Raw genomic sequence first — 144,179 nt, 5'->3', positions numbered from 1 at the left:
AAAAATGAAAACAATCTTACAACATTTATGGGATTTAGCAAAGGCATTTCTAAGAGGGAAGCTCAGAGAAAAGCATGCCTTCCTCAAGAAACAAGAAAAATCTCACATAAACTATCTAACTCACCCTCTAAAAGAATTTGAAAAAGAAGAACAAACAAAAGCAAAGATCAGAAGAGGAAGGAAATAATAAAAGATCAGAGAGAAAATTTAAAAATTAGACATTTAAACAATAGAAAAAAATCAATAAAACCAAGAGTTTTTTTTTTAAAAAGATAAACAAAATTAAAAAAATTTATCCAGGCTCACAAAGATGAAAAAAGAACCCAAATAAACAAATTAAGAAATTAAAGTGAAGAAATAAAGTGATACCACAGATATACAAAAACTTTTAAGAACATACTATGAAAAGTTATATACCAAAAAATGGACATCCTATAAGAAACAGAGAAGTTTCTAGAAACACACAGCCTACCAAAACTTATTCAAGAAGAAACAGATAATTTGAACAAACTGATCATTATAGTAGAATAGAATCCATAATTAAAAAAAAAAACTACCTGCAAACAAACTCCAGGAACAGATGGCTTCACAGGGGAATTCTATTAAGCATACAAAGAAGAGTTTATACCTATACCACTGAAATTATTCAAAAAAATTGAAGAGGATGGAATACTCCTAAATTCATTCTATGAAGCAACCATTACTCTGATACCAAAACCAGGCAACACAGTACTGAAGAAAGAAGAAGAAGGAGGAAAAGGACGACAAGGAGGACAAGGAGGAGGATGAGGAGAAGGAGAAGAAAAAGAATAAAATTACAGGCCAATAGCTTTTATGAATGTGTATGCAAATATCCTCAACAAAATACTAACAAATCAAATCTAACAATACAAAAAAAGGATCATACATTATGATCAAATTGGATTCATTCCAGATGATTCAGTGTATGCAAATCAATAAACATGATAGACCACATGAACAAATGGGAAGAGAAAAAAAAGATCATCTTTAAAGAGAAGAAAAAGGGAGTTCTCATTGTGGCTCAGCAGCAAGAAATCTGACTAGTATCCATGAAGATGTGGGTTTGATCCCTGGCCTTGTTCAGTGGGTTAAGGATCTGGCATTCCTGTGAGCTAAGGTGTAGATTGCAGATGCAGCTCAGATCCCATGTTGTTGTGGTTGTGGTGTAGGCTGGCATCTGTGGCTCTGATTTGACCCCTAGCTCGGGAACTTCCATATGACATGGGGTGTGGCCCTGAAAAGACACACACACACAGACACAAAAAGCAGAAGGGGAGTTCCTGTCTTGGTGCAGGGGTAACGAATCTGACTAGGAACCATGAGGTTGTGGGTTTGATCCCTGGCCTCACTCAGTAGGTTAAGGGTTAGGTGTTGCCATGAGATGTGGTGTAGGTTGCAGATATGGCTTAAATCTGGCATTGCTGTGGCTGTGGCATAGGCCAGCAGCTGTAGCTCGGATTAGACCCCTAGCCCGGGAACCTCCATATGCTATGGTTGTGGCCCTAAAAAGCAAAAACAAACAAACAAACAACAAAAAACCAAAAGCTGAGGGAAAAACATTTGATAAAATGCACCATTCAATCCTAATAAATACTCTTAGCAAAGTGGTAATTGAAGGAACATACTTCAACATAAGAGCAAACTATGACAGACCCACAGCCATAGTAGTACTCAATGGTGAAAAGCTGAAATACCACCACATCTATTCAACATTGAATCACAAGTTCCTAGCCACCACAATCAGATAACAAAGAGAAATAAAAAGTATTTGACTTGGAAGAGAAGAAGTAAAATGATCAATTATTGCAGGTGACATGAATTCTACATAGAGAGAGAAAAGCCTAAAGTCTCCCCACAAAAACTATTAGAACTAACAAATCAATTGTGAAAGTTAGTGGTAAGACTAATATACAGAAACCTCTTTCATTTCTTTATGCTAGCAAAGAAATATCAGAAAGAAAACCACTTAAAATCACATCCAAAAAATTTAGAAATGATAACCTAGGAAATAAAAACTATAAAATATTAATAAATGGAAATTGATGAAGAGTCAAAGAAATGGAAAGATACTGCATCCTCTTAGACTGGAAGAATTAATGTTAAAATAACCATACTACACAAAGCAATCAACAGATTTAATATGATCCCTATCAAATTACCCATGACATTTGTCACAGAACTAGAATAAATAATTATAAAATTTATTTGGAAAAACAAAAGACCCAAAATTGCCAAAGCAATCCTGAGGAAAAAGAATAAAGCTATAGGCATTACACTTCCAGACTTCAGACTATACACCAAAGGTACAGTAATCCTTACATCATGGTACTGGCACAAATAATACCTATGGTCAATTAATCTATTACATAGGAGGAAAAAATATATAATGGAGAAAAGAGAGTCTCTTCAACAGGTGGTGCTAGGAAAATTGGACAGTTTAATGTAAATCAATGAAATTAGATCATTCCCTCACACAATATACAAAAATAAACTCAAAATGTTTTAATGACCTAAATATAAGACCTGACATCATACAATTTCTAGAAGAGAACACAGGCAAAATATTTTAGAACATAAATCTTAGCAATATTTCTTAGATCAGTCTCCTAATGCAAAAGGCATAAAAGCAAAAATAAACAAATTGGACCTAGTTAAATGGAAAAGCATTTCACAGCAATGGAAACCACCAAGAAAATGAAATAATAACATACAGAATGGGAGAAAATATTTGCAAATGATATAACCAATAATGGGTTAATTTCTGAGATACAAAAACAGCCCTTACTACTCAATATTGAAAGAACAAATAACCTACTAAAAAAATGAGCAGCAGAGAGAGGACAAGATGGCGGAGGAGTAGGGGGACACACTCGCCCTCTCCCACAAACAACAAAAAAAGCACATCTACAGAATAAATGACTCGCACAGAACAGCAACCAATCGCTGGCAGAGGAACCTAAACTCCAATAACGGCAAGAAGTTCATGACATTACTGGGCAGAATGGGAGAAAATAGGAGAGTGAGAGAAGGTGAATCCGAATGGGACGGGTGCTCCCGAAAGGGAACTGCAGAGGAGAAAGGGATCCTGCACCCTGGAAAATCACCTACCGAGGGAAAGATCAAACGAACCGGAGGAATCTCCAGATGCAGAGAAGAGTGTAGCAGCAAGTTGGAGTATGGAAAAGCCGATCAAGAACCGAACGGACCATCAGAACTACGGGCACAGTCACCAAAAATTGAGATGCCTGGGTGGGGGCTGGGCACTGTGTCCTCGGCTCCAGAGGTTAGTCCCCGAGAATGGGCTGGGGGGGCGGGGCAGATCTGGAACTGCTTGGGAGGTCTAGAAACCATTTGATGGGGCAGAGACTGCATGGGAGACTAGAAAACAAAGCTGTCTCAGAGGAAGGGAGCAATACTCTAGGGGCGGGGAAGTAGAAAGCCACCTCAGAGGGAACCTGGGAGAAGAGCCTGGTCTGCGCCCGTGCTGGGGAGGGGAGAGAAGGGGTGGGTCGCCATAGAATACCCCCCACGCCACAGCAAGCTTACAGGCCCACTAGCTAGCAGAAAGTTGTGCATCCCAAAGCATCCCCTCCCCCAACCCCTGCCACCCCCTACGCTCTCGCCGAACCTGGGGCTGCCTGCCATCCAGGAGGGCTGGCCTCAACAATTGCCTGAAGCCTACCACCACAGGGGCTGTCCCTGCACAAGCCTGCTTGCCCTTTGGAGGGGCTACACTTCCGCAGAGCAGCACCAAACACCACCAGCCCCCGAGAAAAGGCCTGCAGCCCAGAAAAGTTAGAACAAGCCTAGCCAGGCCATGAATATATCTGCCTAATTCTCTGACAGTTTTTTCTAAGTCGGGCTGTCCTGGAGAGGAGCCTCTTGGATTTCCAGCATCCCTGCTACCCGCTCAAGTCCCCAGGGGGTGCCAAGCTCTAGAGGATCAGCTGCATAGGACTGTCAGCTCCAGGCAGGACCCCCTGCAGCCCAGAAAAGCTGCAACAAGCCTGGCCGAGTTGGGAAAAGATCTCAGAAGGTTTTTCTGAGTCAGGCTGACCTGGGGAGGAGCCTCTTGGGTTTCCAACAGCCCTGCTACCCACCCAAGCCCCCAGGGGGTACCCCACTCCCACAGAATAGCTGCTCAGCACCACCAGCCCCCTGGAGGAGCCCCTTCAGCCCAGAAAAGCTGCAACAAGCTTGGCCAGACTGTGAAAAGATCCGCCTACAGTCTCAGGCCGTCCTTCTGAATTGGCCTGCCCTAGGGAAGAGCATCTTAGGTTCTCAGTGACCCAGATAGCTGCTCCAGCCCCCAAGGGGTGCTGCACTCCTGAGGAACAGCTGCCCAACACCACCAATCCCCTGCAAGAACCCCACAGCCTAAAAACACCAGAGCAAGCGCTGCATGACCAAGTGAAAACTGCTACCATCGAGGTGTGGACCTCCCAGTCCTGTCTGCCCTCAGGAAGTCCTCCTTTGCTTCAAAGAAACACTGTTAGCCCCATCAACACTCCAGAAAAGCCACACTGCCTCAAAAAAGATTGACCAACAACGCCAGCCCTCAGGAAATATTTCACGGCAGTGACAAGGCAAACACTGCCCGATAACGGAGAGGACAACTCCCTCAGGAGAAAGAAAACAACAAGCAAGATGAAGAAGCTGAGAAACCACTCCCAGTCAAACCAACAGGAGAACTCACCTAAAACAGTCAACAATGAAACAGATCTCTGCAGTCTGACAGACCTGGAGTTCAAAAGAGAAATAGTGAAAATACTGAAGGAATTAAGAGAAGATAAGAACAGTAATGCAGATACCCTCAGAAAGGAACTAGAAAATATAAGGAGGAGCCAAGAAAAACTAGAACATTCATTTGCAGAGATGCAAAGTGAACTAAGGGCAGTAAAAACCAGAATGAATAATGCAGAAGAACGAATCAGTGATATGGAAGATAGAATAATGGAAATTACTCAATCCGGTCAACAGACAGAAAACCGAATCAAAAAACTGGAAAGCAATATAAGAGACCTATGGGATAATATAAAGCGGGCCAATCTACGCATAATAGGAATTCCAGAAGGAGTAGAAAAAGATAAGGGAATGGAAAATATATTTGAAGAAATTATCGGTGGAAACTTCCCAAATCTAAAGGATACTGGATTCAAGATACAAGAAGCACAGAGGGCCCCAAACAAACTGAACCCAAACAGACCCACACCAAGACACATCATAATAAAAATGGCAAACGTTAGTGATAAAGAGAGGATCCTCAAGGCAGCAAGAGAAAAACAGAATGTTACCTACAAGGGAACACCCATAAGAATATCAGCTGATTTCTCTACAGAAACACTACAGGCCAGGAGGGAATGGCAAGAGATATTTAAAGTGCTCAAAGGAAAAAATATGCAACCTAGAATACTCTATTCAGCAAGAATATCATTTAAAATAGAAGGGGAAATAAAAATTTTTCCCAACAAACAAAAACCTAAAGAATACAGCAACACAAAACCCAGGTTCAAGGAAATATTGAAAGGGCTTCTCTAAACCAAAAAGAAAGGAAGGAAAGGGAAGAAAAAAGAAAAAAAAAAGAAGAAGAAGAAGAGGAAGAACTAGGACTGAGGAAACTGCAATCAGAGAACAGTCACTCAAATGAGCCAGCATACAGATTTAATCATGAAAATGCTTCAAACAAAATAAAATTAAAAGGAAAAAAATAAAAGAGTCATCAAAACCATAAAATGTGGGCAAGGGATGTCAGGAAGTAAATAACCCTTTTTGTTTGCTTGTATGTTTCTCTTCTTAAATTTAATATACTAATGAAGTGTTTGAACTTACAGGACCATCAGGCTAAAACACACAATTGTGGGAAGGGGTTAGCATACTTAAAAAACAGGGCAACCACAAGCCAAAACCAAATATTGCATTTGCAAAAAATGAAAAAAAAAGAAAAACACTCAAGCAGACCATCCAACCAAAAAAAAAAGAAAGGAAGAATGGAGAACCATAGAATCAACTGGAACACGAGGTTCAAATAGCAATAAATAATCATCTATCAATTATCACCTCAAATGTCAATGGACTGAATGCCCCAATCAAAAGACACAGAGTGGCTGAGTGGATAAAAAGGCAAAAACCTTCAATATGCTGCCTACAAGAAACTCACCTCAGGACAAAATATACATATAGATTGAAAGTGAAAGGGTGGGGAAAAATACTTCAAGCCAATAGACATGACAGAAAAGCAGGAGTCGCAACGCTCATATCAGACAAAATAGACTTTAAAACAAAAGACATAAAGAAAGACAAAGAAGAACACTATTTAATGATTAAGGGATCCATCCAAGGAGAGGATGTTACTATCATCAACATATATGCCCCAAATATAGGAGCACCCAGATACATACAACAAATATTAACAGACATAAAGGGAGAAATTGATGAGAATACAATCAGAGTAGGAGACCTAAATACCCCCCTCACATCAATGGACAGATCCTCTAGACAGAAAACCAATAAAGCAACAGAGATCCTAAAGGAAACAATTGAAAAGTTAGACTTAATTGATATCTTCAGGACACTACATCCAAAAAAATCAGAATACACATGCTTCTCCAATGCTCATGGAACATTCTCAAGAATCGACCACATATTGGGACACAAAGCGAATCTCCATAAATTTAGGAGCATAGAAATTATCTCAAGTATCTTCTCTGACCACAATGCCATGAAATTAGAAATCAACCATAGGAAAAGGAAAGAGAAAAAACCTACTACATGGAGACTAAACAACATGCTACTAAAAAACCAAGGGGTCAATGAGGAAATCAAGAAGGAAATTAAAAACTACCTTGAAACAAATGATAATGAAGACACAACCTCTCAAAACCTATGGGATGCTGCGAAAGCAGTGCTCAGAGGGAAATTTATAGCAATCCAGGCCTTTCTCAAAAAAGAAGAAAGATCCCAAATGGACAACTTAATCCTCCACCTAAACGAATTAGAAAAAGAAGAACAAAAAAGTCCTAAAGTCAGCAGAAGGAAGAACATTATAAAGATCAAAGAAGAAATCAATAAAATAGAGACTCACAAAACAATAGAGAAAATTAATAAAACCAAGAGCTGGTTCTTTGAAAAGGTGAACAAAATTGACAAACCCCTGGCCAGACTCACTAAAAAGAGGAGAGAAAGAACCCAAATCACCAAAATTAGAAATGAAAAAGGAGAAATCACAACGGATACTGCAGAAATACAAAAAACCATAAGAGAATACTATGAACAACTGTACGGCAACACGTTTGACAATCTGGAAGAAATGGACAATTTTCTAGAATCTTACAGCCTGCCAAGACTGAATCAAGCAGAAACAGACCAACTGAACAGACCGATCATTAGAAATGAAATTGAAGAGGTCATAAAATCACTCCCTACAAATAAAAGTCCAGGACCAGATGTCTTCACAGGTGAACTTTATCAAACATATAAAGAGGAATTGGTGCCCATCCTCCTTAAACTCTTTCAAAAGGTTGAAGAAGAAGGAATACTCCCAAAGACATTCTATGAGGCCACCATCACCCTCATTCCAAAACCAGGCAGAGATACCACCAAAAAAGAAAACTATCGTCCAATATCATTGATGAATATAGATGCAAAAATTCTCAACAAAATCTTAGCCAACCGAATCCAACAACATACCAAACAAATTATACACCATGACCAGGTAGGGTTCATCCCAGGTTCACAAGGATGGTTCATCATACGCAAATCAATCAGCATCATACACCACACTAAGAAAAAAAAGTCAAAAATCATATGATCATCTCAATAGACGCAGAAAAAGCATTTGACAAAGTTCAACATCCATTCATGATCAAGACCCTCGCCAAAGTGCGTATAGAGGGAACATACCTTAACATAATCAAAGCCATTTATGATAAACCCACAGCAAATATAATCCTCAATGGGGAAAAACTGAAAAACTTCTCACTCAAATCTGGAACAAGACAGGGATGCCCACTCTCACCACTCCTCTTCAACATTGTTTTGGAAGTCTTAGCCACAGCAATTAGGCAAACAAAAGAAATAAAAGGCATCCATATAGGAAGAGAAGAGATCAAACTGTCACTGTATGCAGATGACATGATACTATACCTAGAAAACCCTAAGGACTCAACCCCAAAACTCCTTGAACTGATTAATAAATTCAGCAAAGTGGCAGGATATAAGATTAACATTCAGAAGTCAGTTGCATTTCTGTATACCAGCAATGAAACATTAGGAAAGGAATACAAAAATATGATACCTTTTAAGATTGCACCTCACAAAATCAAATACCTCGGAATACACCTGACCAAAGAGGTAAAGGACCTATATGCCGAGAACTATAAAACTTTAACCAAAGAAATCAAAGAAGATGTAAAGAATTGGAAAGATATTCCATGTTCCTGGATTGGAAAAATCAATATTGTGAAAATGGCCATACTACCCAAAGCAATCTACAGATTCAATGCAATCCCTATCAAATGACCCAGGACATTTTTCACAGAACTAGAACCAACAATCCAAACATTTATATGGAACCACAAAAGACCCAGAATTGCCAAAGCAATCCTGAGAAACAAAAACCAAGCAGGAGGCATCACTCTCCCAGACATCAAGAAATACTACAAAGCTACAGTCATCAAAACAGTGTGGTACTGGTATCAAAACAGACAGACAGACCAATGGAACAGATTAGAGAACCCAGAAATAAACCAAGACACCTTTGGTCAATTAATCTTTGACAAGGGAGGCAAGAACATAAAATGGGAAAAGGAAAGTCTATTCAGCAAGCATTGCTGGGAAACCTGGACAGCTGCATGCAAAGCAATGAAACTAGAACACACCCTCACACCATGCACAAAAAGAAACTCCAAATGGCTGAAAGACTTAAATATACGACAGGACACCATCAAATTCCTAGAAGAAAACATAGGCAAAACACCCTCTGACATCCACATCATGAATATGTTCTCAGGTCAGTTTCCCAAAGCAATAGAAATTAGAGCAAAAATGAACCCATGGGACCTCATCAAACTGAAAAGCTTGTGCACAGCAAAGGAAACCCAAAAGAAAACAAAAAGACAACTTACAGAATGGGAGAAAATCATTTCAAACAATTCAGTTGACAAGGGCTTAATCTCTAGAATATATAAGCAACTTATACAAGCCAACAGCAAAAAAACCAATCAATCAATGGAAAAATGGGCATTAGACCTGAATAGATATTTCTCCAAAGAAGATATACAGATGGCCAACAAACACATGAAAAAATGCTCAACATCGCTGATTATAAGAGGAATGCAAATCAAAACTACCATGAGATATCACCTCACACCAGTCAGAATGGCCATCATTAATAAATCCACAAATAACAAGTGCTGGAGGGGCTGTGGAGAAAAGGGAACCCTCCTGCACTGCTGGTGGGAATGTCAACTGGTACAGCCACTATGGAGAACAGTTTGGAGATACCTTAGAAATATATACACAGAACTTCCATATGACCCCGCAATCCCACTCTCGGGCATATATCCGGACAAAACTGTACTTAAAGGAGACACGTGCACCCGCATGTTCATTGCAGCACTATTCACAATAGCCAAGACATGGAAACAACCCAAATGTCCATCAACAGACGATGGGATTCGGAAGAGGTGGTATATATACACAATGGAATTCTACTCAGCCATAAAAAAGAATGCCATAATGCCATTTTCAGCAACATGGATGGAACTAGAGAATCTCATCCTGAGTGAAATGAGCCAGAAAGACAAAGACAAATACCATATGGTATCACTTATAACTGGAATCTAATATCCAGCACAAATGAACATCTCCTCAGAAAAGAAAATCATGGACTTGGAGAAGAGACTTGTGGCTGCCTGATGGGAGGGGGAGTGAGTGGGAGGGATCGGGAGCTTGGGCTTATCAGACACAACCTAGAATAGAATTACAAGGAGATCCTGCTGAGTAGCATTGAGAAGTTTGTCTAGATACTCATGATGCAACAGAACAAAGGGTGGGAAAAAATGTAATTGTAATGTATACATGTAAGGATAAACTGACCCCCTTGCTTACAGTGGGAAAAGAAAAAAAAATGAGCTGAAAACATTAATAGACAAGTTTTTCAAAGAAGACATACAGGTGACCGCTAGAAACATAAAAATATGTTCAAAACAACTAATTATTACAGAAATGTAAGTCAGAAGAAAGAGTTCAACATAGAATGATGGAATGAAAAGAAAAACAATACCTTTATATATTTTGTCTACCATACACTCACTTCAGATCTAAAGACACACAGAGACTGAAAGTAAGGGAATGGAAAAAAATTATTCCATGCAAATGGAAATAAAAAGAAATCTGGAATAGCGATACTTATATCAAAGAAAAAAGACTTATAAATAAAGACTGTTATAGGAGAGAATGAAGGACAGTACATGATAAAGTATCAATTTAGGAAAAACATGTAATGATTTTAAATACATAATCAGCCAAATAGGAATACTTGACTATATAAGGTAAATGTTAATTGACAGAGAAATCAACAAAAACACAGTAGTAGCAGGGGACTTTAACACCTGGTTTATATCCAGATGGTCTAGAGAGGAGATAAATAAGGAAACACTAGATAAATGACCCATTATACCAGATTAATTTAATTTTTATATACAGATTATTTCATCCATCCAAAAGAAGAAGAATGAACATTCTTTTATAGTACACATGAAACATTCTCCAGGATAGATCACAAGCTAGGCCACAATATAAACAGCAGTAAATTAAAAAAAAAAAAAACACTGAAATTAAATCAAGGGAATTTTCTGACCAGATTGCTATAAACCTACAAATCAACTAAAAGAAAAACCTGAAAAATACCAAAAGCACATGGAGGATGAACAACATGCTACTGAACAATCAACGGATCACTGAAGAAATCAGATTAAAGTCAACAATACCTAGAGAAAAGTGAAAAGAAAAACACAATCAGCCTAATCCTACTTGACACAGCAAAACATTTATGTTTTGAAAGTTTACAGTGATATACTTTTACTTTGGGAAACAAGAAAAAGATCAAATATCCTAACATTAAAATTTAAAGGCCTAGAGAAATAAGGAAAAACAAACCCCAGAATTATTAAGATAGAAATCATAAAGAGCCTAGTAGAAAAAATGAAATTAAGACTAAAAAACAATAAAAGAGATCAAACTTAAAGCTTGTTCTTTGAAAATATAAGCAATATTTATAAAGCTTTAGTCAGTCTCATAAAGAAAAAAAGGGAGAGGGTGCACATCGATAAAATTAGAAATGAGGGAGTTCCCGTCGTGGTGCAGTGGTTAATGAATCCGACTAGGAACCATGGGGTTGCGAGTTTGATGCCTGGCCTTGCTCAGTGGGTTAAGGATCTGGCGTTGCCATGAGCTGTGGCGTAGGTTGCAGACGTGGCTGGGATCCCACATTGCTGTGGCTCTGGCATAGGCCAGTGGCTATGGCTCTGATTCAACCCCTAGCCTGGGAACCTCCATTTGCCATGAGAGCAGCCCAAGAAATGGCAAAAAGACCAAAAATAAAATAAAATAAAATAATAAAATAAAATAAATTAAAATAAAATAAATGAAAAAGTAATAAATGACACCACAGAAATATGCAGGATTATAAGAGGCTACTATGAACAACTATATATGAATAAAATGCCAAACCTAGAAGAAATGGGCAAATTCCAGAAAGGTACAATCTCCCAAGACTGAACCAGGAAGAAACAGAAAATATGATCAGACAAATTACAAGTAAAAAATTTTAATCAGTAATTTAAATCAACCACAACAAACAAAATTCCAGGACCAAATGGCTTAACAGGTGAGTTGTGCCAAACATTTAGAAAACAGTTAACACCTATCTTTCTCAAATTACCCCAAAAGTTTCAGAGAAAGGAAGACTTCAAACCAATTCTATGGGGCTAGCATTACTTTGATACCAAATCCAGATAAAGATACCATAAAAAAGAAAACTTTAGGACTTCCTATTGTGGCTTAGTAGGTTAAGAACCTGACATAGTGTCAGTGAGGATGCGGGTTCGATCTCTGGCCTTGCTCAGTGTGTTAAGTATTTGGCATTACCTCAAGCTGTGGTGTAGGTCACAGATGTGGCTCAGATCTGGCATTTCTGTGGCTGTGGTGTAGGCCTGCATCTGCAACTCTGATTCGACCCCTAGCCTGGGAATATCCATATGCCACAAGTGCAGCCCTAAAAAGAAAATATAATAATAAAAGGAAATTACAGGCTAATATCACTGATGAACAGAGATGAAAAAAATCCTAATCCAAATATTAGCAAACTGAATTCAACATACAGTAAAGGCATCATACACAATGATCAAGTGGGATATATATCAGGAATGCAAAAAATTTTCAATATCCACAAATAAATCAATGTGATACATCATATTAACAAACTGAAAAATGAAAACTATATGATCTTCTCAATAGCTGTATAAAAATTTTTGACAAAATTCAACATCCATTTATGATAAAACTCTTCAGTTTTAGGGCATAGAGAGAACATATCTCAACATAATAGAAACAATATATGACAAACCTACAGATAACTTTATGCCCAAGGGTGAAAAGCTGAAAGTGTTTACTCTAAGATCAGTAAAAAGAAATGTGTTACCACTCTTGCAACTTTTATTTAAATTTGTATTGAAAATCCTAGCCAAAACAATCAGAAAGGAAAAGTAATAAAAGGAATCCAAAATTAAAGGGAAGAAATAAAAAAGTGTCATTGTTTGCAGATGAAAATACTATATGTAGAAAATCCTAAAGATACCACAAAAATGTTCTAAGCTCATCAATGAATTTGGTAAAGCTACAAGATAAAATATTAAAGTACATAAATCTGTTTCATAATCAGTTTACTAATAATGATCCATCAGAAAGAGAAAATAAGGGAAAAATGCCATTTACCATCACTTAAAAACATACCTAGGAATGAATCTATCTAAGGAGGTAAAAAACTTGTATTCATAAAATTATAACACTGATGAAAAAAATTGAGGATGTTACAAACAAATGGAAATACTTATCATGTTCTCAGAATGGAAGAATAAATATAGTTAAAATGACTATACTATCTATGAAAATCTACAGACTCAATATAATCCCCATCAAAAATCAACAGCATTGTTCACAGAATTAGAATGAAAAAATTTTAAATATATACAGAAATAAAAAAGACACTAAATAGCATAAACAATCTTAAGAAAGAAGAACAGAGCTAGAGAAATCATATTCTATGATTTAAGAGCATACTATTAAGCTGCAGTAATCAAGACAATATTGTACTGGACCTGACCAAGGAGGTTAAAGATTATATGTTGAGAACTATAAAACATTAATCAAGGAAATTAAAGAAGATGTAAAGAAATGGAAAGATATTCTATGCTCCTGGGTCAAAAAAATTAAAATAAAAAAAACAGCCATACTACCCAAAGCAATCAATTCAATGGAATCCCTATCAAATTATCCATGACATTTTTCACAGAACTAGAACAAACAATCCAAACATTTATATGGAACCACAAAAGACCCATAATTGCCAAAGCAATTCTGAGGAACGAAAACCAAGCAGGAGGCATCACTCTCCAAACTTCAGGCAATAGTACAAAGCCACAGTCATCAAGACAGTGTGGTACTGGTATCAAAACAGACAGACAGACCAATGGAACAGAGTAGAGAGCCCAGAAACAAACCCAGACACCTATGGTCAAGTAATCTTTGACAAAGGAGGCAAGAACATCAAATGGGAAGAAGACAGTCTTTTCAGCAAGTCGTGATGGGAAACCTGGACAGCTGCATGCAAATCAATGAAACTAGAACACACCCTCACACCATGCACAAAAATCAACTCAAAGTGGCTGAAAGACTGAAATCTAAGACCAGACACCATCAAACTCCTGGAAGAGAACATAGGCAAAACACTCTCTGACATCAACCTCATGAATATTTTCTCAGGTCAGTCTCCTAAAGCAACAGAAATAAGAGCAAAAATAAGCCAATGGGACCTAATCAAACTGACAAGATTTTGCATAGCAAAGGAAACCAAAAAGAAAACAAAAAGAGAACTTACAGAATGGGAGAAAATAGTGTCAAATGATGCAAGTGACAAGGGCCTAATCTCTAAAATATAGAAGAAACTTATACAACTCAGCAGCAAAAAAGGCAACTGCCCAATGGAAAAATGGGCAAAAGATCTGAATAGACATTTCTCCAAACAAGATATACAGATGGCCAACAAGCACATGAAGAAATGCTCAATATCCCTGATTATTAGAAAAATGCAAATCAAAACTACCACGAGATACCTACCACCTCACACCAGTCAGAATGGCCATCATGAATAAGTCCACAAATAACAAATGCTGGAGGGGGGTGTAGAAAAGGGAACCCTCCTGCACTGTTAGTGGGAAGTATAAGCATTAAGCTGGTACAACCACTATGGGGAACAGTATGGAAGTACCTTAGAAAGCTGTACAAAGAATACCATATGACCCAGTAATCCCACTCTTGGGCATATAGCCAGACAAAACTTTCCTTAAAAAAGACACATGCACGTGATTTTCACTGCAGCTCTATTCACAATAGCCAAGACATGGAAACAACCTAAATGTCCATCAACAAATGAGTGGATTAAGAAGATGTGGTCTATATATACAATGGAATACTTCTCAGCTATAAAAACGAACCAAATAATACCATTTGCAGCAACATGGATGGAACTAGAGACTCTCACACTGAGTGAATTAGGTCAGAAAGAATTAGGTCACTAAAATCTGGAATCTAATATACAGCACAAATGAACCTTTCCACAGAAAAGAAAATCATAGACTTGTAGAATAGACTTGTGGTTGCCAACGGGGAAGGGGGAGGGAGCAGGATGGATTGGGAACTTGCCTTTGAATTGGATAAGCAATGAGATCCTTCCGTGTAACACTATTAACTGAATGTAGTCACTTATGATGGAGCATGATAATGTGAGAAAAAACAATCTATACATGGTAACCTGGTTACCATTCTGCACAGTAGAATATTGACAGAACACTGTAAACCAGGCATAGTGAAAAAAATAAAAATCATTATATATAACAGAAAAAAAGACAATATTGTATTGGCACAAAAATAGACACATAGATCAATTTAAAAGAATAAATCCCCCCAAATTAACCCATACATTTATGGTGAATTAATCTATGACAGGGGAGGCAAATATATATAATGGAGAAAAGATAGTCTCTTCAACTGTCTTATGCAAACTCCACAATTACATGTCAAAAAATGAAATTAGAACATTATTTTACACCATGTATCAAAATACGACAAAATGGATTAAGGACATAAATGCAAGACCAGAATCTATAAAATTACTAGAGGAAAACATCAGCTGAACACTCTTTGACATAAATAATAGCAATATCTTTTCAATCTGTCTCCTGTAGCAAAGGAAATAAAAGCAAAAATAGAAAAACGTGACATCATGAAACTTAAAGGTTTTGTCATATCAAATTAAACTTTCAACAAAAAAAGACAATACACTTAAATGGCAGAGCATATTTGCAAATGATATGATTCATAAGGTATTAAAGTTCACAATATATAAACAGCTCATACAACTCAACATAAATAAACAACATGATTAAAAAATGGGTAGAAGTGATGAGTAGACATTTTTCCAAAGAGGAATTGCAGATGGCTAACAGGTGAAAAAATGCTCAATGTTACTAATCATCAGTGAAATACAAATTAAAACCACAATGAGGTATTACTTCATACATGGTAGAATGGCTATTATGAAAAATATCAGGAGTAACAAATATTGGTAAGGATGTTGAGAAAAGGGAACACTCACATGCTGTGGGTGGAAATGTATATTGGTAAAACCACTGTGGAAAACAGTATGAAGTTTTTTCAAAAAGCTAAAAATAAAACTCCTATTGACCAAACAATTAAATCCCTGGGTAAATATCTGAAAAAAAGAAAACACTGATTTGAAAAGTACATGCACTCCCATATTAATAGAGCAGCACTATTTACAGTTGCCAAGGTAAGGAAGCAACCTAAGTGTTTATCAACAAATTAGTGGATAAAGATATGACATATACATATATATGTATATATATATGCATACCATATTTATACACCGCATATATATATATATCATATTATATACACACACACAATTTGCCATTTTCAGCAATATGAATGGACTTGGAGTGTATTATGCTAAGTGAAATAAATCAGAAAAATACAAATATTGTATGATATCACTTGCATGTGTAATGTAAAAAATATAGCAAAGTAGTGAATATAATAAAAAAAAAGGAGAAGATTCATAGAGAACAAACTAGTGGTTACCAGTGAGGAGGGGGAAAGTGAAAGGGGTAGTATGGGGTAGGGGATTAAAAGGTACAAACTATTATGTATGAAATAAGATGCAATAATATATTGTACAACATGAGGAATGTAGTCAAAATTTTATAATAACTATGACTGGAGTACAACAATTAAAAACTATGAATCACTCTATTTTACACACATAACTTATATAATATTGTTCATCAATTTTAAAAATCATCAAAAAAGAAAATAGTTTGAGACAAATAAAAATGGAAACCTAAATTTCCAAAATCTATGTCATGCAACAAAAGGAGTTCTTAGAGGAATTTTTGTAGTGTTACATGCCTCCATAAAGAAACAAGAAAAATCTCAAATAAACAACCCAGGCTACAAGATTTAACTAGAAAATTGTGTACAAAGCCCAAAGTCAGTAGAAAGAAGGAAATAATAAAATCAAAGAGGAAATAGAGATAAAAAAGCAGTAGAAAAAAATCAATGAAACCAAGAGCTGGATTTCTGAAAAGAATGAAAAAATTCGATAAGGTTTACTGGTAAGCAAAGAGTAGATCCAAATAAAACAAGGAATGAAAGAGGAAAAATAACAACTAATGCCACAAAGTTACAAAAAAAATCTTTAGAGAAGACTGTGAATAATTACCAACAAATTGGACAACCTTGACAAAGTGGAAATATTTAGAGAAACATACAACCTGATAAAACTTAATCAGGAAGTAGTAGACAATTTGAACAAACTGATCACTTAAAGTGAAATTGAATTTTGGATAAGAGAGACTTCCTAGCATAGAAATGTCTAAGACTGAATGGCTTCACAGGGTAATTCTATCAAACTTGTAAAGAAGAATTAATACCTAATCTTCTCAAAATACTCTCTCAAAATTGAAGTGAAGAACACTCCCAAAATCTTTCTATGAGGGCACCATTACCCTTATACCAAAATTAGACAAATAGTACAAAAAAAGAAAGAAAGAAAATTACAGGCAAGTATCTCTAATGAGTGTAGGTGCAAATATCCTCAACCAAACAAATTCAAGAACATGTAACAAGGATCATACACCATGATCAAGTTAGATTTATTCTAGGGTAACAAGTGTGGCTCAGTATTTTCAAATTAATCCATGTGATAACACTACAATAACAATTGGAAGAACAATGATTACACAATTATCTTAATGGAGGCTGGATAACATTTGACAAAGTTCAACATTTATTTAAGATAAAACTCTAATCAAAATGGGTATATAAGAAAGATATCTCAATATAATAAAGACTTTTTTTTTAACTACAAATTCCCAACCAACATCATATTCAGTCATCAAAAGCTGAAAGATCTTTCTCTCAATTAGGGAACAAGACTATGATGCTCACTCTTGCCACTTCTATTTAACATAGTATTGAAAGAACGAAACACAGCCCTCACAGAAGAAAAAGTTGTAAAATATTTCTGACTTGGTAAGAAAGAAGTAAAACTGTCACTATTTTTAGATGACATGATATTTTATATATAGAACCCTTAAGACACCCACAAGAAACTATTAGAACCAATAAATAAATTCAGCAAGTTTGCAGGATACAAATTGAATATGCAGAAATTGTGTTTCTGCACAATAATTAAATACTAGAAAGAGAAAGTTTTTAAAAATCCCATTTAAAATCTCATCATAATAAACTTCCAAATGTCGTGGGTTTGACCAAAAATCACATCAATAAGAATGTTGTTAATAACCTATATGGGAAAAGAATCTGAAAAGGAAAAGATATGTGTATATAATATAAAACTGATTTACTTTGCTGTACACCTGAAAATAAAACAACTTTGTAAGTCAGCAAAACCCCAATAGAATATATTAAAAATATCTAGAAGTAAACTTAACAGAGGAGGTATAAGGCATATATTTGAAATGTATAAAACATTGATGTTGGGAATTAAAGATGACACAAAGACCTGGAGAGATATTCCATGCTCTTGGGTCAAAATAATCAATATTATTTCAATGTCCACAGTGCACAAAGCAATCTACAGATGTAATGCAATTCATCTCAAAATACCCATCACAATTTTCCTAGTAATAGGAGAGATAATCCTAACTTTCATATGGAATCACAAAAGAGTTCAAATGCCAAAGCAATTTTGAGAAAAAAGAACAAAGATGGAGGTATCATCCTTCTAGTCTTCAGAGTGTACTACAAAACTACAGTAATCAAAATAGCATTGTACTGCACCCCAAAGGGATATAAATATCAAAAAAACAGAATTTATAGCCCTGAAATAAACCCAAACTCCTATGTTCAATTAATCTACAAAAAAGGAGGCAATAGAGAAAAGTCAGTCTTATCAGAAATTTGTGTTAGGAAAACTGGACAACTGCATGTAAAACAATGAGATTAGAACATTAATTTACAACATATACAAAACAAAACCAAAAGATTATAAAAACTAACTGTAAGCCCTGAACCCATAAAACTCCTAGAAGAGAATATAGGCAGGACACTCCAAAAATTGTAGCAATATTTTTGGGGGTATCTTTCCTATAGTAAAAGAAATAAAAGCAAAATTAACAAATCATACCTAAACTTAATAAAACCTTTTGCACAGCATAGAAAACCATTGAGAAAACAAAAAGAGAACCTATGGAATGGAAGTAAATATTTGCATATGATATGACAGACAAGGGCTTAATGTCCAAAATATATAAACAATCCTTACAAATCATTATCATAAAAACAAACAATCCAATTTAAAAATGGGCAGGAAACCTGAATAGATATTTTTACAAAGACATATGGATGACTATCAGACTCATGAAAATATGCTGATCACTAATATTAGAGAAATGTTAACCAAAACAAGAATGAGCTGTCACTTAACACCTGTCATTATCTTTAAAAAAATCTACAAATAGAAGTTCAGTGGAAATGAATCTGGCTAGTATCCATGAGGATGTTGGTTCAATCACTTCCCTCACTCATTGGGTCAGGGATCTGGCATTGCCATGAGCTGTGGTGTAAGTTGCAGACATGGCTCAGATCCCGCATTGCTGTGGCTGTGGCATAGGCCAGCAGCTGTAGCTCCAACTTGACCTCTAGCCTGGGAACTTCCATATGGCCCAGGAGTGGCCCTAAAAAGCAAAAAAATAAAAAAAAATAAAAATAAAAATAAATAAAAACCAAAATACACACACACACACACACACACACAAAGTCTACAAATAACAAATATTTGAGAAGATGTGGGAAAAAATATCACACTTGAACACCATTTGTAGGAATATAACTTGTTGCAGCCAATATGGAGGGTCCTCAAAAACTAAAAATAGAACTACCATGTTCTTAGCAGCACAATTTACAATAGCCAAGACATAGGAGCAATGTATTTACCCATGAACTGATGAATGGATAAAGATGTGGTAATAACATTTAGCACAGGGAACTATATCCAATCTCTTCAGACAGAATATGATGGAAGATAATATGAGGAGTTCCCTTCATGCATCAGCAATTAATGAACCTGGCTAGGATCCATGAGGATTCAGGTTCAAACCCTGGCATCACTCATTAGGTTAAGGATCTGGCATTACCATGAGGTGTGGTAGACACAGCTCAGATCCAGCATTGCTGTGGCTGTAGGTGTAGGCCAGCAGCCATAGCTCTGATTTGACCCCTAGCCTGGGAACTTACATATGCTGTGGGTGTGGCCCTAAAAAGCAAATAAATAAAATAAAGAAATTTTAAAAAGAAAAAAGAAAAATAATGTATATATGCGTATTCCTGCGTCACTTTGCTGTACAGTAGAAGTTGGCACAACACTACAAATCAACTATACTTCAATTAAAAATTAAAAAGAAGATATATATATATATGAATATTTCTCTCTCAGAAAAAAGAATGAAATTGTTCCATTAGTACCAGTGTGGTGGGACTCAGAGAATATTATTCTTAGTAAAATAATTCAGACAGGGAAAGACAAATACTATATGATATTACTTATTTGCTTATTCAAAAAATAATTCAAGGCAATGTATTGTACAAAACAGAAACAGACTGGCAAATATATAAAACAAACTCATGGTTATGAAAGGGGAGATGGAAGGGGGGGTGGACAAATTAAGGGTGTGGTTATTAACAGGCAAAAACAACTATGCATAAAATGGATAAACAACATGATATACTCTGTAACAAATTACATTATAGCCATTATCTTTTAATAATTTATAATACTGAATCACTAATTCTGTATGCCTGAAACTAATATAATATGGTAAATCAACTATGCCTTATCTTTTTACAAAAGGAAAAACAGTAGAATTATAGAATGAACAATGTATTGAGTTCAACATAAAACTTACTTTCCTTTTCTTTATAACTTTTATTTTCTTTTGATAGGGAGAGAAACAGGATTGAAGAATTGTTTGGGAGTAGCTTACAATCCTTTTTTTGAAGGTAATTGTGCCTAAAAAATGCATTCACCCCTATGTTAATCACAGCACTACATACAATAGCCAAGACATAGAAACAACCTAAATGTCTGTTGAGAGATTAATGGATTAAGAGTGGTATATATGTACAACACAATACTACTCAGCCATTAAAAGGACAAAATAATGCCATCTGCAGCAACATGAATGGAACTAGAGATTCTCATACCAAGTGATGTAAGTCAGAAAGAGAAAGACAAATACCATACGGCATCATTTATATGTAGAATCTAAAATATGACACAGATCAAAAAGATCAAGGACATGGGGAGCAGACTTGTGTTGCCAGGAGAAGAGGATGGGTGGGATGGACAGGGAGTTTGTGGTTGGTGGATGCTAACTGTTACATTTGGAATGGAAGGGTAATGCGTTCCTACTGTACAGCACAGGGAACTGTGTGACTGGGTCACTTTGCTATACAACAGAGATTGAAGAAATTTTGTAAATTAACTATACTTTAATAAAAACAAAAAAATAAAATTAAATACAGAATAAGAAAATAAAAAAGAAAGTGTGCTATTACAATATTTTTATCAGTCTCCTTAATCAGGGTATTTCACCTCACTGAATATATAGTATAGAAGTTATGAATAATACAAATATTCTTTTATGTTATTGATTTTACTTTGTCTGTAAGGAATATCATATTATGCATGTATAATGTGGCAAAATGGATTTTTCTTTACCATAGTCCAATTCCACACTTCTGTGTCTAAGGAAATATTTTTAAAATATTAAAAACTGGGAGTTCCCACTTTGTTACAGTGGAAATGAACCCAACTAGTGTCCATGAGGATGCAGGTTCAATCCCTTGCCTCACTCAGTGGGTTAAGGATCTGGCATTGCCATGAGCTGTGGTGTAGGTCACAGTCACTGCTCAGATTCTGTGTTTCTGTGACTGTGTTGAAGGCTGGCAGCTGTAGCTCTGATTAGACCCCTAGCCTGGGAATTTCCATATGCCATGGGTGCAGCCCCAAAAAGCAAAAAAACAAAATATTTAAAAATTAAAATTTAAAAAAATATAAAATTCCACATGTAAACCAACTATAATGGAAAAAATAAAAATCATTTTAAAAAGTCCATATGATCTAAGAATTCTACTTTTGAGCACATTTCTAGAAAAAGAAAAATAATTTTCTCTGAGAGATATCTGTACTCCCAATTTCACTGCAGTATTATTCACAATAACCAAGGTATGAAAATAACTGGCAGTCTCCCTTAGTGGACAAATAAAATGTCATATAAATATATACACCATATGTAAAATAGTAATATCATTCACCCTGTAAAAGAAGGAAATCCTGCCATTGTGACAATATAGATAAAACTGAAGTGAAATAATCCAGTCAAAGTAAGACAAATACTTCATAGTATAATTTATATACAGAGTCTCAAAAAACAGTTGAATTCATAGAAAGTGGCAGGAGAATGAGTGTTGCTTAGTGCTGGGGGATGAGGAAAGTGAGTACAGCTTGGTAAAAGGGTAAACATATTCAGTTATAAGATAAATAAAGTCTGAGGATCTATTTTATGGTTGATAACAGTGTATTACATAATTTACTAAGATAGTAGAACTTAACTGTTCACAAGGGAAAAGATAGCAAATATATGAAATCATGAACTGTGTTAACTTGATTGTGGGAAATCACTCATAATGCGTATGTAGTCAAATCACCACATTTTAAATGCATTACAATTTCACTTGTCAATTTTACCTCAATAAATCTGAGATTAATAATTTTAAATTGATATCAAACTTTAAAATTCATACTCTTCTACAGGTCAGAGTCTTCCAGTTTATATTATTGATATAATAATAAATATCTTTATATATCACATACCTATCAACTTGTGTAATTATGTTTAAGTGTATGTCTTTTAAATTATGTAGGAAGTAAAAAATATGGTGAAAAAACAAAGTTATATACTGGTTTCCCAATGTTTGCATGTGTGTTTACTTCTATTTGCAATATTGAGATATCACAATACTTCAAGTTAGTGTTGAGTAACCTTTCATTTAAACCAGAATAATCCCCTTTTGCATTTCTTTTAAGACAGTCTAGTGGGAAATAACTTTCTCAGCTTCTATTTATCTTAGAATGTCTTAATTTCTTCCTTATTTTAGGACAGTTTGGCTATTTGTTGGATTCTCAGTTAACAGTTTAATTTCAGCATTTTATTTTTTTATATATAAGGATTTTTATTTTTTCTATTACAGCTGGTTTACAGTGTTCTAGGAAGATGTGGTACATATAAACAATGGAATACTACTCAGTCATAAAACAGAACAAAATAATGCCATTTGCAGCAACATGGGTGGAGCTGGAGACTCTCATAATTTCAGCATTTTAAATATACCACTTTTAGAGGGTATCAAGATGGCTAAGTAGGAGTATATGGACCTACCACCCAATGAACACATCAAAATTATATTTGAAATTGAGTAGTGTTCTATGGTCCCTCCTCCCTACCCCATGTTCTCTACATGCATTTTGCCTGTAAAAAAAAAAAAAAAAACTTTAGCCAAAGAATAATTTGAATCGCAGAAGTGAGAAAATGCAGACACAAAGGAAAAAGTCAAATAAGACCAAATAATAATAGTTTAGTCATCAAACAAAGTCTAGTACTTTTAGTTCTTTGTCAAGGTCTATAGATAATACTCTGAACCATATCTTTGAGCTGTCTTGTAGATACTGAAACCCATACCAGGTGGAAGAAGCTATGATATAAGTTGACACAATTTGATAAATAGCCTAAAAGAAATGATAATAAATCAACTTTGGGACTGAAAATTAACTGTACTTAAAACAATTGAGATGATACTGATCTGACATATTTCAAGATGACTATCAGAGCTGACTGTGTTGTTCAACACATAGCCTCCTCACTCCACATATACACCCCAAAACTCCCCTTTAAAAGCTCTTGCTCTCTACATGGAGACTAAACAACATGCTACTAAAAAACCAAAGGGTCAATGAGGAAATCAAGAAGGAAATTAAAAAATACCTTGAGACAAATGATAATGAAGACACAACCTCTCAAAATCTATGGGATGCCACAAAAGCAGTGCTCAGAGGGAAATTCATAGAGATACAGGCCTTCCTCAAAAAAGAAGAAAGATCTCAAATTGACAACTTAATCCTCCACCTAAACGAAGTAGAAAAAGAAGACCAAAAAAGACCTAAAGTCAGCAGAAGGAAGTCAATTATAAAGATAAAAGAGGAAATCAATGAAATAGAGATTCAAAAAACAATAGAGAAAATTAATGAAACCAACAGCTGGTTCTTTAAAAAGGTAAACAAAATTGACAAACCCCAGCTAGACTCACTAAGAAGAGGAGAGAAAGAACCCAAATAAACAAAATTATAAACAAAAAAGGAGAAATTACAACAGATACTGCAGAAATACAAAAAACCATAAGAGAATACTATGAACAACTATGTGCCAACAAATGTGACAATATGGAAGAAATGGACAATTTTCTAGAATCTTACAGCCTGCCAAAACTGAATCAAGAAGAAACAGACCAACTGAACAGACCGATCACTAGAAATGAAATCGAAGAGGTCATAAAAACATTCCCTACAAATTAAAGCCCAGGACTAGATGGCATCACAGGCGAATTCTATCAAACATATAAAGAGGATCTGGTGCCCATCCTCCTTAAACTCTTTCAAAAGGTTGAAGAAGAAGGAATACTCCCAAAGACATTCTATGAGGCCACCATCACCCTCATTCCAAAACCAGACAAAGACACCACCAAAAAAGAAAACTATTGGCCAATATCTTTGATGAATATAGATGCAAAAATTCTCAACAAAATCTTAGCCAACCGAATCCAACAACATACCAAAAAAATTATACACCATGACCAGGTAGGGTTCATCCCAGGTTCACAAGGATGGTTCAACATACGCAAATCAATCAATGTCATACACCACATTAACAAAAGAAAAGTCAAAAACCATATTATCATCTCAATAGATGCAGAAAAAGCATTTGACAAAGTCCAATATTGATTCCTGATCAAAACTCTCACCAAAGTGGGTATAGAGGGAACATTCCTGAACATAATCAAAGCCATTTAAGACTAACCCCCAGCAAATATAATACTCAATGGGGAAAAACGGAAAGCCTTCTCACTCAAATCTGGAACAAGACAGGGATGCCCACTCTCACCACTGCTCTTCAACATAGTTTTGGAAGTCCTAGCCACAGCAATTAGGCAAACAAAAGAAATAAAAGGCATCCATATAGGAAGAGAAGAGATCAAACTGTCACTGTATGCAGATGACATGATACTATACACAGAAAACCCTAAGGACTCAACCCCAAAACTACTTGAACCGATTAACAAATTCAGCAAAGTAGGAGGATTATAAGATTAACATCCAGAAGTCAATCACATTTCTATATACCAACAATGAAATGTTGGAAAAGGAATACAAAAATACGATACCTTTTAAAATTGCACCACAAAAAATCAAATACCTCAGAATACACCTAACCAAGGAGGTAAAGGATTTATATGCTGAGAACTATAAAACTTTAATCAAAGAAATTGAAGAAGATGTAAAGAAATAGAAAGATATTCCATGTTCATGGACTGGAAAAATCAATATTATAAAAATGGCCATGCTACCCAAAGCAATCTACAGATTCAGTGGAACCACAAATGACACAGAATTTCCAAAGCAATCCCGAGAAACAAAAACCAAGCAGAGGGCATAACTCTCCCAGATTTCAGGCACTATTACAAAGCCACAGTCATCAAAACAGTGTGGTACTGATATCAAAACAGACAGACCAATGGAACAGAATAGAGAATCCAGAAATAAACCCTGACACCATGGTCAATGAATTTTGAACAAGGGAGGCAAAAACATAAAATGGGAAAAAGAAAGTCTATTCAGCAAGCATTGCTGGGAAACCTGAACAGTTGCATGCACATCAATGAAACTAGAACACACCCTCACACCATGCACAAAAATAAACTCAAAATGGCTGAAAGACTTAAATATAAGACAGGACACCATCAAACTCCTAGAAGAGAACATAGGCAAAACACTCTCTGACATCAACTTCATGACAAAACTCTACTTAAAAGAGACACATGCACCCGCATGTTCATTGCAGCACTATTCACAATAGACAAGACATGGAAACAACCCAAATGTCCATAGACAGATGATTGGATTTGGAAGATGTGGTATATATACACAATGGAATACTACTCGGCCATAAAAACGAACCAAATAATACCACTTGCAGCAACATGGATAGAGCTAGAGACTCTCATACTGAGTGAAATGAGTCAGAAAGACAAAGACAAATACCATATGATATCACTTATAACTGGAATCCAATATACAGCACAAATGAACCTTTCCACAGAAGTGAAAATCATGGACTTGGAGAATAGACTTGTGGCTGCCTGATGGGAGAGGTAGGGAGTGGGAGGGATTGGGAGCTTGGGTTATCAGATACAACTTGGAATGGATTTACAAGGATATCTTCCTGAGTAGCATTGAGAACTATGTCTAGATAATTATATTGCAGCAGAACAAAGGGTGGGAAAAAATGTATAGATGTAAGAGTAACTTGGTTCCCCATGCTGTACAGTGGAAAAAAAATTGAAATAGTAAGACAAGAAAAATAAATAAATAAATAAATAAATAATATATTTAGACAAAAAAAAAATAAAAGCTCTTGCTCACTGATTGTCAGGGGTGGGAGAAGTTGTCCTCTGGACATGTGTCTGCTCGCCCTCCTCCTCCCTGCTCCTGGCCTCCAAAATAAAGCAAAATTTCATTTCCACAAATTTGCCTCTTTATTGACTTTAGAGTGGTAAGTAGCCAGATCCCATTTTCAGTAACATAGCTACATGTAAATTCTCACTGAAAACAAACTGGAGACTGGATGAAAAAATGTACATCTAAGGCTGTAAATGAATGTCCACACTGAATCTGAGAGGAAGGCAAAAGTAGTGATTATGTCAGGATATACAACCCTAGGAGGGCAACAGAAGAGGTGGCATATATCATGGGCCCAGAGATGCTCCCAGTGATCTGACACAGGGAAGATGGGTCCCTTTAGCTGATTTTTAAATGAATGCAACTAACAGGAGGGCTGTAAGAAACAAAGACTCCACTCATGAAGAGTGAGAAGAATCTTGCTTATTCTCAGGAAAAACATAGAGGATGCAGATTGAAAATTCACAAGTTTGTTTCTTGCCACCTCCCAGGGTTAACCTCAGCCCTTGCCAAGTGCCAGATCCAGCTCCTCTAACTCTCATTCAGCTTCCAGCTAGAGGGAAGACTGCTGTTGTCAAGGTTGTTGTGCAGTTGTGGGGGAGAGGCCTGGCTGAGACCTTGCACAGTATCTGAACTGTATGAGGACAGCTATTACTGGCATTTGCAGAGGCAGCAGAACAAGGTTGATCTGGAACTCTGACTGGTATGCAGGAACTCCTCCAGCATATGCCCCCAAAAGTCAAGAATATGTTTTTATTAGATTCCACGTATTAGAGATCTCATACAACATTTGTCTTTCTATGACTTCCTTCACTTAGAATGATAATCTCTAGGTACAGCCTTGTTGCCACAGATGGCAATATTACATTCTTTCTTACAGCTGAGTAATATTCCATCATATATCTGTACCATACCTTGTTTAGCCATTCCTCTGTCAATGAACATTTAGGTTTCTTCAATGTCTTGGCTATTGTAAATAGTACTGCAAAAAAGTTAGGTGCTATATATTTTCAAATTATGTTTTTCTTAGGATAGATGCCCAGGAGTTGGATTGCTGTATCATATGATAGTACTATATTTAGTTTTTTAAGAAATATCCATCCCATTCTCCATAGTGGCTGAACCAATTTACATTCCCACCAACTGTGTAGGAGGGTTCCCTTTTCTCCACACCCTCTCCAGGACTTATTGTTTATAGATTTATTGATGATGGCCATTCTGACTGGTCTGAGGTGATAGGTCATTGTAGTTTTGATTTTCATTTCTCTAATAATTAGTGATGTTGAGCATTTCTTCATGGTTTTTTGGCCATCTGTATGTACTTCTTTGGAGAAATGTCTATTTAGTTCTTCTGACCATTATTTGATTGAGTTGGGTTTTTTGATATAAAATCACATGATATTTTTGTATATTTTTGATATTAGTGCCTTGTCAAGATCAACAAATGAGTAGAAAGAGAAATTAAGGAAGCAATCTCATTTACCATTGCATCAAAAAGAATAAAATAAGAATAAACCTACCTAGGGAGAAAAAAACCTGTACTCTGAACACTATAAGATGATATTGAAATCAAAGATGATACAAACAGATGTATATCTATATGGAAAGATATACCACACTTTTGTGTTGTAAGAATCAAAATTGTCAAAATGGCTATAACACAAGGTAATCTACAGATTCAATACAATCCATATCAAATTAGCAATAGTATTTTTCACCAAAAAAAAAAATACTTGAAAATTTTATGAAAACACAGAAGACCCTGAATTGCCAAAGCAATCCTGAAAATAAAAATGGAGCTGAAAGAATCAGGTTCCCTGACTTCAGGCTATACTACTATAACTATAGTCATCAAAAAAAGTATGGTACTGGCCCCAAAACAGAAACAGAGATTGATGGAACAGGATATAAAGCCCAGAGATAAACCCAAACACCTACGGTCAACTCTTCTATGACAAAAGTGGAAAGAATATATAATGCAGAAAAGACAGCCTCTTCAATGACTGGTACTGGAAAAACTGGACAGCTACATGTAAAAGAATGAAATTAGAATACTCTCTAACATAATACACAAAAATAAGCTCAAAATGTATTAACGATATAAATTATTAAATATAAAGGAAAACATTGACAGAACACTCTATGACATAAATCACAGCAATATATTTTTGGATCCATATCCTAGAGTAACAAATTAAAAACAAATTAAACAATTCAGACCTTATTGAATTTAAAACCTTTCACATAGTGAAGGAACCCATGAAAAGATGAAAAGACAAGTCACAAAATGAGAAAATATTTGCAAATGAAGTGACTGACAAGGGATTAATCTCCAAAATATACAAAAAACTCATGCAGCTTGATATCAAAAACAAACAACTCAGTCACAAAATGTGTAGATCTAAACAGACATATCTCCAAAGAAGACATATGGATGGCCAAAAAACACATGCAACTCTGCTCAACATCACTAATTGTTGGAGAAATGCAAATCAAACTACAATGAGATATCATTCCACACCAGTCAGAATGGCCATCATCAAAAATACTATAAACAATAAATGCTACAAAGGGTGCAGAGGAAAGTGAACTCTCCTACACTTCTGATGGGCATGTAATTTAGTACAACCAGTATGGAGGTCCCTACAAAACTAAAATTAGAACTACTGTATGATCCAGCAATCTCACTACTGGGCATATTATCAAGAGAAAACTATAATACAAGGAAATACATGCACCCCAAAATTCATTGCAGCACTATTTGCAATAGCCAAGACAGAGATGCAACCTAAACGTCCACTGACAGAGGAATGCCTAAGATGAGGTATAGATATACAGTGGAATATTACTCAGCCATAGAAATAATGAAATAATTCCATTTGTAGCAGCATGGATTGACCTAGAGATTATCATACTAAGTGAACTAAGAGAGGAAAAAACATCATATGATACACATATATGGAATATAAAAAGGATAAAAATGAACCTATTTGCAGAACAGAAACTGATTCACAGACTTTGAAAAGAAAATTGTGATTTACCAAAGGGGACAGGTGGGGTGGGAGGGATGGATTAGGGGTTTGGGATTAGCATATGCACACTTTGGTGTATGGAATGTTTGTCCAAAGGGGTTCTGCTATATAGTACAGGGAAGTCTACCCAATATCCTGTGATAATCTATATGGGAAAAGAATCTGAAAAAAAAATAGATCTGTGTATATGTACAACTGAATCATTTTGTTGTATAGAAGAAATTATACAATATTGTAAATCAACTACATGTCAATAAAATATTAAAAAATGGAGAAAAGAAATTTTCTTAAATTTACCAAGTTTTGATTTGTGGACCAAGATAGCATCTATCCTTGAGAATGCTCCATGTGCACGTGGGAAGAGTATATATATCCTGCTGCTTTCAGACAGAATGCTCTATAAATATCAGTTAAGTCTATCTGGTTTAGTGTATCATTTAAGGCCTGTATTTCCTTATTGATTTTTCTCTCTGGGTGATCTGTCCATTGATGGAATTCGGGTGCTAACATCTCCCTCTATTATTGTGTTACTGTCAATTTCTCCTTTTATGACTGGTAGCAGATGCCTTCATATTGTGGTTCTCCAATGTTGGGTGCATATATATTTACAATTGCTATATCTTCTCAGATTTGTCATTAGATAATGTACTTTCCTGTCTCTTGTAATATTCTTTATTTTTAAAGGCTATTTGATCTAATATGAGTATTACTACTCTAGCTTCCTTTTGATTTCAATTTTCATGATATACCTTCTTACATCCCCTTGCTTTCAATCTATATGTATTCTTAGTTTGTAATGAAGTCTCATAGACAGCACATATATGGGTTTTGTTTTTGTATCCATTCAGTTTCAATCCATTGACATTCAATGTAAATATAGATATATGTGTAATTATTGTCATTTTCTCAATTGTTTTGGGTATGTTCTTTTAGATTTTTTTCTTCCATTTCCCCTTAGTTCTCTTCTTTTGTGATTTTATGACTATCTTTAGTGTTGTATTTGGTTTGCTTTTTCTTTTTTGATGTATGCCTATTGTAATTTTTCGTTTGTGGTTCCCATTAGATTTTGATATAGCAGTCTATATATACAGGTTTGTTTTAGGTTGCTGGTGTCTTAATTTCAAAAGCATTTTCAATCTTCTGCTTTTGTACCCTTTTCTTCTCACCATTGCTAGCTTTGATATCATATTTGTCTGTGGATGATATCCTACTTAATGTTTGCCTTTACTGCTGAGCATACTAATTTGTAGTTTTCTTGTTTCTAGTTGTGGTCTTCTCTTTTCTGGCTTGAGAAGTTCGTTTAGTAGTTGTAAAGCTGGTTTGGTGATACTGAGTTCTCTTAGATCTTTCTTATCAGAAAAGCTTGTGATTTCTCCTTCAAATCAGAATGATAGCCTTGCTGGGTAGTGCATTCTTGGTTGTAGGTTTTCCTCTTCCATCACTTTAAATATATCATGCCACTCCCTTCTGGCCTGAAGTGTTTCTGCTAAGAATTCTGCTGATAATGTTATTGAGATTCCCTTGTATCTTATTTGTTGCCTTTCCTTTGCTGCTTTTAATATTTTTCTTTGTAGTTATGTTGTGAGCCACATGAGGAGGGACTGGTATGGGCAATCCATCTGAGACTGATCTGGAGTCAGCAGGAGCACAGAAGCCTATCCAGAAGGGAGGCATATGGGGTGGTGATCAGATGTGCAGGCATACTATGGCAGGAAAGGGTGGAGTGGAGAAGAGGCCTGGGTGAGCAAGTCTGACCATAGAGGAGGCAGGGCCTGAGGAGGTTAGGCACCTGGACCCACTCCAGTAGAAGAAGTGAAGCAGAGGCTAGGGTGAGTGAGCCCCTCCCAGGGCCCATAAAGGCCGGGATATGTGTGGGCACCCTATGGCTTTTGATTGGAGCATTTACTCCATTTATATTTTAAGTAATTATTGATATGTATGTGCTTATTTCCATTTCATTAATTGTATTCCAGTTGTTTTGTAGTTAATCTCATTTCCTTTGTTCCTGGTTTTGGTTTTACTACAGTGGTTTGATGATTTTCTTTAATAGTATGCTTGGAGTTTCTCTCATGCTCTCTTTTATTTTATTTTATTTGGTGTCTATTGTAGATTTTTGATTTGTGGGTACCAAATGGTACATATATGTTCACTCACAATTATATCTACTTATATCTACCTATAGTCATTTAAGTTCAAATGTTTTGTAAAAGATCTTCACTTTTTATGCCCCCCCATATTTTGTGTTTCTGTTATATTTTACATCCTACACTTATCCCTTTTTATTTTTTGTAATTATAGTTGTGTTTATAAATTTTTGTATTTTAATCTATGTGTGGGTATTTATTTTATGTTCTGGTATTTATCTTAATATTTTATTATATATTTGCCCTTCCTAGTAGAATTATTTCATTCCTTTAAAGTCTTACTAACTTCTTTGCAGAACAGATGCTGACTCACAGACTTTGAAAAACTTATGATCTCTGGAGGAGACAGTTTGGGGGATGGGGGTATGTGCTTGTGAGATGGAAATCCTATGAAATTGGATTGTGATGATCATTATACAACTACAGATGTGATAAAGTCATTGAGTAGTAAAAAAAATTAAAAAAAATAAAGTCTTACTTATTTTCCATTTAAAGAATACCCTTAATTTCCACTGTAGGTTTAGTATTGCTGGATTATTTAGTTTACACTCATTGATAAGTTCTTTACATCAATTTCTGTTCTAAATGATAATCTCTCTGTGTAAAGTTCTGTTCTAAATGGTAATCTCTCTGTGTAAAGTATTGTGGTTTGTAAGTTCACCCTTTCAGTGCTTTTAATACATTATGCCACTTCCTTCTAGTGTATTTTTTATCACAGATATTTATCTTTTTTTGATTGAGTGTTTAATTTTATCATTTCTTTTAAAAATAATTTTGATTAGATAAATTCTCATTCCTAATTCAGTTGGCATTTAAATTAAAAAAATTTATTTTTATTGATCTACAATTAAAGTACAATATTTTTTTTCAAGTGTACAGAACAGTGATTTAGTTTTATATTTTTTATTACTTTCCATAATGTTATTACAAGTTATTGAACATTATTCCCTATGTTATACAATATATCTTTGTTGCTTATCTGTAATAGTATGTATCTGTTAATCCCATATACCTAATGTATCCCTCCCCACTACATTTCCTCTTTGGTGATTATAAATTTGTTTTCTGCCTGTTTTCTCTTTTGTAAATAGATTTATTTGTAGTATTTTTTTTTGCTCCCTCTGTCTTGCACCTCACTTATTCATTCTTCTGTCTCTGTTATCTTTCTATAGATTCCATCTAGGGTATTTTTCATTTCAGACATAGTGCTATTCATCCTAGCTTTCTTGTTCTTCAAATCTTATAACTCTTTGTTAAACATTTCTTACGACTTTTCTATCTGTGCCTACATTCTTTTTCTAAGATCTTGGATCATCATTACTATCATTATTCTGAATTCTTTTTTCAGGTAGATTGCCTACATTTTCTTAAATTAGATGTTTTTTTTTTCTTAATCTTATTTCTTTGTCTGAAAGCTATTTCTTTGTTGTCTCTTGCTGTCTAACTTTCTAGGTTTGTGGTCCCCTTGAGAGCAAGTGTGTAGAAGCAGCAGCTGCTACCCATTCTTGCAGTTCTCTGGGGTGATGGCATGTCACATATACCCAGAACATGTGATTGGAACAGAAATATCATGTTCTCTTGGAGCTGTGTGGTTGTTAGAGATGGGGGTACACGAAGGATTTGGCAGTGGTTCAGCAGACTGTTCTCGGAGCAGGGTGGGCTGCAGTAGTTTCTGCAGCACCTCCTATTCCAAGACAGCTCTCAGAACACTTTCCTGTAGATGGCAATCTCAGCAGTTCCTCCTGTCATCCCTTCCTTTGTTAGGGAGGTTCTTGGGACTGCTCTCTGTAGCAAGATTTGCAAGAATTTTTTCCCATTCAGTGGTCGTCTATTCCTTTTTTTTTTTTCTTGTAGTTTCCTTTGCTGTGAAAATGCTTTTAAGTTTGATTAGGCCTCATTTGTTTATTTTTGTTTTTACTTCTATTGCCTTGGTGGACTGACCTAAGAAAACATTTGTGCAGTTGATATCAGAGAATGTTTTGCCTATGTTCTCTTATAGGAGTTTTAAGACATCATGATTATGTTTAAGTATTTAAGCCATTTTGAGTTTATTTTTGTGCATGGTATGAGGGTGTATTCTAATTTCATTGATTAACATGCAGCTGTCCAGTTTCAGTACTACTTGCTGAAGAGATTGTCTTTTTGCCAATTTATATTCTTGCCTTCTTTGTCAAAATTGACTGTAGGTGTCTGGGTTTATTTCTGGGCCTTCTATTCTGTTCCATTCATCCATATGTCTGCTTTTGTACCAGAACCACACTGTCTTGATTACTGTAACTTTGTAATATTGTCTGAAGTCTGGGAGAGTTATTCTACTTGCTTCCCCCCGACCCCCGCTAATATTTGCTTTGGCAATTCTGGGTATTTTATGGTTCCATGTAAATTTGGGGATTATTTTTTCTAGTTCTGTGAAAAATATTATGGGTAATCTGATACAAATCACATTAAATCTGTAGGTTGCTTTGGTAGTATGGGCAATTTAACAATATTAATTTTTCCAATCAAGGACCATGGGATATCTTTCCATTTTTTGAATAACATTGAAATTTCTTGATTAATGTTTTATAGTTCCTAGCATATAAGTATTTCACATCCTTGGTCAGGTTTAGTCCTAGATATTTAATTTTTGGGGTGTGGTTTTAAAAGGTGTTGCTTTTTATATATTTTTTTAAATATTTGTTAGTATACAGAAATGCAACTGATTTCTGAATGTTTATCCTGTTTTCTGATACTTTGCTGAATTCATTGATCAGTTTGAGCAGTTTGCATGGAGTCCTTAGGGTTTTCTATATATAGTATCATGTCATCTGTATATAGTGACAAGTTTACCTGTTCTTTTCCAATTTGGACAATTTTTCTTTCTTTCTTTTGTCTGACTGCTATGACTAGGACATCCAATACTATGTTGAATAAAACTGGTGAGTGTGGGCATCCTTGTCCTGTCTCATATTTTAGTGAGAAATATTTTGGCTTTTCTCATTGAGTATTATATTGGCAACATACACAAAACATACAAATGTTTGCTTAAGTCGGTCTCCCAAGGCAATAGAAACAATAATGAAAATAAATAAATGGGACCTGATCAAAACTACAAGTTTTGCACAGCAAAGAAAAAAAAACAACAACAAAATATGAAAACATAAATATTTTATGGGAGAAAATAGTTGCAAGTAATGCAACCGACAAAGATTAATCTCCAAAACGTACAAAAAAAACATAAAACTCAACAACAAAAACCCAATTAAAAATAGGCAGAAGACTTAAATAGACATTTCTCCAAAGAAGACATGTCAATGTCCAGTGGGCTCATGAAAATGTGCTTGGCATCACTAATTGTTAGATAAATGAAAATCAAATCTAAAATGAGTTACCACCTCACACTGGTCAGATTGGCCATCATTAATAATTCTGCAAATAAGAAATGATGGAGACAGTGTGGAGAAAAGGGAACCCTCCTACACCATTGATGAGAAGGTAAATTTGTACAATTACTGTGGAAACATTTTGAAGTTTTCTCAGAAAACTCAATATAGAACTACCATATGATCTAACGATACCATTCCTGGGCATATATCCCAATAAAACTATAATTCAGAAATTTATGTGTGCCATTTTTTTCATTGTAAGATTATTCACAATAGCCAAGACATAGAAAAAACCTAAATGTCCATTGACAGATGCATGGATCAAAAAGATATGATATGTATATACACTAGAACACTTCTCAGCCATAAAAAAGAAAAAAATATATATGCCATTTGTAGAAACTTGGATGATCCTAGAGATTTTCATACTAAGTAAAGTAAGTCAATAAGAGAAAGACAGATACCATATGATATCACTTATATCTGGAATCTAATATATTGCACAAATGAACCTTTCCAAAGAAAATGAAAATCATGGGCTTGGAGAATAGACTTGTGGTTGCAAAGGGGGAGGGGGAGGGAATGGGCTGGATGGGGAGCTTGGGGTTTACAGATGCAAACTATTGCCTTTGGAATGGATTAGCAATGGCAATGAGATCCTGCCTTTGGAATGGATTAGCAATGGCAATGAGTAGCGCTGGGAACTCTGTGTAGTCACTTATGATGGATTATGATAATGTGAGAAAATAGAATGTGTACATGTATGTGTAACTGGGTCACCATGCTGTACAGTAGAAAAAAATTGTATTGTGGAAATAACAATTTTAAAAAAAGGAAGAAAATAAAAAATAAAAATAAAAAAGATGTGATATGTATATACAATAGAACACTTCTCAGCCATAAAAAAAGAAAAAATATATGCCACTTGCAGCAACTTGGATGCTCCTAGAGATTCTCATACTAAGTGAGGTAAGTCAGAAAGAGAATGGGAGTTCCCATCGTGGCGCAGTGGTTAACGAATCCGACTAGGAACCATGAGGTTGCGGGTTCGGTCCCTGCCCTTGCTCAGTGGGTTAACAATCCGGCGTTGCCGTGAGCTGTGATGTAGGTTGCAGACGCGGCTCGGATCCCGCGTTGCTGTGGCCCTGGCGTAGGTCAGTGGCTACGGCTCCGATTAGACCCCTAGCCTGGGAACCTCCATATGCCGCAGGAGCGGCCCAAGAAATAGCAAAAAGACAAAAAAAAAAAAAAAAAGAAAGAGAATGAAATAACATATGACATCATTTACATGTGGAATCTAATATATGGCACAAATGAATCTATCTAAAAAATAGAGACAGTCTTAGAGAATAGACTTGTAGTTGCCATGGTGGAGGAGGAGGATTGGGATGGAGTGGGATTTTGGGGTTATTAGGAAAACTATTACATTTATAATGGATAAGGAATGAGTACCTGGAATTTCTAGTGTGGTGTAGTGGGTAATGATCTGGCTTGTCTCTGGAGGTGCTGGTTCGATCCATTGCTCAGTGCAGTGGGTTAAGGATCTGGCATTGATGCAGCTGTAGCACAGGTCACAGCTCTGGCTTGGATTCAATCATTGGCATGGGAATGTCCATACGTCGTGGAGGCAGCTGAAAAAGAAAATAATAAAAGCACAGAGTTCCTACTGTATAGCACAGGGATGGTTCCCTTTGCTGTGCAAAAGCTTGAAAGTTTCATTATGTCCCATGGGTTTACTTTTGTTTTTATTCCTATTGCCTTGGGAGACTGACCTAAGAAAGCATTTGTACAGTTGATGTCAGAGGATCTTTTGTCTGTATTCTCTTCTAGGAGTTTTATGGTGTCTTGTCTTATGTTTAAGTCTTTAAGCCATTCTGAGCTTATTTTTTGTTCATGATGTGAGGGTGTATAGTAGTTTATTGATTAACATACAGCTGTCTAGTTTTCCCAGCACCACATGCTAAAGAGACTTTCTTTTTCCCATTTTATACTCTTGCCTCCTTTGTCAAATATTAATTGACCATATGTATCTGGGTTTATTTCTGGGTTCCCTATTCTGTTCCATTGACCTGTATGTTTGCTTTGGTACCAGTACCACACTGTCTTGATGACTAGCTTTGTAATATTGTCTGAAGTCTGGAGAGTTATGCCTCCTGCTTCATTTGTTTTCCTTAGGATTTCTTTGGAAATTCTGGGTCTTTTATGATTCCATATAAAAATTTGGATTGTTTGTTCTAGTTCTGTGAAAAATGTCATGGGTAATCCATTAATTCTGCAGATCGTTTGAGTAGTATGGCCATTTTAATGATATTATTTTTTCCAATCTAGGAATATGGGATATCTTTCCATTTTTTTTGGAATCCTCTTCAATTTCCTTGATTAATATTTTATAGTTCTCAGCATATAAGTCTTTAAACTCCTTGGTCAGGTTTATTCCTAGGTATCTCATTTTTGGGTGTGATTTTAAAAGGTATTTTATTTTTGTATTCTTTTTCTCATATTTCACTGTTAGTATACAGAAATGCAACTTATTTCTGAATGTTAACCTTGTATCCTGCTACTTTGATTAATTCATTGATCAGTTTGAATAGTTTTTCTGTGGAGTCCTTAGGTCTTTCTATATATAGTACCATGCCATCTATATAGAGTGATGATTTTATCTCATCTCTTCCAATTTGGATATGCTTTATTTCTTTCATTTGTCTGATTGCTGTGGCTGGGACTTCCAACATTATATTGAATAAAAGTAGTGAGAGTGGGCATTCTTGTCTTTTTCCAGATTTTAGAGGGAAGGCTTTCAGCCTTTGTCCATTGAGTATTATATTGGCTGTGGATTTGTCATTAATGACTTTTATTATATTAAGATATGTTTCCTCTATACCCACTTTGATAAGAATTTTTATCATGAATGTATGTTGGATTTGGTCAAATGCTTTTTCTGCATCTATTGAGATGATCATGCTGTTTTTGACTTTCTTTTGTTTATGTGGTATTTTACATCGAATGATTTACATATGTTGATTAATCCTTGTGAACTTTGGATGAATCCCACTTGGTCGTGGTGTATAATTTTGTGTGTGTGTGAGTTGTATTCGGTTGGCTATAATTTTGGTGAGAATTTTTGTGTTTCTATTCATCAAACATATTGACCTATAATTCTTTTTTGGTAGTGTCTTTGTCTGATTTGTTTTTATAAGGGTGACGGTGGCGTCATAGAATGTCCTTCTTCTTCAATCTTTAGGAAAATTTTAAGAAGGATGTATAAAATTCTTTTTTGTATGTTGCTAGAATTCCCCTGTGAAGCCTTCTTGCCCTGGACTTTTATTTGTAGGGAGTGTTTTTATTACATATTCAATTCCATTTCTAGTGATTGGTCTGCTTAAATGATCTACTTCTTCTTGATTCGGTTTTGGAGGGCTGTATGGCTCTAGAAAATTTTCCATTTCTTTTAGGTTGTCAAATTTGTTGGCATATAATTGTTCATAGTATTCTTTTACTTATTTATTTATTTCTACATTTCTGCAGTATCCATTGAGATTTCTCTTTTTTCACTTCTTATTTTGTTTATTTGGGTTCTCTCTCTTTCATTCTTGGTGTGTGTGGCCAGAGCTCTGTCATTTTTTTCTTTTTACTCTCTCAAAGAACCAGGTCTTACTTTTATTGATTTTTTTTTAAATCTCGAATTTATTGATTTGCTCTGTGATCTTCAAGATTTCCTAATTTCTGCTGACTCTAGGTTTTGTTTTTCTCTTCTTTTCTAATTCCTTTAATTGTAGGTTAAGTTGTTAAATTGAGACTTTTTTCTTTTTTTTTGAGGAAGGCCTATATCACTATAAACTTCCCTCTAAGAACTGCTTTTGTGGCGTCCCATATATTTCAAATGGTTGTTTCTCCATTATAATTTGTCTTGAGGCATTTTTAAATTTTCCATTGATTTCCTTGTTGACCCATTGATTTTCTACTAGCATGTTGTTTAGTCTCCGTGTAGTCAGTTTTTTCTCATTTCTTTTCCTGTGTGATTGGTTTCTAGTTTCATGCCAAAATGGTCAGAGAAAATGCTTGAAATAATTTATATACTCAAATTTCTTGAGCTTAGTTTTGTGCTCCAGTATTTGGTAATTCCTAGAGAATGTCCCTTGTACACTTGCAAAAGAATGCATATTCTGGTTCTGGGAGATGTAATATCCTGAAAATATCAATTAAGTCTAACTGTTCTATTGTATCATTTAGGATCTCTGTTGCCTTATTGATTTTCCATCTAGAAGTTATGTCCATTTATGTGAGTGGGGCGTTAAAATCTCCTACTATTATTTTATTCCCATAAATTTCTCCTATTATGTTTGTTAGTATTTGTTGTATATATTAGGGTGCTCATATATTTGGGGCATATATATTGACAAGTTTAATATTCTCTTTTTGAGTTGATCTCTCATCAATAAATAATGTCCTTTATTGTATTTCTTTATGGCCTTTATTTAAAGTTTATTTTGTCTGATATGAGTATTTTAACTCCCGCTTTCCTATATTTTCCATATGCATGAAATATGTTTCTATCCCTTCACTTTCAATATATTGTCCTTTGGTCTAAGGTGAGTCTCTTGTATGCAGCATATCATACTTTTTTAAATCTAATCTGCCCCTCTATGTCTTTTGATTGGAGCACTCAGTGTACTGACATTTAAAGTAATCAGTGATAAATATGTATTTAGTGAAACTTTAAACCTTGTTTTCCAGTTGATTCTATCTTCCTTTCTTATTTTAGTTGCATGATTTACTTTTATTTTATGCTTGTGCCCTTTTCTCTATAGTTTTTTGAATGTATTTTTTTTTGTTTTTGCTTTGTGGTTGCCTTGTTTTTCAAGTATGTTAATTGTTTCCTTTATCTGCTTGTTTTAGCCAGATAGTCATATAGGCTTGAACACACTCTAAAAGTCTAGATTTTTCTTACTTTTCTTCCCCATATTTTATGATTTTGATGTCCTTTTTTAACATCTTCATGTTTATCATTTTGCTGTTCCTTGTTTTTATTGTTGCTTTTACCTTAGTTTTTTTTTCTTTTTGATCTAAATACTGGCTTAAGTGATTCCTTTCCAATTGTGATTTCTTCCATCCTAATCTTCTTATTTCTTTCCAATTTAGCAAGACATTTCAGTATTTTAGAATAGGTTTAGTATTGCTGTATTATTTTAGTTTTTATTTGTTGGAGAAATTATTTCTCCTATTTTAAATGATTACTAGGCAGATTCTTGCTGGGTAGATTACTCTAGACTGTAAATTTTTCCCTTTTTAGAACTTTGAATATATCTTTCTTGCCTGTACTGTTTCTGTAGAGAAATCAGCTGATAGCCTTATATGGGTTCCCTTACAATTAACTCTTTGCTTTTCTCTGTTGCCTTTAGAATCCTCTCACCTTTAACTTTTGTCATTTTTATTACAGTATGTCTTGGCATGGGTCTGTTTGGGTTCATCTTGTTTGGGATCCTCTGTGCTTTCTGTTTCTATGTCTGTGTACTTTAGATTTGTAAAGTTTTTCGCCATAATTTCTTCAAATATATTTTTGATCCCATTTTCTTTTTTTTTTCTCCTTCTGGAATCCCTAATTTTTTGGGGGGCCACACCCATGGTATATGGAGGTTCCCAGGCTAGGGGTCTAATCGGAGCTATAGTCATTGACCTACACCACAGCAACACCAGATTCGAGCCATGTCTGCAAAATACACCACAGCTCACAACAACACTAGATCCTTAACCCAGGGATCAAGGCCAGGGATTGAACCTTCAACATCATGGTTCCTAGTCAGATTTGTTTCTGCTGCACCACGATGGGAATTCCTGGAATCCCTATTATCTGTAGATTGGCTCACTTTATATTATCCCATAGATCTCTTTTATTGCTTTCATGTTTTTTTTTTAATTTGTTTTTCATCTGCTGTCCTGATTGGGTGATTTTTATTATTCTATCTTCCATGTTGTTTGTTCATTTCTCTGCATTATTCATTCTGCTGTCCAATGCCTTTAACTTAGTTTGCATCTCTGCAAATGTGTTTTCTAATTTTCTTGGCTCTTCCTTATAGTTTATAGTTCATTTCTAATGTAATCTGCATTACTGTTCACATCTGCTCTTAATTTTTTTAGTATTTTCACTATCTCATTTTTGAACTCAGTGTCTGTTAGATTGCAGAGGTCTATTTCATTGCTTGCTGCTTCAGGTGAATTCTTCTGTTCTTTTAACTGAGGATGGCACCTGAGCTTCATTTTGCTTATATTTTTCTTATTCTGTGAGTTTAGGGAAAACAACTACCAAATGTAGTCTTTTAGGAAGGCTATTTATATGAGAGAACACACCCATGTGGCTTCTGTTGGCATATATATATATATATATATATATATATATATATATATATATATATTTGGAATGAGGACTGCTTTTGTTTTGGATGCTGTCTCTGTCCTAAGTGTGTGCAGGCTGTTATCCCTATGCTGGTGTACAGCCTGCATTTGCTTCCATGGAGATGTAGGCAATGTTCAGGGCCTGTAGCCTGTCCCTGGTTGCTGGACCTTTGACAGTGATGAGGACTCCTGGGAGATGGCATAGGCTGCTCCTGGTTGGAGGGCCCTGAGAAGTTGCAGTGACCCTTAGGGAGATGTAGGTGGTGCTCTGATCCTTTGGCAGTGGCAATAGCAGGGCCTACTTGTTCCCCAGGGAGTGAGAGCAATGTATGGCCCTCAGTTGTAAGTCCCTCATCAGTGGCAACCCCTGAGGTGACTGAGCCTGCAGGTGCTGCATGTTCAGGGATCCTTAGTTATGGTTGGCTGTGCCCATGTCTGGAGCCTGGGATAGCTACAGTGGTTTGCCCCTGCTCCCTGTAGCCTGCAGAAGATATGCTCCACCACACAAGAGCTCATGTGTGCATGTGCAGAGGAAGATATTCCTATGGTGTTTCCACCCCTTTTCCTCTCACCCTCCCAAAGGATCATGCCTTGCTTCTCCTCCAGGTCACACCTTCTACTGTGCTCCCTCAGTGGTGGTGCTTTCTTTCCTGGCCTGTGGTGCACCACTCCCTAGCCCCTCAGGTTTTGTCCATGCAGCCAATCCTAGTCCTTTCCTGAGAGATGTACTCCAAAGTCTGAGTCTCAGTGCACATTCCCAGTCCAAGTGTCTCAGGCTATGGTGTCCTGGGTGGTGGTGCTGATGGTCTATGCAGCTCCCTCTCTGCCTGGCCCTTCTCTGTCTGACTTCTGCACTTTTCTCCAAGACTTTGGGATTTCCTCTCTATCCCTGTTGACCTCCCCATCAGTTAGGTGGCCTCCTGGGTTGTGGACTCTTCTCTTTCACAACTCCCTTTCAGGAGTGCTGGTCCTATCTTGATTCCTCTTATTTTTACTCTTTTTTCTCTCTCTCTTTTATTTTCCTTTTCTATCCAATTATGTGGAGGATTTCTTACATTTTTTGGACGTTTAAGTTCCTCTGATAGCAGTCTGTAGATGTTCTGTGCCAATCATTGTACATGTAGATTTTTTTAATGTGTTTGTGGGAGAATGTGAGTGCCACGTCTAACTCCTCTGCCACCTTGATCCCTCCAACAGCTATAAGATTTTGATTAAAGAAATTGAAGAAAACACAAGGTTATAAGAAGTTATTCTGTGTTCATGAATCAGAATAATTAACATTACTAAAATGTCTGTTCTACCTGAAACCATCTATAGAATCTATGCAATCCTTATCAATGTCCCAATGTAATTTTTGACAGAAAGAGAAAAAATAATCCTGCAATGTTTATGATACCACACAGGATCCCAAATAGGTAAGGCCATTTTGAGAACAAAGCCCTAGACATTATACTTTTGATTTCAAAATTATATATTTTATTAATAAAAACAGCATATTATGGGGAGAAAAATCAGCACATAGACCATTTGAACAGAATATAAAGCCCAGAAATTAACCACCATGTACATGGCCAAGCTATATTTGATAAGCTAGCCAATAATGGGTAAAGGATAATCTCCTCAGTAAATGGTGATCAAAAACCTGTATAATCCCATGAAGAAAAATGAAATCAAACACCTATGACACAACACTCACCAAAAAATTAACTCCAAATGGATTTAAGGCTTAAACATAATACCTGAAACTGTAAAATTTCTAGAAGAAAACTGAGGGGGAACGTTCCTTGACATTAGTCTTGGCAATGACTTTTTGGATATGACTCCAAAAGTATAAATAAAAAAGCCAAAATCAACAAGTAGGATGACATTAATCTAAACATCTTACATACAACCAAAGAAACAATGAACAAGATATAAAGGTAACCTACAGAATGGGAGAAAATATTGCAAACCATATATCTGATAAGGAATTAATATCTAAAACAAATAATTAACCCATACATTTTGTTACTAAAAAAGGAAATAACCTAATGAAAAAATGGACAAAGTACCTGAACAGACATTTCACAAAAGAAAACATGCAAATGGCTAACAGGTACATGAAGAAATTCTCAACAACATTAATCAGGGAAATGCAAACCAAAACCACAAAGAGATATTACCTCACAACTTTTACCATGTTTATCATAGAAAAGACAAGAAAAACAAGTGTTGGTGAGAATGTGGAGAACAGGGAACATTTTTGCACTCTTTGTGGGACTGTAAATTGGTCCAGCCACTCTTGAAAACAGTATGGAATTTCCTCAAAAAGTAAAAATAGAAATAGAATATGATCCAGTAATCCAACTTCTAGGTATACATCCAGAGAAAATGAAAACTCGATAGCAAAAATATATCTGTACTCCTATGTTTACTTGCAGCATTATTTACAACAGCCAAGATATGGAAACAGCGTTAAGTATCCATCAATGGATGAATGGATAAAGAAACCACACAGGATAAAGAAGCTATGTTATATATTTACAATGCAATATTATTCAGCCATGAGAATGAAATTATTCCTGCTATTTGGGACATCATGGATTGACCCTGAAGGCATTATGCAAAGTGAGATAAGTCAGAAAAGAGAAAAACAAATATTGTATAATATCACTTATATTTGGAATTTTAAAAGCCAAACTTTAGAAACAGAGTAGAATAGAAGTTATCAGGGACTATTAGCAGGGAACATGGGGAGCTATTGGTCAAAGGGTACAAATTTGCAGTTAGTATATGAATATGTCTAGATATTTAATTCACGCTATTGTGATTACAATTAACAATACTGTATTATATACTTCAAAGTTGCTGAGAAACTAGATCTTAAATGTTCTAACCACAAAAAAGAGAAGTATGGGATATGATAGAGGTGTTAGCTAATGCTACATTGGTAATAATGTCACAATATATAAATGTATCAAATCAACATATTGTTCACCTTAAACTTACACAAATTATATATCAATTATGCTTCAATCAATTTTTTAATGTAAAGACAACCCATAGAATGGGAGAAAAAAAAATCCAAACCATATATCTGATAAGGGGTTAATATCCAAATATATAAAGGAACTCAAACAACTGAATAGAAAAAACAAACAAAAATACATTAAAAAATTGCCAGAGGACTCCAGTAGACATTTTCCCAAAGAAACGTGCAAGTGGCCAACAAATACATAAAAATTTGCTCAACATCACTAATCATCTGGGATATGAAAATTAAAACCACGGTAAGACATCAGTTCACAACTCTTAGAGTGGCTATTAAGAATTCAAGAGATTAAAAATGCCAGTGTGGATGTAGATAAAACAGAACCCAGTGCACTGTTGATGAGAATGTAAATTGGTATAGCCTCCTGGAAAACAATATGGAATTTTCTTTAAAAATTAAAAATAGAATTACCATATGATTCAGCAATTCCAATTCTGAAGAAGATGAATTTACTCTCTTGAACAGGTATGTGCTTTCCTATATTCATTTCAGCATTATTCATAATAGCCAGGACATGAAAATAACCTGTTTCCTTTGACAGATGAATGGATAATGAAAATATTATATCTATATTTAATATATACAGTGGAATATTATCCAGCCCTTAGAAATCCTGCCACCTGCAACAACATGGTTGAATCTTTTGGGCCTATCATTAAGTGAACTAAGTCAAACAAAGAAAAATACTCTAAAATCTCATTTATATGTGAAATCTAAAAGCATCAAACACATAGAAAAAGTAGAATTATATTTGGCCAGGGCCTGAGTGGTGGGCCAAATGGAGAGATGTTGGTCAAATAGTATAAACTTTCAGTTATAAAGTGAATAGTGTGTGTGTGTGTGTGTGTGTGTGTATTTTATATATAATATATAGCATGGTAAGTATAGTTAACAAAACTCTTTTGAATACTTAAGAGTTGCTATAAGAGTATAACTTCAATAGTCTCACCGTAACTACAGCCAACACAATGGTAATTATGTTAGGTGAAGTATATATTAACTAAACTTATTGTGATAAAAATTTCACAATATATATATATCAAACCATCACATTGTACACCTTAAACTTACATAATGTTATTTGCCAATTATATTTCAATATAGCTGGATAAAAAAAGAAAATATAATTTGAAGAAAATGTTGAGGGAATATATCCAGTCTACAAATAGAATTAACGCAGCAGATTCAGATAATGTGAGGAGCAAACCTTCAGGTCTGTTGTCCTTTCACCCCTCACCAGGCAAAAAGCCTGTATTTTAGGGCTTTCATTTTCAGCTCGTCTGGTTTCTTATGTTCCCCTGGCCAAGATTCAATGATTGTTTTCTTTGATTTCGCCAGGGTAATATTTGCACCTTTAACCCTTGCTGACCTACTCTAATTCTTTTAAAAATGTACCTGATCCGATTCTCCCCTATCCCTACTCCCTCTCAAGTGACTGTAACTAACCTGATAAGTAAATCAAGGTAATGTACAGGGTAATCAGGTGTTCAAATATAAATTTACATATTGACTCCCAAATAACTCCTGTATAATTTTAATAAAATATTTCAAGAGAGGTGTGTTTGTGCTCACTATTCCCTTGAACATATTCTCTGCCAGCCCTACAAGTTGTTTCCCTCCTGAGTTCTCACAGACTTATTTTAAACCCTCAAGCCAAGGTTCTTCAATTTTCTTAATACAAAGGCACAATGATCTGGTTGGTATGGATTCCAAAACAATATGATTTGAATAGCATTCCATATCAGTTAATGTAGAACTACCTCATTCCATTTAACTGCTGCATTATATTCCACAGTATAACTTACACCATAGCTTACTGTCATTTCCTTGTTGATAGACATTTAGGTTATATATAATTTTCATTATTATAATCAATGCTGAACATCTTTACTGTATATGTACCAACCTCTACATATAAGAGATTTCTTCTGTAGACACGAAAAAGTTAAATTTCTGGTACATGGGATATTTGGTCTTTTTTGTTAATAATAAATATAGAAAAAAATCCCTCCAGTATGACTACTATTTTTATCGCCAGCCAGTAGTATATAATAATTGCCTATTTCTATATATTTAATCTTATGAAACTTGTAAATATTTTCTAGTTAAATGAATAGAAAAAGATTTTCATTTTAAATTCATTTCCGTGATTAGTAGTGAGGTTGAAGATCTTTTTATATGCTTACTGACTATATAAAATCCATCTGTGAATTTTTAATTTTTCATTTGTGTTGTATATTTTTTATTATTTGTATGATTTCTTTTATATGCTAGACACAAATCTTGTTTTATAAATGGCTGTCTTTCAACTTTTTATGGTATCTTTTACTGTTTAAGTGCTTTTAATTTTCAATAATATTTAACATATATCCATTATGACACTTAAGACACTACTGTGTTTCTTTTCATACTGGTGCCCTGAATTATGGAGTGAATTTCTTGAGAACAGCTGTTTTATACACCTCCATAGAAACCACCAAAGAGACTGGCTTATTTGTAGCTTTTTAGTCAGTATATTTGTAGCATCGAATTGATGATACTTTTAACCCAAAGAGGTGACAGTGACTCTCAGAATAAATAAATGAGTAAACAAACATTATTGGGGAACTTATGAAGCCTGAGATTCCTTGTTTTAAATAATCTGCAGTGAAAATCTCTTTCTGTCAGCCCCACATACAGTTAGCCTTTAATATGTCCTTCAAGCTCTTGGTCTTAATCTTTCACAGGTTTCCCGCCCTTTTATTTCTTTTCCAGTACCTCTCTGAAAGACAAAGTTTCCCACAGCAGAGTCTACAGACAAAGCAACTCCCCGTATCCCCAACCAGGGGTGGTATTTGTACTGAGGTAGCTTTGGAGATTAAAGCTATCCCAGTACCCTCTCTTTTGAATTCCTTCATAGGAAAAAACAAATGAACAAACCAACAACATGGTGAAGGAAACAAGGATAGGCAAGGAAACCTAGCCAGCTGAGCCCGTATCACACAAGGGGAGTCTCTGTAGGAAATAATACAAAAGGAGCACAGTTTTCATGATGCCCCATTTGGGGACATGCTAAGCAGATTCCCAAAAATGGGGAGGGTCTTGTGTATTTTGATAAATTATTGTGTCTAAAACAGCCCAGCTTCCTTTTTTGCCCCATGCTACTATAAAGTAGTTTCACCACAACTTTACCCAGTTAAGAGATAGAAGATGATCTACTCATGTCATGCATGCCATGTTGTAGAAATGTAAAAATTCAAGATAATAGCCATGGATTCTGAAGTTTAAAATATTTTTATTAATAAAAAGTACAATAATAAAACTTAACAAGATTGCTTAGTTCCCAAGCACATACCTTGCCTGAATGCCACGGAGGAAAAGTCCATTTAACTAGAACAGAGTAATCTCTAAGTGATCATGCTGAGGCAATTCTTGAGTATCTCTAGGCACCTAACAGATTTTTATATGAGAGACTGCTCATGATCCTAGCTTCAAAGATATGTCTCTGGAGAAAGAACTAACATAAAATAGACTTAAAAAAAAAACCCACAATGAAGTGCTGCTCTAGAGCACTGAAATAATGAGGCAAAGACAGAAGAGTTATGAAGACTTAAATCCTAATACACTGTTCTATATTTTAAACAATGACAAAAAATCAATCATTTCACCGCAGGCTCCTTTCCCCAACACAAAAAAGCAGAGTCAGTTTCTGGCACTGTACTCCCACTGTGTCCTCCTGTCAAAAAAAAACAAAAAACAAAAAACAAAAAACAAAAAAAAAAAACAAAAAACAAACAGGGATAGACACCACTAGGGATTCTCTTCCTATTTTATTCAGAAATACAGTGAAAACAGCACTGTATACAACATAGTTATAATGTCCAAAACAACTACTTGTACTGATCCTCAGAAACACCTACTGGAAGGGAAGAAGAGATTCTTAACTAACAAGTAGTGTCTCTCCCCATCCCCAACTCACCACCAGAAAAGGAAATGGAACATAGTATTTGAGAATCAAAGAAATATCCTGCCTCTGGTATAAATTATATCCTCTTCCATCCCACTCCCACCTTACCCCATTTCCCTGCTAACTATACTTTTCAGGATATAGCTAAGTGTGGAAAGAGAAAAATATAACTGGTGAAGCTGCAGTGGCCAAAGTTTGAAGGGCTCTGGGAAATTGCCTCTGTGCTTTTGACAGGGTGACATGTAATGTGGTCCAGGCAGAGGGAGCAAAGGGGAAGAATACAGCTTTTAAACATTTTACCTACTTATTCCTTTAGGTCCTAGTATGTTTGAGTATGGAAACAGATGAGAATCCTATACTTAGCAATGAAGAGAATGTAGGGAAAGTGAGAAAAAGAGATATTGCTTCCAGTGACCACACTTCAATTATACTTGTCACTGACTCAAATTTAGCTCTTTATCATCCATGAAGCCTAATATTCTCCTTTTTCTAGGGTAAATATAGAATACTATAATTATCATCATAGTGGTAATCATAATACCTTGTTGCTCATTTAAGGATCACTCATCTTTTCTGCCAACATCCATTAATGAGAATCCTCACAACCTTCCTGTGAGGTAGATATTTGGAGCCCCATTTTACAGACGGGTTAACTGAGGCACAGAGAGGTGATGTGACTTGCCTAAGGTCAGCCAAATGGAAGATGGAAAATATAGAAGAAAGGTAACTTAGGTTAGCACCTCTATTATCAGAGAGCCATAATTACCAGTGAGAAAAGATAGTGCTAAGTGTTTCTTTAAATTAGGCATACCCACTTTCTTCCATGTATATATTTTTATATAGATATTAGCACACTGTGGAGGATCAACAATATCCCTTAGCTTATTAAAGATAAGGTCAATTTCTGATGGTTTGGTTCTTCAGAAAACCTTTTGAGAGAAGGATAACCTCAAGTTCCTGGAACTCAAGTCATAGAAATCTCTAATTCCTGGATTTTGCAAATCACTTTGTTTCAAAGAGTTATTGGAAAAAGAATGTATATACATATATGTATATGACTGGGTCACTTTGCTGTAAAGCAGAAATTGATAGAACATTTTAAATCAACTATAATAGAAAAAATAAAAATCTAAAAAAAAAAACAAAGAGCAATTGGAGTAACAAACGTTACTATAATGTACATGAGAACTACCATCTAGGTGTTCCCACAAGCGTACAGGTTAACAATTAAGATACCACCATATATGTACTCTGGAACTGAACAATTAAGTAAGTAGATGATAATGTGTGGGAGCCAGGTTTCTCACTGTTGGAGTGGAAGATTAGAGTATGAAAAGGGAAAAGGTTAGGTTAGGATTATTCATGTGGTAATGGGTTGGAGTTGGAGACATCAGTATGAACTCATGTTTAGCTTGATAAAGATATGGGTGATTATATATAGAAGTATTTGTAGATATTGTGTGTGTATATATATATATATATATATATATATATATACACATACACACACATATACACGGGTTAGTGTACACACATATATTCCCTTGCTTGGTCAGCAGAGATGAACTAGATGCAACAAGTGGCAACAAGCATATCTAATGTCCAGATCTTTGTTTCTAATATAATTCTCCATTAAAATAAACCAGGACTCCGTAAAGAAATGGTTGATCATATGAATGGGTCAAAAAATAATATTTAAGATGAGCTTGAAGCATCTTGTAGTGCCATAAAATAAAGATATGCTAAAAAAAAAGGATGGAGGTACATCAAAAGAACTTGGGAGTAGACCCAAAACAGTGTCCAATGGCCAAAGCTGGAACAAATTGAGTAACAAAATAAGTTTTATTGGATAATAACCCAAAGTACAAAATAAATATCCATGAGTCCATACTGATACAAATAAATTATTGCATAAATAAATGAGGGAGAAGAGGCACATCTCCCATGCAGAAGAATTCCAAACAATTTATATAGATACCCTCAAGGATGTAGTGCATAGCTAACCACTCGTTAAGTGTGGTCTGCATATAGTGATTTCCTTCCAAAGAATACAGAATGGAAGGTGGGGCAGAGTACAGAGGAGAAGCTCGACAACACTATCTTAGCCAGGTGATCAACGTTAACATCAAGACTATGTCATATTAATATGATGTGATGAAAATGGCAGTTCATGTTTGTGGTATTCCTCCCCTAAATCCATAAGCTCAATTTAATTATGAGAAAAACATCAGGCAAATATTGAGAGATATACTTCTCAAAACTGTCAAGGTTATAGGAACAAGGAAAGTCTGAGAAATTTGTCACAACCAAGAGAAGCCTAAGAAGATACAACTGCTAAGTGTGATGTGGCATACTGAACAGGATGCTGGAATGGAATAAAAAATTTTATTATGTAAAAACTAAAGATATCTGAATAAAGTTTGGACTTTAGTTAATAAATATGCATCAACATTACTTAATTACAACAAATGTACCATTCTAATATAAGATGTTAATAATAGGAAAAATTGGGTGTGAGGTATAGGGAAACTCTGCACTATCTTCACACTTTTTTTTGTAAATCCAAAACTGCTTTAAAATAAAAAGTTTATTTAAAAAGAAATTACTCTCACAAATCTGTCTTGCCAATAGTTCACTCCACCTAATGAACTTAACCAGTTCACATACTTCATAGTTTTTTCTGAATTTTCCAATCATAATTATCAATAGTAATGTTCAACTTCCAATCATCTACAAATGGAGGAATTCCATTGCAACAAATCCTGGGATATAATTCAATCCTATAAAACAAGGCCATTTTCCATGCCCTAGGCAACTGTTCACAGTTGCTTTGCTCATGTGAACACGGAAAATTCAATCAGTCCCAAATGCTATACAAGAGAGTTCCTTTCCATCCCACTGTCTATTTAGCAAAGTTGTATGTGCTTTAGGTATAATACAGTATTGTATTTGATTACCTGTACTCCATGAAATACTCTTAATGAATTTTGACATATTTCTTAAAGAATATGTAAATAATTGAGATGATTTTACCATTATTTGAAGAAGGCAATGAGAATAGAATTATAATTGTCTCCTGATTACAGACAATTAATAAAGCATTTACAAAGCCCCTCATTACTTTACAGGAAAAATTTTAATAAAGGCTTAGAGATGTCAGGGATACCAATATTTGTAATCCTAATTTGATTATCCTAGTTAGTACAACATTGTGTTTGATAGCCTTTATTTACAAATAGATTATATGCTCCAATGTAAAATATCCTGAGGTCTGAGGGGCACAGGCCAGTTATGAACTATGGAAACAGTCTCAGATCCAAACTCTGGAGGAAATGGGTAAGCCCTTTGACTATACTGTGAAATACCATATCAACTACTCAAGTATAAGTTTAACTCATGTATGATGTTAATTCCCCATAACAATCTGTATTATAGCTACATAGAAGTCCCCTTTAACAGATTGGCCTTAGATATTACCTACTGCTTTAGCAATTAGGCTGCAGGGTGGACCTTGCACACCAAAAGTCAGGGAAAAACCTATATCAAGAAACAAGGATAAAATAGTAAAAATCTACATATCTTTTTGAAAAATACAGGTAGTCCTTGAATTTATGAGGATTTATGGTCTGGAAAGGCATTGTAAGTTGAAATGAGGTAAATCAAACCTGAGATATTATAAAAAGTGTTAGAATAGAAAAATTGTGTGCCCAGTGTTATATATCAATAAACACAAGTACATTTTACTTACCATTTAGTGAAGTGAAAATGACTTTGTGAGTTGTCTAAAGTTTTCTGAAGTATAACATATAGAACTGGACAAATATGCAGCCAATCATGTAAATTTTTATTTAATTCAGTTTAATAATGTAATCCCTGGGAGAATGGGTGTGCAGGTCTAGTAAGACCTCAAGGAAATATGGGGAAAGAATCTGACCCATATGTGTCTCATCTGTGAAATATTAATGATGGATAGTACTAGATGGTTAATAGTATCTCTGCTTGTTGCTAGAAAGTCTATGATTTAGTCAGAATAGATGTCCTTGGGAGGTGGCAACATAAAGTATTCAAGAGGGAAAAAGGGGTACCATATGAAGACAACCTTTAGGAGAGAGGCTGTTTCCAAAACTAAGTGATGCAAAGCCCATCGCCTCCATCCTGGGAGAGGCAATATGCCATGTGGAGGTAGATCTGAGGTCCAGGGCCTGGAACAGAGAGTTTTATGTCCCAGAGACTATTATGAAACAGGCTGATTGGGTTACCGAATGTGTATATTATGCAACTTGCTATAATGGCTAAAAGAAATGGCTTAGGTATTCATAGCAGTTGCAGAACATTAAATTGTTTTTTGTCAGTTTTCACTAAAAGCCTTTTATATTCCATTTGAAACACAGGAAAGCTTACTAACAATGCCATGGAATTAACATATCTTTTCTTTCAACCCTCACTTCTGTATAACATGGCCCCAGTGTGTGATTTCCCATCATGCAATATGTTCATAACAGTTACTTTATGTAAACAAAAGAGTAAACAGTACAGGGTAGCCCCTAAAGACACTGTCTCCACAGGTTACCATTTGAATGAGACTTGTGATTACAGCACTTTTGATATCCTATCCAAATGAAAGTCTCCATTTGTTTTCAGAATCATCCTGGTATACTCGTTCCTGTCACTGTCCTGGAACACTTTTTTCCCCTACTGGCATGTCCATGTGTGCTTTGAATTTTTATCCACATTTAGCTTAATAAAGAATGTAATTGTGCAGCAAAATCTTTAATCCTGAAGGAGGAAGAGGAAGAAGGGGAAGAAAAGGAGAAAGACAAGAAGATCCTTTCATTCCTTTTGATGGACTTAAGAAGCAGAAGCACCGCCTGAAAATTAAACTGTAAGAACAAGTAGGATTGGATTTACAAAACCTTGAGTTCAGTATGGGATTCAGCCTATTCATGGAGAATGTGCCCTATACTCAGAACTCAAATACCTGTAAATCTTACCAACCAACTACAATGTTATGCTCTCTTTTGTCTAAAAACTTGAAAAAAGTCATTTTGCGACACCACCAACCACTTTGATATACTGATTCAAAAGAAATATGGATAAGAATTCTAGAAAACAAGAGAAAAATAAGAAAAAAAGCAGCATATGTTTGTTCACAGCCTTGAATTTGATTCCTGTTTTGTTATTGTAGGAAAAATGTCCTATCTCTTAACAGGGGTAGGGGTAGGGTGGGGCAACCATGGGAGCCGCACTGGAATCCAACCCATGCGGAGGTTGAAAAAAATTGGGGACTGGACTTTGGAGAAATGAAGGGGTAATATAAAGAGTCCCTATGGGAAATCAGCTATCCTCTCCAGTCTCATCAGCCTGGCTCAGTGAGCTGTTCCAATCCCACCCCAAAAGGCTAGCTGAAGTCAAAGACAAAAAGATGGTTATGACCTCAGTGTGCAGGCACACGCGCACACGTACACACACACACACACACACACACGAAAGAGACCAGTGCAGCACTTCTAGAGCAGTCTGTGCCGCTCACATGGTGTCATGGCGCCGGCGGTGCAGAGACAGGTGGTCAGAGCGAGAAAAGCTACGGTTGCAGTCTGCGCACCGGAAGGGCTTGATGCCTGTGTGCTTGCGGAAATGGCGGGTGAGCTCATCTGAGCGAGCAAATTTCCAGGAGCAGCCATCCCAGGTGCATTTATAAGGCTTTTCTCCTAAAAAAGAGAATATGACAAAACAAAAGGAGATAAGAGATATTTGGATACTAGAAAAATAACAGAGTACATAACTCTTTTATTAAGGCTTTGATCAATACATGAGGCAATCACTTTGAAGATATGCTCGCCTTCATCTTTTCTTAAGTCTTAAAGAAAAGCCAAGATGGTTGAATAGAAAACACATAGGCTCTGGCTCAAACAGGCCTTTGCTGGAATCTATGGCTTTAGTACAAACTAGCTATGTAACCTTAAATAAGTTACTTCTCCCTGGCTGGGTCTGTTTCCTTATCTCTAAAGAGGGATAAAAATACCTAAGATTGTTTGAAACATTTTATCCTTTAAACATAGCCAGTAAAGGATAAAACTGGGATCCAAACCCAAATCTTTGACATTTTCCACTATACCAAATGGTAGTAACTATATTCTCTCCTTTAATACATCCCAACAAATAGTTTAAAATAGAGCCAGAAACCCAGGAATATACGCTGCCATATACATTGGAATGGGCCCTCAGCTAAGACTATAAGCCTTTTTATGTGAAAGGTCAAAAACTCAAGGGCATAGAGTAGGGTGAGAAGTATCAAGTCAAACTTCTTGAAATAATTCAATGCTCAGTATCTCCAGGTTGCGTCTGGGTTAAATAAATAGAATATGTGGAAAACTAAATTTTTTAAAAATAGAAAAAAAGTATGGCCCCACAATGGTGTGTAGAGCACATAACATAACATAACATATGCAGAATAAAGGCAATATCAATACACTTAAATGTAAATTATGAGGGAAACTATTAACAGTGAATGAATATCTGAAAAATGAGGATGAGAATGATGAGGAGAGGACCTTCTCTTTTTACTTTTCAGCTTTCTGCATTGTTTGAATGTTTTAAAAAATTGTGGTGTTTTATCTTAAAATTTTAAAACTAAAAAGGTAAGAAGCTATATGAGCAAAAATAAATATTAACTATAGTTAAATCAAGGTCATGGGATTAGGGTAATGATTGTTTTATTTTTAATGTGTTTCTCTACTTCCCATCTACAATGAACATGTATAAATTTATAACCATAAATAAGTGATAACACAGATACAAAATACATTAGTATTTTAATGGTCTCTCTTAATCTGGCTCTTTCTCTCCTTTCTCCTTATAAATTATCCAGGGCATTTAATTTTATGCTGTTCTAAATTCTGGTGGCAAACTGGTCTACATATGCTGTTTTTCAGTTTACTTACTGCTCAACACTTACCAATCTTCCCAAGTGCTTACTAATTAACTGTAGCTTTCAAATAATGGGCAACAGAATGGAATTCACTCTGACTCATAATTGTGGACAATACCAAGGCAACAGTTTTGAAGACTAAAGATGTTGATTACCGATCATTTCATTATTCAAACATTGCTGCATTAGCTGTCAGGAAGAATGAGATGGATGTATTGAGAATATAAGATATCCAATGAAGTATTATAAAATGAAAAGAAAAAACTACTTAATGGCTATGCACCCTCCCATAGTAAAATCCCAATTATGTTTCCTAAACCTCTGTGCTTCTCTTTGTCTCTGTATCTGTCTATGTTTCTCTCAGTGTCTCTCTTTCTCACACACACACACACACACACACACACACACACACACACCTCTCAGACAAAGAGAAAAGATCTGGAAAACTAGCAATAGCAAATGGTTAACAGTGGGAAGGAGGCTGCAGATGGTTTTAAGAGTGCATAAATGGGATTTTTCAGTTTGGTCTATATAATTCTATTCCATCTCTATACCTCCCAACTGTCACATTGCTGTAAATTTTGTTGCAATCTCTCAAGAATTTCTCCTGAGAATTCCCATCTCCTCTACAGGCTAATGAAGAAAATTTGACTTGTAAAGCAGTGACACCCTGTGGTGATAAGAGCCTATTGCTAGAAAACACAGAATTTATAGACAGAATTTAGCAAGGAGAGCATTTTTCCTATTGGAAAAGCAGTTACCTTTTATTATCATTGAACAAGCTTGTATTTATGTTGGTACACTTCATATGACACAACTCATGACTTTCATTACTATATCATTGATATTGAAGAACTAAATATACATAGGAAAAATAATCCATAATATAAAGAGTATGTATTAACTATGTAACAAAGTGTTATATGTTCAAAGGCTAGATGATCTGTGGGCTAGTGTGAAGGCACTGAGCTTGAAGCATAGATGGTTTTTAGATGAGTGGCATAGATGGCAAAAGGCAACCCTGTCACTTGGAGGCATGGGCCAGTAAGGAAGTACATTAAATGATGTATGAGGTAAGCCATCCTGAAGCATGGGGTACCTTTACAGAAGTTCTACAAGATGGCCCCTATTATAAAGGCCAGACTAAAGAATTTGTATTTTAGTATGAAACATAGTGACATACAACAGAGGCGGGTGGTGAGGGTAGTCTGCCATAGGTATAGGCAATAAGGGGGAGGCATTGACAATGAAGAATTTAAAAACAAAATAAATTAAAAGTTTGCTCTGTTCTATCATCATGTACAAATTATAAACCAATGAGAAAATACTCCTTCTCGCTACGACAGACAGTTCTCATTGCCCTCCCCCTCTTGGTACTTCACTACCAGAAGGCAATGATTGCAGGGTATGTGCAATGCTAAATGTTTTTAAACTCAAGAATGACTTAATCAAAGTTGTATGTTGAAATGATCTAGCCATGATGATGGATTACAATGAATACAAGGCTACTCGAGTAATCTACCTGTTCAGCACAGATAGGTGCTCAAATTATTTACTGAATTGTTGAAGGAATCAAGAATAAATGTAACAAGATTTCCCAGTGTGGCTCAGTGAGTTAAGGACCTGACCAGTTTCTGTGAGATGTGGGTTTGATCCCTGGCCTCGCTCAGTGGGTTAAGGATCTGATGTTGCCATAAGTTGCAGCATAGGTAGCAGATGTGGCTCAGAACCAGTGTTACTGTGGCTTTGGGTGTGGCATTGGCCTACAGCATAGCTCTCATTTGACCCCTGGCCTGGGAGGTTTCATATGCCACAAGTGTGGCCATAAATAAAAAGGAAAAAAAAAGGAATAAATGTAACAGAAGATTGAAATAAATAAAATCAGTAATGTCAGAAGAGACATTATAACGGAGGCTTCAGAAATAAAAAGGATGATAAGGGACAATTATACATAGTTTTATGTCAACAAACTAGATAACTTATAAGAAAGGGATAAATTCTAGAAACATAACTTATAAAAACAATTAAAAAGAAATAGAAAGCCTGAATAGATCAATAACAAATAAGGATATTGAATCAGTAATCAAAAATCTTCCAACAAAGAAAATCCCATGATCAGAAGTCTTCACAAATGAATTCTACAAAACATTCATAATAATTCTTAAATTCTTCCAAAAAATGGGAGAGGAGGGATCACTTCCGAACCCTTTCTCTGAAGACAGCATCATCCTGATACCAAAACCAAAGAAAGGACTACAAGAGAAAACTACAGGCCAATATCCCTGATGGATACACATTCAAAAATCCTCATAAAATCCTAGCAAACTAAATTCAACAATACATTAAAAGGATCATACACCATGATCAAGTTGGACTTATCCCTGAGATAATGCAATGTAATTCAATCCATCAATGTGATATAACACATTAATATGTTTGAGAAAAAAAATCTTCATGATCATGCTAATGGATGCAGAAAAAGCACTTGACAAAGTTTAACATCCATTCATAATTAAAATGCTCAACAAAATAGTTATATGAGAACTTAAAATACAAGCTATACAATAAAACCAACAGCTAACATCATAATCAATAGGGAAAAACTAAAAGCTTTCCTTGCTAATATCCAGTACAAGGCAAGGATGCCTACTATTCCCATTTCTTTTCAACATTGTACTGGAACTTATGGCCAGAGCATTATACAAGAAAAGGAAATAAAAGGCACTCAAATCAGAAGGGAAGAAATAAAATTATTTCCATTTGCAGATCATATGATCATATACATAGGCAATCTCAAATTTTTTAAACAAACAAAAAACTGTTAGAAGTAAAGAATTCAGTAAATTTGCAATATACAAATCAACATAAAAAATCACTCACTTTTCTATAGACAAATAACAAAGTGTCTGAAACAGAAATCAAGAAAACAATACAATTCAAAATAGCAACAAAAGAATAAAATACTTAGGGATAAATTTAACTAATGAGGTTAAAGACCCATACAGAGAATATAATAAAACACTGATGAAGGAAATTAAAGAAAGCACAATAAATAGAAAGACATCTGATGTTTATGGATTGGAAAAATTAACATTATTAAAATATCCATGAGACTCAAAGCAATCTACAGAGTCAATGTGACTCCTATTAATATCTCAATTGTGTTCTGTATAGAAAGAGAAAAACGGATACTAAATTTCACATGGAACCACAAAAGACCTGAATAGCCAAAGAAATTTTGATCAAAAAGAATAAGCTGGAAGCATTGCAAGTCCTGATTTCAAAATATATTACAGGGAGTTCCCATTGCAGTGCAGTGGAAATGAATCTGACTGTATCCATGAGGACGCAGGTTTAATTCCTGCCCTCACTCAGCGGGTTGGGGATCTGGCATTGCTGTGAGCTGTGGTGTAGTTCGCAGACATGGCTCGGATCCTGCATTGCTGTGGCTGTGGCATAGGCCAGCAGCTGTAGCTCTGATTCGACCCCTAGCCTGGGAACTTCCATAGGCCACAGGTGTGGCCCAAAAAAGCAAAAAGTAAAAAGAAAATTACAAAGCTACAGTAATCAAAATAGTAGTGACATAAAAATATTTATGTAGACCAATGGAATAAAGATTTCAAATATAAATACATACACCTAGAGTCTTTCTTGATCTTCAACAAAGTGCACATAGCAAACAAGGGGTCACCAACATCATATGCTATCACTTACATGTGGAATCTAAAAAAGGGCTACAATGAACTACTTTGCAGAACAAAAACTGACTCACAGACTTTGAAAAACTTATGGTTACCAAAGGAGACAGGTTGGGGTGTGGGGGGATGGGCTGGGGTTTTGGGATGGAAATGTTATAAAATTGGGTTGTGATGATCATTGTACAACTATAAATGTAACAAAATTCATTGAGTAAAAAAATAAAATAAAATAAAAAAACAAGGGGAGAATAATCTTCAATAAATGGTGTTGGGGAAACTGGATATTTCCATGCAGAAGAATGACATTGGACCTTTATCTTGTATCATATACAAAAATAAATTCTAAATAGATTGGCATATTAAACACAAAGTCAGAAACCATAAAACTACTAGAACAAAGCAGAGGGGGGAGTTTCTTTTCTTTTATTGAAGTATAGTTGATTTATAACCTTGAGTTAGTTTCTGGTGTACAGCAAAGTGATCCATATGTATATTTGAAGTTATATTTATACATATATATATCTTATCAGATTATTTTCCATTATAGGTTATTATAAGATATTTAAGGAGTTCCCGTCATGGCTCAGTGGTTAATGAATCCGACTGGGAACCATGAGGTTGTGGGTTCGATCCCTGGCCTTGCTCAGTGGGTTGGGGATCCGGCGTTGCCATGAGCTGTGGTGTGGGTGGCAGACGCGGCTTGGATCCCATGTTGCTGTGGCTGTGGTGTAGGCCTGTGGTTACAGCTTCGATTCGACCCCTAGTCTGGGAACCTTCATATGCCGCAGGAGCAGCCCAAGAAATGGCAAAAAGACAAAAAAAAAAAAGATATTTAACATAATTCCTTGTGTTTACAGTAAATACGTGTTTCTTACCTATATGTGTAACAGTTTGTATCTGTTAATCCTATTAACCTAAATTATCCCTCCTCTAATCCCTTCCCTCTTGGTAAATATAAATTTGTTTAATGTTTCTGTGTCTGTTTCTGTTTTGCATATAGATTCATCTGTATTATTTTTTAGATTCCACATGTAAGTGATATCATATAATATTTATCTTTCTATGTCTGACTTACTTCACTATGTGTAATATTCTCTAGGTCCATCCATGTTGTTCCAAATGGCAACAGTTCATTCTTTATTATGGCAGAGTACTATTCCATTGGATGTATATACCATAACTTCATAATTCAGTCCTCTGTTGATGGGCACTTGGATCATCTCCATGCCTTGGCTATTGTAAATACTGCTTCTATGAACTTTGGGGTTAATGTATCTTTTCAAATTAGAGTTTTTCTCTTTTCTGGATATATAACCAGGAATGGGATTACCAAATCACATAGTATTTCCACTTTTGGTTTTTTTAAGAAATCTCCATACTATTTTCAACAGTGCTTGCAATGATTTGCATTCCCACCAACAGTGTTTTCATATCTGTCCAGCATTTAATATTTGTAGACTTTTGATGATAACCATTTTGAACCGTGTGAGGTGATATCTCATTGCAGTTTGGACTTGCATTACTCTAATAACGAGCAGTTTTGAGCATCTTTTTCATGTCCCTGATTGTCATCAGAATGTCTTCTCTAGAAAAATGTCTATTTCATTTTATAGGAGTATTGCTACCCTCACATTCCTGTCATTTCCATTTGCAGGAAAATAACTTTTTCCATCCCATCACTTTCAGTCTGTGTCTGTCCTCTGCCCTTGCAGTCAGCATATTGTAGGTTCTTATTGTTTTATCCAATATGCCACTCTACATCTTTTTAATGGAGCTTTTAGTCCATTGACATTTAAAATACTTATTAAGAAAGGCCAATAGATGATACAGCTTATATGTGGAATCTGATTTTAAAGTAATTCAAAAGAACTTATTTATAAAACAGAAAAAATCTCACAGACTTCAAGATCAAACTTAGGGTTACCATGGTTGTGAGGGAAAAACTGGGAAGATGGGATTGACACAAATATATTACTATATATAAAATAGATAACAAAGGCCTACTGTATAGCACAGGGAGGTCTACTCAATGTTCTGTAATAACCTATATAGGAAAAGAGAATAGATATATGTATATGTATAACTGATTCACATTGTTGTACACCTGAACCTAATACATTATAAATAATTCATACCCCAATAAAGTTAAAAAATAAAGTACTTATTGATAGGTATGTACTTATTGCCACTTTAAACCTTGTTTTCCAGTTATTTTTGTAGTTTTCAAGTTTTTGTTTTTCCTCTTGTGGTTTGATGATTTTTTTGGTAGTATGCTTTAATTGCTCTTTTTTGTGTGTGAATCTATTGTATGTTTTTGATCTGCGGTTACCATGGTGTTTTAAATACGTTAAACCATAACTATATCTATTTGCTTTGAACTGATAATCATACAAATTCAAACACATTATAAAACATCTACATTTTTATATTCCTATATCCCATATTTTATGATTTTGATGTCTTGTTTACATCTTATAAAAACATCCTTTTACTGTTAACTGTAGTTATAATTACTTTTACAAAGTGTTTTGTTGTTTTTTAATCTATGTATTGGCTTATTTAAGTGATCTTCAATCCTTTGATATGTTTACATTTCATACTGTGATTTTTCCCTTTCCTATAGATTCTTGCTTCTTCTCCACTTAGAGAAAATCCTTCAACATTTCTTTTTTGGAGAGTTCAGTTCCAAACTCTTAGTTTTTGCTTGTCTGAGAAATCTCTCTCTTTCTATTCTGAATGGTAATCTATCCTAGGTTGGTGGTTTTCTCCCTTTCGGGTCTTTGAATATATCATGCCACTCCCTTATGGTCCACAAAGTTCCTGAAATAATATCAGCTGATAGCCTTATGGGTGTCCCTTGTAACTCTTTGTTTTCTTCTTGTCTTTAGAATCCTGTCTTTAGCTTTCATTTTTGCAATTCAAATTATGATGTGTCTTTGTGTCTGTGTGGACCTGTACCTGGAGATATATTTCCTTTAGTTTTGGGATGTTTTTAGCCATAATTTCTTCAGATACTTCTTAGATTCTCTTCTTTCATTTTTTCTGGAATCCCTGTTTATACCTAAGTTGGCATGTTTTATATTATTCCATGGATCTCCTATGTTGCATTCCTCATTTTTTTCATTTGTCTGTCTGCTTTTCTGATTGGCTTATTTCCATTATTCTATCTTCCAGATCACTTATTTGTTTTTCTTTCTCATTTAGTCTTATATCCATTGTTTCTAGATTGTTTTATCATGGCAACTGAACTGTCTGATTTAGATTGATTCATCTTTAGAATTTCTAGTTTTGTTAAATGATCTGCATATCTATAAATATTTTTTATTAATTCCTTTAGCATATTTTTAACCTCCTCTTTGAACTGTGGGTCTAGTAGACTGCTTTATTTGTTCTTTAAAGGGTTCTCTCTTGCTCTGTTATTTGGGAGTAGTTCCTCCACTTTTTCCTTTTATTTAACTTTCTTTGTCTCTATGAATTTAGGAGAAACATTTATCTACTGTGGTACTGAAGAGGTGGCAGCCTCCTTGTGTAACTCTATGTATCCAATATTTTTATTGTGAAACTGGTTTTGTATGGATGGCAGCCACATCTTTCAGTGCATGTGAGCTGTTTTCTCTTTGATAGGAGGTGTGATTGGTATTGTGTCTAGAGTCTGTGCCTCGTGTTAGGTGGGACTTACTTTTTGCTCCATGGCTGTCACAACCCTGTTGTGGGGGAGAAGTCTTGTCTCACTTGTTCGAGTAGAAGCCCTAAGTGTCAGATTTGATCTGGTTCCTTTTCCCCTGTTCCAAAGGAGTGAGCACATGTGGTCACAGCAAACCTATGCACTGCTTGTATAGGAATTCACAGTTCTACTCAGAAGCATCGCAAAGTTGTTCCCTCTTCTCTGCTGTGTTTGTTCCAGATCAAGTGCAACATTGTGGTATGGACTAGGCTGGAGCTGAGGGTTGGGGCACTATGGATACAGAAATTTAAGTAGATGCGATGCTACCTGGGTTCTGAGAAGCCTCTGATCTGGTGCCAAGCTGCAGTGTGGAGTGGGCAGAGCCATGTTGCCTTTTCTGGGAAATGAACTCTGCATGCTCCTTCCAAGGATCTGTCTGGAGGAATGTCATAGAGACATTCCTATGGCACTGCCTACTGCTCATGCTGACAATATCTTTTGGGAATGGACCTGCTGCCCCCATACCTGTACCAACAATGTGCTCTTCAGTGGGAGGAAGCTTCTTGACATTGGTCTGGTCATCGATTTTTTTTGGATATGCAATGAAAAGCACAAGAAACAAAAGCAAAGATAGATGAAGGGATTCCAAAAACAGTCAACAGAGTGAAAAGGCAACCTGTGGAATGGGAGAAAATACATACGAGCCACATATTTGATAAGGGGTAAATAGCAAAAAAAAAAAAAAAAAAAAAAAACCACAAAGAACCCAATTAAAAATAGACAAAGTACCTGATAGACATTTCTCAGATAAAATACATGCAAATAGTAACTAGGTATATGAAAAAGCCACCAGGTATATGCTCAATTTCACTAATCATCAGGGAAATGCAAATCCAAATCAAAATGACCTCACACCTGTTAGAATGGTTATCATCAGAAAGACAAAAGATATCAAGTGTTAGAGAAAATGTGGAAAAAGGTAAATCCTTGTACACTGTTGCTGGGAATGTAAATTGATACAACCATTGTGAAAGAGCATTGTAGTTCCTCAAAAATTAAATATAGAATTACCATATGATCAAGCAATCTCATATAATAATATATAGCCAAGGGAAATGAATTAGTATCTCAAAGAGATATCTGGACTCCCATGTGCATTCAGCATTATTCACAATAGCCAAGATATGGAAACAAACTGTCTGCTGGTGGATAAATATATAAAGAAGATGTGGTTAATACATACACTGGAATATTATTCAGACTATAAGAAGGAAATCTTGCCATCTGTAACAACATGGATGAACCTCGAGGACATTATGCTAAGTGAACTAAGATTCAGAAAGACAAATACTGTATTATCTCATGCTGTATTTGGAATACATGTAGCATGTGCAATATAAAAATGTCAAATTCAGAGTTCCCTCCATGGTTCAGCAGTTAAAGAACCCGACTAGGATCCATGAGGATGTGGGTTTGATCCCTGGCCTCTCTCAGGAGGTTAAGCATCTGGCGTTGCTGGGAGCCGTGGTGTAGGTTGCATACATGGCTCAGGTCTCGCATTGCTGTGGCTGTGGTGTAGGCCAGCAGCTGTAGCTCAGATTAGACCCCTAGCATGGGAACTTCCATATGCCACAGGTGTTGCCCTAAAAAGCAAATAAATAAATAAATAAATAAATAAATAAATAAATAAATAAAATAAAAATGTCAAACTCAGAGAAGAGATTAAGATGGCAGAGTAAGAGGATGCTAAGCTCATTTCCCCCACTCCCCAACAGATACATCAAAAGTGGAGCAACCTACATGTGGACAAACTCTTGATAAATACAAACCAGAGGCTGTCAGAAAGGCTATTCTGTGACCAAGGCTATAAAGAAAGATCAACACAGAATCATGAAGAAGTGCGGAGAAGCAAAGGTGTTGGGACCCATGTCCCTGGCAGAGAACACAGAAGAGGGGGTATCATGGGCTCTGGGATTCTCCCTGGAAAGTGAGGGGTTTGGGCCCATCTATTGGATGCCTTGGAGTTTGACACTGGGAAGATTAGTCCACTTGGCTTGTTTTAAAACCAGTGAGTCTTACTGGAAGGGTGTAAGAAACTAAGATTGTGCTCATGAAGAGCAAGTGTACATACTTTCTGATCCCCAGAGTCAAGGGAGAACAGGTGGATTGAAAATGGCCTAGGGCTCTGGCTGGTTTCCCATGGCTATCCCAGCACACACTCCAGCCTGCACTGTGTGCCTGCTCCAACCACACTTCTCCTGGCTCAGTTCTCCAGTAGTAAAAAAGCTGCTGTTGGTGAGGAATGTGCACTCTCCTCAGCATCATAGGGAGTAGAGCTTACTTGGACCTGGTCCTGCATCTGAAAATAGCAACGGTGTCCATTGCTGGTGTGTGCAAGGAGATGGCAGATTGAGAGATACCTGAAGCTCTGACTGGCATGCCAGGACTGTCCCTTAGCATGCCCTACCTGCACCTAGCACCTGCTCCAGCCCCTCTTGTTCCAGTGCTGCTCTCCTCTGAGGGGAAAGTTGTATTGCTAGGAGGTGCGGATATACATACAGAGATTGCTTGTACCTGACCATGCATCTCAATGGGGTGATGGCAGCTATTGGCGGTGAGCACCTGAAGGCAGTGGATTAGAAACTGCCTGGGTCTCTGACTAGCTTGATGGGACCATACCAGCATATACCCCATCCTGAATCAGCCCCTCTAGCTCTGGCACTGCTCCCCACTACAGTGGAAGTGCCCTTCTATGGGGGAGAGTGCACCCTGAAAGGGAATAGAATCAGCTCAGACCTGAACTTCAAGGCTTCTGCTTCAATACCTTGGGACCCAATATTGCTATCAGTAGGGTAGTGATAGGCATTGAGCATAGGAAAATTCCTGGCTCACACTGGAACAGGCTCTGGTTTCCCCATCTCAAGCCCTACATCCTACCAAGGTGGTAGTTGCCAGCACGTGTTGCAAGAAGGCATGACCCATGCTCACTTCAGATCCAGCTCTCCCACCAAAGCCACCAGGCACATGAAGACTCTGTAGGAATGCAGACTCCCACATAAGGATACCACCACAAGACTGGGATAGGTAACTGTGTCACCTAATCTCATAGAGACAGAGAAATTTAAACAAAATGAGAAGTCAGAGGAATTTGTCTCAAATAAAGAACAAGAGAAAAAAAAAACCTGACTAAATTCTCTAATGAAACAGAGATAATTTCTCAGAAAAAGAGTTAAAGTCATTACTAGTAAAATGCTAAATGAACTTGCAAAAAGAATTGATGAATATAGTGAGAATTTTACAAGGAACTAGAAAATATACAAAAAAAAAAAACAGAACTGAAGAACATAATAACTGAAATAAAAATTCACCAGAAGGGATTACAGCAGACTAGGTGATATAAAAGAATTCATAAGTAATCTTCAAGGTAGAATAATGGAAATCAATCAACCAGAACAGCAAAAAGAAACACAAATTGAAAAAAACTAGGATAATTTAAGGGTCCCTTTGAGACAATATCAAGTGAACTAACGTTTATATTAGAGATCACAGAAGGATAAAAAAGAGATAAAGGGTCAAAAAGGGATTTAATTAAATTGCAGCTGAAAACTTCCAAAATGTGAAGAAGGAAACAGATATCCAGGTACAGGAAGCACCAAAAGTCCCAAACAAGATGAATGCAAAGACACCCACATCAAAACATATAATGAAAATGGCAAAAATTAAAGATAAAGAGAGAATTCTAAAGGCAGCAAGAGGGGGGCGTCAAGATTAAGGATTAAGATGGAGGAATAAGAGGACATGAAGCTCATCTTCCCCATGAATATAGCAAAAATCCATGCACATATGGAAAAAGTCACATGGAAAAGTAACTGGAAAATGGCAGAAGGACTCCTATACAACTAAAGCCATAAGGAAGTGCTACTTCTGATATAGTAGAATGGAAAGAAAAGTGACTGGGTCAGGACTTGTGCCCCTGGGAGGGGACTCATATGAAAAGGGAGAATACACAAGCAGACACTTGCCTATGGGAGTGAGCCATGAGAGCCACATCAAATACAGCTCTCCCACTAAAGGCATTGGGCACATGCATTCTGTATAGACTCTTCCACATAAGAACACCTCTTCATGAAAGCAGTAGGTAACAATTTCACCTAAATTAATAGAGGCAGAGAAAGCTAATAAAAATGAAAAGGCAGAGGAACTGCTCTCAATTGAAAGAGCAAGGGAAAATCCCTGAAAAAAAAAAAGAATAACAAAACAGAAATAAACAATTTGACAAGTAAAGAATTCAAAGTACAAGGAATAAGAGAGGAATAAAGATGGAAGATTAGTAGGATGCAGAATTCACTTCTTCCCACAAATACATCAAGAACATACCTACAAATGGAACAATTCTCACAGAACTCCTGTTAAACATTAGCAGAGAACCTCAAACAGCTGAAAGGACAAAAAAGATCTCCACATAACCAGGTAGGAAGAAAAAAGTGGAAGTGGGACAGGACCTGCACTCCTGGGAGGGAACTGAAGGAAAAGAGAGGTTCCCACAGCCTGGAAAGTCCCCTCACCAGTGGGGATATCAGCCAGGACAGAAAAGAAGCTTTAAAGGCCCAGAGGAGAGCTCAACAACCAGTTTGTGGTAGGCAGGACAGAGCGAGAACTACATAGATGGTCTGTGTCACCTCCCTGCACACCTCAGCCTGAGACTTGCATCTGCTGGGGTGCTGAAACATGGGCTTTAGAGAACAGACCCAGGGAGAGAACTGCTATTGGCTGTGTGGAGATAGCCTGAGGGCTGGAAGTGTGGGGTACTGCATCTGGGGAAAAGAAGAAGGAAGGGGGGAATTTCTTTGCAGCCTTTTCCCCATGCACTGGCTCCTGCCTCCATGGGCCCCTCCTGCCTGAGCAGGCTCATATGTTCCAGCTGCCTTGACAGGCCCCAAGAGCAGATACTGGTAGGTTGCCCATGCACAGAGGTGGAGCTGATATCACAGCTAAATCACACAGCCAGAGTGACTAGGAAGCAGAGCTGATATTTCTACCTGCAGCTATGTGAATCGTTGATTTACACCTCCCAGATTTATGCCTCTGGTGCCAGCTTTGTAAATTCAACACCTGTTGAGAACCCAAATGGACAATGGGTGTTCCTATGGCTGGGTAAGGTCTGGTCTTAGCAGCTCTGGGATTTGTGGGTGTGTACATGCATAAGGTGGGCCAGGAGAGGATCTGAGCTGCCTCCATAGCTCCCACAGCAGGTCCATGTGCATGACTACTGCAGTCCTGGGACCTGACTTCAGTATATCTGCACTGGTAGCTTGGTGAAATCAATTCCTGAGAGACACCAGGGCTGACTACCAGCATACCCCTGGTAGAGGTTGGGCTTAGGGAAGTGCCACAGGTGAAATGTGACACAACAGAGCACACTCACTGGGTGAACAGCTCCAGTGGAGGAATACTCAGTGGCTCATTTCCCAGCAGGAGTACTCCAACCTTGCCTGCCTCTCATTGCAGATCAGAAACATAGCTCAGAAACAGATACAGGGGCTTCTATTCCAGCAACTAGAGAGCAGACCCTGCCCCTGACAGGACAGTGACCACAGAGCAAAGAGGAGGCCCCACTCAACATCACCATATCAGTCACACCTCCTATCAAGGGGCTAACAGCCAGTATATACTGAGGAAAGAGCTGGCAGACATCCATATTAAAAACAGCCTCCACACCAAAAAATATTAAACCCACACCAGTTACAGGGACATTGCTACTTAAAAATAGACTTCCAAGAATGAATAGATAATTCTTACTTCTAAACTCATGGACCAAGAGAAATATAGGTACAATGAGGAAGCAGAGAGGAGTTTCCATTGTAGCTCAGCAGGCTAAGGATATGAAGTAGTCTCTGTGACAATGTGGATTCAATCCCTAGCCTCACTCAGTGGGTAAAGGATCTTGTGATTCTCCAAGCTGTGGCATAAGTTGCAGATGTAGCTCAGATCTGGTGTTGCCATGGCTGTGGCACAGGCCTCAGCTGCAACTCCAATTTGACCCTTATTCTGGGAACTTCCATATGCTATAGATGTGACTGCAAAAAATGTGGAAAAAAGAAGCAGAGGAACTACTCCTAATTAAAAGACCAAGAAAATCTCCCTGAAAGAGCAAACAAATAGAACGCTTCTGTCTACTAGACATTGTGTTCAAAAAGGATATGATGAAAATACGGAATGAATTAAGAAAAACTATTGACAGAAATGCAGATTTATGTAAAAAGGAACTAGAAACTATAATCATGAGCCAATAAAATCTGAGAATTCATTTGAAGAGACAAAAACTGAACTAAAGACTATGAATAGCAGAACAAACAATGAAGAGTAATGAATAAGTGGCCTGGAAGATAGAATAATGGAAAATATCCAATTAGAACAACAGACAGAAACCCAAATTAAAAAAAATAATAAAGCAATATAAGAGACCTATGGGATAATGCAAAGCATGCCAATATATGCATAATAGGGATTCCAGAAGGGGAAAATGGGATTGAAAATGTATTTGAAGAAATTATGGCCGACAACTTCTCAAACATAAAGAAGGAAACAGATATCTATCTACAGGAAGCACAGAGGGTCCTGAACAAGATAAACTCAAACCCACACCATGACATATTATCATAAAAATGGCAAAAGTTAAAGCTAAAGAGTATTCTAAAGGCAGCAAGAAAAAAAAAAGTTAATTACAAGGGAACCCCCATAAGGCTGATTTCTCTACAAAAATTTTGCAGGCCAGAAGGGAGTGGCAAGATATATTCAAAGCCCTGAAAGGGAAAAATCTGCCACCTAGGATACTCTACCCAGCAAGATTATTGTTTAGAATAGAAGGAGAGAGAAGAATTTCTCAGACAAGCAGAAATTAAAAGAAAATAGCAATATTAAACCTATCCTAAAATAAATATTGTAAGATCTTCTCTACATAGAAAAGGAAGAAGCAATAAGAAAAGCACAATCAGAAAGTAAACCACTTAAATAAGCCAGTACACAGATTTAAGAAAAAAGAAAAAAAATTCCATGACAGCAAAACGATAACCATGAAGATGCAAAAGAGGATATTAAAATCCTTAGATGTGGCAGAGGAGAATAATAATATGTAAATTTTCTTCTGGAATATGTTTGAGCCTATAGTCTAAAGCAAGCAGATCTAGGAAGGGGTTATATACTTGAAAAACAGGGCAACCAAAAATCAAAAATAAGCAATACATTAATAAAAACCAAAAGAAGAGGACATAAACATAAAATAAAACTATCAAACCACTTGTACAACTATAAATGTAATAAAATTCATTGAGTAATTTAAAAAGTTTATACATCTAAAAAGTAAAAAACAAACAAACAAACAAAAAAACTATTAAACCAAAAAAGGAGAAACAGAAAGAAAAAGAAAGGGGCAAAGAAGAAATATAAAATCAACATGAAAACAAGGTTTAAAACAGCAATAAATTCATATCTATCAATAGTTACCTTAAATGTCAATGGATTAAGTATTCCCATCAAAAGACACAGAGTGGCAGATTGGCTAAAAAGGAGTTTACAATATACTGGTTACAAGAGACCCACTTTAGGGCAAAGGACACATATAGATTGAATGTGAGGGGATGGAAAATGATATCTCATGCAAACAGAAATGACAACAACGTGGGGGTCACAATACTCAATATGAGACAAAATAGACTTTAAAACAAAGGCTACAAAGAAGGATAAAGGAAGACACTAAATAATTATGAAAGGATCAGTACATGGAAAGCATAATACAATCATCAACATTTATGTACCCAATATAGAAGCACCCAAATACATAAAACAAATACTAACAGACATAAAGTGAGAAATTAACAGGAATACAATAATGGTAGGAAACTTGAACACCCCACTCACATCAATGGACAGATCTTTGAGACAGAAAATCAATAAGGCAACAGAGATCCTAAATGACACAATAAAACAGACTCAGTTGATACCTTCAGGACATTACATCCAAAAGAACCAGAATACATATTCTTTTCAAACACACACGGAACATAATCTAGAATTGACCACTTGTTAGGGCAGGAAATAAGCCTTAACAAATTTAATTGTATAGAAATCATTTCAAGCATCTTTAATGACCACAGTAGCATGAAACTAGAAATCAACCACAGGAGAAAAAATGAGGAAAATTAAAAAATTACATGGAGAATAAACAATATGCTACTGGAATTCACACTGTGGCTCAGCAGGTTATGAACCTGACTAGTATCCATGAGAATGCTGGTTTGATCACAGGCTTCACTCAGTGGGTTAAGGACCTGACATTGCTGTGAGCTGTGGTGTAGGTCACAGATGCAGTTTGGATCCTGCATTGCTGTGGCTATGGTGTAGGGTAGCAGCTGCAGCTCTGGTTTGACCCCCTAGCCTGAGAACTTCCATATGCTGCTGGTGCAGCTCTAAAAAATAAATAAATAAATGAATAAAAAATAAACAACATGCTACTAAAAACAAACAGAAATCAGCTGCATTTCTTTACACTAAAAATGAAATATCATAAAAGGACTATAAGGAAACAATTCCTTTTAAAATCTCATCAAAAATATAAAATACTTAGAAATAAACCTCACAAAGGAGGTAAAATATCTATATGTAGAGAATTACAAAACATTAATAGAAGAAATTTTCAAAGATTCAAAGAAATCTCATGCTCTTGGATTGGAAGAATTAATATTGTTAAAATGACAATACTGCCCAAAGTAATTTACAGATTTAATGCCATCTGTATCAAATTGCCCATGACATTTTTCACAGAACTAGACCAAATAATCCAAAAATTTATATGGAACCATAAAAGATCCACAAATGCCAAAGCTATCCTGAGGAAAAAGAACAAAGGAGAAAGCATAGCCCTCCCGAACTTCAGACAATACTACAAAGCTACAGAAATCAAAACAGTGTGGTACTGGTACTAAAACAGCATATGGATCAGTGGAACATAATATAGAGCCCATAAATAAACCCACATAACTAAGGTCAATTAATATTTGACAAAGGAAGCAAGAATATAAAATAGAAAAAAGGCAGTCTCTTTAGCAAGTGGTGCTGGGAAATTTGGACAGCTGCATTTAAATCAGAGAAGTTAGAACACACTCACACCATGCACAAAAATCAACTCAAAATGGCTAAAAGACTTAAACATAAGATATGACTCTATAAAACTGCTAGAAGAGATCATAGGAAAAACATTCTCTGATATAAATCATACCAATGTTTTCTTAGGTCAATGTCTCAAAGCAACAGAAACAAAAACAAAAAGAAGCAAATGAGACTTAAACTTACAAGCTTATTCTCAGCAAAGGAAACCATAAAAAAATGAAAAGACAAGCTATGGAATGGGGGGAGATATTTGCAAACGGGATGACCAACAAAGGCTTAATTTCCAAAATATACAAACAGCTCATATAACTCAGCAACAACAACAAAACCCAAAAAACATACTGGAAAATGTGCAGAAGACCTAAATACATATTTCTGCAAATAAGACATATAGACAGCCAATAGGTACATGAAAAGCTCCTCAATGTCTCTAATTATTAGAGAAATGCAAATCAAAACTACAATGAGTAACCTCCACACTCCATTCAGAATGGCCATCATTAAAAAGTCTACAAATAACAAATGCCAGAGAGAACATAGAGAAAGGGGAACTCTCCTACACTGTTGGTAGAAATGTAAATTGGTGTGGTCATTATGGAAAACAGTATGGAGGTTCCACAAGAAACTAAAAATAGAGTTTCCATATCATCCTGCAATCCCATTCCTGGGCATATATCCAGGCAAAACTATAATTCCCAAAGATACACACATCCCTATGTTCATAGCAGCATTATTTACAATAGCTAAGACATGGAAACAATCTAAATGTCAATAAACAGAGGAATGCATTAAGAAGGCATGGTACACACACACACACACACACACAAAGTAATATTAATCAGCCATCACAAAGAATGGAATAATGTCATTTTCAGTAATATGAAAGCAACTAGAAATTATCATACTGAGTAAAATAGTTCAGAAAGAAAAAGACAAATAACATATAGCATCACGTATGTGGACTCTAAAATAATATAAAAAGCAACATATCTATAAAAAAACCCAGATAGATATAGAAAATAAACTTGCAGTTTCCAAGGGGAAGGAGGTTAGAGGTGGGAAGGATTGAGACTTTGAGATTAGCAGAGGCAGACTATTAGGTATAGGATGGATCATCAACAAGGTCCTACTGTATATAACAAGAAACTAAATTTGATATCTGTGAAAAAGTATAATGGAGAATATGAATGAGAATATGTATATACATAATTATGTATACATATATATATACATATATAACTGAATCACTTTGCTGTATAGAAGAAATTAACACAACATTGTAAATCAATTATACTTCAATAAAGTCAAAAAAGAAAAACGAAGTGCACATGATTGGGGAGCCCTGGGTCTCATCAGGTGTGAGAATAAAACAAGATAATTGAACAAAGGAAAAAATGACCTGGAAGAACCATCCCATATAATTGATTTAAATCACCTCTCTGGTGTGCTCCTCATTCAGAAGGATGCCCATACTCATACTCCTCCTTTATGGGTACATTACTCCTTTGCTTCTACCTTAGATAGACTACTTCTATGTGTGCTCTCTCACATTTTGTACTGTGTTTCTAATAATAAACTTTGTTAAAAAATGTTAACTAAATTAGTGAAAATGACAGATGAATACAGTGAAAAACATAAGCAAATATAAAATATTTTTAAAAGACCAATTCAGGAGTGAAGAATTAAATATCTGAAATAGAAAACACACTAGAAGGGATACATTCAGGTTATGTGAAACATAAGAATGTATAAGTGATGTGGAAGATAGAATAATGGAACTTTCCCAATCAAAACAGCAAAAAGAAAAACAAATTTAAAACAGATTAAGAGATATCTGGGATAATATTAAGCATATCAATATTCACATCATAGGGATCTCAGAACGAGAATAGAGGGAGAAGGGCGTTAAAGATGTATTTGAGGAAATTATGGCAAAAAATTTTCAAAACTCAAAGAAAGAAATAGATATACAAGTATAGGAAGCACAGAAGGTACCAAACTAGATGAATTTAAACAGACCCATGCCAAGACATGTCATATTTAAGATCACAAAAATTAAAGATAAAGATAGAATTATAAAGGAAGCAAGAGAAAAAAAGTAATATACAAAAGAATCTCCATAAGGCTATCAGCTAATTTCTCTGCAGAAAATTTTCAGACAAAAAGAGAATAGTATAGTTCTGTGAAAAATGTGCTTGTTAATTTGATAGGGATGGCATTGAATCTGTAGATTGCCTTAGGTAGTATAGTCATTTTGATAATATTGACTCTTCCAATCCACAAGCATGGTATATCTTTCCATCTATTTGCGTCATCTTTGATTTCTTTCATCAGTGTCTTATACTTTTCAGAGTACAGGTCTTTTGTCTCTTTAGGTAGGTTTACTCCTAGGTATCTTTTTCTTTTGGATGCAATGGTAAATGGGATTGCTTCCCTAATTTCTTTTTCTGCTCTTTCATTGCTGGTGTACAGAAATGCCATTGATTACTGTGTATTAATTTTGTATCCTGCGACTTTTCCAAATTCATGGATGAGCTCTAACAGTTTTCTGGTAGAGTCTTTAGGATTCTCTAGGTATAGTATCATGTCATTTGCAAATAGTGATAGTTTTATTTCTTCCTTCCAATTTGGATTCCTTTTATTTCTTTTACTTCTCTGATTGCTGTGGCTAGGACTATCAGAACTATGTTGAAGAGTGGTGGTGAGAGTGGACATCCTTGTCTTGTTCCTGATCTCAGCGGGAATTATTTTAGCTTTTCACCATTGAGAATGATGTGTGCTGTGGGTTTGTCATATAGGGCCTTAATCATGTTGAGGTAGGTTCCCTTTATGTCCACTTTCTGAAGGGTTTTTATCAGAAATGGGAGTTGGTTTTTGTCAAAGGTTTTGCACATCTATTGAGAGGATCATATGGTTTTTATTCTTCAGTTTGTTAATGTGCTGTATTACACTGTTGGATTTGCGGATATTGAAGAACACTTGCATGCCTGGGATAAATCCCACTTGATCATGATGTACAATCCTTTTAATATATTGTTGGATGCGGTTTGCTAGTATTTTGTTGAGGATATTTGCATCGATGTTCATCAGTGAAATTGGCCTGTAGATTTCTTTTGTCGTGATATCTTTGTCTAGTTTTGGTATCAGGGTGATGGTGGCTTCATCGAATGAGTTTGGGAGTGTCCCTTCCTCTGCAATGTTTTGAAATAGTTTCAGAAGGATAGGTGTTAGCTCTTCTCTAAATGTTTGATAGAATTCGCCTGTGAAGCCCTCTGGTCCTGGACGTTCATTTGTTGGCAGATTTTTAATCACAGTTTCAATTTCATTTCTTGTGATTGGTCCATTCTTCTTTTCTATTTCATCTCAGTTTAGTCTTGGAAGATTGTACTTTTCTAAGAATTTGTCCATTTCTTCTAGGTTTTCCATTTTATTGGTATATAGTTTTCTACGTTTTCCATTTTATTGGTATATAGTTGCCACTGGTATAAAATTTTCCATTTTATTGGTATATAGTAGTCTCTTAGGATCCTTGGTATTTCTGTGATGTTCATTGTTACTTCTTCTTTTTCATTTCTAATCATATTGATTTGAGTCCTCTCTCTTTGTTGCTTGAAAAGTCTGGCAAAGGGTTTATCAATTTTATTGATCTTTTCAAAGAACCAGCTTTTCATTTCATTCATCATTTCTATGGTTTTCTTTGTTTCTATTTCATTGATTTCTGCTCTGATCTTTATGATTTCTTTCCTTCTACTAACTTTAGGTCTTGTCTGTTCTTCTCTGTCAAGCTGCTTTAGATGTAAAGTTAGCTTGTTTATTTGAGCTTTTTCTTGTTTCCTGAGGTGCGCTTGTATTGCTCTAAACTTTCCTCTTAGAACAGCTTTTGCTGCATCCCATAGGTTTTGGGGTGTTGTGTCTTTGTTGACATTTGCTTCTAGGTATTTTTTAATTTCCTCTTTGATTTCTTTAGTGATCCATTGGTTGTTTAGAAGCATGTTGTTGAGTCTCCATGTGTTTGTGTTTTTTACAGTTTTTTTTATTGTTGTTGATTTCCAGTCATATGGCATTGTGGTTGGAAAATATGCTTGATATGATTTCAATTTTCTTAACGTTACTGAGGTTGGATTTGTAGTCCAGGATGTGATGAATGTTAGAGAATGTTCCATGTGCACTTGAAAAGAATGTGAATTCTGTTGCTTTTGTATGGAATGTCCTATAAATATCTATTAAGTCCATCTGGTTTAATGCATCATTCCAGAACCTGTGTTTCCTTATTGATTCTCTGTCTGGTTGATCTGTCCATTGCTGTAAGTGGGGTGTTAAAGTCCCCCACTATGATTGTGTTATTGTTGATTTGGCCTTTTAAGGTTGTTAGCAGTTGCCTTATATACTGTGGTGAACTTATGTTGGGTGTGTAGGTATTTAAAATGTCTGCTTGGACTGATCCTTTGATCATTATGTAATGTCCTTCTTTGTCCCTTAAAATGTTCTTCATTTTAAAGTGTATTTTGTCTGATATGAGTATTTTAAAGTTTGTTTGGAAGCACAAAAGACCCAGAATAGCCAAAGACATCCTGTAAAAGAAAAATGGAGCTGGAGGAGTCAGGCTCCCGGACTTCAGACTATACTACAAAGCAACAATCATCAAAGCCATATGGCACTGGCACAAAGACAGACATATAGATCAGTGGAACAGGATAGAAAGCCCAGGATTAAAGCCATGCACCTACAGCCAACTCATCTATGACAAAGGAGGCAAGAATATACAATGGAGAAGACAGCCCCTTCAATAAGTGGTGCTGGGAAAACTGGACAGCCACATGGAAAAGAATGAAGTTAGAACACTCCCTAACACCATCCACAAAAAGAAACTCCAAATGGATGAAAGACCTAGATATAAGACCAGACACTATCAAGTTCTTAGAGGAAAACATAGCCAAACACTCTCTGACATAAACGACAGCAATATCTTCTCAGGTCTACCTCTTAGAGTATTGACAATAAAAACAAAAATAAACAAATGGGACCTAATCAAACTTCAAAGTTTCTGCACAGCAAAGGAAACCCTAAACAAAACGAAAAGACAACCCACAGAATGGGAGAAAATCTTTGCAAGTGAATCAACTGACCAGGGATTAATCTCCAAAATTTATAAACACCTTCTGTAGCTCCATACCAAAAAAACAAACAACCCCATCAAAAAATGGGCAGAAGATCTAAACAGACAGTTCTTCAAAGAAGACATACAGATGGCTGAAAAACACATGGAAAGATGTTCAACATCACTCAGTCTTAGAGAAATGAAAATCAAAACCACTCTGAGGTACCACCTTAAACCAGCCAGAATGGCCATCATCCAAAAGTCTACAAACAATAAGTGCTTGAGAGGGTGTGGAGAACAAGGAACCCTAGTACACTGTTGGTGGGATTGTAAATTGGTGCAATCACTGGAAAATAGTACAGAGATGCCTCAGAAAACTAAAAATAGAGCTACCATTTGATCCAGCCATCCCACTCATGGGCATCTATCCGGAGAGAATGATGACTTGCAAAAACACATGTACTCCAATGTTCATTGCAGCACTATTTACAATAGCCAATATATGGAAACAACTTAAATGTCCATTGACAGAGGAATGGATCAAGAAGAGGTGGTACATATACACAATGGAATATTACTCAGCCATTAAAATGAATGAAATACCACCATTTTTAGCAACATGGATTGACCTAGAAATGATCATGCTAAGTGAAGTCAGCCATACAATGAAACACCAACATCAAATGCTTCCACTGACATGTGGAATCTGAAAAAAGGACAGACTGACCTTTGCAGAACAGATGCTGACTCACAGACCTTGAAAAACTTATGGTCTCCGGAGGAGACAGTTTGGGGTATGGGGGGATGTGCTTGCGCTGTGAGATGGAAATCCTGTGAAATCAGATTGTTATGATCATTATACAACTACAGATGTGATAAATTCACTTGAAGATTAAAGAAAATAAAAAAGGGAACAGTATAATATACTCAAAGGGTTGAAATGGAAAAACCTGCAACCTAGGATACTTTACTAGCAAGATTATCATTTAGTATCAAAGGAGAGATGAACTTTTCAGACAAGAAAAAATTAAGAGAGTTCATTGATACTAACCCTAGCTTAAAGAAGTATTAAAGGGTCTTTCTAAGTTTAAAGAAGTAAAAATTTATAAGAGAGGAAAATTCTACCAGGAAAGGCAAATATACAGTGAGGACTGAGAATCAACAAATTAAATAAGCCAGTACAAAGATTAAAAGACAAAAATTATGTAAGCAGCTATAACTGAAATAAACAGGTAAGAGATAAACACAAAGATGCAAAATATGACATCACAAAATGAGTACCCTAATGGCCTGGTGGGTTAAGGATCAGGTATCACTTCTGCATCTCAGGTCACTGCAGTGGTGAAGGTTTGATCCCTGGCCTGGGAACCTCCATATGCTACAGGCATAGCCATAAATAAATAAAGAAACAAAGAGACAAAATTGTGTGAGGTGAAAGTAAAAAGTGTAGATTTTTTAAGAATGTATTTGAACTTAAATGACTAAGTTTATAAGAGCAGATATGGTCATGAGTCCATAGGTCAACATATATGAGACTCACAGTAACCACAAATGAAAAACTTACAGTAGACACACAAAAAATTAAAAATAAAGTAGTACAATCATACTATTAAAGTATTGTCATTGACAAGGGAAGTAAAACAGAAGAAGTGGTGAACAGAGAAGAACTACAAAAATAAAAAGAAAACAAGCAATAAAATGGGAATAAGTACATACCTATCAATAATTTCTACAGATGTCAATGATCTACATGTGTCAATCAAAAGACATTATGGTTGATTGGATAAAAAGGAAGACCATAATCATTGATTACAAAGAGATACAAAAAATCAAAGGTGAAAACTATGAAGAGATTTATGTTAACAAAGTGGACAACTTGGAATGAACAAATTTCTAGAAATATACAACCTTCCAAAACTGAAGTAGGAAGCAATAGACATCCTAGACAGATTGATCACTAGCAGTGAAATTCTATTATTAAAGAAAAAGAAAACTGCCAGCAAGCAAAAGTCCAGGATCCAATGGATTCATAGGGAAATTCTACTAAACATATCAAAGAGCTGGTACCCATCCTTTTCAAACTATAGCAAGAAATTGAAAAGGATAGAGTATTCCCAAATTAATTCCATGAGGTCAACACCCCTGATACCAAAACCAGACAAAGACACTAAAAAAAGAAAACTATAGACCAATAACTCTGATGAATATAGATGCTAAAATCCTGAACAAAATATTAGCAAACCTCATCCAACAATACATAGAAAGGATCATACACATGATCAAGTGTGTTGCAAAATTAGTTCAATATTCAAAAATCAATCAATGTGATAAAACAGATAAACAAAAGGAAGCATAAAAACCACATGATCATCTCAATAGGTGTTTAAAAAGCATTTGACAAAATTCAGCATCATTTATCATTTATAATAAAAACTCTTTAAAAAGTGCGCAAGGGACTATACCTCAACATAATAAAGGCCATATAAGACAAGCCTACAGTTAACATACTCAGTGAAGAAAAGATGAAAGGTTTTTCTCTAATACAGAGAATAAGAATAGGATGCCCACTATTGCCATTTTTATTCAACAAAGTATTGGAAATTTTTGTTATAGTAGTTAAACAAGAAAAAAAAAGAAGTAAAAGGCATCCAAATTAGAAGGGAAGAAGTAAAACTGGCACTATTTGCAAATGACATGATATATATATATCTATATATATCTATATATATAGATATATATATATAGATATATATATAGATATATATATAGATATATATATATAGATATAGATATATATAGATATATATATATATATCCCTGAAGTCTCCACCAAAAAACTATTAGAACTGATAAATGATTTCAGTAAAGTTACAGAATATAAGATTAACATATATAAAAGTGTAGATTTTGTACACACTAATAAAGAATGGGCAGAAATATAAGTTAAGGAAATCATACCATTTTATAATCACATGAAAAAGAATAAAATAACTAGGAATAAACTTAATCAAAGAGACGAAAGACATACACTCTGAATCTATAAAAAACTGATACATGGGCAGAGCAAGATGGCAGGGGAGTAAGAGGCCATGCTCACTTTCTCCCACAAACACATCAAAAAAACACATCTACATGTAAAACGACTCACATAGAACACCAACTGAATGCTGGCAGAAGAACTTAAACCTCCAAAAAGGGCAAGAAACTCTTGACATAACTGAGTAGAACAAAAGAAAAAAAGAGAGAGAGAAAAGGAATCAGGACGGGACTAGCATTCCTGAGAGGGAGCTGTGAAAGAGAAAAGGAACCCACATCCTGGGAAGCCACCTAACTGACGGAAAGATCAGCTGAGTTGGTGGGACCTTGAAGCCAGTGAGAAAAGTGCAGCAGCTAGACTGAGAACAGCAAAGCAGAGTTAGAGCCACACAGATCATCTGAACCCCCGGCCTGGACACCACAGCCTGAGACACAAGGTCGGGGCTGGCTGGGTGATAAGACTCAGGCTCCAGAGGTCCTTGTTGCTGTTGAGAGCCACTGACTGCTGGACCTACCCATTTCCTTCTTCTCCCTGAAAACACATTGAACATCCTGGGAATAAAAGCCTGCTCACACTGAAGAAACAGAGCATATATTCAAACTCCCACACCAAAAATTAATAGTAACCCCCTCCCCAAAAATACAATGGGGTGACTTTGCATAGAAGAAGCATTACAAGACTACAGTTTGGCTTCCCCAAACTCACAGAAAAACACAAGCAAGATGAAGAAGCTCAGAAACCATTCCCAGATAAAACAACAAGATAATTCACCTAAAGCAGTCAACAATGAAACAGACCTCTGCAGTCTGATAGATATTGAGTTCAAAAGGGAGATAGTGAAAATACTGAAGGCATTAAGAGAGGATATGAACAGTAATGCACATTCCTTTAGAAAGGAACTAGAAAATATAAGGAGGAGCCAAGAAAAAATAGAAAATTCATTTGCAAAGATACAAACTGAGCTAAAAGCAATAAAGAGCAGAATGAATAATGCAGAGAAATGAATTAGTGATGTGGAAGATAGAATAATGGTAATCACCCAATGGCAGAGGAGACAGAAAACCAAATGAAAAAAATGAAAACAATACCAGAAACCTATGGGATAATATAAAGTGGGCCAATCTATGCACAATAAGAATTCCAGAAGGACAAGAAAAAGAAAAGGGGATTGAAAATATATTTGAAGAAATTCTGGCTGAAAATGTTCCAAATCTAAAGGATACTGACAACAAGACACAGGAAGCACAGAGGACCCAAACAAGTTGAACCCAAACAGGCCCACACCAAGACATAGTCTAATAAAAATGGCAAAAGTTAAAGATAAAGAGACGATTCTAAAGGTAGCAAGAGAAAAGCAAAGTATTAATTATAAGTGAACCCCCATAAGTCTATCAGCTGATTTCTCCACAGAAACACTACAGGGCAGAAGGAATGGCAAAATATATTTAAAGTGCTGAAAGGAAAAAACCTGCAACCTAGAATACTCTATCCAGTAAGACTATCATTTAAAATAGAAGGGGAAATAAAGGATTTCTCCAACAAGCAAAACATAAAAGAGTACAGTAATACTAAACACATTCAAAGAAATACTGAAAGGGTTTCTTTAAATTTTTTTAAAAAAAGAGAAAAGGAAGAAATAGGATGGAGGAAACCACAATTGGAAAGCAGTCACTTAAATAAGCCAGCATACAAATCTAAACAGGAAGATGTTAAAAAAAAAAAACAGCAATAATACAATGTGGGAAAGTAAAGAAAGAAATTATAAATTTTTCTTTTTATTTTAATGATGTGTTTGCGCCTATATTACTATCAAGCAAAAGCAAGCAGATATAGGAACGGGTTAATTTACTTAAAAAACAAGGCAACCGCAAATCAAAACCAAACATTATATTCACAAAAACTGAAAAGAAATGTACTCAAGCAGAAAATAAATGGAAATCATGCAACCCATAAAAGAAAAGGAGAAGGAGAAACAAAGAATCAACTGGAAAACAAGGTTTAAATGGCAATAAAAACATATCTATCAATAATCACTTTAAATGTCAATAGACTCAAGGCTCCAATTAAAAGACACATATTGGCAGATTGGATAAAAAGCAAAACCTGTCAATCTGCCGTCTAAAAGAAACTCACCTGAGGGGAAAGGACACATAAAGATTGAAAGTGAGTGGAGGAAAAGATATTTCATGTCAATGGACAAGATAGGAAAGCAGAAGTTGCAATATTCATATTACACAAAATAGACTGAAATAAAGGCACAAAGAAGGACAATATTTAAAAGTTAAAGAATACATTGAAAAATAAGACATTACAATCATCAATATATATGCCCCTAACATAGGAGCAACCAGGTACTTATGACAAATACTTACAGACATAAAAGGAGAAAATATAGGAATACAATCATGGTAGGAGACTTTAACACCCCCCTCACATCAATGGACAGATCCTCTAGACCGAAAATCAATAAGGCAACAGAGATCCCAAAGGACATAACAGAAAAGCTAGACTTAATTGACATCTTCAGGACATTACATCCAAAAAAAAAAAAATGAGAATATACATTCTTCTCAAGTGCACACGGAACATTCTCAAGAATTGATCACATACTGGGGCACAAAGCTAACCTCAACAAATTTAATAGTATAGAAATTATTTCAAGTATCTTCTCTGACCACAATGGCATGAAACTAGAAATCAACCACAGGAAAAGAAATGAGAAAAAACCTACTACATGGAGACTAAACAACATGCTACTAAAAAACCAAGGGGTCAATGAGGACAACAAGAAGGAAATTAAAAACTACCTTGAGACAAATGATAATGAAGACACATCCACTCAAAAATCTATGGGAGGCCACAAAAGCAGTGCTCACAGGGAAATTCATACCAATACAGGCCTTCCTCAAAAAAGAAGAAAAATCTCAAATCGACAACTTCACTCAACACTTAAATGAATTAGAAAAAGAAGAACAAACAAAACCTAAAGTCAGCAGAAGGGAGGAAATCTTAAAGATCAAAGAGGAAATCAATAAAATAGAGATTAACAAAACAATTGAAGAAATCAATAAAACCAAGAGCTGGTTCTTTGAAAAGGTAAACAAAATTGACAAACCTCTGGTGAGACTCACCAAGAAGAGGAGAGAAAAAACCCAAATAAACAAAATGAGAAATGAAAAAGGACAAGTCACAACGGATACTATAGAAATACAAAACACCATGAGAGAATACTATCAACAATTGTATGCCAAAATTTGACAATCTGTAAGAAATGGACAACTTTCTAGAGACTTACAGCCTGCCAAAACTGAATCAAGAAGAAATAGATCAACTGAACTGGCCAGCCACTAGAAACGAAATTGAAGAGGTCATAAAAACACTCCCTACAAAGAAAAGTCCAGGACCAGATGGCTTCACACGTGAATTCTACCAAACATACAAAGAGGAAGTGATAACCATCCTCCTCAAACTTTTTCAAAAGGTTGAAGAAGAAGGAACACTCCCAACGATATTCTATGATGCCACCATCACCCTCATTCCAAAACCAGACAAAGATACCACCAACAAAGAAAACTATACACCAATATCTTTGATGAATATAGACGCAAAAATTCTCAAAAAATTTTAGCCAACTGAATCAAACAACACATAAAAAAGATCATACAACACGAACAGGTGGGATTCATCCCAGGTGCACAAGGATGGTTCAACACACGCAAATCAAACAACGTCATACACCACAGTAACAAAAGTCAAAAACCACAAGATCATCTCAATAGATGCAGAAAAAGCACTTGACAAAGTCCGATATCCATTCATGATGAAAAAACTCTTAACCAAAGTGGGTATAGAGGGAACATACCTTAACATAATCAAAGCCATTTATGGAAAACCCACAGCAAATATAATACTCAATGGAGAAAAGCTGAAAGCCTTCCCACCTAAATCTGGAACAAGACAAGGATGCCCACTCTCACCACTGTTATTCAGCATAGTCTTGGAAGTCCTAACCACAGCATATCAGACAAACCAAAGAAATAAAAGGCATCCAAATAGGAAGAGAAGAGGTAAAACTGTCACTGTATGCAGATGACATGATACTATATGTAGAAAACCCTAAGGACTCATGAACTGATCAGCAAATTCAGAAAAGTAGCAGGATATAAGATTAACATTCAGAAATCAGTCACATTTCTGTATACTAAAAATGAAATATTAGAAAAAGGAATACAAAAATACAATACCATTTAAAACTGCACCCCAAAAAATCAAATACCTGGGAACACATCTGACCAAGGAGGTAAAGGACTTACATGCCAAGAACTATAAAACATTAATCAAGGAAATTAAAGAAGATGTAAAGAAATGGAAAGATATCCCATGCTCCTGGGTCAGAAAAATTAATATTGTAAAAATGGCTATACTACTCAAAGCAATCTACAGATTCAATGCAATCCCTATCAAACTCCCCATAACATTTTTCACAGAACTACAACAAACAGTTCAACAATTTATATGGAACCACAAAAGATCCAGAATTGCCAAGGCAATCCTGAGGAACAAAAACCAAGCAGGAGGCATCACTCTCCCAGACTTCAGGCAATAGTACAAAGCCACAGTCATCAAGACAGTGTGGTACTGGTACCAAAACAGACAGACAGACCAATGGAACAGAGTAGAGAGCCCAGAAACAAACCCAGACACCTATGGTCAAGTAATCTTTGACAAAGGAGGCAAGAACATGAAATGGGAAGAAGACACTCTTTTCAGCAAGTCGTGATGGGAAACCTGGACAGCTGCATGCAAATCAATGAAACTAGAACACACCCTCACACCATGCAGGAAATCAACTCAAAATGGCTGAAAGACTGAGATCTAAGAAAAGACAACGTCAAAATCCTGGAAGCGAACATAGGCAAAGCATTCTTTGACATCAACCTTACAAATGCTTTCTCAGGTCAGTCTCCTAAAGCAACAGAAATAAGAGCAAAAATATGGGACCTAATCAAACTGACAGCCTTTTGCAGAGCAAAGGAAACCAAAAGAGAACAAAAAGACCACTTACAGGTTGGGAGAAAATACTTTCAAATGATGCAACTGACAAGGGTTTAATCTCTAAAATATGCAAGCAACTTATACAACTCAACAGCAAAAAAGCCAACAACCCAATGGAAAAATGGGCAAAAGACCTGAATAGACATTTCTCCAAACAAGATATACAGATGGCCAACAAGCACATGAAAAAATGCTCAATATCCCTGATTATTAGAGAAGTGCAAATTAAAACTACCATGAGATACTACCTCACGCCAATCAGAATGGCCATCATTAATAAGTCCACAAATAACAAATGCTGGAGGGGGTGTGGAGAAAAGGGAACCCTCCTGCACTGTTGGTTGGAATGTAGGCTGGTACAACCACTATGGAAAACAGTGTGGAGGTATCTTAGAAAACTACACATAGAACTACCATATGACTTAGAAATCCCACTCTTGGTCATACATCTGGACAAAATTTTCCTTGAAAAATACTCCTGCACCCGCATGTTCATTGCAGCACTATTCACAATAGTCAAGACATGGAAAAAACCCAAATGTCCATTGACAGATGATTGGATTAGGAGGATGTGGTGCATATAAACAATGGAATACTACTCATCCATGAAAAAGAACAACATAATGCCATTTGCAGCAACATGGATGGAACAAGAGACTCTCATACTTAGTAAGTCAGAAAGAGAGAGACAAATACCATATGATATCACTTATATCTGGAATCTAATATATGGCACAAAGGAACCTTTCCACAGAAAAGAAAATCACGGACTTGCAGAATAGACTTGTGTTTGCCAAGGGGGAGGGGGAGGGAATGGGGTGGTTGGGGAGCTTTGGGTTAACAGATAGAAACTATTGCCTTTGGAATGGATTAGTGATGAGATCCTGCTGTGTAGCACTGGGAACTATGTCTAGTCCCTTATGATGGAGCATGATAATGTGAGAAAGTAGAATGTGTACATGTATGTGTCACTGGGTCACCATGCCGTACAGTAGAAAAAAAGTATATTGGAGAAATAACAAGTTAAAAAAAAGAAAGTGAGGCAATGTCCTTAGATTCTGTGACATTGCAGTTAAAATCTGGGAGAAGGGCTTTTCTGAGGTATAATATGTGATGAGCTGAAATGGTAAATTTTTTTCACAGTAATCAAAAATGAAAAATTAAAAAATAAAACACTGATACAGAAACTTGAAAATAATAAAAAAATAGAAAGACATTCCATGTTCATGGATTGGAAAAATTAATATTGATAAAATAACCATACTCCCCAAAGAATCTACCTATTTAATACAACCACTATCCAAATACCTACGACATTTTTCACAGTCCCAGAATGAGTAGTATGAAAAAATACTGAATCATTATGCTGTACCTCTGAAAATAATATAATAATGCAAATCAACAATATTTAATAAAAAAGTTTTATATTTGTATTTAATATATATTAATATTACTTAATAATAAAAAATGAAGTGTGAAACAATGTCGATGCACCTGGAAAGTATTAATTAGGGAAATAATTCAGACAGAGGAAGACAATATAAGTTTCACTTACATGCAGAATCTAAAAGATAAAAACATGAATGAATATAATGATATATAGAATCACAGATACAGAGGGTAAACAAATGGTTACCAGTGGGATTAGGAATGGGGGCTAGGATATCTGGAGGAGGGGCAGATGGGGGTAGGTGATTAATAGTTACAGAATAAAGAAGATACAAGGATATATTGTACAGCACAGAGAATATTGTTAATATTTTATAATATCTTTAAATGGAGTATAATTTATAAAAATATTGCATCAGTATGTTATACACCTGAACCTAATATGATATTGTAAATCAACTATAATTTAAAAAAATGTCAAATTCATTGAACCAGAGTATAGAATGTTGCTTACCAGGGACTGAAGCATGAGAGCTATGCAGAAATATTGGCCCTGGGTACAAATTTGTTTTGCTAAGATCTAATGTACAACAATATGACTATAGTTAACAATATTATATATTTGAAATTTGCTAAGAGGGTGTATCTTAAGTGTTATCACCACACACACTCACACACACGCCCAGTAACTATGAGGTGTTGTATATGTTAACCAGTTTGTTTGTGGTGAATATTTCACAATATATCAAATCACCTAATTTTACATTTTAAATATAAATAATTTTAATTCTCAACTATAAAATTGGAAGAAGAAAGAATTAAGACAAAAAGCTTAAGTTTGTGGCAGTGAGACTAGAATTGAAGGAATATAAATAATAGCTCACATTTTTTGTGAGTTTATATCCAGATAAACTCTAAGTGTTTAAACTATTAATAATTCCCAGATAAGGAAACTGATGGAAAGAAAGGCATTGTAGGAGAGCAGATTAAGATGTTGGAATAGAAGGACTGGAGCTCAACTTCTCTCCTAAAAACAACAAAATTCACAACTAAAGGCTGAGCAATCACCACTCAAATGGACTGGAAACCTTAAAAAAGATACCCTACTCCAGAAGAAAAAGAGGGGCCACATCAAGAGGTAGGAGGGGCGATTTCAGGATATAAACAACCCCATACCTCATGGGTAGGAAGCTCCACAGACTGAAAACTAACTGTTTCACAGAGACTCACCTACAGGAGTAAGAGTTCTGAGCCATACATCAAACCCTCACGTGCAGGGATCCAGCACAGGAGAAAGAGCCCCTGGAGCATCTGGCATTGAAGGCCAGTGGGGCTTGTGTGCAGTAGCTCCACAGGACTGGGAGAAACAGAGACCCCATTCTTAAAAGGTGCACACAAACTTTCACGTGCACTGGGTCCCAGAGAAAAGCAAAGTCTCCATGAGAATCTGGATCAAACCTGACTGCAGTGCTTGGAGGACATCCTGGGAAAACAGGGATGAATGTGGCTTATTGTGAGGGAAGGACATTGAAAGAAAAGCTCTCAGGAATAATCAGCAGTGTGCCTATCTCTGGAGGTGGCCATTTTGGGAAAATCTGGCCCCACCTGTCAGTCAGTGCTGAGAAGCCCCAGGGCAAACAACAATCCAGGTGGGATCACAGCACCACCCCTCAGTAAACAGGCTCCCTAAGGACCCCTCAGGCACACAGATGCCTCTAATCACATCCAGAGACTAAGTCCCACCCACCAGAGGGATTAGAATCAGCTCCACCTACCAATGGGCAGGCATCAGCCCCTCTCATCAGGAAGCCTACAGCAAGCCCCCATACAGACTTCAGCCACAGGGGGACAGACACCAGAAGTAAGAGAGGGTACAATTGTACTCTCTGTAAAAAGGCAACCACAACTAAAACCTATCAAAATGAAAAGGCAGAGAATTATAACTTAAATGAGGGAGAAAGGAAAAACCCCAGAAAATCAGCTAAGCAATGAGGAGATTCTCAGCCTCCAGGGAAAAGACTTTAGACTGTTGATGCTGAAGATGATGCAAGACATTGGAAATAAACTGGAGGCAAAGATGGATAACTTACAGGAAACACTCAGGAAAGAGATACAAGATATAAAACTTAAACAAGAAGAGATGCAAAACACAATCACTGAAATAAAAAATTCACTAGAAGCAGCTAACAGCAGAATACAAGAAGCAGAAGAATGAATAAGTGAGGTGGAGGACAGATTAGTGGAAATTATGGATGCAGAACGGAAAAGAGAAAAAAGATTGAAAACAAATGAAGAGTGTCTCAGAGAACTCTGGGACAATGTTAACCGTACCAACATCCGTATTATAGGGGTGCAGAAAGAGGAGAGAGGAGACATAAAAAACATTCCAAGAGATAATAGCCGAAAACTTCCCTAACATGGGGAAGGAACCACTCACTCAAATCCAGGAAGCACAACGAGTACCATATAAAATAAACCCAAGGAGGAATACACTGAGACACATATTAATCACACTGACCAAAATTAAAGACAAAGAGAAAATCTTGAAAGCAGCTAGGGAAAAGAAACAAGTAACATACAAGGGAACCCCAATAAGGTTATTGGCAGATTTTTCAGCAGAAACTCTGCAGGCCAGAAGGGAGTGGCATGATATACTCAACGTGATGAAAGGAAAAAACCTCCAAGATTACTTGACCCAGCAAGGCTTACATTCAGATTTGAAGGAGAAATCAAAACCTTCACAGATAACCAAAAGCTGAGAGAATTCAGCAATACTAAACCAGGCTTACAACAAATACTAAAGGAACTTCTCTAGGTAGAAAAGAAAAGACAGCAAGAGGAAACAAAAATTCCACAAATGACAAGGCTCACCAGTAAAGGTATATACCCAGTAAACATATGAAATCATCCATGTACAATTATACCACCAAAATCAGAAATCATGAGAAGAGGTGGGTACAAATGCAGGACACTGGAGATGCCCTTCCGATTAAGAGAACAACAACTTAAAACAATCTCATATACATATAGACTCATATCAAAACTTCAGAATAACTGCAAACCAAAAATCTACAATTGATACACAAACAAGGAATCTCTGGAGAAGAAATATATCTCATAGTAAATAAGTGCATGATCCACCATGAAGTGGGTCATTTGACATCATTCTTGGAATGCTGAAGTCTTCTTACATCTGATTCTGAATTCCTTATGATACTTATGGTATCATAACTTATGATAATTATAATTAAATAATGCAACTGTACAATTAAATAATACAGTCCTACAATTATATTATTAATAACCATTTCTCTCCATGGTACAATGAAAGGTCTATAATGTCTTGTTTATCACATCACCTAAAATGGTGTAACACCTATATTGAAGAATCAATAAGATGTAACAAATTGTGAGGACATATTTATATAGTTACACTGTTTTTTAACCAATTTATGCATTTTATATTTTACTTATTTTCAGAGTGTGTATTATTTTTTATTCTTACCAGTTAAGTTATTCTTTTTATTATTCTATATAAAATATTTAATGGTATATAAGGCTTTCTTCTTTATAAATTTTAGTTGCACAATATACACAATTTTAATATAATACTAATATTTAGAGAGAAATTGAAATGTAATAGATAATACTAAATAGTAAGGATGAAAGCCGTACAAAATTGGATAAAGTATAATATAAATTTCCTATTTGTCTCAGCATATTTTCCATTCCACTTCTCCAGAGGGAGTCACTTAATCTGTTTCTTAAGATCCATAATATAATAATCTGTGTGAATGTAATTGTGTTTAAATATATGTATTTTATTCTGTAAAAAAATAAATAAAATAAAAAAAAATTTTACCCACAAAAAAAAAAGAAAGGTATTGTAACTTTCAGCTAATGAGTGACTGGGATGTCAAATTCAGGCAGTGCAGTTTCACAATGTCTGCTCTTGACTATTATGTCTACATCCTCAATAAAAGAGTTATTTGGAGATGAAAATAATAGAACTTTAGAAAATAACAGAACAAATAACTGGGGCATAAGATATTCCTAAGAATCAATGATTAATTTTGAGCCTCAGTGAATAGGTTATGAAAAACTGGGGCTTAACTTTAACTGTGTGTTTAAAGGAAATTGTTGTATCTGTATTTCCTGCTTTGTATGATTGTAAGCTCAGAGGAGATGAATGGCCATATTGAATACTAGAGGTGATATCCACGTAAATAAGAGCCTCATGGCTCTCTGCTGAGAGAGTATCTACCAGAGACAAGACTATCACTCTCTGGAACTCCTTGCAATGAACTGCAATATTGAGGGCAATAAATCAGGCATTCCTTTAGCTGCCTCAGTTCCAAGAATACCAACAATAAAAACCAGTATACCCAAGTTGCATATCAAGGTAGGATTCCATGGGACTTTTCCCACTTACTAAATGTGCAATAACTGGTAAACTCTCTATCTCAGTAAATGGCACCTCCATCCAATGAGGGTAAACAGTCATCAGTTTACCCTCAATCATCAATATACTTCCTTCTCTCCATATTCACACCTAATATCCCAGTCAGGCTCTCATCATTTTTTGTCTGCATCACTACAGTAGCCTCTTAAGTGATCTTCTCCCTTCTACTTTTGTGCCTCAATGCTTCATCACAAATTATTGCACTCAATATGCCTAGCTATGCCAGACTTCTGTCAGTTATTAAAACAAGGCAAACTTATTCCGTTCTCTAACCAAGAACATTCTTTACTTAAGCTTTTTGAATACCTGTCTCCTTTTCATATTGATTATGCTAATCAATGTATGAACTTTGTTTAGATCCAGATTGGAACAAACTTTAAAAAACAAACACTTATTATATCATTGTGGAAATTTGATATTAAGGATATTTTTAATATGCTAGTAATAAGGTGTTTATTTTTATTTTATTTTATTTACTTATTTATTTTTGGTCTTTTCTAGGGCCACAGCCCTCAGCAATGCTGGGTCCTTAACCCACTGAATGAGGCCAGGGATTGAACCCACAACCTCATCATTCCTAGTTGGATTTGTTAACCACTGAGCCACGATGGGAACTCCATAAGGGTTTATGTTTAAACATCTTTGTCATAAATACTTCAGAATATATCTTTAAAAGATAGAGATAAGGTGTCTATTTTTAAACATCTTTGTCTTTTAAAGCTATATTCTGAAGTATTTATAACAGATAATATGATGTCTGAAATTTGCTTCAAAATAATACAGTGGGGAATGGGAGAGTTGGTAGGAGTGTGAAGAAATAAAATTGGCCATATACTAATATAATTGTTGAAATTGGTTATAGGGTATATGGGAGTCCAGTAAACTGTTCTACTTTTGCATGCTGAAAATTCAGGTTTAAATACTTAAACATAATGTACATATTCAGTGGAATCAGCCTCCATCCTGCATGAAGGAGAAGAAAACAAAATATTAATAAATAATACGAGTGTTATGGGAATATTGGGACAATGAAATCTGGAAATTAGTCACCTGTTCACAGCCTTGGGGCAGAGCAACTAAGACTCTGGGTTCTTCTATACAAACTCTAATACAGTATATGTTTATAAGAAAAGAGGGCCCCGTCCTTGCCAGTGTGTCTAAGCCTCACCTCTGAGCTGGAGATGATTGCGGATGAAAAGTCTTCAAGGAAAGGGTACAAACTGTTGACTGACAAGCTACTGCTGGCCCATAGGCAGGTTTCTTTGAAACTATGGTGTTATAAGATTTCTTTAATTAGAATCCAGCATTCAAAATATGTTATGTTTCACATAAAAATCTTGATGTGGGGTTTTTTTTTTTAATTTTGGAGATTTGGTAATACTTAGAGTTGAGTTACAGTTCTTCCTCAGATAGGCAGGATGCTTGTCCCCTCTTTGCCACCCTCAGCCCCCAGGTCTGCTTTACTTATTCTTTATAATATGCACCTTTTTTTTTCTAATACAAACAAAAGTTTGTTACAGGTTTGTAGATGGTGCTGAGCTCCAAAAGCCTGCTCTAATTTCACTGAGTTTTTTTTCCTTTTTATAGGCACACCCATGGCATATGAAAGTTCCTAGTCTAGGGATCAAATCGGAACTTCTATTGCCACCCTATGCCATGGTCACAGCAATGCGGGATCCAAGCTGCATCTGTGACCTGCACTGCAGCTTGCTCCAACACTGGATCTTTAACCCAGTGAGTGGGGCCGGGGACCGAATTTGCATCCTCATGGATACTAGTTGGGTTCTTACCTGCTGAGCCACAATGGGAACTTCTCTGTGCTTTTCAATATTCAATAATTAACATGTGGGGCTTTGGTAGCAAAGGAAAGAATGATGTCTTAGATGCCTTAATCTTTGTATAAGTGTTATAACTTCCAAATTAGAAAGGACCTCAGATGCTCAATGGGGATGATGACTATTCAGAAGATACCAGGTTTAATAATTTTCTTAGGCTCTTTTTTTCATGAAAGCTACCATAGAGTAGAAATAGGACACAGGGTTAAAAGCCATGGATGGAAACTGTAACCCTGAGTTGAAATTGATCAACCTTTGTTTCAAGATTTTTTCCCTGTCTTATCTCTCAGAGATTCTGTGTGTGTGTGTGTGTGTGTGTGGTGTGTGTGTGTTGGAAGCAGGGTGGAGATTGACAGACCTGTATGGATTCTGCGGTGGGCTTTCAGGTGAGAACTTTTGGTGTACACTTTGCTGCATCCTGCAAAGTCACATTGGTGAATCCGTCTTCTCTTCAAGTCAAGGGACTCTTCTCCCTGCATTTGGGTCATTACTGCTGGTCTGAGCACAGAAAGAGAGATAGGGCCAAATAGTGATTTAAAAATGGAGGCTAAATAAATGGACTTACATATAATGGGACCACTTCACACACACATTTAATTTATGCAGATTTAATATCAGCCTTCCCCCCTACCCCAAGAAGAAATAATTGAAATAGTTCGAGCAATTCCCTCAATTAGGCCACTCTACTCAGTAAGTGCAGGTCCCAGAGGTAGTAATGTTTCTTTGGGTGATTTCTGTTCCCAAGCAGTGTGAGCATTTCACGCTTTAAATCTTATTTTTAGGTTTAAAGAAATGAGTTTTTCATACAACATGGTTGCTAAAACAAACCAACTATAAAGCTACTGTAAATTTACAGAAAGAAACAGAATGCAACTATATAGGAAATTTACAGGTTTTTTTCAAGGGTGAAGTTGATGATTTACGATTAGAACACTAACTGTCATAACATGTATGTCCATGCACATGGGTGCACACAATCTCATACCTTTATTGGGAAGGCAGTTTACTTATATTTTGTTGTCCTTAAATTCTTACTACTGTGTCTGAGGATTTGTTCCACTTCTACCATAGACACATATATATCTACACAGCGACAGACCTGAAGTAAAGGTAAAAGTACTCACTCTTGCTGTAGTCCCTGAATACCCTGTAAGGCTGAGGATCCACTCTCAATTGCATTCTCCTCACTGTCACTTGGGATCTCCAGTGGAGACATGGAGGTGGGGTCAACTTTCACTGAAAGCAAAGAAAAGGAGCAGTGTGGGCTACAAATATATAAGCCTCTGTAATCATTTTCAGAATCTCTAGTTTGGCCCACAATGAGAAGGAGCAGCAAGATAGAGAAATAAAGAAAAAGCAAAGATGGGATATGTATATTTGTATGGAAGGAAAAGAAGAGTATTTAAAACTATAGCATAACAAGTTACAGAAATTACTTTGAGGGAAGTAATGGACATTCTTGTACCATTAGAATGAGCTTCCCAAGGATAGTGAGTATGATAAGATAATGGGTTTCTCTAGGACAGGATCAGGGTCTGAGTCAGCTCTCTATCTCCAGCCCCCAAGGACAGGGTCTGCTAAAAAGTCATGTTCAATGTGTGTTTGTTGAATCAAACTCTAAATAGTTCCCTGGTTATTCTAAGACCAATGCCTAGGCTCATGCCAGAGGTGAAAACAGTTCCTTTGATTTTGTGTTCCTAAATGGAAACAAATCAATGAAATGAGACACATAATTAGTGTCTAGTAGGTGCTTAATACATGTTAGCACCTTCCCTTCCACCTATGTTGCCAGAAGCCCTCAAATATTTATTGTCAACTATTGGTGTTTTTGAGCCCTAACAAAACTCAGTCAGGTGGTCAGCTATCTGGTGAAAGCTTCAATGTCTATATAGAAGAAACAAGGGTGACAATAAAGATTGGGATGGGGAGTATTTGACTAGTGCAGTCACCTCCATAAATCACTAAAAAGTTTTAAGCATGTGTCTAAATATGGGTGTGTCTCTGTGTGTATGTGTGTGAGATAGAAATGTACTAGCCTCCCAAAATTTTGTGTATATTATGAAAAACAAACAAAATAACATGTAAAGGGTGAGCAAATACAAAGAGAAATTTTATGCTTTCTTCTTGTGCTCCAAATATTTTGTGCAGAACTTCCCTTTGACTTCCACCAAGGTGTAAGTATGCCATTTTGGAGACCATTGTGCTAATCGTCTTAGCTTGAAACCACTTTGAACAATTTAAAAATTTATTCTGTTTATTTACAGTGTCTGTGGTGGACTGATGGATATTATGGAGTGAATTCAAAGCCCATCAAACCATCCCTTGGTATTACCACTACCTTGATATCAGCAAAGTCTCACACAAAGAAGTTTATTTTCCCATTACCTTTTCTGTAAGGCTCTCTCACTATGTGAGAATTGATAATCATATTTGAATTAACTCCCTCAGGGGAATCTCAAAAATAAGATTGTTATGAACACTTATCATTACTACAATTAAACACTAGTCAATAATGACATTTTTATTCAAAAGAACATAGCACAGTCTCAGCAACTTCATGCTTAGCATGTTGTTTTTTATTTTCCTACATTTAGAGATGTTATCTTTACATTTAAAGATAACAAAGCATTGAATTTCAAAGGTAGAAAACTCTTAGAAAGTTGCTTTTTTTTACACCGAGCTAAAATTTGGTTTCTAGTCATAACCCCCCCATATCTGTGCTTTGTTCTTTTTAATTCATGCTAAACATTTATCAGTCTTCTCACCATCTTAATCATCAGTCCTCTCACCATTTTAATCTTTCTCCTGCAATTATGTTACAATTTCCCAACATCCCTCCTCAAGCTGAACATCCAAAACTATTGTAATTCTATGGATGTGGTGAAGCCAAATATGTTGAACCACTTCAAGAGGACATATAATTTTCTTTGATTATTCTTCATTACAACTAAATTAGATATGTCTCCAGGAGGGGAACTGGATTACTGAGGAATAGTGGTGAGAGGGAGACAAATGTACCTTTCTGAATTTTGAACTTATTTTAAAATTAAATATATGGACCCTGTCCTAGGTAAATATCCAAGTTTTTCATCAAATTATTTGTTACAAGTACTATCTACTACTGTGCTCTCTGGGATGCACAAGGAGAAATAGGATAGAGTCTTGTCCTCGAGGAATTTACAATTCAATTGGGAAGAATGTCTATACACTTGTGATACAGGCAAGTGTAAAAGTAATATGGATGGTGATAGATGCCAGATAAAGAGGAACACAGGAAAAATGGGGACATTTCAAAGAGGACTATTTCTACCTGTAAGGAAGAGAAAAGTTACAGTGTTGGGGGAGGTAAGGGGGTAAGGCTGGCTATGTATGCAGGGTTAGAAACATTCTCAACTTTTCTACCAAAGCATTCCTAATGGCATAGATGATTAAACACATCCTTCTGGAAAGTCCCAGGTTGGGTGCCTTAGTAAGCTTAAAACTATTTTTTGTAGAGGTTCTCTTCTGGTGCAGTGGGTTAAGGATCCTGCGTTGTCACCACAGTGGCTCAGGTGACTGCTGTGGCATAGGTTCAACCCCCAGCCCAGGAACTTCCATATGCTATGGGCATTGCCAAAAACAAAGTAAAACAAACAAAAAAACACCTTATTTTTGAGGTTTATGCTTTATCTTAAAACATTATTCAAATATCACATTTTTCTCCTTAATAAATAATATTTTTAAAATGTAAAAAGTTTTAAATTACTATCAAATAATATAGAGGTTCTAGGAAGATACATAGTTCAAAGATTTGCATACCTCAGTTTGAGAAGCAAGGGCTAAGCAAAGGAGTCATTGTACATTTACAAGCATTGAAGAGAAATGTAGAAACAGTATCTACTAAAGATTGCTCTTAAATCTGTGTGCAAGGATAACTGGAGGGGGTGAAAAGAAACAAGAGATAGGATATTCAAAAAGAGAGTAGATGAAGGAAGTTAAGGCCCAGCAATGGGGAACACTAATGCTTACCTGATCCAGCATTTTTTCCATCTCCTCCAATAAGTGGGACTGTAATGGCAGCAGGGCCCCCATCTGCAGGCAAAGTAGTATATACCATAGGCAGTGACTGCACCACCACCGGGATGGCTTTCAGGCCACTCATCTTATTTGGCAGACTGACTGAGGGGATAGTGTGAATCACATGTAAGATCTGCTGGCCACCAGTGCCCTGAGAGGAGGCCAGGATAGAGCCTGAAGTCAGAACGGTAGGGATGTTTGCTGAAGTGCCTGTGTTGGATGTTGAAGTAGACTCTACAAGGGTCTGGGAAACAGGTTCTGGCTTTGGAGGACGTATTGGAGCTTGCAGCATACTGGCAGGCTGAAGAGGAGCCTTTGGCTTGTGAAAGGAGAGGTCAACTGGTTCCACCTGGGGCAGGTTGAAATCATTAGCCAGAAGTTCTTCTGGGGGCTCAATCTTGATGTCATTTAACAGTGCTGGATTCTCCATGGGATTGATATCTAGGAGTGGTGGAGATGTCATATCACCTCTGCCTGTTGTCTTAAGGGAATCTCTAATTTGAACAGAGCCAGTGACCTAAAATAAATACATAAAGAAATGAGAGGTGCAAAACAGTTAGTGTTAGTACCCTGAAGAAGAGACATGTGAGAAATGAAAGAAAGAAATCTCTATTCTCTTGTCATGGACAGAATATACAGGGAGTTGAAAAAAATGAGGCAAGAATTAAAAGAGGAAAAAGTAAATAGGAAAAGGGGGAAACTTTATCGAGTACTAGCACTGGACACAATATAAGGCAATTGATAAAAATTATTTCATTTAATATTTGCAATAATTCCACAAGATTAATTAACATCAACATTTTCTGAGTATCTACTACAAGTACTGTGTTAAGCCCATTGAGGGCACAAGTTAATGAGGTATAGCTGTGAAGTACATACTAACAGACCAACTATAATGATAGAATATATATGAGTAGCTTATAAGTCACACCATAACAACTTATGCAGCAGACATATAAGCAAGGTATTTCAGAAAGAGAAAAAGGAATGATTCATTCTGTCTAGTGGATCAGGGAAGGTTTCAAGGAGGAAGTAACATTTTACATGGGTCTTAGACAATTAATGATGCTTAAGGAATAATGATGCTACTGTCAGTTGTGTTACATACAAAATCTAAATTTAAAAATTAAAAATACTAATTGAATGGTTGCTTCATGGGTAATATATAAAATAACATAAATCTCAACCTAATCACAATTTTTAAAAAGAGTTCCATGAATTCAAAGGTCAAGGATATCCCCAATCGAAAAGTGAGCAGAAGGAGTTCCCATTGTGGCTCATTGGTAATGAACCTGGCTAGTATCCATGAGGATGCAGGTTCTATCCCTGACCCTGCTTGATGGGTTAAGGATCTGGCATTGCTGTGAGCTGCAGTGTAGGTCACAGAAACAGCTTGGATCTGGCATTGCTGTGGCTGTGATGTAGGCTGGTAGCTACAGCTCCAATTCAATCCCTAGCCTGGGAACCTCCATATGCTGCAGGTACAGCCTTAAAAAGACAACAAAAAAAGTGAGCAGAAAACCTGAATAGACATTTTCCAAAGAAGACATACAGATGGCCAATAGTCACATGAAAAGATATTCAACATCATTAACTATCAGAGAAATGCAAATCAAAACACAAATAAGATGTCATATCACACCCGTCAGAATGACTATCATCAAAAAACCTAAAAATAGGAGTTCCCGTCGTGGCACAGTGGTTAACGAATCCGACTAGGAACCATGAGGTTGCGGGTTTGGTCCCTGCCCTTGCTCAGTGGGTTAATGATCTGGCGTTGCCGTGAGCTGTGGTGTAGGTTGCAGACGCGGCTCGGATCCCGCGTTGCTGTGGCTCTGGCATAGGCCGGTGGCTACAGCTCCGATTCAACCGCTAGCCTGGGAACCTCCATATGCCATGGGAACGGCCCAAGAAATAGCAACAACAACAACAACAACAACAAAACAACAACAAAAAAGACAAAAGACAAAAAAAAAAAAAAAGCGAAAAACCTAAAAATAAATTTTGGAAAGGATGTGGAGAAAAGGGAACCTACTATCTTGTTGGTGAGAATATAAGTTGGTGCAGTCATTATGGAAAATAATATGGGGTTCCTCAAAAAAATAAATAGAACTATCGTAGGTCCAGCAATTCTACTCCTGGGTATAGATCCAGAAAAAAAAAAACAGTAATTCAGAAAGATAGAGGCATACCCAGTGTTCACAGCAGCACTATTTATAAAAGCCTAAATACAGAAGCAACCTAACTGCCAATCAACAGGTGAATGCATAAAGATGTGGTATATATACACAATGGAATATTATTCAGCCATAAAAAGAACGAGATTCTGCCATTTTCAGCAACTTGGATGACCCTAGAGAATATTATGCTTAGTGAGCTAAGTCACACAGAAAAATGTTCTATGATATCTCCTATTTGTGGAATCTGAAAAATAACACAAACAATTGTTTATACAAAACAGAGATTGATTCATAGATATAGAAAACCCAAACCAGTGGTTACCAAAGGGGAAAGGGAATGGAGGAAGAACAAATTGGAGGTACGGGATCAAGAGATACAAACTACTATGTATAAAATAGATAAGAAATAATGATACATTGTCTAGCACAGAAAATTATACTCGTTACCTTATAATAAGCTATAAAGTTACATAATCTGCAAAAATATTGAATCACTATGCTATACATCTGAAAATAATAAAATATTTTAAATGATTCATAGGTGCAGGAGGTGTTTATAAATTTTGGAGATTAATCCCTGGTCAGTTGATTCACTTGCAAAGACTTTCTCCCATTCTGTGGGTTGTCTTTTCGTTTTGTTTAGGGTTTCCTTTGCTGTGCAGAAACTTTGAAGTTTGATTAGGTCCCATTTGTTTATTTTTGTTTTTATTGTCAATACTCTAAGAGGTAGACCTGAGAAGATATTGCTGTCGTTTATGTCAGAGAGCGTTTGGCTATGTTTTCCTCTAAGAACTTGATAGTGTCTGGTCTTATATCTAGGTCTTTCATCCATTTGGAGTTTCTTTTTGTGGATGGTGTTAGGGAGTGTTCTAACTTCATTCTTTTCCATGTGGCTGTCCAGTTTTCCCAGCACCACTTATTGAAGGGGCTGTCTTCTCCATTGTATATTCTTGCCTCCTTTGTCATAGATGAGTTGGCTGTAGGTGCATGGCTTTAATCCTGGGCTTTCTATCCTGTTCCACTGATCTATATGTCTGTCTTTGTGCCAGTACCATATGGCTTTGATGATTGTTGCTTTGTAGTATAGTCTGAAGTCTAGGAGCCTGGCTCCTCCAGCTCCATTTTTTCGTTATCAGGATGGCTTTGGCTATTCCGGGTCTTTTGTGCTTCCAAACAAACTTTAAAATACTTTATTCGAGTTCTGTGAAAAATGTCCTTGGTAATTTTATAGAGATGTGTCTTGTTTTATGTTAATTTTTTCCCTTAAGTTTAACAGCACCCGTTCTTCAGCCGCATCCTGCTGAGCACAAGGAAACCCAGTAAGGTTATCAGCAGATTTTTCAGCAGAAACTCTGCAGGCCAGAAGATAGTGACATGATATACTTAATGTGATGAAAGGAAAAAAATCTCCAACCAAGATTACTTGACCCAGCAAGGCTCTCGTTCAGATTTGAAGGAGAAATCAAAAGCTTCACAGATAAGAAAAAGCTAAGAACTTGGCAACACCAAACCAGCTTTACAACAAATACTAAAGGAACTTCTCTAAGCAGAAAAGGCCACAACATGAAACAAAAATACCACAAATGACAAGGCTCACCAGTAAAGTTATACATACAGTTAAGATACGAAATCATCCACGCACAATTGTGGCACCAAAATCAGAAATCATGAGAAGAGGTGGGTAAAAATAGAGGACACTAGAGATGCACTTGCAATTAAGAGACCAACAAGTTAAAACAATAACAAATATATATAGACTCTTATATAAAAACTTCAGAAAAACTGCAAACGAAAAATCTACAATTGATACACAAACAAACAAGAAAAATCAACTCAAGTACAATGCTAAAGGTTGTCATCAAACCACAAGAGGAGAGAACAAGAGAAGGGAAGAAAAAAGAGCAGCAAATTCAAGTCCAAAGTAATTGACAAAGTGACAATAAGAACATACATATCAATAATTACCTTAATTGTTAATGGACTAAACGCCCCAACCAAAAGACATAGACTGGCTGAAGGGATACAAAAACAAGACCCATATATACGCTGTCTTCAAGAGACCCACTTCACTTCTGGGGACACATACAAATCGAAAGTGAGAGGATGGAAGAAAATATTTCATGCAAACGGGGATCGAAAGAAAGCTGGAGTAGAAATACTCATATCAGACAAAATAGACTTTAAAATGAAGACTATTTTAAGGGACAAAGAAGGTCATTACATAATGATCAAAGGATCAATCCAAGAAGAAGATATAACAATGTTAAATATCTACGCACCCAACATAGGTTCACCACAATATATAAGGCAACTGCTAACAGCCTTAAAAGGAGAAATCAACAATAACACAATCATAGTGGGGGACTTTAACACCCCACTTACAGCAATGGACAGATCAACCAGACAGAGAATCAATAAGGAAACACAGGCCTGGAATGATGCATTAAACCAGATGGGCTTAATAGATATTTATAGGACATTCCATCCAAAACCAACAGAATACACATTCCTCTCAAGTGCACATGGAACATTCTCTAAGATTGCTCACATCCTGGGCTACAAATCCAACCTCGGTAACGTTAAGAAAATTGAAATCATATCAAGCATCTTTTCTGACCACAACGGTATACAACTGGACATCAACAACAAGAAAAAATCTGCAAAAAATGCAAACACGTGGAGACAACATGCTACTAAACAACCAATGGATCACTGAAGAAATCAAAAAATACCTAGAAGCAAATGACAACGAAGATAGGACACTCAAAAACCTATGGGATGCAGCAAAAGCTGTTGTAAGAGGAAAGTTTAGAGCAATACAAGCGCACCTCAGGAAACAAGAAAAAGCTCAAATAAACAAGCTAACTTTACATCTAAAGCAGCTTGACAGAGAAGAACAGACAAGACCTAACGGTATAGAAGGAAAGAAATCACAAAGATCAGAGCAGAAATCAATGAAATAGAAACAAAAAAAAAACCCATAGAAATGATGAATGAAATGAAAAGCTGGTTCTTTGAAAAGATCAATAAAATTGATAAACCCTTTGCCAGACTTTTCAAGCAACAAAGAGACAGGACTCAAATCAATATATTTAGAAATGAAAAAGGAGAAGTAACAACGGACATCACAGAAATACAAAGGATTCTAAGAGACTACTATAGGCAACTATTCGCCAATAAAACAGAAAACCTAGAAGAAATGGACAAATTCTTAGAAAAGTACAATCTTCCAAGACGAAACCAAGATGAAATAGAAAAGAAGAATGGACCAATCACAAGAAATGAAATTGAAACTGTGATTAAAAATCTGCCAACCAACAAAAGTCCAGGACCAGAGGGCTTCACAGGCGAATTCTATCAAACATTTAGGGAAGATCTAAGGCCTTCTGAAACTATTCCAAAAAAATGCAGAGGAAGGGATACTCCCAAACTTATTCTATGAGACCACCATCACCCTGATACCAAAACCAGACAAAGATAACACAAAAAAAGAATATTACAGACCAATTTCACTGATGAAAACAGATGCAAATATCCTCAACAAAATACTAGCAAACCACATCCAACAATACATTAAAAGGATTGTACATCATGATCAAGTGGGATTTATCCCAGTGATGCAGGGGTTCTTGAATATCCACAGACCAAACAGTGTGATACACCACATTAACAAACTGAAGAATGAAAACCATATGATCCTCTCAATAGACGCTGAAAAAGTCTTTGAAAAAATCCAACACCCATTTCTGATTAAAAAAAAAAAACCTTTAGAAAGTGGGCATAGAGGGAACCTGCATCAGTATAGTAAAGGTCATATGACAAACCCACAGCTAACATTTTTCTCAGTGGTGAAAAGCTGAAAGAATTCCCACTGAGATCAAGGATGTCTGCTTTAGCGACTACTATTCAACATAGTTTTGGAAGTCCTAGCCACAGGAATCCGAGAAGTAAAAGAGATAAAAGGAATCCAAATTGGAAAGGAAGAAGTAAAACTATCTCTATTTGTAGATGACATGATACTATACCTAAGAATCCTAAAGACTCTACCAGAAAACTGTTAGAGCTCATCAATGAATAAATGAATTTGTCAAAGTCGCAGGATACAAAAGCAATACACAGAAATTGACTGCATTTCTAAATACTAGCAATGAAAGAGCAGAAAGAGAAATTAGTCAAGCAATCACATTTCCCATCACATCCAAAAGAATAAAATACCTTAGAGTGAATAAACCTATGTAAAAAGACAAAAGACCTGTACTCTGTAAGACGCTGATGAAAGAGATCAAAGATGACACAAATAGATGGAAAGACATACCTTGCTCTTGGATTGGAATGACTATACTACCCAAGGAAATCTACAGATTCAATGCAATCCCTATAAAATTACCAAGGACATTTTTCACAGAACTCGAATAAAGTATTTTAAAGTTTGTTTGGAAGCACAAAAGACCCGGAATAGCCAAAGCCATCCTGATAACGAAAAAATGGAGCTGGAGGAGCCAGGCTCCTAGACTTCAGACTATACTACAAAGCAACAATCATCAAAGCCATATGGTACTGGCACAAAGACAGACATATAGATCAGTGGAACAGGATAGAAAGCCCAGGATTAAAGCCATGCACCTACAGCCAACTCATCTATGACAAAGGAGGCAAGAATATACAATGGAGAAGACAGCCCCTTCAATAAGTGGTGCTGGGAAAACTGGACAGCCACATGGAAAAGAATGAAGTTAGAACACTCCCTAACACCATCCACAAAAAGAAACTCCAAATGGATGAAAGACCTAGATATAAGACCAGACACTATCAAGTTCTTAGAGGAAAACATAGCCAAACGCTCTCTGACATAAACGACAGCAATATCTTCTCAGGTCTACCTCTTAGAGTATTGACAATAAAAACAAAAATAAACAAATGGGACCTAATCAAACTTCAAAGTTTCTGCACAGCAAAGGAAACCCTAAACAAAACGAAAAGACAACCCACAGAATGGGAGAAAGTCTTTGCAAGTAAATCAACTGACCAGGGATTCATCGCCAAAATTTATAAACACCTTCTGTAGTTCCATACCAAAAAAACAAACAACCCCATCAAAAAATGGGCAGAAGATCTAAACAGAGAGTTCTCCAAAGAAGACATACAGATGGCCAAACAAACAAGCAAACAAAAAACACATGGAAAGATGTTCAACATCACTTATTATTAGAGAAACTCAAATCAAAACCACTGTGAGGTACCATCTTACACCAGCCAGAATAGCCATCATCAAAAAGTCTAGAAACAATAAGTGCTGGAGATGGTGTGGAGAAAAAGGAACCCTAGTAGACTGTTGGTGGGATTTTAATTTGGTGCAGCCACTGTGGAAAATAGTACAGAGATGCCTCAGAAAACTAAAAATAGAACTACCATTTGATCCAGCCATCCCACTCATGGGCATCTATCCAGAGAAAACCATGACCCGCAAAGACACATGTATTCTCATGTTCATTGCAGCACCATTTACAATACCCAAGATATGGAAACAACCTAAATGTCCATCGACAGAGGAGTAGTTCAAGAAGAGGTGGTACGTATACACAATGGAATATTTTTCAGCCATTAAAAGGAACAAAATACCGGCATTTGTAGCAACATGGATGGACCTAGAAATTATGATGCTAAGTGAAGTCAGCCACACAATGAGACACCAACATCAAATGCTTCCACTGACATGTGGAATCTGAAAAAAGGACAGGCTGAACTTCTTTGCAGAACAGATGCTGACTCACAGACATTGAAATACTTACGGTCTCCGGAGGAGACAGTTTGGGGGGTGGGGGTATGTGCTGGGATTGTGGGATGGAAATGCTATAAAATGGGATCCTGATGATCATTGTACAACTATAAATGTAATAAATTCATTGAGTAATTTAAAAATAAAATAAAATAAAATAAAATAAAATAAAATAAAATAAAATAAAATAAAATAAAATAAAATTTAGATGAGAGATAATATGGCCCTGAACTCAGAGATTGATGAGGGGCAATGTCCTCTTGTTCTGACTTCCTTTAAAAAACCTTCAGAGCATGCTGAGTATGAGTAAAGACACTAAGAAGTAAGCATGTTTTACCTACAAAATTTAGCCAGATAGCCATCTCCTTTCTCCATCTGCAATGCTATGATATTTTGATTTCTTGATTTATAAGCCCTCATCCCTACTCAGGCTTTGTTTGTAGTCCACGTATTGCTTCAATCTGCTCCTCAAGAATGGTTTGTCCTACTGTTTGCTGTACATATAACATAATCCATCCCTCCTGGGTGGATTCACTCAACCTATGTAGGGAAGCAGTAGAATCCTGTTGGTGGAGAAGTTGTCAAGAATGGTTCTGTTGAACTTAAAAAATTTCTTGTCCTTTGAATCCACCAAATCAACCTAAGCTCCTATTTTTCCCATATTCCCTACTTGTCTCTTCAGGTGTCTAACTGCCTCCCTAGATTAAAGTGGCAGAATCCAAGGAATCTCTGGAATTACAGAGATTCAATAATACTGAGAAACATAGTTACCACAGAAAGCATAAAATGAGGTTAGGTTTAATTTCATTTTCTAGAAGTGTATGGACTATGGGTACAGGTACAGAAATAAACACTGTCTGCCAAAATACATTAAGGGAAGAGCTAGCTAAATTTTCAGGGACTTTCTGGACTCTCTGCTTTAGCCCCAGAAACCTAAGGAAGCTGAAGTTCTGAATGTTAAATATAAAATGGAGATGACTCTGGCAAACTTACTTTCTTTTGCTAAATAGAGGCCATCTCTTAGACTTTGAGTGTTGCCCAGAATAATGCTATGAGTAGAAGACCTTTTGCTTAGTTAATACTCAAGCTACAGTTATTCATTTTATTGACAAATATATTACTCCAAAATGGAAACTAACTGATGAAAATATACAACTTAAAGAACATATAGGCTATTGTTGCCTATAAGATGTTGCAGGTTCCTGCTTCAGCAAGCCACCATGATTTTCCATTTTGTAGACCAAGTTTTCCTGTGATCTAACAATTCTTAACAACAACCCTGTCTACAACAGAGTATCAATCATTACTCTTCTTCTGCAATCATCACAAGACATTAAAAGAAATGGAAGTCCAACTGTTTGGGTTGCACTGTTTTAATAGCAACTGCTTCAAAGCACATAGTCACATATTTCCTTTTTACATGTTACTTTCAAGTGTATCTGTTATACCTAAATGAATCCATCCTGTAGCAAGGATTTTTTGGCTTGTTAATGCCATATATATATTTTTTTCTTTTTATGGCTGCACAGGCAGTGTATGTACGTTCCTAGGCCAGGGGTTGAGTCAAAGCTGCAGCTGGGGCCTACACTGCAGCCATGGAAACACCAGATCCTAGGTACGTCTGCAACCTACAACATAGATTGTGGCAACCCTAGATCCTTAACTTACTGAGTGAGGCCACGGATCAAACCCACATCCTCACAGAGACAACATCAAGTCCTTAACCCACTGAGCCACAACAGGAATTCTGTGAATGCCATATTTTGCAAGTACACCTCCTCAAGTAAAAAGACTATGATTAAAAGCAGTTTTCAAGTTTGACATTTGTGGCCTGAAGACATACTAAGATAAGTACTCAGTATCTACATATTACTATAGTGAGTGATTTTTGCATGCAGAGAGAATTTTCTTTTAACATGGTCAAAATGATTTTAATAAGAATTTTAATATACAGTCTGAATTCTTTCATATTTTTAATATAGCTATCCCTATGGCTGAAAAAAACACATGATCTGCCTTACCGTCTCCTTGTACAAAGCAAACTATACTTAAAGCTTCTGAAAAATATATAAGGTGGGAGTTCCCCCATGGCTCAGTGGGTTAAAGATCCAGAATTGTCACTGCTGTGTCTCTGGTTATAGCTGTGGCATGGGTTTGATCATGGCCTGGGAACTTCCATATGCCCTTGTTGAAGCTGAAAAAAAAAAAAAAGATATAATGTAAGGAGTGAGTTTTCAGCCCTAGAGTTTGGGAAGTTTTTAAGAATTCTTGCAAAGATGACTAAAAATGGCTCCCTATTCCTCTTTTCATTGAATACAATTACCACAGCTTTGGGCAAAACTTTCCTTGAAAAAGACACATGCACCCACATGGTCATTGCAGCACTATTCACAATAGACAAGACATGGAAACAACCTCAATGTCCATTGAGATGAATGTTTAAGAAGATGTGGTATATATACACAATGGAATACTACTCAGCCATAAAAAAGAAAAAAATAATGCCATTTGCAGCAACATGGATGGAACTAGAGACACTCATACTGAGTGAAGTAAATCAGAAAGAGAAAGATAAATACCATATGATATCACTTATATCTGGAATCTAATATATGGAACAAATGAACCTTTCCACAGAAAAGAAACTTATGGACATGGAACACAAACTTGTGGTTGCCAAGGGGGAAGGGAAAGGAGTGGGATGGACTGGGAGTCTCGGGTTAATAGATACAAACTATTGCTTTTGGAATGGATAAGCAATGAGATTCTGCTGTATAGCACAGGGAACTATATCTAGTCACTTGTGATGGAGCATGATGGAGGATAATGTGAGAAAAGAAGTATATGTGTGCATATATATATACATATATATATATATGTATATATATATATGACTGGGCCACTTTGCTGTACAGTAGAAAATTGACAGAACACTGTAAAGCAACTATAATGGAAAAATTATTTTTAAAAAATTTAGGGAGTTCCTGTCATGGCATAGCAGAAACGAATCTGACTGGGAACCATAAGGTTGTGGGTTTGATCCCTGGCCTCGCTCAGTGGGTTAAGGATCTGGGGTTGCCATAAGCTGTGGTGTAGTTCACAGATGCAGCTCGGATCTGGTGTTGCTGTGGTTTTGGCATAGGCTGGCAGCTGCAGCTCTGATTAGACTCCTAGCCTGGGAAACTCCATGTGCCACAGGTGTGGCCCTCAAAAGACAAAAGACTAAATAAATAAATAAATAAATAAATAAATAAATAAATAAATAAAGAATTAAAGGATGGTTTCAGAAAAAAAGGAAACTACTTGACATTTCTCCAACTACTGACATTGAGAGAACTGAAAATATGTTCATTGAGTGTTCACATTATACTTTTCTAACGATTAATATGTATCTCAATAGTAACTTTAGAGGAAAAATAAAGTTATGTGACATTATTAAAAAAAAATTCTCACAAAGATGACTAATACAGTTACCACAGCTTTGGAAGCCCATCTGAGTGATTTGAAGTTCTGTGTTCAGATTTTTCTCTTTAAATCACTTCTTTTCATCTTCAATATTGTGTGATTACTTCAGGTTTTAAGTGTTCTGTAGTCTGTAGTCAGTCACTATCACTTTTCAAAGAAAGAGAATATTTACCCATTCGCTATTTTAAAACTTCAGGCTGCAGATTTCTAAGATTTCTGAGAATGTGAAGAAGGTTGGGTATGAGAAAAACACAGAGACATGGGGGTCATTTTGAGAGAAGTTTTAATTTCCACAATCCTTCCCTTCAAATGTCCAGAATTCTAATCAGATTTTAAGCTAATTTGAGTTGACAATGTATATGAATAACTGATGATTTACTTTGCTGTACACCTGAAATTAACACAGCTTTATAAGTCAACTATAGCCCGATAAAAATTAAAAAAATAAAAATGTCATTTACTGATAATGTCACCAAAGAGTATGGAAATTCTAAAAAGAAACCCAGAGAAAAGGTGATCAATTTCACAAATATTTAAGCATTTGATAAAGATAGGTAGAAAGGTCCTGGGGATGGAGGGTTAGAGGCATCATTTGCTTAAAACAGCTCTGATTTAGAGCTTGAAAGTGGGATAGCATGACTAGAAAGAAAATGAAAGAACAAAATACTCCAGTCAGCGCAGCAAGTTATTGCTATGGTAATAAGACAAAGTCCAGGCTCCTCCCAAACAGAAAGAGGAGAGATACTTTTGTATACAGGTCCCTTCAAGCTTTGCTCTGGGTTTAGACTAATCATTTTATTCCCCAAGTGCATTTGTATGCACAACATACATATATGTGCACATTCATTGTTTAAGTAAAAATGTCACTTTAACCCTATGAATCTCCAGTAAGGACATCAGGTATTTGGGTATTAGAGAAAGAACAGGTGGATGGAATTGGATATTATTAGAACACTAGACGTAATCTAAACCTAGACAAATTTCAAATTTTACTTCACCACTATCTCAATAGTAAATGGAGCACTATAAGACAAAATAATTCATCAATTTGTACAAACTAATGGAATAAGCAATCCTAAAGGATGGAGAGAAAGTATCAAGCATAGTAGCAGCTACATCCATGCAAAATGAGGTCAGAAATGTATATATGTAGGTATATACATATGTATGCATGTATTATGTGTGTATGTATATGTATATTAGGTGTTTGATTTATTAACTAGTGTGAAAATATGGAAATATCACTACCTAGCATGAAACTATGAAAAATATGAAAAATAATAAAATGAAACATTTTCTTCCTCATTAGTTTTGGCTGGAGCATAGATAAATCATTTTACTTAAATAGTTATATATTAGGAAAAAATATATGCATAACACATTGTAGTGGGAGGAATGGATTTCCCCCATAGATATGTTCCATGTCTTAATCCCCAGAACCCACATGATTTTTACTTTATTTGGAATGTGTAATTAAGGATCTTGAAGAGATTATTCTGGATTATTTGGGTAGGCCCTAAATTAAATAATGAGGATCCTTATAAAAGGCACACAGAGGAGAGACACACAGAAGCACAGAGAAATCAATATGAAGATGCACACAGACATTGGAGTGCTGAGGCCACAAGTCAAAGGACATCTGCATCCACCAGAACCATGGAAAGGGCAAAGAACAGATTCTCCTCTAGAGCCTTAGGATGGATCATGGCACTGACAACACCTTGATTTTGAACTTCTGGCCTCTATAACTGTAATAGAATACATTTCTGTTGTCTTAAGCCACCCAATTTGCAGTAATTTTTTTGTGGCAGCCCTAGGAAACTAATGTCTCACATCAAACCCAGAATTCTCCAGACTATTTAGGACAAAACTAATATAGGTCTTTACGTATTTTTAGCTGATCTAATTTTTTAAGTGAGTAAATAATATTCATGATAAGAATATGAAAAAAATTGTGAAGGAGGTACACAAATAATTTAAGTTTGGGAGACAAAGAATATCACTGTGTAAACAAGATAAATTTACATGAAGCCACTGACAGTTAGAAAACAAGTAATAAGCAGAGCCACACGAGGGACGAATACAGATAATTTAACATTCCAGGAGCTCAGGGCACTAGAGGTTAGTGTGAATTGGAATTATCAGTGAAAGTTTTATGGAAGAAATGAAAGTAGAATTTGGACCCTATAAAAAATGTGGGATTTATTAAATTAAACAGGCTGATTGAAGCGTACTCCAGACAGAAAGAATGGTATGGGAAAAGGTGTCATTGAGAAATTTTGAGTAATGTATGACATGATTAGACAGTATCATAGAAATATTGTTACTTTTCTTGGGTATGTAAGTGTTGATGTAGTTATACAGGAGAATGTCATTATTTGTAAGTGATGCATGCTAAATTATTTAGGCCTGAAGGTTCCTGTTGTAAATTACTCTCAAAGGTAAGAAATGAAAGAAAAAGAAAAAGAGAAAGAGAGGGAGAGAATCACAGAAAAAGAGACTATATACAACTATGTGAGAATATATGCCAAAACGTTAATGACATTAAATTGGAGTGGGGAAGACATGTATGATTCAATATGAACCCTAGAGCTGCTCATACACTTTGTCCAAGAAATCTTACTTCTAGAAAATAATCAGAAACTAGAAACAAAGGGCGGGTGACAAACAAGTGCTCTTTCATTATATGGCATGGCGATGTAGGAATTCAAAGAAGTGAGAGCAGCATGTGTGTACTGAGCAAGACAACCATATACCAATCATACCTCATGACATAAATCACAGAATGAACCAAACTAGGAGGCTTCTGCCCCTAAGGATTTTGCCAGCATTGTACTGTTATAAAACACGAGTGCTGAGCAAGGACATGGTCAGTGCTCTGTGGCCATGTACCACCAGTACCTTAGCTTTACTAAAAACAAGATATCTTGGAAATGGCAAGAAACAAAAACAAGTGCTTAGATTATATACTATCCAGAATTTTCTATACATTGTACCAAGTTCAAAGTGACTTCAAATTCTGGAATCTTAGTATACTTAACACATGGAAAAACATTTTTGGAATTGTATTTAGGTGTACTGAGATTTCAAAATAAGGTAGCCATGCACACTTGACAACAGTTCACTGAATTATTTTTATTAAAAATCCAATACATTTTATCTAACAATTATACTCAGCTTCCTCTTAGTATCTACTAAAGCACCAACAACTAACCTGCAGATGTTTTGCAACAATTAGCAACTTTTGATATGATAATAGTCCCTAAATGGCAACAACTACAAATAAGGTAAACAAGACCTTATATTGGTTTTAATGTCATTAAAACAGTACAAAGACATCTCATCCACATGCACATATAACTTAAACAAAACCAATTGTACTCCAAAGACAAAGCATTTAATGATTAAAAACATTTTTTTTCTAAAATAAGACTCATTAAATGTCAGCCAGAAACTTTATCTGGTGACTTAAGAAACAGATGAGTACTGGACATGTAATGTAAAACTGTATACAATTTTACAGACAATTTAAGGGATTTTCAAGGATAATTTTAAATGTATTGGGTTTCACTTATGCAATGACTTTAGAACTCAACCCTAAGCAAAATGGGAGTTCCACATCTAACACAGAGTGCTTAGCTGTAAAAACCAGATAATCTGTTTGAATCCTTTTTCAAGGAGTGTCCAAGCACAAAATTTTCTTCTCTGTAAAATGGGAACATTAAGAATACCTATCTGTAATGACTAATTTTATGTGTCAACTTGGTTGGGCCAGATGCCCATATATTTGGTCAAACATCATTCTGAACGTTTCTTCTCTGAAGAAGTTTTTTGGATGATATTAACATTTAAATCATTGAATTTTGAATAAAGCATTGAACTTTGAATTCTGAATAAACCCTCCATAATATGGGTTAGCCTCATCCAATCACTTGAAGGCTTTATTTTTATTTATTTATTTTTTAGGGCTGCAGGTGCTACATACAGAAGTTCCCAGGCTAGGGGTCGAATGGGAGCTGCAGCTGCCATCCAAGCTGCATCCTCATGGATACTGTTGGGTTCATTTCCACTGAGCCACAGTCACTTAAGGCTTTAATAAACAAAGACTGACCTCCTTCAAGGAAGAAAGGCAAAAAAATTCTTCCAGCAGACTGCCTTTGGACTAGAACTGTAACTCTTCTGTGGCTCTCCGGTTTACCAGCCTACCCCATCAGATTTTGAATTCACCAGGATTTCATAATCATGCAAGCCAATTCCTTAAAATCTTTCTCTCTATATAGAGAGGTGGACAAAGATAGATATATTTGGATAGATATATAGATATAGATATGGTTTTATTTTATTTGTAAAGATATATCTTTATATATAGTATATGTAGTATTTATATCCATAGTTATATAGACAGATACATTTTTATTTATATCTATAGTTATAGAGATAGATGTTGAGAAATACAGATTCTGATGATTCTGTTTATTAGGAGAACTCTGACTAAGATACTATCCAACAGAGTTATTGTGAAGATTAAATAGGACAATGGATTTAGTATATCGAGTTCCCAAAATGTGGAATAGCGCTAGATAAATGATGGCTACTGTCTACTATGAATCTAATATTGTCCCTAAATGCTTGATCCCAGAAGTTATGTTTCTTTTAGGCCAGATTTGCTATTTATTTGAACCAGAAACCCAGGCATATAGATACTTCCTAGAAACCTCCCTTCCTTCACCCCTTCACAGCCCCTACCATGCTGTTAGAGAAATGAGCTTCAGTTCTATAATGATTACCAGATACTCAAGTCTATTATGTCTTAATATTAGTATTTCATTTGCCTGATAACTGACCTGTTTGAATACATGCATTGAGCCAGTTTCTGAATTAAGTTGGACCTCCAAGTTGTTTATGAGTTGATCCATATCTGGAAAAGAAACAACGGAAAGATAATTTTAAAATAAGATCTAATTCACTATATGCATACAATATGCCATTTACCCTTGGTTACAATGGCTTGTATCCTATGAACATTATTTTTCAAGACTTACCTACACAATGAGAAGTCAGTATACGGACAACATTCTAATGTATTTATTCTACTCACCAAGACAGCCCTTATTGGTCCCTAAGAATATTAGCTGCCCCCTCCCCTCAAATCCTATATGAACATGAAACTAATTTTTTCAACTGCTTCAACTCTCACTACCTTCATAAGATTATCATAGTGACATAGTTTCTAGAATCTTCCCCTTCCTGTCCTAGTTATCATTTTAAGGAGTTCCAGGCTCCTGTATTTATTTACCCTAATGAACTCGTTTATTTTATATATCAGCACTATACCTCTTTCTAAAGAAGTATTTTAAATTTCTACTTCACATAAATATTTAAGCCAAGTGGGGTTCATATAAACAATATTCTATTTCCTTTTTAGATAATTTTTCTTCCTCTGAAAGTAAATACTTGATGGCTTCACACAGTTGCCCTATACCATCACAATCATTTCCATCAGTAGTACCTACTAGCATCTCTTCGACCAGATTTCCTTTGATTTATTTATATTCTTTTTTTTTTTTTCATTTTTGGCTGACCTGCGGTATGTATGAGCTTCAGGGCCAGGGATCAGATCTGAGCTGCAGTAGTGACCTAAGACATAGCGGCAGCAATGCTCCATCATCAACCCACTATGTTAGGCTGTGTCCCAGAGCTCTCAAGAGTCCTATTGTGCTACAGAAGGAGCTCCTGATTTATCTACATTCTAATCTCACTAAAAAAGAAAACATAGTGTAAAGAAAGTGAATCTACAGCTTGCATTGGACTTAACTGGTCAGATTTCAGATTATGCTAAGTGTATCCAAGTCAATTACAACAGTTTCCTCATTTATTATCTGATTGTATTTCAAAAGATAGTCCAAATATCAGTTAATTGTTTTGGATATCAAATACATTTATCCATAAGATGTTCATTTTACAGATCACTTCACAATAGCCATTTAAGACCTAATGCAGTTAAAATACAAGGAGTGAACAATCAGCAAGGATATAAATATAACACATACAACAAATACTAACAGACATAAAAGGAGAAAATATGGGAATACAATCATAGTAGGAGACTTTAACATCCCCCTCACATCAATGGACAGATCCTCTAGACCGAAAATCAATAAGGCAACAGAGATCCCAAAGGACATAACAGAAAAGCTAGACTTAATTGACATCTTCAGGACATTACATCCAAAAAAAAAAAAATGAGAATATACATTCTTCTCAAGTGCACACGGAACATTCTCAAGAATTGATCACATACTGGGGCACAAAGCTAACCTCAACAAATTTAATAGTATAGAAATTATTTCAAGTATCTTCTCTGACCACAATGGCATGAAACTAGAAATCAACCACAGGAAAAGAAATGAGAAAAAACCTACTACATGGAGACTAAACAACATGCTACTAAAAAACCAAGGGGTCAATGAGGACAACAAGAAGGAAATTAAAAACTACCTTGAGACAAATGATAATGAAGACACATCCACTCAAAAATCTATGGGAGGCCACAAAAGCAGTGCTCACAGGGAAATTCATACCAATACAGGCCTTCCTCAAAAAAGAAGAAAAATCTCAAATCGACAACTTCACTCAACACTTAAATGAATTAGAAAAAGAAGAACAAACAAAACCTAAAGTCAGCAGAAGGGAGGAAATCTTAAAGATCAAAGAGGAAATCAATAAAATAGAGATTAACAAAACAATTGAAGAAATCAATAAAACCAAGAGCTGGTTCTTTGAAAAGGTAAACAAAATTGACAAACCTCTGGTGAGACTCACCAAGAAGAGGAGAGAAAAAACCCAAATAAACAAAATGAGAAATGAAAAAGGACAAGTCACAACGGATACTATAGAAATACAAAACACCATGAGAGAATACTATCAACAATTGTATGCCAAAATTTGACAATCTGTAAGAAATGGACAACTTTCTAGAGACTTACAGCCTGCCAAAACTGAATCAAGAAGAAATAGATCAACTGAACTGGCCAGCCACTAGAAACGAAATTGAAGAGGTCATAAAAACACTCCCTACAAAGAAAAGTCCAGGACCAGATGGCTTCACACGTGAATTCTACCAAACATACAAAGAGGAAGTGATAACCATCCTCCTCAAACTTTTTCAAAAGGTTGAAGAAGAAGGAACACTCCCAACGATATTCTATGATGCCACCATCACCCTCATTCCAAAACCAGACAAAGATACCACCAACAAAGAAAACTATACACCAATATCTTTGATGAATATAGACGCAAAAATTCTCAAAAAATTTTAGCCAACTGAATCAAACAACACATAAAAAAGATCATACAACACGAACAGGTGGGATTCATCCCAGGTGCACAAGGATGGTTCAACACACGCAAATCAAACAACGTCATACACCACAGTAACAAAAGTCAAAAACCACAAGATCATCTCAATAGATGCAGAAAAAGCACTTGACAAAGTCCGATATCCATTCATGATGAAAAAACTCTTAACCAAAGTGGGTATAGAGGGAACATACCTTAACATAATCAAAGCCATTTATGGAAAACCCACAGCAAATATAATACTCAATGGAGAAAAGCTGAAAGCCTTCCCACCTAAATCTGGAACAAGACAAGGATGCCCACTCTCACCACTGTTATTCAGCATAGTCTTGGAAGTCCTAACCACAGCATATCAGACAAACCAAAGAAATAAAAGGCATCCAAATAGGAAGAGAAGAGGTAAAACTGTCACTGTATGCAGATGACATGATACTATATGTAGAAAACCCTAAGGACTCATGAACTGATCAGCAAATTCAGAAAAGTAGCAGGATATAAGATTAACATTCAGAAATCAGTCACATTTCTGTATACTAAAAATGAAATATTAGAAAAAGGAATACAAAAATACAATACCATTTAAAACTGCACCCCAAAAAATCAAATACCTGGGAACACATCTGACCAAGGAGGTAAAGGACTTACATGCCAAGAACTATAAAACATTAATCAAGGAAATTAAAGAAGATGTAAAGAAATGGAAAGATATCCCATGCTCCTGGGTCAGAAAAATTAATATTGTAAAAATGGCTATACTACTCAAAGCAATCTACAGATTCAATGCAATCCCTATCAAACTCCCCATAACATTTTTCACAGAACTACAACAAACAGTTCAACAATTTATATGGAACCACAAAAGATCCAGAATTGCCAAGGCAATCCTGAGGAACAAAAACCAAGCAGGAGGCATCACTCTCCCAGACTTCAGGCAATAGTACAAAGCCACAGTCATCAAGACAGTGTGGTACTGGTACCAAAACAGACAGACAGACCAATGGAACAGAGTAGAGAGCCCAGAAACAAACCCAGACACCTATGGTCAAGTAATCTTTGACAAAGGAGGCAAGAACATGAAATGGGAAGAAGACACTCTTTTCAGCAAGTCGTGATGGGAAACCTGGACAGCTGCATGCAAATCAATGAAACTAGAACACACCCTCACACCATGCAGGAAATCAACTCAAAATGGCTGAAAGACTGAGATCTAAGAAAAGACAACGTCAAAATCCTGGAAGCGAACATAGGCAAAGCATTCTTTGACATCAACCTTACAAATGCTTTCTCAGGTCAGTCTCCTAAAGCAACAGAAATAAGAGCAAAAATATGGGACCTAATCAAACTGACAGCCTTTTGCAGAGCAAAGGAAACCAAAAGAGAACAAAAAGACCACTTACAGGTTGGGAGAAAATACTTTCAAATGATGCAACTGACAAGGGTTTAATCTCTAAAATATGCAAGCAACTTATACAACTCAACAGCAAAAAAGCCAACAACCCAATGGAAAAATGGGCAAAAGACCTGAATAGACATTTCTCCAAACAAGATATACAGATGGCCAACAAGCACATGAAAAAATGCTCAATATCCCTGATTATTAGAGAAGTGCAAATTAAAACTACCATGAGATACTACCTCACGCCAATCAGAATGGCCATCATTAATAAGTCCACAAATAACAAATGCTGGAGGGGGTGTGGAGAAAAGGGAACCCTCCTGCACTGTTGGTTGGAATGTAGGCTGGTACAACCACTATGGAAAACAGTGTGGAGGTATCTTAGAAAACTACACATAGAACTACCATATGACTTAGAAATCCCACTCTTGGTCATACATCTGGACAAAATTTTCCTTGAAAAATACTCCTGCACCCGCATGTTCATTGCAGCACTATTCACAATAGTCAAGACATGGAAAAAACCCAAATGTCCATTGACAGATGATTGGATTAGGAGGATGTGGTGCATATAAACAATGGAATACTACTCATCCATGAAAAAGAACAACATAATGCCATTTGCAGCAACATGGATGGAACAAGAGACTCTCATACTTAGTAAGTCAGAAAGAGAGAGACAAATACCATATGATATCACTTATATCTGGAACCTAATATATGGCACAAAGGAACCTTTCCACAGAAAAGAAAATCACGGACTTGCAGAATAGACTTGTGTTTGCCAAGGGGGAGGGGGAGGGAATGGGGTGGTTGGGGAGCTTTGGGTTAACAGATAGAAACTATTGCCTTTGGAATGGATTAGTGATGAGATCCTGCTGTGTAGCACTGGGAACTATGTCTAGTCCCTTATGATGGAGCATGATAATGTGAGAAAGTAGAATGTGTACATGTATGTGTCACTGGGTCACCATGCCGTACAGTAGAAAAAAAGTATATTGGAGAAATAACTATTGAAAAAATAATGATAAAAATAAGAATAGAAAAGAAATATACACAACTGCAAAAAATTATAATACAGAAACACAGAAAAGTACATGATAAACCTAAAAACAATTCCTTTATTAATTGACTGCTAGGAATTGAGGAAATTAGTTTTAATTAGGTTATTAGGCAATATTACACAATGAATATTCTATTGAGATTATGAAGAAAATTTCTGCGCTACTGTAGAAGAGCTTAAAGAATTTTGACATTTTAAAATATTTCCAATTTTGTTTCAAAATACATGCATTTTCTTTGATGCAAGTATATGGGTCAAACTGCTTTTATATACCGTCATCATTCGCGAAATATTTATTGCATAATTAGTATGTGTAAAAGGTTATACTGAGCAGACTGCTATCGGTTTTAGTTCTGGGTCAACCAGACATTTAGAGTCAGCAAGTATAGCAGAGAGCACTGACCTCGGAGTTAGATGCCAAAGAATTACATCCTATAATCTTTGTCAAGGCCTTTTTCTTTCTAAGCCTCAGCTTTTCTGTGTAGAATTAAAAGATTTTAAATTGTTCTCTGCAGAGTCCTAAGGCCTGTATGAAACCTCTTTAGGGGCAGGAGTTGGGGTTAGCAGAGGAAGAAACTTAGTAAGGAATAAGCACAGCAGTCAGTTGCAGAAAACTCAAATTTCAATTAGATTGTAAGTTTTTTGCAGGCAGAGATTTTCATCTTTGATTGGTTTTTCAGGGGCTTAGAACAGCGCCTGGCACATGGTAGGTGTTCAATACATTACTAAAAGTTTTTGATGACAGTGACAGAAAAATAGAACAAGGAAGTGTGTTTTCTCAAGCACAGGAATTGGACAACAGTGGGGAAAATAAAATTAAATAGGTTATATATGAGAGATGTCTGAAGGCTTTAATAAATAAAGACTTTTTATTATGTTAATATTGAATGTAATTAACTGTGAGGTATGAGGTATCAGAGAGGGCAGCCTTTTCTGATTTCAAGAAGTAGGGGAAAAGGAGGTGCAATGGTAGAAAAACAATGGCCAAGCAGGTAACTCTAATATTCCACAGATGGGCCATCAAAACAGCCAGGAGAGAGTGGAGAGAATTTTCTTCTTCCTTTCCATTCACCTATCCTTCAATCAGGTCTTGTTATTTCTAGACAAGATAGCTTACAAGAGCCATCTCCTATCTGGTCTTCTTCAATTCCTATGGATTATGAAACAGCACAGTTGAGGAAGCAGAATAACTTTGACAAGCTATTTAGCCACTATGAACCTCAGTTTCTTCACCTGCCAAGAGGTAGGGGAAATAGCACTGATTTTATAGGGTTAATGTGAGGGTTCTATGGATTACTACATGTAAATGCACTTAAAATAGTTCCTGGCATATAAAAAGTTTTCAATATAATTAGCTATTGTTTTCACTATCTAGGAATCAGATGGGGCCTTTATACTCTTTAAGGAGTCCTTTATACTTTGTGCTTACAAGCCTTCTCTACCTCTTATATTTAAGGTTTTTAGCACCTCTGTCAACCCATTCTCACTGACTGAGGGTCCATCATCTTTGACCCCTCTCTCCATCTCCAGCCAATTGGTTATCAGCCCCAATAAATTCTACTGTATAAATATCACTTAAACCTAACCCTTCAACTCCAAGTCACTCCCCCCCACCTTTTTTTTTTTTTTTTTTTTTTTTTTTGCTTTTTAGGTCCATACCTGCAGCATATGGAGGTTCTCAGGCTAGGGGTCAAATGGGAGATATAGCTGGGCCTACGCCATAGCCACAGCAATGCCAGATTCAAGCCATGTCTGCAATCTACATCGTAGCTCACAACAATGCTGGATCCTTAACCCACTAAGCAAGGCCAGGGATTGTGTCCTCATGGATACTAGCCGGGTTCATTACCACTGAGACACAATAGGAACTCCCTGACTTCCCCTTTTAATCATACATCACATTGCTACGCAAGTGTGGTAAAAACAAGAAGGCTCTGAAGTAAGTGCCCAGGGCCACATACTGGCTCTGCTACTTCTTAACAATATGACTTCAAGGAAGTTGTTGACTGCCCTTTGTCTGTTTCCCTAACTATAAAATGGAGGTAATAATAGTACCAGCTCATAGAATTTTCATGAGGATTTATTAACTTAATATGTGTTCAAGTGTTTAAAACAGTACCCGGCACAATGTCATTGTCTGTTTCCCCTACCACCACGTGATCCTTGCAATAGTTACCTCGTCTTGTTCTTCTCTGTATCCCTTTCTTTTAGCAGAGTACTTCCTCCATTTAATGTGCTAATGTCTAATGAATGAATGATTATAGGAATAAGAAAGGTTATTTAATAGCAATAATATTACAATATAAAATAATACTATTTAATAGCAATAATCAAGGAGTTTGAAAAATATTTTTTTGCCCCACCCATATCACAGATATTTTAGTCCAATGGCGCAAGAGGGATAGCTGACAATTAGGATTGTCTCAGCCATTTCTGATTAGTGTCCTCAGACCCAAAGAGCAGCCATTAGATAACTCTGGACAACATTCTAAATGTTGGTAGGAGTAAAAGGAAAGCTCCAGGAAGGTGTACTTGCTTCTTTTTAAAAACTGTTTTCTTTAATGTTTAGCCAGACAAAGTTTAAAACTGAAGGAAACTAGGGCTTACAGAACAGTATCAAAGAAAGCTCAGTTTTATTTTAAACTTTTTAAGCCTTTGTAAAACTTTTGACTTTCTCTAGAGTTAGAGTTGCTGTTCTAAGTAGAAGCTAGACTTTCTTGTCCTTCTCCTAAGGAAAAGAGTACTGGAGGAGGAAATAAAGGAGAGAAGGAGATGGACTGAGTCCCATCCACAGCAGGTCAATCTCTCATTTATGCAGAACATTACAAACCACACTCCAGGGACTATAACTATAGAAAATTGATAAGATTATACTACTTTTTTCATGTTCCAAGCTAATTTTGTTACTCAAGTGGCATTTTGTTACTCAAGTGATCTGCTTGTTTTATGAAAGTGAACAGTGCCTCCAAGGGACAAGAGCTGGTGATTGACTAGTAAGAACACATTCCACCCTTTGGCCAGCACTGAGGGGTGAAAAATGTCTAGAGATGAAGTGAGAAGTTAGATTCTTAAGAAGAGAAGCAGGATTCCCCTAGTGGCTCAGTGGAAACGAATCTGACTAGCATCCATGAGGACGCAGGTTCCATTCCTGGCCTTGCTCAGTGGGTTAAGGATCCAGCGTTGCTGTGAGCTGTGGTGTAGGCCAGCAGCTACAGCTCTGATTTTACCCCTAGCCTGGCAACCTCCTTATGCTGCTAGTGCGGGTCTAAAAAGACAAAACAAAACAAAACAAAAAACAAACAAAAAAAAGAGTGAGAGAGAGAGAAGCAAAGTAGAGTCATTGGGGCCGACAACTACAAAAGAAAGCAAAACATTGGGAATCCTGACACTGACCTATGAAGGTACCTAGTGTCTTAAGACATAGCATTTTGACAATATAAGTAATAATTCCTTATGTGCATCTATGCAGCTTTACTGTAGGGAAAAAGAGAGCTTTTATGTATCATTCCCATTTCACAGTTAATGAATTTGGAGGCCCAAGGTCACATAGTTTAGAAATGATGGAATCAGAACCAGAACTCTTATCCTCTAATTCAGATTACAGTGCTCTCTCACTACTAATATCCCAAATACGGTAAGCATCTTATTTCTAAAAAACTGTCTGCTTAAAAGAAAAACAAGTTTAAGGAGAACAAACCAATTATTCTGGAGGATCTTGAGCAGATATCATTCACTTTCAGCCTCTGACTTATAAGAAATGCCGGAACTGCTGAAAAATGAAAATTAAGGTTTTAGGATTTTGAGATTATAGGTATTTTAAAAAGTATTTTCTATGTTTTAAATATTAGAAAAAGGTAATTAAAGAACAACCAGATACACATATATTTTCAGACAGTTTGATTATATATCTTACAGAGGAATAGGGAGATTCATAATGGGCCTCTGGGAAAATCTTCAGGAATAAGGCTACTCTGAGCATGGCATTAACAATAAAATGTTGATAAAAGAGCAATAATAACCAACAGTCACCAAGTACTTACTATGTGCTAAGTATTGTTCAGCTAAAAGAACTAATACTTATATTAGCTCATTTAATCCTCAAAATTCTAGGAGTGGGCATATTATTTCCCCATTTTAAAAATGATGAAACTGAAACACAGATAAAGTAGCTTATCCCAAATCACCTAGCTAGCAAATGGCAGAACTGGGATCTGAACCTCAGAAGTCTAGAGCTATAATGCAGCTGTAATGCTCCTTGATCTGGGTGCCAATGAGATTCCCCCAACCTCTGTTTGAATGAAATTACATACTGGAGGGTTAATGGTTGCTAGAAAAAAAAAAAAACCCTGCATAATAAAAGATTTGAAGATCTTTCAATTTCGCTCATTTCCTCCAAATAGGGTCATACCTATCATCATAGGAACAACTAGAAAACCCAAACTCAATAAAACCTCCATTTATGGCTTCTCAACAGATAGCTCACTATGGTTTTTCTATTGAAAGAGTCTCAACATACACAAAATCTGGAGAGTGTTTGAAGTACTTAGCCCAAATTATAGCAACCACCACCAGAGCAGGTACTCAGAAGTGGCTCCAATACAAGAAAGGCCTGCAGCTTGCATTTTCAGCTTTCCCGAATGAGAAAAAGAAAATAGGGGCAACTAAAATGCTAAAAAGAACATTAATTTAAGAGGAGAGGACATATTACCATGAAAATAATTGTAAATTGCCAGGACATACCACGTGAAAGAAAGAATGAAATTGAGTATTGCATCATTACTGTTAAGCTAAGCTAAGCTAAGCTTGAAGTAGAAAAGAAATGTAAGGTATTAAAAAGATAAGGTGATAAGAAACACCAGAAGGAGCTATATGACTTTGTTTTTTTTTTCTTATTTTTTTTCTTTTTTTCTTTTTTTGGGAGCTGTATGACTTTGAACAAGCCATTTGACTTTCCCATGCCTCAGTTTTCTCACCTACAAGATGGAGATACATCAGCTTAGCCTGACCCCCTTACAGGGTTGTCATGAAGACCATTGTGATAATACATATAAAAATTCTTTCTAAGATGTAAATGTGAAATTGCTATATAGGTTTTTAGGAATACTTCTGTCAGAAAGGCAAAACTAAAGCACATAAAAATACATACAATGCATACTTTTTTTTTTCTTTTTAGGGCTGCACCAGCAGCACATGGAGGTTCCCAGGCTAGGGGTCAAATAGGAGCTACGGCCGCCAGCCTATGCCACAGCCACAGCCACAGCCGCAGGCACAGCCACAGCAATGTGGGATCTGAGCTGCGTCTGCAACCTACACCACAGCTCACTGCAATGCTGGATCCTTAACCCACCGAGTGAGGCCAGAGATCAAACCTGCAACCTCATCGTTCTTAGTCAGATTCATTTCCACTGTGCCATGATGGGAATTCTGGCACAATGCATACATTTTAAAGGTCCAAACTATTCACAATGACAATACCCATCTTATGATTTTTTTTATGTTTATCTCCATTCTCACATGAGTTTACGTTTTACAAAATCACCTGCATAGCTTTCAGTGTTTTCAGCCATTTTCATTTCCCCCCTGATGCGACATTAAGCTCCATTTTCTTTTCCACAGAAAACCCCAAATATGCATGAAAGAAAAATCACCCTGGAATGTGCTAGAATTAAGATTCTTGATTCCGAAAAATATGAAAGTTAAGGGGAATTATTATAAATGTCTAAAACTATCCTGTTGTATAGCACAGGAAACTATATCCAGTTACTCATGATAGAGCATGATGGAGGATAATGTGAGAAAAAGAATGTATGACTGGGTCATTTTGCTGTACAGCAGAAATTGACAGAACACTATAAATCACTATAATGGAAAAATAATAATCATAAAATTTAAAAAATAAGAAAAGTAGTTATACAAGTGGACTTGAGGTTCAACGAACTCTATGCCTGAGTTTTAGTTCTAGTTTAATTATCAAATTGTTGAATAACTTTGGATAAGTCCCACTATTTAATATAGAAAGTAGAAATAACTATTATTCACAAGATAATTGTGAACCTCACAGAATCACTGTAAGGATCAAAAGAAAGGACAGACTTAAAACTATTGTATAAGGAGTTCCCACTGTGGTACAGCAGAAACGAATCTGACTAGTATTCATGAGGAAGCAGGTTCGAACCCTGGCTTCACTCAGTCAGTCGGGGATCTGGTCATGAGCTGTAGTGTAGGTCACAGATGTGGCTTGGACCTCACGTTGCTGCGGCTGTGGTGGAGGCCAGCAGCTGTAGCTGCGATTTGACTCCTAGCCTGGGAACTTCCATACACTGCAGGTGCAGCCCTAAAAAAAAAAAAGTATTGTATAAATTAACCTCAGATTTCTAGAACTGGTCCCCTTGATCCTCACCAAATACGTAAATTTATTTTTTAAAAATAATCTTACATGCAAGAAACTGACAGAAATTATTTTAAAGGGGTAAAACTTATTTTATAGTTAAAAAAGGGTAAAACTTATTTTATAGTTAAAGAAGGCAGCATGAAACAATGGAAAAATGTTTGACCTAGGAGCTGGAGATCTGTGTTTTAGTCCAGACTACACTGTTATCTAGGAGAGCCATTTTGAGTAAACTACTTAGAAATTCTCATGTCTTTCTAATTCTCTGTGATATATGACAGAGGATATAGATAGTTTTCCAGGTTTCTGCTAAATCTGTGAAGTTGATGTCAAGAAGGACAATTAAATTCTCCACAAATCATTAGACAAACTTGAGTTTTTTCCTATAGCATTTAAAAATACCTTTTTATTTTTTATAATGCATACAAATACATACAAAAGTAAAGAAGAACTCCCCCATGTGCCTATTCCCAGTTTTAGTGATATTCAGCTCATGGTAAATCTTATTTCATCTGTATCCTCCAACCCAATCCCCCACCTCAATGGCTACTTTTAGTCAAATCCCAGATATCATATCATTTCATCTCGATGGCATTTCCAAAGAGACATATTTAATCCTCTCAATCTCTATGAGGTAGGTACTACTGTTGATGCCATTACACACATGAAGAAATAGAGACTCAGAAAGATTAAGAAATCCAAAGATCACATAAGTGGTAAATTACTGGGATGTGAATCCAGGGATGATGTCTGATACCAATGCTCTTTTTTTTTTACCTTAAATTAATTGCTACTATTATGCACTTTGAAATAATAGTTTGATGATATTGAAAGTAATAACAATCAAGCTGAAACCCTTCCCACTAAAATTTGGAACAAGGCAAGGATGCCCACACTCACTGCTTTTATTCAACATAGTATTGGAAGTCCTAGCCACAGCAATCAGACAAACAAAAGAAATGAAAGTATCCAAATTGGAAGAGAAGAGGTAAAATTGTCACTGTATGCAGATAACATGATACTATATATAGAAAACCTCAGGGACTCAACCCCAAAAATACTCGAATTTATCAACAAATTCAGCAAAGTAGTAAGATATAAGATTAACATTCAGAAATCAGTCACACTTCTGTATACTAACAATGAAATATTAGAAAAGGAATACAAAAATACACTACCCTTTAAAATTGCACCTCAAATAATCAAATATCTGTGAATACACCTGACCAAGGAGGTGAAAGATTTATATGTGGAGAACTAATAAAACATTAATCAAAGAAATTAAAGAAGATGTAAAGAAATGGAAAGATATTCCACGTAACTGGTTTGGAAAAATTAATATTGTAAAAATGGCCATACTACTCAAAGCAATCTACAGACTCGATACAATCCTTATCAAGTTACCCATGAAATTATTCACAATCCAAACATTTATATGGAACCACAAAAGACCCAGAACTGCCAAGGCAATCCTGAGGAACAAAAACCAAGCAGGAAGCATAACTCTCCCAGATGTCAGGCAATATTACAAAGCTGTAGTCATCAAGACAGTGTGGTACTGGTACCAAAACAGACAGACAGACTAATGGAACAGAGTAGAGAACCCAGAAATAAACCAAGACACCTATGGTTAATTAATCTTTGACAAAGGAGGCAAGAACATAAAATGGGAAAAAGACAGTCTTTTAAGTAAGTGGTGTTGGGAAACCTGGACAGCTGCATGCAAATTAATGAAACTGGAACACACCCTCACACCACGCACAAAAATAAACTCAAAATGGCTGAAAGACTTAAACATAAGACAAGACACCATCAAACTCCTAGAAGAGAACCTAGGCAAAACATTCTCTGATATCAACCTTACAAATGTTTTCTCAGGTCAGTCTCCCAAGGCAACAGAAATAAAAGCAAAAATAAACCAATGGGACCTAATCAAACTGACAAGCTTTTGCACAGCAAAGGAAACCATAAAAAAAGACAACTTAAAAAATGGGAGAAAATAGTTTCAAACAATGCAACTGACATGGGCCTAATCTCTAAAATATACAAACAACTTATGCAACTCAACAGCAAAAAGCAACAACCCAATTGAAAAATGGGCAAAAGACCTGAATAGACATTTCTTCAAAGAAGATATACAGGTGGCCAACAAGCACATGAATGAATGCTCAACATCACTGATTATTAGGGAAAAGCAAATCAAAACTACTATGAGGTACCACTTCACACATGTCAGAATAGCTGTCATTAATAAGTCCACAAGTAACAATTGTTGGAGAGGGTGTGGAGAAAATGGAACCCTCCTGCACTGTTGATGGGAATGTAAATTGGTACAACCACTATGGAAACCAGTATGGAAGTAGGTACCTTAGAAAACTATATATAGAACTACCATATGACCAGCAATCCCACTCTTGGGCATATATCCTGACAAAATTTTCCTTGAAAAAGACACGTCCACCCATATATTCATTGCAGCACTACTCACAATAGCCAAGACATGGAAACAACCCAAATGTCCATTGACAGATGAATGGATTAAGAAGATGTGGTATATATACACAATGGAATACTACTCAGCCATAAAAAAGAACAAAATAATGCTATTTGCAGCAGCATGGATGGAACTAGTCTCTCATGCTAAATGAAGTAAGTCAGAAAGAGAGAGACAAATACCCTATGCTATCACTTACATCTGGAATCTAATATAAGGCACAAATGAACCTTTCCACAGAAAAGAAAATCATGGACTTGGAGAATAGACTTGTGGTTGCCAAGAGGCAGGGGAGCGAGTGGGATAGGTTGGGAGCTTGGGGTCAATAGATGCAAACTCCTGCCTTTGCAATGGATAGGCAATGAGTTCCTGCTGTACAGCACTTGGAACTATATCTAGTCACTTATGATGGTGCATGAAAATGTGAGAAAAAAGAATGTATGTATGCATGTGGGTCACCTTGCTGTATAGTAGAAAATTGACAGAACATTGTGAATCACCTATAATGGAAAAAATAAAAACCATTTAAAAAGAAAATAATAATAATTGAAGAGTTCTTATACCTTGGTAGTAAGCTCTACTACTGAACATTTGTAAAGAATATTAAAGGATTCCCACTAACTGTAATGTTAATCATCAGACAATACCTCTAGGAATCCAGAGCTCCAGCTTGGCACTGAGGCAATGGTTTCGAAAAAGGACAAAAAACCCACAGCAAAACAAGTCCATTGCTTTGCAATATCATGTAAAATCCCATGTAATCCACTTCATTGCTTTATACCGTTATTTCATGCAGCAGTCTTTTCCAGCAAATTAAACAAAAAAAGCAACCAAAAAAAGAATGTATAATACAGCAGTTTTGCTCATGCTTAGTACAAGTGCTTAAGGGCAGAGATTTATCTTTTTAATAGCCTTTCCACTCACTACCTGAGCTACCTAGCTCAGGAGCACCAAGTCAAGTAGTCCTATAAGAGTTCTGTGCCATCTCAATTTGTTGGACCCACAGAGGTCATGTTAATGAAAGAACCAAAAACAATAATAATTATTATTATTTTCAAGGCTGTATATTGATTCTAGACTCTAGCTACAAAAAAAAAGGAGGAGTTACATTGTACGTATTTATCAGAACTAGTTTTTAAACAAGAAAATGAATAGATTTACATCACACATTCCCATTCTAATTGAAGATGAAATATCTAAATCATTGACAGCACAGAAAAAAAGCAAAAGAGCTGGGATAATCAATCACAAATAATTAAAAGTTAAGATTTATTCAGCATTATGAAGACCTTTCTGAGGATACTGTACTTGTTTGACAGTTTGTATTTTAAGGGCAATGAAATGGAAGAGAGGTGCTGGAAAAAATGACATTCTAGAGAAACAAATGATCAATTTTTAAAAAAGAAAAAAATGGAAAGAGGTCAAGAAATTTGGATGGCTACATTTGGAAAAAAGTAAGTAGGGGAAAAGAGAACTGTCCTGATAACTGCCTTCAAAGGCACATGTTACGTATCAGGAGAAAGCAGAACTGCTATATTATTATTGAAGATTACAATTGACTTAAAGAGGAACTGACTGATGATAATCAAGTCTTCACAGATAATGTACTACATAGGGAACACTGTAGTAGACATTGTGTATATGTATAGAATGGGGGAGAAGATAGTACTAGGCTTCCACCTGGTTTCTAGTGTAGGTCAGACAGAGAAAATTGGCAGGCCACTACAGGTACTGACCTTGTTCTCACAGTGATGTTAAAAATTAAAATCAGGAGTTCCCATCGTGGTGCAATGGTTAACGAATACGACTAGGAACGATGAGGTTGCGGGTTCGATCCCTGGCCTTGCTCAGTGCGTGAAGGATCCGGTGTTGCCGTGAGATGTGGTGTAGGTTGCAGACATGGCTCGGATCCTGTGTTGCTGTGGCTCTGGCATAGGCTGGCAGCTACAGCTCTGATTCGACCCCTAGCCTGGGAACCTCCATATGCCACGGGAGCAGCCCAAGAAATGGCAAAAAGACCAAAAAAAAAAAAAAAATCTCTGTTTTCTATGTTAAAAGTTTTGCCTAAATATTTGTGCCTTGGAATTCCCTGGTGGCGCAGTGGGTGTAGGATCTGGTGTGTTCACTGCTGTGGCTTGAGTTTGATCCCTGGCCTGGGAACTTTCACATACCACAGGCATGGCTAAGGGAAAAAAAATTAAAATCATATTAGCTGATAATCTTTAAGAGCAGAATTCTTTTTTTTAAAAAAAAATGTCTATTTCTTACATTTCTGAAAAAGTTGGGAGATTTTACAACATGGAGTCTACATTGGCACAAGAGAAAAATTAGCTGGAGTTGATAAATGGCTGCCACCTTTATACAGGGCACACTTCTATCATTTAATTGGGCCGGGTAGAGCTCTGAGATCCAAAGTCTGTGTAGTAAGACATAACTATGCATAAAACAATAGCAACCAAACATTACAAAATAATAGATGCAGCAGTGCTTAATTATGATTTGAGGCTATAAGCTGTAATTAGAAGAGGCGATAACTGGAAATAAAATAGTCAGAAAAAATTACAAAGAAATGATCTATGGTGAGACTGGCCTTGAGGAACTAGGGTCAGTCAAGAAGAGACAGAAAGGAAATCCAGATGAGAGGAGACTACACAGTCTGTGAAGGCAAGGCTCCCTCCTAAATTGTTCAGTGCTCTAATCTCAGCTTCTAGTATAATGCCTGGAACTTTGTAGGCATGAAGTAAATGATTGAGGAGTAAAGGAAAGTGGCATAATTTTAAAAAAAACGTGTTTTAGGGAAGATATTCTGGCAGTTGTCTACAGAATGGAGAAAGCAAAAAGAATCAAGGTAGAACTTATAGCTATTGGAATATTCTATGTGTATTACGGTAAGAGCTTACTTAGGTATCACAAATTCAATACCTAGAAGGGCCAGGCAGGTTAAGATCACCTAGGCCAGATGGGGAATATGGTGAACGGAGAATACATGTTCTATATAAAAGAGGAGGGAGGAAGCAGTTCACCGACTCTAGGTAATTGTTGACAAGAGGGAATACTGATTTGGTATCTTCTGATTATTTAAAAGAAGCCAGAATTTTAGAATTTTAAGTAAAATTAAAATTTTGACTTTGAAATGTTGGCAATCAACCACTTTTAAAAAGTGTGGGTCTGGGCAAACTGACATACTGCTATAGACCGCACTGTTTTCCTCCCCAAAATATATGTTGAACCTCTACTCCCCAGTGTGACTGTATTCGGAGGTAAGGCTCTTTTTTTTTTTTAATGGAAGTAATTAAGGTTAAATGAGGTCATAAGGGTAGGATCCTCATTCAATGGGATTAGTATCCTTATAAGAAAAGACACCAGGGACCTCACTCTCTTTCTCCAAAAGCACAACGAAGAGGTCATACAAGCACACAAGAAGAAAGCAGCCTTCTGCAAGCAGGAAGATGGCCCTCGCCAGAACTGGATAATTATGGTACCCTGATCCCAGACTTCTAGGCTCCAGAACTGTGAGAAAATAAATTTCTGTTTTTTAAGCCACCCTATTATGGCAGCTCAGCATACCAATACACATACTTACAAAGTTTTTTTTTATTGCTGTTACAAATAACGCTGCAAAACTTTGGAAATATTTTTAATGCTATTCAATAAAGACTTTAAATAAATTGTGGCTCATCATATAGCGAAAAACTATGCAGTCACACAAAAGAGTGAGGCATTTCTTTATATACATGTATGGAAAGGTCTCTAAAGTATATTTTTAAGTAGACAAAGCAAGATGTAGAACAATATGCAGAGTATGTGTAAAAGGGAAGCTGGAGAAAAAATATATATATACTCATTTGTTTTATATGCATAAAATGTCCATGGAAGAATTTCCAATAAACGTATAATTTTACTTGCCTCTAGTGAGGCAACTAGTGGACAGCAACAGGAGGGAGGCAGGAGGGAGACTCTTAATTGTGTATCCTTTTGTGTATTTTGAGGTTTGTTTTTTTGTCTTTTTGCCATTTCTTGGGCCGCTCCCACAGCACATGGAGGTTCCCAGGCTAGGGGTCGAATAGGAGCTGTAGCCGCTGGCCTACCCCAGAGCCACAGCAACTCTGGATCCAAGCCACATCTGCGACCTACACCACAGCTCACGGCAACGCCAGATCCTTCACCCACTGAGCAAGGCCAGGGATCGAACCCGCAACCTCATCGTTCCTAGTCAGACTCGTTAACCACTGAGCCATGATGGGAACTCCTATTTTGAGTTTTGAGTGATGTGTAATGCATTACCAATTTAAAATGCAATTTAAGGAGTTCCCATTGCAGCTCAGTGGGTTAAGCATCTGACTAGTATCCGTGAGGATGTGGGTTAGATCTCTGGTCTCTCTTAGTGGGTTAAGGATCCAGTATTGCCCCAAGATGCGATGCAGGCCGCAGATATGGCTCTGATCTGGCATTGCTGTGGCTGTGGCATAGGCCAGCAGCTGCAGCTCTGATTCGACCCCTAGACTGGGAACTTCCACATGCCGCAGGTGGGGTCATAAAAAAAGGAAAATAAATAAAATGGAATTTAAGTAAAAGTTTTATCAATTTAAGGCAAATAAAACAAATGTGTAGGCTGTATTTGCTCTGTAGGCTAATTAGTTGTACATCTGAAGTAAATTAAGGTCGTGGCAGTTAGAATAAAAAGAAAGGAAGATGTCAGATACACAGGGGAAAAAATAGCCTTTGGAAAACAAGTAGACAAGGAAACTGAGGAGGAGGAAAGAGTTGATTTGAGCATTTTGAGCATGAAATATGACAACCACAACAACCATGTTTCCCCACTGCTTACTACATTGTCAAGCATACTTCAAAGTGCTTTACAAAATTAACACATTTATTTCTTACTAGAATTCTATGAAATAGTTTTTTTCAAAGAAAAGATAATAAAACTCAAGTGTAAATAACTTCACCAAGATTATAATGATAGTGGTATTCCCATCATGGCTCAGAAGAAAAGAATCTGACTAGTATCCAGGAGGACAGAGGTTTGATCCCTGGTGTCACTCAGTGGGTTAAGGATCCAGCATTGCTGTCAGCTGTGGTGAAGGATGCAGATGTGGCTTGGATCTGGCATTGCTGTGCCTGTGCTGTGGCCAGTGGCTACAGCTCCAATTCGACCCGTAGCCTGGGAACCTACATATGCTGTGGGTGTGGCCCTGAAAAGACAAAAAAAAAAAAAAAAAAAGAGAGAGAAGATTATGATGATAGTAAACTGAAGGACCAGGGAAGTGAAAAGAAGTCTTGAATGAGGGTAGGGGAAAGAGTCTAGGGGTGACAGTGGATTCTATTTTAGAAATGATGAGTTTGAGGTTACAACATATCAAAATGCCCATGATCTGAAACCTGGATTGATATCATATACCTGGATTTGACTCTAGAGTTAGGTTTAGCTCCTTAATTTAATGTGTTTAATAATCCCCGAATTTGGTTTGCCCATATTACATCTATTTTGTCTACGTGCACAGATAATATCTTTACTTTTTTTATACAAAGCACCTAGCTTATTACATTTAAATCCAGCTTCCTGTCTCACTGAACTACCTTCCTTTTTTCCAAAAACCAAGTAAGATTTAAATAAAATAAATTACACAAAGTAGAAAAATTATGAGACACTCCACTTAAGAAATATGTATTAGAAATCAGGCACTGTGTCCAAAGTTTTACTTACATTATTTATGATCACAAATTACCAAATTATTTTAGAGGTGAGAAAATATGCTAGATGATAAAGCTGAGTTGAGGATAATAAACGCAGTAGAAACCCAACTTCAGGTATATAACCTGAACTGAATACATTATTATATGAGAATCAGAAAGCATATCAGGAGTTCCCGTCGTGGCGCAGTGGTTAACGAATCCGACTAGGAACCATGAGGTTGCGGGTTCGGTCCCTGCCCTTGCTCAGTGGGTTAACGATCCGGCGTTGCCGTGAGCTGTGGTGTAGGTTGCAGATGGGGCTCGGATCCTGAGTTGCTGTGGCTCTAGCATAGGCTGGCAGCTACAGCTCTGATTAGACCACTAGCCTGGGAAACTCCATATGCCACGGGAGCGGCCCAAGAAATGGCAAAAAGACAAAAAAAAAAAGAAAGAAAGCACATCAAACAAAGTTTCTCATCATCTTTGGATAAACTAATGAGCCTGATATGACAGTGTTATTCATTCACACTCTACTTAGAATGAGATGGCAACTATACTAGATATTCATCTAGGTCAATCGTCCCTATCAAGTTTTCCTTCATTGACAAAAACATGAATTTTGGAGCTAAACCTTAGAAGATCATCTATTAAACATGTACCCAGTGTTTACATGGGAAAGTTAATTAAGTGCTTTGAAGAAATACTCATAATACCTGTCCTCAAAAACTTTTCTGTCTAAAAAGGGAGTAAAGGTTTAGATATGTACACAAATGACCATAATATAGGGAAGAGAATTGTGCAGGTTCCCGATAATGCAAGCAAGATGACACCAAAACTAAAAAGGAGTTTATTTCTGTATCCAAGGATCAGATAATGTTAAATGAGTTTATTTCAATGTGCAAGGATTAGGTTAGATTTCATAGAAATGACATCTGACTTGGGATTAATAATGGAAGGAATATCATAAATACCATTTTAAGGAAAAATTCATGAAAACAAGTACATTACAAGGCAGTTCATTTGTGGTAAGTATCCACTGAGCATAACAGTGATGTAAAATTTCTAAGGAATAGCAGAGGAAATAAGGCTTGATGTAGGGGTTAAGGACTAAAATAGGACCTGAAGGAAGATTGAGGTTTAAATGAGGGAGGGCAAAAAGAAGTCATTTAAGATGGAAGGAATAGAAAATGAGTTTTTAATAATTTTATCAGTTCCTGACACATACTATGCCAACACATTTTTGCTAAATGAATTATATATCTAAAGGCAATATTCTCATTATTCATCAATTTAAGTGAAATAATAAACTACAACTGACTCAAGGCAAGGGTGAATATATAAATATGTCAAATAATAATAATGACCCTGCCAGAATGAGAAAAGCTAAATAAATGGTTGATCTCCCTCAACACCAGATACACACAATTTGGAGAGATGACTAGATTAGGCTTGGTGACTTTGTTACTGGAATTCATTTAACTGAATCAATAAGGGCCCCATCTCAGAAATGCGTACTAGGATGATAGGTGTTGGGGGGCGGTTGAAGAAATGATGGTAGTAATCAAGTTAATGTTTTTTCCCCAATTTTCTTTCCAGTGTATCCTGAGAGCCTTAATAGGAGGTACTCTAGCTCCCTAGAGCTCTGAAATTAGAGCTAGTTTGATCTTGAGGATGGACTAGCTGCATTTGTCCTTTTACTTTTGAATTTATATTTCTGCCTTTCCTGTGTTTTCTGCTTCTCTGCCTCCAAGCTAACCTGAAGACACTGTTTCCAGCCCATTCTCTGTGTTCTCAACAGTCACAAGGATTAACAACTCTCCTATATAAGGGTCTCCAAATTCTGAAGAATAGGATGAAGTCATGTGTAAGTCACTGATTTCTGTTGTCCAAAGGTCCTATTGCCTGTATCATCCCAGTTAAGTTGCCCAAAGAATGAGGGGAAAGGCAGGCTAGCAGCTTTTTCTCTCAGAGGTGCTAAAGTCCAGTGGAAGCAATGTTAGATCAGAAGCAAGTAAAATCTATGCTCTAGCCTCAGCCTTTGGGCAAGCTAATTTATTATTCTGAGGTCTTCTTTCACCCTCCTGGAAAGTGTTTTAAGGATAGCCAAATACTATCAGCAGTGCTCCAGAGAAAGAGTCTCAAACTGAGTAGGAAAAGGAAGTGAAACTAAGATATAAATGGAGTGACAGCCTCTGTCACATACATGAAGGTATTTAATCTATCCAATATCTTTTGAGATAAGATTTTTTTTTTTGTCTTTTTAGGGCCTCACCCAGGCTAGGGCTCAAATCAGAGCTGCAGCTGCGGCCTACACCACAGTCACAGCAACACCAGATCCAAGCCACACCTGTGACCTACACACAGCTCACAGCAACACTGGATCCTTAACCCACTGAGCAAGGTCAGTGATCGAACCCCTGTCCTTCTTTGTGTTCGTTACCACTGAGCCACAACAGGAACTCTGAGATAAGATTATTACTCCACATTTCTCTAGAGGAGAAAAGCAATGTCTGGGGTTACACAGCTAGTAAGTAGTGGTATTAGGATTTCCAAGTAGATCAGTCCATTACCCCAACCATCAGAGTCTCCATCAGTTTCAAATTCAAATTTAGAGATTTTTCGTTTTGCTCAGTTATTATCACAGTCTGCCATCGGTCTGTTGCTTAATAAACACTTTTCTTTACAAAGTAGACAATACAAGAGGGAATAAAGGATCATTCTTTTGACCACCTGTTTGGATTTATTTTTCTAAAGAATACATTTTACTTATTCCGTGATTTGTTTCCCAAATTCTTAGGTTTAAAAAAAAAAATCCACAAAAAAGCAGCTCTTCTAAGTGACCATTACATTACAGATCGATTATCTCCAGCAATCCCAACAATTTGGCCCAATCTTCCACCTACACAGACAAACCAACCGCCTTGGCCACGTTTTAAAGAGCCAGGGCTGGGCCTAGGCTTTTTCCTCCAACCAAGCCCAGCCCCTCCTTAAAGAGCCGGCACGCCCAAAGCAGCTCCTCCCCCGCAGCTCCCTTCAGGGCCTCTCCAGTCCGTAGCCTTGGCTCAAACTTTAACCCCTTGTCCCCGTCTTCTTTTTAGAAGCACCTCTAGGCACTGGCTACTATTTAGGAGGGTTACCTGGGAACATTGGCCTGAATCCTATTCTCTCTGATAGCAACTTTTGCTGCGTAGGGTTAAGTTAAACCTTACCGCTTAAGGAGAAATGAGAGCTCCAAACCAGGGCGGACTAAATTAAACAAATCCATCCATTCATGCCCCCCTTTATTTCTCCCATGAGCCTACCCAAAGTACTCCTTCTTTTCCTAACCCCTCTTTGCTCAGCCCTTTAGTAAAGTCATTTTCCCTTGAGTTTCATTTGATTCCACATAGTGTTAGTACCCTTCGCTCTCCAGCCCCCTCCCTCCGGTGAAACATAAAGAGGAGAAATGGAGAGTGGGGGTGGGGGATAGAATCTAGAGGGAGGAGATGGGAGTGGGTGTGTTCTAATCCCGGAGTCACTTACCGCCCATGTCACTAGCTGGGGACTCCTGAAGTGTCCGGAGATCCTGCGGTCCCCCGGGAGGCTCATACTCCTGATCCGTTCGCAAGACTGCTGTTTCCTTCACTCCCGCCCCTGTCTGACAGCGCGCCAGGAGACTCGCTCTCGCCTTCTCTTTCTCGGCCCCCCCTCCCCTTTTTCTCCTGGCTAGAAAATGAGGAGGAGGGCCAGAGTCGGTTCAGATCCGGCTGGGCCACCCTCGAAGCAAGGGAAACAAAGCTCTCAAGCATCCAACCTCAAACTGGGGAGCCAGCAAAACCGACTTCCTAAAAAGAATCTTCCCACTGCTGCCAATGCAGATCTTTTCCTCGGCTAAAAATAAAGTGGGTTCCCTGGGCCCAAGTGGCCAAGGCTGAAGATCCTCCGTTCTCCTTTCACCTCCACCAGTTCAGTTCCGGCCAAACCCACTCTCCACCCATCCTCTGAACTTTACACACCCTAGAGGAGAGTGCTGGGGCTAAGGGCTAAGAAAACCAACCCAACCCCCAAAGCACTACTTGAATACAAAGTTGAGGCGGAGAAGGATTCCTTCAAGACAGGAGCCTATGAGAAGATACTGTCAGGGGATCCCTTTTACCGCCTCCGTTACTGCTGCAAACCCCAGCGCCTTCCTAAAAAGAAAGAAGGGAGGGGCAAATGCCTACGATTGGTGGAAACATATAGGCCAGAGGCTTCAGCAAAAAATGACAAGAACTCCTGCGGGTACTCTAGGGCAAGGTTTCTTGGGGTACCCAGCTCGCGTTCATGTGGGTTAGTACCGAGAGTGCTGCTGGGCAACCCAAGTGGGTGGGGGGACTGTCTCCAGCCCGGCTAGATCCAGAGAAGAGGTGTGCCCATCATGAGGGTGGAGTTCCTTAAAAGGGGCAGGCGCTGCTAGAGGAGAGTGCAAAGTGGGGGAGGTGGAGAAGGGTGAGGCTATAACCAGGGAGGGAGAAGGGAGGGGTGGGGTGGGGTGGGGTGGGGTGGGGCGGGGCGGGGCCCAGGGCGGAGAGCTCTGGTCTGGCCCCTGGCGGCAGTCTCTCAGTCTCCAGCGGTAGCAGGTACAACTGGAATCGATTTCAGTTTCTTATTCGTCCCAGAAAGAGGCTTGCGAGCACACAGGTTACTTATCCATTCGTTCGTTATGCTAACCTACCAATGGAGGATGAAAGGGATGTGGGAATTGGGGGTTGGCGCTGTCTAGAAAGAGAGGAATAGGGAAAGGGAAAAAAGAAAGCTGGCAAATGGAAGAGATATTTACCCTCCTAGCTCTCCATGGTAACAGTGTGACACTAGCAAGGACAGTGTCTACAGGGAGAGGAGACTAAGGGCAAAGAAGAATGGAGCTTGAGGCATTTTTTAGCAAGAGATAAGGAAAAGAGGTGAGGGTGAAAGGGTGGGCGGGGAAGAAGGAGGAGTAGAAGGAATTGTGAATACAGAAAGGTTCTTTTTAGTCTCCCAGATACCAGACCTATAAGAATAGAGTCCTTAACCCCCTGAGAGGGCCTCTCTTGCAGGCTTTGTGGAAGATCCCTGCAGAGCTGAATCCATAGCATAATTGCCACATTTCCAGGATTTTTTTTTTTTTTTTTTTTTTTTTTGCCCTTGTCTGAAAGTCCCTCTCTGACTCATTTTAATAGGAGGCCAGGAAGTCGCAGGCAACCGCAGGCCCTTTTCAGTGCCTCTTTGCCACCACAATTCTTTTAAAGGGGAGGAAAGAAGAGAGAAGAAACAAAGCAGAGGGAGGGAGCAGAGAGACAGGAGAAATTGTAATAGTGCATTCAGCATCTAATATGGGTAAGTCATTAGGCCAGGTGTTTTTAGTCATCATTCCTCATTTATTTCTGATATCAACCGTGGAGAGCAGGTGCTATTATACTCTCCAAGCCCCCTTTTTAAAATAAGAAAACTGAGGTTTAGAGCCAACTACTTCCCAACATATGTATGCCCACTTGCTTGATATTTCCACCAGAATGTCTCTAATCATCTCATCTTCTCTTATTACACCCCAAACTCCAAACTCAAGTTATTCCTTCTGTAGTTCACCAACTACTTGAATGACATCACCATGCACCCCAACATCCAAGGTAACACCCTGAGACTCATGCTTTAACCTGCTGTGATCTGGACCTTGCCTACCTCTCAGGTAGCAGAACTTTTGCTGATTTCCTGGGCCTTACCCATATTATAAATCCCTGAGAATGTTAGGCTATTTCCATCCTCATGCTTTGGTTCACCTTTCTTTCTCTGTCTAAAATAGCCTAAGCTCTCTTTCCAGCTCCTTGAAAGGACTAATTCAAGATCATCTCCCCTCCTTACTTAATTCTTTCAGGCAGAATTGACCATTGCTTCCTCTGTTCCCTATTCTAACTTCAGGGCACATATTTTTTGATATAATTGTCTCCCTTTAGTAGACTATAAAGGCCTGAGGTTAGGCACCAGGTGTTAAGGTTAAACTAAGAATCTCTGTAACCTAGGTGCCAGGTATTATTATTAATTATAATCATAGTTATTGAGTATTAACTATGTGCCAAACTGTTCTAATCCATGTATATAAATATATAAACTTATTGAATATATATAATATTGAATATATAAATATAGATATATACTCATTGAATCCTTTTGACAACCTTATGGATAGGTATTATTACTATTCTAATTTTCTAGATATGGAAACTAAGGGACATGCAGATGTCTTTGTTAAATGAAAGAATATCCCTGTAGCAGAGGTTTTATAATGGACTCCTTATGTCATTATACCATTTTTCCACCATCTTCCCAAGTTGCAAAGCAAGATGTATTGACATGGAACCATGTAGACAAATGTACATATTCTTTAAAAATGAATCACTTTATTCCATGGAGCTTTAGTATCTCATTGTATAAAATTTGAGGAGTTCTACTCAACATAGGATTCCCACCACTCTACCCAACAATATTTTCAGCAACACCGAAAAGTTTTCTCTTAGATTCAAGTGCATAAAAGAACACTGAAATGTTTATATCAGGAACGAATGCATTTTTTTTTTTGTGATGGGCAGACGAAAATGAGCATAAACTTGAAGTAAAATTTTGAAAAGAATAGCCATTGGGATTCCCTGTCTAGGTGTGCTTCAGTGTCCTAATGAGGTACTTGTTTGATATGGAAAAGCTCTCAAAAAGACCTATCCATTTGCAGATAGCTAAACAGCTTATATTCTTATTAAAAGTTTTTCTCAACTGATTTATTTTAAGCCCTAGTGGGTTTTTTGGTTTGTTTTTAGCAGTACTGCCTCAACTTTATTTGTGAAAACTAAGACCTCAAATAGCAAATGTGGTTTTTGAGAAACATAAATTTTTGAAACTTGGAGAAAACAAAACTAAGAATCTTTCTTGTACATTTTCCATTCATTTAGTCAATAAAATTTTTTGAGTACTTGTGGTACATTAAGAACCATGCTAGGTGTGAAGGGGAAACATGAGAAGATCCATCCTATCCAAGAGACTGCAATGAAAGAGCCCTTAGTTCACCAAACACAGTACATGAATTTGTCCACATTTCCCTTAGTCTTTTAGAACTGACTTTTGTCTCAGATTAGGACTCAAAAACAGCTCATGTAGTGAGGTAAGTCAGAAAGATAAAGACAAATACCATATGATATCACACATCTGGAATCTAATATATGACACAAATGAACCTTTCCACATAAAAGAAAATCATGGACTTGGAGAATAGGCTTGTGGTTGCCAAGGGGAAGGGGGAGGGAGTGGGATGGATTGGAGCTTGTAGTTAATAGATGCAGACTATTGCCTTTGGAATGGATTAGCAATGAGATCCTGCTGTGTAGCACTGGGAACTATGTCTAGTCACTTATGATGGAGCATGATAATGTGAGAAAAAAGAATGTATACATGTATGTGTAACTAGGTCACCATGCTGTACAGTAGAAAAAAAATAATGTATTGTTGAAATAAAAAAAAAAAAAAGACAAGAAAGGTAAAAAAAAAAATACAAAACAAACGAAAAATAAATTTAAAAAAAAGAGCTCATGTACCCCATGACCACAGCTAATGGCAGAAGCAGGGCTTTTCCTTTATATTCTCTGCCTTTTTTTTTTCTTTTTGGGGTACCTATGACATATGGAGGTTCCCAGGCTAGGGGTCAAATCACAGCTACAGCTGCTGGCCTACACCACAGCCACAACAAACTCAGAATCTGAGCCTCGTCTGCGAGGCTCAAGGCAAAGCCGGATCCCTGACCCACTGAGCGAGGCCAGGAATTGAACCTGCAACTTCATGGTTACTAGTCAGCTTCGTTTTCACTGTGCCACAATGGGATCTTTTTTTTTTTCTTTGCCTATTGACATCAATAATCAGCAAGTTGCCATGAAGTCATAGGAAAGGGTGTGGGAGAGCAGGCATGGAGCACTAGGTATTCTGATCAGTTTCTCTCTCCTACTGGGAAGCAGCATGGGCTCTCCTTTGAATTGGCTGCCTTAAGAAATAAACCAAATAGCAATGTGCAATATCTTCAACTCTTCCAACCCACCCTAAGGCTTAGGAAGAGTGCCTGCTTAAAGTAGCAGCCTGTGCTTTCTTCTATATAACCAAAGAGTCAGATGAGGAGTGTAAGAGTTGACTTAAGCATGGAACCAATGAGCAACAGCTAAGAAATATATAGATACCCCACATATCAGGGCCCAGAATATGCTGTTTGCCCCTTTCCCTTTTCCTCCTCTTCCTCCCCCTCCTTTTCTTGAAAGCCAGCTGACAAACTACTAGGGCGGAGCCCAGTCTGAGGACTGGAGGGAGGGGAGGAAAAGCCTCAGTAAGAGGACTCCACCCTCCATGCTCCCAGGAGAAACACAAAAAAGAAGTCGAGGGGAGCCAGGGCTGAGAGAAAGGTGGGGCAAAATAGGGTGAAGTGAAGAGGGAGGCAAGCGGAATTAGGAGCTCAGCTGGTCTGGGGAGGGAAGGGAAGTCAGGTTGTATATAAACAGAAAAACCTACATTCTTAAGTCATGGTTGTTCGTGGAACAACAAAAGTGTAACCGAAAGTAGTGCATAGCTCAGCTCTATGGGGAAAAAATAATAGGGAAAAAATTGCCCTTCTCACCTGCATTCTTTTTACTCTACAGTTCCCCAAAGGGTATATACCCCTGTGAGCTCACCTAGAATATCTTTTAAAACCTCTCTGCTAATGTTGAACCAGTGTTAAGTTTCTCACACATGCCATAAGACATTGCTAAGGTTACTGCCAGTAAAGGATAAAGATTTTAGAGAAGGAAATCTAGTTAGCTGAGAAGAGAAATCCTGGAAGGAGACTGCGGGAGAAAAACTGACTTAGCTTACAAACTCTACAACCTTGGCCGAGTGACCTCCCTTCTCTAAAACTCAGTTTCTTTAGCTTTTTCTTTTAAAGGTATACTGCTGTTACTTCTCAGAATTGTCAAAAGATAAAAAAGATGCAGAGGTGTCTTTACAATGAAATTAATGGAGCTTGAGCTTCAGCGGCCCTCATTCGAATGGGCCCTTTCCAAGAACCTGGGAGGGATCAAACAGTGTGTTTTTCTTAGAGTGTCCCCGAAGTTGCATAAGCTTCAGGCCCTACAAAACCTGGATCTCCTCTCCTGATGAGATAATAGCATACCATACAGAGGAAGCACTCAATAGAGAATAACTATTATTGTCAGCAATAACAGCTCTTAAATCTACTAGCTAAAGATTGAGTCTCTTTCTGGACATAGATATTGAGAACATGCATCCATGTACCCATTATTACCATACTTGCATATATGGATAACTTATAAAATTAATAACTACTTACTTGAGACATTCAGAAGCATGACAAAATTCAGCTTAGGAATGGCCAGTGGGCCAGGGGCAGGTGACTAGGGTTTGAAATTCTTTTGGAAGAGCACCATCCTAGGTAAGCTCTAGCAGGCCTGCTAACTTCTCCAAATTTAATTGTGCCTTAGGCTGCTAAATTTATGAGCAGAGACTGACTAGGAGAGTGTGTGCTTGTGTGTGTGTGTTTGTGTGTGTGTATGTGTTGGGGCTAGGGGGCTGGGTATATGTGAATTTTTCACACCATTTAGACCCTACATGGTACCACACCTATAAATTGGAGGAGGGAAGAGGACTTATACTCAGAAACTTATACTCTGCGAAAGCAGAAAAACTGGGAGCCTCAACCTCCTCTGCAGGAAGGAAATAACATCCCTGGCCTGGTCCCCAAAATGTGTATTCCTGAGTGAGGGAAGGATCCTACTGAGTATACAAGAAAAAGACAAACAAAAAGACTTGCATTCTTTTTTTTTTTTTTTTTTTTTTACCGGCACACCCATGGCATATGGAAGTTCTCGGGGCAGGGATTGAATTTGAGCAGCAGTTGTGACCTACTTCACAGCTGAGGCAACACTGGATCCTTAACCCAGTGCACCACAGCAGGAGCTCTAAGACTTGCATTGTTGCTTTCGTATTAAACAAATATATATACAAGATTATCTAAGCAAATGTATATCTAGAACAGGAACTTCTTTATCACTGAGCTGGATTCAAAGAGGCACCAAGGCTTTGCAGGCTCTCCAAAGGCAGGCTCATGATTATCATCCTTGCATTACCATAAATAGCTCTCACTTCCCTAATAGAGGGGTTGTATCCATTTTCCACTGACTCATAAACCCAAAGGAGAAAGGCTTTCACCCTCCTGCCTACTATAGTCCTATCATTTCCCTGGGAAATAAAAGGAAAAGAATGAAGTTCAACTAACACACCTATTGAAGTGGTGCACCTTATTTTTTCCTTCCTCTACTCTTTATTTGTCCAAATGGCCCTGTATTGTTGTAGCTCTTTCCTCTCAATTCAATATCACAAATATAGTTATAGCAGCCTACCATGAAGCCACAAGGATTGCACATTACTTTTTCAATTCAGTCTACTAATGAATTTAAAAGAGTAAGGCAGGCAGATTAGCAATAGTAATTCACTTCTTAATGTGATATAAATGATTTGATCTGAGAAGTGAGTTTAATCAGTATGTCATGGTGATATAGGCAACTATACCCATTAATATGGTATAAACACATAGCTGAAATGATCAGTACTATGTCAACAACAGGTGAAAAGAATATACACAATGTGTACACACTGGAGGCACACATTGGCGGCAAGAGTTATTCACCCAAGCACAGAATGTTGCTGTAGGAAGACCCTGAAGAGGTCATTTTATTTAGTGTTTTTCAACATGTGGTAGGCATGCAGCAGGAAGGATTATCTTTGGTACAAAGTTAAATATTTTCTAATAGTTTGCATTTATTTTTATGGTTGCCTTCTATTTATGGGGAGTTAATCTGGCTTTCTATTCGTGTTAGTGCAATTTTTGATGAAACTTCTTAGTAAAATAAGTAAGTTTATTCAAGTAAGCATAGTAAGTAAATAATGGCATAGGTGGTACTCAGATATGGTCTAAATAATGAAGGTGAAATATAAATAATTGAACTTTAGCAAACAATAATTGAATCCAATTATCTTCCCAATTCAGGATTCCTTTATTAGACACCTTGGCTTAGAGGACAGTCTAACCCCCAAATCAATAAATATATATCAAGTCTATCTCCTCCTCCTGTGTCCATGAGAGAATTGCTAATAGAACATGGAATTTTCCCACTAATCCTGGATGAAATTTTATACTCTTTCTGAACACACTTCTTCATTAAAATTTTCCTTGAATTTCCAGCTTGGGTTGAGGGGGCCTCTTCTGGCTCTTATAGCACACTGACATAATTCTTTCGTAGGCCTGACCTCATTAAAGTACACCTATCTTTTTACATGGGAGTCTCATTCATTTGACTGTCAGCTCCTTGAGGTTAGGAATTCA

The 144,179-nt window shown here is 36.6% G+C and overlaps 1 protein-coding gene across 8 annotated transcripts; it reads right to left on the bottom strand.

The window, feature by feature from the left end:
* On the bottom strand, nt 47,909–137,205 carry KLF8 (Kruppel like factor 8). 8 transcript variants are annotated; one of them, XM_021079402.1, is made up of 8 exons: nt 136,304–137,202; nt 121,921–121,992; nt 120,400–120,466; nt 113,250–113,323; nt 96,937–97,501; nt 94,053–94,164; nt 93,287–93,426; nt 47,909–54,305 (listed from the first exon to the last, which is right to left on the bottom strand). In XM_021079402.1, the coding sequence occupies exons 4-8, from the start codon at nt 113,319–113,321 to the stop codon at nt 54,124–54,126; spliced, it is 1,071 nt and encodes a 356-aa protein (XP_020935061.1). In that variant the 5' UTR covers nt 113,322–113,323; nt 120,400–120,466; nt 121,921–121,992; nt 136,304–137,202; the 3' UTR covers nt 47,909–54,123.

This window comes from Sus scrofa, chromosome X, assembly GCF_000003025.6.
Source record: "Sus scrofa isolate TJ Tabasco breed Duroc chromosome X, Sscrofa11.1, whole genome shotgun sequence".
Classification (NCBI taxonomy): domain Eukaryota; kingdom Metazoa; phylum Chordata; class Mammalia; order Artiodactyla; family Suidae; genus Sus; species Sus scrofa.
Note: the sequence above shows the minus strand (reverse complement) of the source record. Positions and strands in the feature narration are given on the sequence as shown.

Bases quoted from the DNA above. Each gene is read 5' to 3' on its own strand.
- KLF8 (XM_021079399.1), bottom strand. The intron at 93,427-94,052 runs GTGAGTACTTTT...TTCTGTGCTCAG, and splicing joins ATTCAGGGACTACAGCAAGA to ACCAGCAGTAATGACCCAAA. The intron at 54,306-93,286 runs GTCTGTCAATCT...TCTCTTTTTTAG, and splicing joins CCACCGCAGAATCCATACAG to GAGAAAAGCCTTATAAATGC.